The sequence below is a fragment of the Oncorhynchus kisutch genome, linkage group LG6, assembly GCF_002021735.2.
Source record: "Oncorhynchus kisutch isolate 150728-3 linkage group LG6, Okis_V2, whole genome shotgun sequence".
Taxonomy (NCBI): domain Eukaryota; kingdom Metazoa; phylum Chordata; class Actinopteri; order Salmoniformes; family Salmonidae; genus Oncorhynchus; species Oncorhynchus kisutch.
This window is the reverse complement of record NC_034179.2, coordinates 63,452,244-63,557,890: the sequence shown is the minus strand read 5'-3', so window position 1 is coordinate 63,557,890 and position 105,647 is coordinate 63,452,244. Positions and strand designations below refer to the sequence as shown.

The window sequence follows — 105,647 nt, the reverse complement described above, 5'->3', positions numbered from 1 at the left end:
AACTAGCCTTTGTAATGCAACACTCCCCACAGTTGGCCATTGTTGGTTGCCTACAGGTGTGTGTTTTCCTCTATGTCCAATGTTTACCAATCAGAGGAAAAAGATGGCTGATATGTATGTTACAGGTAGAGTATAGGGAGAGGTGGGTAAGGTAGGTCACGCATAGGTGGATTACAGACCACAAAGATGCTTTTACACCAATCATCTACAACACTATGGACTGGATCAAACCAGGTAAAAATAAATGGCATACAAAAGTAATCAACAGAATTGGAAACCGATCAATATGATTGAATCTCATTTATTTCCATGGGTTTGGAAATGTAGACAGTTGATACAGTACGGGACATTGTGTCTGGAGCCAGTGGTCTTAATGCCCAGGCAGTGACTGGGCTTGCTTTGGTAACACGGCCGCATCGTTATGGTAACATGATACAGTTATGATGGCAATAGGTTGAGACAGGGCCACTGTATAAATATGAACTGGCTGAAGTCAGTGAGAATAGTAGAGAGGCCTAAAATACAATACAATTGTGAACAACAAAAAAAGACAACAAAACCACAATACCTTTTCCACACAATCCTGCTGACCCAAACCATACTGTGCTGGCTTAGATATTTTCTTTTCTAGCACGGTTCCAGCAACAATGGGGATTGCGTAACCAGGCCCGCTTTGCTCGGCTCAGTAGTGTGAAACTGTTATAGTGGTGATTCCCAGCAGGGTTGAGGTCAATTATATTTCAATTCCAGTCATTTCAGGAATACACAAAAATTCTAATTCTCTTCAATGCTTTGCAATGAGGAAAATTTGAATTTGATTTACTCTCTGAATTGGCTGGAATTGGCCCCGACCCTGATTCCCAGCAGTTCAGGACCACCATCCATTTACTCTCTGGTCCACTTGATGGCCCAGCCTGCACCTCTCCGTGAGGAGCAGCGCTCCACGTCCTTCTCCCTATCCAGAAGGAACTCCCACAGCAGCTGGTTGACCGTCTCCGGCTGGTCCTGCTGTACCCAGTGGCTGCACCCAGGGATGGTGTGTAAGGTGACGGACCCCCGGGCGTAGGGCCTAGTGCCCCCAGACATCCCCTCTACCAGGATGCTGTCAGCCTCGCCCCAGATCAGCAGGCACGGCACCTCCACTTCCTGGTGCTTGTAAAGGGCGTTACTGGAATCATATTAAATGTACAATAAAAAGTTATAGAAAACATATTGGTCTTGTGTATTTTTTTCCTGGTCCAAACAAACAAAGTACTGGTATGCTGTTTTCTTTCTATATTTCCATGTCCAAGGTGGTGATTCAGTGTCAGATACTGTATGTTGGTAGGGAAAATGAAATTCTATTTGACAGTCCACATATTATCATAAAGGATATTGAGATGGTTAGCTATCTTTCTGACCTGAGTAGTGAGCGATAGTAGTTGAGGGGTGCGGTCAGCCCGCCAGGTTGGGACAGGCGGTAGAGATAACCCTCGAGCTGAGCTTCAGTCAGCCTGCGGGCACGGTTCCTGATGCCACCACGACCCCCACACAGCAGACTACGCACCAACTGACACAAAAACACAGGAGAGGAGGACAAACCATGGTACTATGACCTGTAATCATGAAAAAAAAAACAGGGTGGAGGACTTAGTTTTACATGCAATGAGAGGACAGGACCTGGGTTCAAATAGTATTCGTTTTCTTTCAAATACTTTGAAAGTACATGCCTGGGGGGGCAGATTTGCGGGTTTTGTACTTTTGGGACTATTCCATTGCACCATGAAAGCACGATAGTGTGTATGAATGTAACTATACGAGTCATAGAAGAGAAAGTGCCTCTATGCTGGTGTGAGTTTCTTAGACACTACCTTGAAGTCCTCCAGTGATAGAGTGAACTCTGGGAGTGCAGGGAGCTGGAAGAAGCAGGCATGACCACAGCGCAGAAGCTCAGAGGGCCTCCTCAACACTGCATCTAGGTGGAGAAAAGAGAGATCACACTACACATAGCCAGCTAGGACATTTCCAATATACTTCTATTCTCTGGAAAACCAAACTATTCTGATCGAGCATCGAACTGAACCTATTTTAAAGCAAGTCCATAGATATGGTATGGTTCGGTTCGGTACCCATAAGGGAAAGTAATAGAACACACACATGCAGGTACACACTCATCATTACCTAGCCAAGAGGCAGGGTGCGGTGCGTTCATGATGACCAGTCGCTGCACCATATCAGGCCTCTCCAGTGTGAAGTGCCAGGCCAGCATACCGCCCCAGTCATGGCCCACCAACACACAACTGGTGTGGCCTGAAATCCCAGAAGAAACAATAAACTGTTGAACCTTTGAGGCCCATTGAACTCCTTGTAATTCTATAGCACCCCTTCTAGTAATGTAGGATATTTATTACTAATTTCTCCCTCGGGTCGTAGACATTGAAGTCTGCATACATAGCCTGCTGTATATCAGGGAAATTCAATGAATGGCCTTCAGCCCTCAAATACTGCTGGTTTAGTTAGTTCATTCCTTGTGCGGAGAGACCACACACATCTGGTGTCCCTGTCCCAGTTCCCTAATTAGAAGGATAGACCAGCAGAACTTCAGCCCTCGAGGGCAAGCAGTTAAATAGCCTCGGTATACCATACGGGCTAACACGTGTAGTGTACCTAGTTCATCAATGGCGTCCCTGATATCATGACAGAGTTTCTCCAGAGAGTAGTCCTCCAGCTGGGAGGGTGCGTCAGAGTCGCCACAGCCACGCAGGTCCATTGCCACCGTGTGGTACTGTCCACTAAACCCACACAGCTGGTAGCGCCACGAGTACCTGAGATAGAGATGGCAGGAGAGAGGATTGTTACTTTGCTTAAAGCTGCCAGGTATAATTGTATTATGTTATAGTTATAATGCGTTGTAAAAACTTGTCACTGTACAATATGACAGTAGATGTGATAATGCTTTATAATGTCGGTAATAAAAAAGGAGTGTGTGTGTGTGTGTTACCAATTCTCTGGGAATCCATGAAGGAAGAGCATTAGAGGATTCCTGCTGTCTCCCTTAGTTACATAATGGAACCTCAAACCAGAGCTCTGTGATAAAAAGGGAGATGGGGGGGGGGGGGGGGGGGGGGGAGATGGAAAGAGAGGAAGACGGCAGAGAGATAGTTGAAGGGTTAACAGCTGCTGTGCTTTCCATCACTCTGGGAATTTGGAAGTGTTTGGCAGAATGACCCTGTTCTTTTTTTACATAGTTGTCGGTCCTCCAGCTTCTAATATTAGAGTAGAGTAGAGTGGAGATAGATAAGGTTGAAACGGGCGTGTATCCCATATGGCACTCTACTCCCTAGATAGTGTACTACTTTTCACCAGGGCTCATAGAGCTCTGGTCAAGAGTTGCGCAATGGGTCCTGGTCAAAAGTCGTGTTGTGTTGAGTTCCATTAGGGATGCAGACAGGGAGGTGGCGTGGGTGATCAAACTAAAATTAGATACAACCCCTCAACTCTTGCACACATTAGTCAACTGGGCAATTGTCAAGACAGATAAACAGATAGCCTAATGTTGTATTTCACTTGAAAGACCCATTGATATTTTATTTACCCCGCTATCCCACCCAAACATGTTTGATTTCCATATGTTTTAGGGAAGTCATTAAGTACTCACCAATTGCTGACTGCAATAAAATGTAAAAATAGCAAATGTTATGCCGATAATAGCGGTGTTTTTCTCTCTCACTCCTATCTATTCTTACCCTGCCCCACAAGTAGCCGTGTTTGCCCAGAGTGGGATCACGCAGACATGCGGGCTGCTTCTTGCGGACTGTCCAATGGAAGGTCCCGTAGGGGTCTTTCAGTGCACGCCATGCGATCCGTGTAAGAACCAGTCCGGCTGTGAGTCCAGCCGTGCCATATACAAGAAACCAGTACAGCACAGACTGAAACCACAGACACAATCTGGTCGGAACCAGGAGAAGGTCCACGATCACGGAATTGCTCATTGCTCGCCTCCTTATTCTAGTTTTGGACCGCAAGTTTTAACAGGCTGTGAGTGCACCTGCTGTGTGTCTGTTGGGAAATCCCCAGTGGCGCATCCGCTTCTTCAATTTGGCGGATTGGAAAGAGCGTACCTGTCCCGCCTCATTTCAATACCCTTAGGGGAAAAAAACATTATTTCACAGGTGCAATGTCCCCATGTTTTTGGAACACTTCACGTGATATTTATCCTTTATCTTGTTTCACATGTGGATGTTCACAAGTGATCGCAACCATTCACATGTGAAATCATGTGGTTTTGGGGACACTTCACATGTGATATTTCACATGAAGTTTCACATTGATTAAAATGTTCACGATGCCCTGCAGTCATTAGGTTGTCCCCAGAACGTCACGAAATAGCCAGTGTTTTCTACGTAAATAGGCTATTTGACATACATGATTACATTGTGTATGTTTATTTACACATGATTTATTACTCAACATGTCCTCGCCTGGGAGTAAAACTCACAACCTCTTGGTTCACAGCGTTACGATCTTCCTGTAAAGCCACCATGTATGTCTGTGTCACTGATTTCAGCTGTATTCCTACAATTTGGACTTAAGTCAAATCTCAATTTTGTGTAATATACTCAATAAAAACGATTTCAGTACCTCCAGAAATGATTCACACCCCTTGACTCTTTCCACATTTGTTGTTTTACAGACTGAATTTTAACCCCAAAAAATGATTATATTGGGATTTTGGGTCACTGGCCTACCCAATAATGTCAAAATGGAAATGTTTTGAAATGAATTAAAAATTAAAGTTGAAATCTCTTCAGTAAATAAGTATTCATCCCCTTTCGGATAGCAAGCCTAAATAAGTTCAGGAGTAAAACAAAATGCTTAACCAGTCACATAAATTGCATGGATTTATGAAACTTTCAACCGGTTTTCCCCATTAAGCAGCGAGTCGGAGTCTGAGGCCGAGCCTTCTCTTGTCTCTACTCCTCCCGTTACGGGGTCTGAGATGCCAAAGCTTCCCACCATTAGCTCTGACAAATTGAAAACCCTAGTCATTGGCGACTCCATTACCCGCAGTATTAGATTTAAAACGAATCATCCAGCGATCATACACTGTTTACCAGGGGGCAGGGCTACCGACCGTTAAGGCTAATCTGAAGATGGTGCTGGCTAAAGCTAAAACTGGCGAGTGTAGAGAGTATAGAGATATTGTTATCCACGTCAGCACCAACGATGTTAGGATGAAACAGTCAGAGGTCACCAAGTGCAACATAGCTTCAGCGTGTAAATCAGCTAGAAAGATGTGTCGGCATCGAGTAATTGTCTCTGGCCCCCTCCCAGTTAGGGGGAGTGATGAGCTCTACAGCAAAGTCTCACAACTCAATCGCTGAATGAAAACTGTTTTCTGCCCCTCCCAAAAGATAGAATTTGTAAATAATTGGCCCTCTTTCTGGGACTCACCCACAAACAGGACCAAGCCTGGCCTGCTGAGGAGTGACAGACTCCATCCTAGCTGGAGGGGTGCTCTCATCTTATCGACCAACATAGACATGGCTCTAACTCCTCTAGCTCCACAATGAAATAGGGTGCAGGCCAGGCAGCAGGCTGTTAGCCAGCCTGCCAGCTTAGTGGAGTCTGCCACTAGCACAGTCAGTGTAGTCAGCTCAGCTATCCCCATTGAGACCATGTCTGTGCCTCGACCTGGGTTGGCAAAACTAAACATGGCGGTGTTCGCCTTAGCAATCTCACTAGGATAAAGACCTCCATTCCTGTCATTATTGAAAGAGATTGTGATATCTCACATCTCAAAATAGGGCTACTTAATGTTAGATCCCTTACTTCAAAGGCAATTATAGTCAATGAACTAATCACTGATCATAATATTGATGTGATTGGCCTGACTGAAACATGGCTTAAGCCTGATGAATTTTCTGTGTTAAATGAGACCTCACCTCCTGGTTACACTGGTGACCATATCCCCCCGTGCATCCCGCAAAGGCGGAGATGTTGCTAACATTTACGATAGCAAATTTCAATTTACAATTTAAAACAATGACGTTTTCGTCTTTTGAGCTTCTAGTCATGAAATCTATGCAGCCTACTCAATCACTTTTTATAGCTACTGTTTACAGGCCTCCTGGGCCATATACAGAGTTCCTCATTGAGTTCCCTGAATTCCTATCGGACCTTGTAGTCATAGCAGATAATATTCTGGTGACTTTAATAGTCACATGGAAAAGTCCACAGACCCCCTCCAAAAGGCTTTCAGAGCCATCATCCACTCAGTGGGTTTTGTCCAACATGTCTCTGGACCTACTCACTGTCACAGTCATACTCTGGACCTAGTTTTGTCCCATGGAATAAATGTTGTGGATCTTAGAGTTTTTCCTCATAATCCTGGACTATCGGACCACCATTTTATTACGTTTGCAATTGCAACAAATAATCTGCTCAGACCCCAACCAAGGAGCATCAAAGTCGTGCTATAAATTCACAGACAACACAAAGATTCCCTGATGCCCTTCCAGATTCCATCTGCCTACCCAAGGACGTCAGAGGACAAAAATCAGTTAACCACCTAACTGAGGAACTCAATTTAACCTTGCACAATACCCTAGATGCAGTGGCACCCCTAAAAACTAAAAACATTTCTCATAAGAAACTAGCTCCCTGGTATACAGAAAAGACCCGAGCTCTGAAGCAAGCTTCCAGAAAATTGGAACGGAAAGGGCGCCACACCAAACTGGAAGTCTTCCGACTAGCTTGGAAAGACAGTACCGTGCAGTATCGAAGAGCCCTTACTGCTGCTCGATCATCCTATTTTTCCAACTTAATTGAGGAAAATAAGAACAATCCGAAATTTATTTTTGATACTGTCGCAAAGCTAACTAAAATGCAGCATTCCCCAAGTGAGGATGGCTTTCACTTCAGCAGTAATAAATTCATGAACTTCTTTGAGGAAAAGATCATGATCATTAGAAAGAAAATTACGGACTCCTCTTTAAATCTGCGTATTCCTTCAAAGCTCAGTTGTCCTGAGTCTGCACAACTCTGCCAGGACCTAGGATCAAGAAAGACACTCAAGTGTTTTAGTACTATATCTCTTGACACAATGATGGAAAATAATCATGCTAAACCTTCAAGCTGCATACTGGACCCTATTCCAACTAAACTACTGAAAGAGCTGCTTCCTGTGCTTGGCCCTCCTATGTTGAACATAATGAACAAAAGTGGCAGTAATAAAGCCTCTCTTGAAAAAGCCAAACCTTGACCCAGAAAATAGAAAAAACTATCAGTCTATATCAAATCTTCCATTCCTCTCAAAAATATAAAAAAAAGGCTGTTGCGCAGCAACTCACTGCCTTCCTGAAGACAAACAAAGGATATTAAATTCTTCAGTCTGGTTTTAGACCCCATCATAGCACTGAGACTGCACTTGTGAAGGTGGTAAATAACCTTTTAATGGCATCAGACCGAGGCTCTGCATCTGTCCTCGTGCTCCTAGACCTTAGTGCTGCTTTTGATACCATCGATCACCACATTCTTTTGGAGAGATTGGAAACGCAAATTGGTCTACACAGACAAGTTCTGGCCTGGTTTAGATCTTATCTGTCGGAAAGATATCAGTTTGTCTCTGTGAATGGTTTGTCCTCTGACAAATCAACTGTACATTTCGGTGTTCCTCAAGGTTCCGTTTTAGGACCACAATTGTTTTCACTATATATTTTACCTCTTGGAGATGTAATTCGAAAACATAATGTTAACTTTCACTGCTATGCGGATGACACACAGCTGTACATTTCAATGAAACATGGTGAAGCCCCAAAATTGCCCTTGCCAGAAGCCTGTGTTTCAGACATAAGGAAGTAGATGGCTGCAAACTTTCTACTTTTAAACTCGGACAAAACAGAGATGCTTTTTCTAGGTCCCGAGAAACAAAGAGAGCTTCTGTTGAATCTGACAATTACTCAATGATTGTACAGTCGTCTCAAATAAAACTGTGAAGGACCTCGGTGTTACTCTGGACCCTGATCTCTCTTTTGAAGAACATATCAAGACTGTTTCAAGGACAGCTTTTTCCCATCTACGTAACATTGCAAAAATCAGAAACTTTCTGTCCAAAAATGATGCAGAAAAATGTATTCATGCTTTTGTCACTTCTAGGTTAGACTACTGCAATGCTCTACTTTCCAGCTACCCGGATAAAACACTAAATAAACTTCAGTTAGTGATAAATACGGCTGCTAGAATCCTGACTAGAACCAAACAATTTGATCATATTATTCCAGTGCTAGCCTCCCTACACTGGCTTCCTGTAGAGGCAAGGGCTGATTTCAAGGTTTTACTGCTAACCTACAAAGCATTACATGGGCTTGCTCCTACCTATCTCTCTGATTTGGTCCTGCCGTACATACCTACACGTATGCTACGGTCACAAGACGCAGGCCTCCTAATTGTCCCTAGAATTTCTAAGCAAACAGCTGGAGGCAGGGCTTTCTCCTATAGAGCTCCATTTTTATGGAATGGTCTGCCTACCCATGTGAGAGACGCAAACTCGGTCTCAACCTTTAAGTCTTTACTGAAGACTCATCTCTTCAGTGGGTCATATGATTGAGTGTAGTCTGGCCCAGGAGTGTGACGGTGAATGGAAAGGCTCTGGCGCAACGAACCACCCGTGCTGTCTCTGCCTGGCCGGTTCCCCTCTTTCCACTGGGATTCTCTGCCTCTAACCCTATTACAGGGGCTGAGTCACTGGCTTACTGGTGCTCTTTCATGCCGTCCCTAGCAGGGGTGCGTCACTTGAGTGGGTTGAGTCACTGATGTGATCTTCCTGTCTGGGTTGGCAACCCCCCTTGGGTTGTGCCGTGGCGGATATCTTTGTGGGCTATACTCGGCCTTGTCTCAGGATGATAAGTTGGTGGTTGAAGATATCCCTCTAGTGGTGTGGGGGCTGTGCTTTGGCAAAGTGGGTGGGGTTATATCCTTCCTGATTGGCCCTGTCCAGGGGTATCATCGGACCCTAGCCAACGTCTCAGCCTCCAGTATTTATGATGCAGCAGTTTGTGTCGGGAGGCTAGGGTCAGTTTGTTATATCTGGAGTACTTCTCCTGTCTTATCTGGTGTCTTGTGTGAATTTAAGTATGCTCTCTCTCTTTCTCTCGGAGGACCGGAGCCGTAGGACCATGCCTCAGTACTACCTGGCATGATGACTCCTTGCTGTCCCCAGTCCACCTGGCCGTGCTGCTGCTCCAGTTTCAACTGTTCTTCCTGCGGCTATGGAATCCTGACCTGTTCACCGGAAGTGCTACCTGTCCCAGACTTATTATTTGACCATGCTGGTCATTTATGAACATTTGAACATCTTGGCCATGTTCGGTTTTAATCTCCACCCGGCACAGCCAGAAGAGGACTGGCCACCCCTCATAGCCTGGTCCCTCTCTAAGTTTCTTCCTAGGTGTTGGCCTCTCTAGGGAGTTTTTCCTAGCCAACGTGCTTCAACACCTGCATTGCTTGCTGTTTGGGGTTTTAGGCTGGGTTTCTGTACAGCACTTTGAGATATCAGCTGATGTAAGAGGGGCTATATAAATACATTTGATTTGAATGCAATGAAAAAATATACCAACATTTTGTTTATTTTTTATTTTCTATAAAAGAGATGAGTTTACTCCATGATCATAACAGATTTAATCATTGACCTCGACAGACCACTCACATACCAAACAATAATCGAGGAAAATGTTACACAAAACCCCCCAAAAAAAACAAAAGACCAAAAATGTAACACAAAATAAAATACCTGAATAAAGCAAACTCTGCTGAGCACATTCTGAAGAAGAATCCATATTTATGGCACATCATGTCCATCAGTTACCATGGGGATAAAATAAGGAATTAATAAAAGGCTTGAAGGAATGAAAAAGTATTTGACCTTTTCATAACTTGTCTAACAAAACAAAATTATATATAGGCTATTCATATATGGTGGACTCCATCAAAATGATGACTGGCTTTAGCAAAGAAACTCGTTCTCTTGTAGCATTTTGTATATTAATCTTCATCCCCATTTCAAATGCTTTTCTATAAATGGGGCACATGCGTCCCTGCGCCACATACTAAAATCATACACACACTCATCCACACAAACGTTCTGACACACAAATGCTAAAGTGGCGCGGCAGAAACAGGTCTACTTAAAAATGTACTGATTGAATGAAAATGAGAAAGTAGTCGAGTCAAGTGTACACTCATACCACAGAAGTCCAGCTAAAACTAGATTTAAACCTGAATATCGTTAAATGGGTAAAATATAAAATGCTGACTTTTCCTTTGACTTTTTACACAAGCTTATCCTAAATATCCCTCCCTTCCCACCCGTACATACTGTATCCACCCCAAATGTAATATATGCCAACTAGAATCATAGAACAATACAGGCACTGGAGAAAAACACCATAAGAGAAAATGCAGAGGACAGGGTCAGAGGTCAACCCGTCTTGACCCTCGACCTGTGACCCCCTCGCCAACAACAGAATTAGAACATGTATCCACTAGAATTGAACAAGAAAAATTATAGAAATCAGAGCTGTTTTTGTAGAGTTTTCTAGAACATTTTTTTGTCAAAATGTTGTCATTTATTTCTCGTATTTTTGTACGGCTAAAAGTTTCCCTCTGATTAATTGTAGTCATAATAATAATAATAATAATAACAAGACTCATGCACAGACTAGCCAGGAGGTGGAGCTCTTTTTTTGGTCTCTGCTCTCAGCATTAGTAAAGTCTGTAGGGTGGAGTTACATCCCAAATGGCACCCTATTTCCTATATAGTACACTACAGCACCCCATGTGCCCTGGTCAAAAGCAATGCACTATATAAGGAACATTTTGGATGCATCCTGGAACTAAACCTGTAAGAAGTGTCTCATCTGTTCTTACAAGAGCCCAATAAAGTTGCAGTTAGAACTAATTATGTTTTGAGGTTTGCCTCTCACCCCATTCCTTGTCCCCAAATGACATGTAAAGTAGAGTGACGGGCTCACTACCAGATTTGAACCCTTTGGATATGTTCCAACAACCATACCAGCACACCACTTATGTTGCATGTCCAATACATTGCTTCATTGTAAGTAGTATGCTAGTGTGTATAATGAAACATTCTTTTAAACTTTAACTAGGCAAATTCCAGGCCAATATACAAGCAAGGAACAGGGAGGAATCGACACAGTTTATAAATCAAACAGTTCAGTGATAGTTACTGATTCTCTGGTTCAATAGTTAATATGAATCAGCTGCAAAGAGGAAAATGCCATTAATGACCACTTTCCTAGCTGTCTCCAAGCGTAATAATACACAATAAGGTGGTTACAGTGATGGTGAACTCAGATTCAACCCAACCAAGACATAGCTCTAGAAACAGCTGGACTCTGGCTTCATCCAAAATAGCACCCTATCCCCTTTACAGAGCACTACTAAACTAGTGCACTATGTAGGAAATCAGGTGCCATTTGGGACTGAGCCTCTGCCTCTAGTAGTGATCAGACTGTTTTGCCCCAGCTTCAGATGAGCAAGAAGACATGAAATATGAAAACTTCAAATGGTTCTTTAATTAATTAACACTTGTTGGAATAATGCATATATTAGGTTTTATCCTCTTAAAAAAACTACCTAAACGCTTTGTTTGAAGAGGGGTGACGAGGACACGGGGGGGAAATCTATTTATATATTAAGGGAAAAAAACACGTTATATGAACAAAGAAGCTTTTTTGTTTTAAAGGAGAAGTGGGAGGAGTTCAGCATTAAAAAGGTAATGGTTGTTTGGCATAGACAGTGGGGCAAGTATGTTGGGGAGGGAGGGACAAAAATATATACAAAAACAAAACAAATAAACAGTAATCATAGAATAAGAAAATACCTCTTTACAGTAGATCCTACATAATGAAAAAAGAAATCTGCATTTAATCCTGCTTTCTCCCTCCCACTGCCGGCGGACTGTTCCATACTTTGTTGTTACTGATTTGTTCATATGCCCAGGCAAGGGAGAGAGAGGCCTATCTAATGTACGGTCTGTGTGTGAGTGTGGACAAAGGACAAGAGTGAGGCAGAAGGCAAAGCTGTACTGTACCTCCTCTCCTGGAAAAAGAACACGTCAGAAGTTGAAGTCCCTCCCCCCCCTTATACACACACACCTGTCCCCAACATTTCCTTACATGTGTTCTCTCTAACAAAACAAAAAAACAGATCACATAAAAATATTTATTCTGCCTCTCCTCTTGTCTGGCAGTCTATATGAACACCCCAGTCTCGGTCCGTAGATACGCATAGGTACTTTGCGTTTTTCCATTATCGTCTTTCACTTCCATTTACAAGATTGTTCTCCTTCGCTCTGTCCCGTGTGAAAGTATCAAACAGGTGTGAAATTACATAACCACCCAGAGTCCTTTCCCCCATGTCATGTTGCCAGGGGCAACAAGGGTCAAATCCCCAGAGAAACGACACCAAACGTGGTTGAAAATATCCTGTTTATGTCGCTCCTTCAATGTTGCATCTTACATCCAGAGGCTGCATAGCAGAGCAGATAACAGCCGAGTAACTCGCCAGTCTAGCTGAAGATCACCCTCTGCATTGGGGGGGGGGGGGGGGTTTAATTCACATCCTGTATCTTGGTTCATTAAACCCCCCCCCATTTCATAAGAAATGTTCAATTCCATATTCATTATTCTGTTATGTGTTCTTGTTTCAGTGTTAAGTTTCTGGGGGTTCTCTCGTCACTAGAACAAGTTCTCCTCAAAGATGGCCATCAGGTCGCTTTGGAAATTCATGTCGATGGTCGCCGCCATCTGGAGAGGGGAAGAGAGATTGAGGTGTCAGAAGAGCTGAGAGACTGAACATGGCAGAGGGACTTGATCATAAACTCACTGACACCACTTTTGTGCTTCTCCCTTTCTGTCAATTCCCAAAGAGAAAGACATGGATATGTCAAATTGTTTTACAAATGCAACACACGAGACAGGACAATTAAGGACATGCAATAGTCACAAAGAGAGACATGCCAACTATGAAACACACAGGACAATAACCCTACAGTAACAAACAAATTACCCAATCTCCCGACTATTAGCAATGGGGAAAAAATTTGATTCAGTTACATATCGGGATTTGACGATATACCGTATCGTTTTGACAATGTCGCAACATTATTTTTGCACTAGTTGTCTGTATCCATTATTTTTCCTTCAAAGCTTTTTCTCCTTTTTAAATAGGGAACAAATTTGTTTTCAGCACTTATTTCCATGAACGACCAAAACGTTTGTTTCCATGGCTCTCTCGTCTATCTACAGTAGATATATGGCGAGCAATATGTTAGGACCATGGAATCGAATCAATAAGTATCGTCATAACATCGTATCTTGAGGACCTGGCAATTCCCAGCCCTACCAACTATGTGGGAAACTAGTCTCACCGCTTCTCTCCTCCTCCTCTCCTGCTCGCGGCGTCGCGCTAGCTCCCTCTGCTGGTCCTGGGCTGAGGGCTGGGGCGGTGTGGGGGCCTGTGGTGGCTGGGGGAGGGCAGCGGGCTGGGCCTGGGGGGTTGGTGCTTGGGGTTGCTGCTGGGGCTGGGGGGCCGGGATGTGTTGCTGCTGCTCCAGACGTCTGCTTCGAGGCTCCTCATGAACCCTCCTCGACTGCTGCTGAGGTTCCAGGATATCCTCATCATCCCGGTCACGACCCCTGAGAGAGAGAGAGGAGTGAGTTTCACAAAGGCTTTGTAGCAAACGTTCTCTTGACGACCAAGACTTACTCATAGAACAGCAAAGTGCTTCAATTTGACAAATTTTGTTCATTCACAGAGAGACGGCAAAGCGAAACTTCATTGGACAAATTTTGTTCGATCACACACACAGAAAATTTATTGTGTACAAAAAGAAACATTGAATGCAGGGTTGAAACACCTCAGAGTTTTTGAAGATGACCCAACTGTAATCCTCACCGTAGTTTCTCCTGCTCCCGGCGCAGTTTGTCCCTCTCAGCCTGCTCTGCCTGGGCCTTAAGAGCCTTCTCTCTCTCCTCTTTCTCCCGGGCGGCCCGGCGGAACTGCTCGAAGCTGTCGCTAGACGACTTCACTGCAGACAAAGGCGCTGACGTGGACTTCTGGGCCAGGCTGGCCCACGAACCCATGTTCTTCAGTTTCACATCCTGACCGACGGATAGATGGAAAGATAGACGGATGGCGACAGACAGAGAGCGAGTGAGACAGATAGATGACAGGGAGGGAGGGGATTGAGGGAGAGCAGATAGAGATCCATTGTTGTATTACTTGTGAGGCACATCTGAGTGAGCATACATTTAAATCATTTGCTTTTTATTTTACTGGGCTGATGGTCCCTGCATCTGAGGGTCAGTCTCAGCGGAGAGAGAGAGCAGCAGACTGAGCGTCCGTCTCGCAACATCCCTCTGCTCTCCCTTTCCTCCACTGACACTGACCAAAAAGGGGCACCGTCTTCTAGCTGATGGCGAAACTCAAGTCGCCATGCATTATTTCTGCCTCATGCACAAATTCACGTTGTTACTCCTATGAACAGAGAAAGTGAAATATTCCTTGATATAAAAAAACCCAAGCCGCTAATAACACAAGCCTTATAGATACACTTTCCTACTCATTCATTACTGCTGCACTGCTTGTGGTAGCGCTGAGTGGAAATAGGAAGAACGCGCATTTTATGGGTTATAAAAGTGTTGAATGCAAAGTCTTGACAGTGCTGAGTAAGAACTTAAGCATGAACTCAGTCATAAAAACAGCAGCTCTTTGCTGTGTTGGTTGACAGTCTCTCTCTAGTCGTGGTTATAAACGTTTTGAAATCTCACAGTATCAATTTTGCTGTAGCTTTCTTTTATGCCTGCTACGTTACTGCAGACACTGTCATCTGAGCAATCTGATTGGCCAGCGGTGGCATAGTGCACTTGATTTCCTCTCCAGGCCCACCGGGAAGGCAGGGTTTTTGTACCTTCAGACACATGAAATGGCAACAGTTTTCAGCGCTGGGTAAGCATTGGCTGCACCTACCAACAGCCCGAGACTAATAAAATAAAAATAGGAACACAAGAGTTTATCGTTGGGTTTTTTACAGAAATGTTTGGCGATCTACGCTGATTGAAGTGGATTTAACAAGTGACGTCAATAAGGGATCATAGCCTTCACCTGGTCAGTCTGTGGTGGAAAGTGCTTCATGTTTTGTATACTCTGTATTACATTGACATTTTAGTCATTTAGGAGACGCTCTTATCCAGAGTGAGTTACAGGAGCAATTAGGGTTAAGTGCCTTGCTCAAGGGCACGTCGACAGATTTCTCACCTAGTCAGCTCTGGAATTCAACTGGCCCACCGCTCTTAACCGCTAGGCTACCTGCCACCCATAGGTTTATAATAAGGTGTATGTGTGTATGGCAATGGGCTGCTCTGTCTTCCACCCACCTGTACCTTTTTGGGGGCGATGGGCGTTTTGGGCTCCTGTTTGAACTTGTCCTTGTCTGGCAGGGAGGAGGAGGAGGAGGAGGAGGAGGGAGGACCGCTGGGCTCTGAGGAACGGATGACCGGCCTTGAGCTGTCCATCGACTTCACATCTGATGCACGTAAACACAATACACGGAATACAGAACATGTCAAAAAGAAAAGACATAGTGCGCATTCGCTCGTTTGTTTTACACACAATCACGTTCATTCTTATGGAATGTGTGTTTGTCTACACTTTTCCCCAATACTGTTCTTCCACACACATAGTACACCCCCATAAATAGTACACCCACAAATAAAACACACTAGGCTGGGCAATAATTTCTGCATTTCCTGCACTCATTGGAGATCATTTCCACACTGCCATCAAAACACTTTGAAGTGGTTGGAATCATGGAAATATGATTATTCTAATTCTATAGTAGGTACTTTGAATACAGTGTTTGACATGACAACGAATGAAAATGCCAAGGAGATATTGTGACCGAGTAGAAACCAAAGTGTTGGTCAGTATTTCCTAGGGGACCATATAATCTTTGGCTACATTGAACGTTTTCTCTTAGTTTATGTAGCTAACATTCATTGCTCGCCTATTCCTTTTTGATTTAGAAGACCCTGAGGCACAAACATGCAGATTGAGGCCTACACACTAGCACAGAAATCAGGTTGTATTAGCTAGCTACATTTGTTCTGACGCAGAACATTTATTAGCTAGGCAGCTGACTAGCGAATAGCATTAGCAGCTAAGACGAGCTAAGAACAAAAGACAAACTAGCTGTGTGCGGACTGTAAGAGAAACTAACAGTGGGGGTTTGCTTAGAGAGTGAGAGCAACGACTCAAGTAGCGGAGTAAACTATAAAAGAGGACGTTACACATGGCGGAGTGGCGTATTTAACAAACCAAACATTGAAAAAGTATACACACAACACAAAGTTTTGTTTTGCTATCCTTGTGGGGACCAAATAATTGATTCCCATCCAAAATCCTATTTTCCTTAACCTAACCTTAATTCCAAACCCTAACCCTTAAACCTAAAATGAATTTAAAAATCCTTGTGAGGACCAGCAAAATGTCCCCACATACCAGTATACTCACTCTGCTGTGCGTGGCCTGGTAGAGAGGGTTTGCTGTGGCTGTCTGGGTGTTTGTGAGGGTCTTGTCTCATGGCTGGGCTGAAGGGCTCTCCTCCTCTCATCACCGGAGAGGGAGGCAACTTCTCTTCTTTCAAGGCTACCAGGGCCGGGGGTGCACGCTGCTCCTTCAACACACAGCACACGGCCGGACAGGGTTAACGGCACATTCTGGAAGATGTTCTGCTCTTCAATGGTTGTTTCCATGAATGATATACACCCATTAAAAAACACACTCAGGGTTGTGGCTTAAATGCTTGCTGTCCCTTCAACAAGCACATAGAAATGCAGGTTAACACGTACATTCCTCACACACAGAGGCTCTACCGAACTTCACACGGCACAACCAGACAAGTCAGGGATTCAAATCGTGTGGTTTTCATTCAAATACTTTCAGCTTTTGTTTGAGCCTGCCTGCAGCGCACTTTTTTTTTTTTTAGGACTAGTCAATGAACCGGGCAAGCTCAAACAATCCAGCGAAGCTGTAGTACTTGAAAGAAAACATTATTTGAATGTACGTTCGCAAAACCAATCCAGATGCAGACTGACAGAAATAGAGACAGATACACGCGTTACTCACTTTCTTGGGCTGCAGGTTGTGTGGCGGAGACTGGTGCGTTATGGGGGGATACTGGGGGAGGTGGGGGGAATGCATCATGATGGGGGAGGGGTTCTCCCTTAGGTGCCCTGTAAGCAGAACAGAGGGAATGATTAGAATCACCATTTAGTCTGCTTCAAAAACCTAGAGCAGTGTCCTAACATACCGAAACACACAGCGGTCTAGGTTCTCTTTTGCAGTCACGCTGTATAGATTGCTATGTTATAATAATGTAGTTTCTGAGACACTACCCACTTCTCTAGGTTTTGTGAGATCTGAGGTCTTCCAATCAATCAACCAATCAACACTTGAGTCTCACCACTGTTATATGGATCAGCCTTGATCTGTCGAGGGGAGGGATGTTGCTGTTGCTGGATGATGTGCTGTGCTTTGGCGGAGGCCTGCATTGACCCCTTGTGTTGCCCTGCAGCGGCCTGCCTGTCTGAGTGACCCGTCTGCTGTGCCACCGGCCCCTGGGAGGGGTAACCCATCTGGGCATGCTGCTGCAGGTGGCGGGCTACTTGGTGCGGGGGTAGGATCTGGCGCGAGGGGGGGATGGGCTTGGACTGGGGCTGGGGAGGCTGGACTGAGAGCTGGGGGGGCTGAAGAGAGGCAGTCTGGACCTAGGATAGGAGGATAGGATCAATTTAAATGTCCCAGAGGGAAAATTTGACCAAGACACAGTGACTCTGTATAAGAAATAAACAATGTACATTACACACACAACAAACAATACAAATATTATATACACATGTGTACCCAAAGAAGAGTAGCTGCTGCTTCTGCAAAAGCTAAAAGGGATCCAAAAAAACTAGGGCTGACCCCATTTAGTTGACTGGCCGATTGGTTGGTCGATAGAATAAACTAAATCTGTCGACCAATAGCCTAACAGTATATTTTCATGTTGCACAAGGCACCTGTCTGATTTGCGCCCGTCTCGGTTGACTAATCCATTGCGGCAACCACCGGTATGGCACAGTCCATCACTCTAAGACATATGTATATGGTTATATTATGTACAAAATGGTGCAATCTAATATTATTTTATAACAAATGCACTTTCCCCCGTGTTGGATACGGTCGCTTGTCCACAGTTTTTGAAACAATCTTTAGTGCACCGTAGAATTGCTGCTTTTCCCTATGTTGCGATGTGTTTAATAGCAAAATTAACCAGCATATTGGGCTTGAGAACAACGCAGCAGGGGCAGTAGCAGAATAGACAAGGTAACAGCCCTTGCTTTACGCCCTATTCAGACGGGACTCGTTTTACAGGGGGTGGTCAGGTAATGTAATTATCCGCACAAGCACAAAACACCACATCGGTCATTTTAGTCTGGTCCAAATCTGCACATGGCAGGAGAGAGTAACCATTCACGCCAGGAGGGGGGGCTCAGTTGGTTGAGGGGCAGCTCTCGGTGAACTGTGGGAGGATAATGGATGATTGGTGGCCTGGCGGTTGGGAGCTTGGGCCGGTGGCCAATGGGTCGCTGGTTCGGGTCCCCGTTTTAACTTTGTTGGGAGATCTGTTGAGGTGCCCTTGGGGTCGGCGCTTGACCCTGGGTGCTCCTGTGGGTCGCTCTGGATGGAAGACGGTTAGATGACTGAATGTAATGTAAATGTTGAGGGGCTTCACTGCAGGTAGATTGCAGTGGCGGTAAAAGTATCCAATTATCAAACTTGAGTAAAAGTAAAGATACCTTAAAAGAAAATAAGTTAGACACCCAGTAAAATACTAATTGAGTAAAAGTCTAAAAGTAGTTGGTTTTAAATGTACTTATGTATCAAAAGTAAAAGTCTAAATAATTTTAAATGTCTTATATTAAGCAAACCAGAAAACACAATTTTCTTGTTTTTTAAATTTACGGATAGCCATGGACACAGTTGAATACTCAAAACAAAGACAAAACATGTGTGTTTAGGGAGTCTGCCAGATCAGAGGCTGTAGGGATGACCAGGGATGTTCTCTTGATAAGTGTGAATTAGACAATATTCCTGTTCTTCTAAGCATTCAAAATGTAATGAGTACTTTTGGGTGTCAGGGAATATATAATGTACTTTTTACTCCTTACTTTCTTTAGGAATGTAGTAGAGTAAAAGTTGTCAAAATATAAATAGTAAAGTAAAGTACAGATAGCCCAAAAAACTACTTAAGTAGTACTTTAAAGTATTTTTACAACACTGGTAAATTGTATGTTTTCATATTTAAAAAAACTATTCCAGCCAGATTAACCTACTGTTTTTGGCGAACTCTGATAATACTAGTTCCCTGTGAATCTACATCCCTGTGTTTTGAGAGAAATGTCTGAGTTTGACAGGTGTTTCTCACAGGTTGCGGAAGAAAACAATAACTGATTCGATAAATTGAATGAAGTACGGAGGACCGAAATGCATCAACTTCCACAGTGAATGCTTTTGTAGAAATGGATTGAATATTGCCAAATACATCAGTACTATTTAATGTAACCCTTGCTGTTAATCGATTGCAAAGCAGCATACAACTGACATAAACATTTGAAAATAAGTTGACATTCGCACCCATAGCCTTAAAAATGCATCTCTAGTGCACTGTTTAGCTCACATCTGAAGGCTGGGGGGGGGGCATTTAACACGTCTACTGCGGATTGCTAAAATATCCTAATGATTATGATCACACATCCTCAATTTAAATTTTATGACGACACTATACCAAAAGATGGTTTGGTATGGTTTAGAGACTTGGGAACCAAGCTCGAGTTAACGGTGTAGCCCTGTTATCGCCTGGGCTTCAGTCATAACTCTCAATTTATCATTTAAAAAACATATAATAATTACGGTTATTAGTTTGGAAAAAAGTAATCCCGTCTGAATCGTCCTGTGGAAATAATGGACATTCTGGAGAAATATTTACTACCCAAAAATATGCTAGTAATAGAAGTCCCCTGAGAATAGGGCTTAGCCTAATTGTCTAAGCAAATTGGGGAGATAGCTAACACCAACTTAATTAGGTCTATAAATCAATAGCCTAACTGGTAAATGTGCCTGGCTTTATAAATCATCCATATATACAATACCAGTCAAAAGTTTGGACACCTACTCATTCAAGGGTTTTTCTTTAATTTTTTACGAGACATCAAAACTATGAAATAACACATATGGAATCATATTTTTGAGATTCTTCAAAGTAACCTCCCTTTGCCCTGACAGCTTTGCACGCTCTTCCCATTCTCTCAACCAGCTTCATGAGGTAGTCACCTGGAATGCATTTCAATTAACAGATGTGCCTTGTTAAAAGTTATTAAGGAGGAACGAAATTCCACAAATTGCGTTTGAGCCAATCAGCTCTGTTGTGACAAGGTAGGGGTGGTATACAAAAGATAGCCCCATTTGGTAAAAGACCAAGTCCATATTATGGCAAGAACAGCTCAAATAAGCAAAGAGAAACGACAGTCCATCATTACTTGAAGAAACTGTACCTCAGATTGCAGCCCAAATAAATGCTTCACAAGAGTTAAGTAAAAGACATCAACATCAACTATTCAGAGGAGACTTCATGAATCAGGCCTTCATGGTCGAATTGCTGCAAAGAAACCACTACTAAAGGACACCAATTATAAGAAACTAGCTTGTGCCAAAAAATACAAGCAATTGACATTAGACCGGTGAAAATCTGTCCTTTGGTCTGATGAGTCCAGATTTGAAATGTTTGGTTCCAACCGCAGTGTCTTTATGAGACACAGAGTAGGTGAACGGATGATCTCCGCAAGTGTGGTTCCCACCATGAAGCATGGGGAGAGGGGGTAATGGTGTGGGGGTGCTTTGCTGGTGACACTGTCTGTGGATTTATTTTTAATTCAAGGCACACTTAACCAGCATGGCTACCACAGCATTCTGCAGCGATACCCCATTCCATCTGGTTTGTACTTAGTGGGACTATCATTTGGTTTTGAACAGGACAATGACCCAACACACCTCCACAGTGTGTAAGGGCTATTTGACCAAGAACGAGAGTGATGGAGTGCTATATCAGATGACCTGGCCTCCACAATCCCCGACCTCAACCCAACTGAGATGGTTTGGGATGAGTCGGACCGCAGAGTGAAGGAAAAGCAGCCAACAAGTGTTCAGCATATGGGGGAACTCCTTCAAGACTGTTGGAAAAGCTGGTTGAGAGAATGCCAAGCATGTGCAAAGCTGTCAAGGCAAAGGGTGGCTCATTTGAAGAAACAAAAATGTATTTTTATTTGTTTAACACTATTGGTTACTACATGATTCCATGTGTTATTTCATAGTTTTGATGTAGAAAAATAGTAAAATAAATAAAAACCATTGAATGAGTAGGTGTAGCCAAACTTTTGACTGGTACTCTATCTAAAGAAATAAGACATATCTTGCTTCTGTTGCCTGTGAGAGTTTAACAGCCTACTGATTACCTGAGCACCAAGCCTCATGAAATGGGAAAAATGTTGGATAAAGCAATTTCACAGATTTGGCCGTTTTTTAATCTGTATGCTGTAATAAAGGCTTTACAATTTCTGTGTGTGTGTGGGGGGGTGGGGGGGGTTTAGAACAGACTGGTATTACTTATTGTTTACCCTGTTCCAAACAGGTCAGAAATCATATGCAAGCTGCTCTCGCTCCTATACCCTCCTTTCTCTTGATCTCATTATTACAATAATTATTATGATCATCATCATAATAATTAATGTCACGATTCTTAGTAGGCTTTGTAGAGTAGCCTTGTACAACCACCATCGAGCTGTAGGCCTAACAGCGCTTCCTGTTCAGTCTTAATACCGTAACTTAGGCCTATATTTCAATATATAGTCTAATGTATCAATCAATCATTGATTGGTTCATGCCACCACACAGCATAAGAGACGTTCATGCTTTGGAATGCAATCAAGCATTTCAGTTTTAAAACAAAGGGAGCTTTGAATAATTAGCCTAAACAAGAAATAAACCGCAATTCACCAATGCATGCAACTGTTTTTAGTCTGCTTTATATCTATTTTTTTCTTCGTTAGAACAGACTCTCTGGTACACTTATTTAGTGGTTGTTTACACTGTTCCAAATGGTCAGAAAAAATATATGAAATCTGTTTGGCACACACACACCTCTTTCTTGATCTCCAGTAGCTTCCACAACCAAGTCAAATGTCTTCCACTGATCTGACTTCCCCTCCTGAGCAACCAGTAAACATTCACCCGGTTCAAGTTTATTTTTCACGTCCTCCGCATCCATTTCTCTGTCGACATTACCGTGTTGGGAGTTTATTATAACCAATTCATTGATGTGATTATGATAGGCTATAGGTCAGACTCTATTGGTCACATGCGGTGCTTACAAGTTTCACGTAAAGAGAGCAAGAGTTGAGGGAATAGGGAATGTTTTTCCTAAACAAATGAGGGATTTCGGTAACAGAACTTCAGTCAGAAACTAAATGGCTGTAATGATGTTGCAGCTTCAGCACGGACAGCGCAATAAACACTTGCTGTGCTGTCTTTCGCTTGCGGTAGGGAGGAGAGCGAGACAACGTGCGCCAGTCATACAGGCACTCAATGTCTTTTTTAACAGTGTGACCATCGGCCTCAGTCATTTGTGTCTTAATTATTTAATCAAACAGTGTGCTTAAAGCATCAGACAAGCTCAGTGCATATATAGTTGGTTTTATTCAAACACATAGGTTGTGTCTGCCTATATATGGAAAAATAGGTTTAAAAGATTCAACCAATGGATTGAACATGACGACTCTCGGTCGACCAATATTTTGTGTTGTTGTCGGGGGCAACCCTAAAATAAACACATTACACACTCAACATATACACAATACATACCTGTACAGACTGCAGGAGGGGAGCCTGGTTCTGTTGTTGGCGAACCTGGAGAGACTGCATAATCTGCTGGGGATTGTGTGGTTGCTGGCCAGGTCTTCCCTGGCTCTGTCCCTGCTGCAGGTAGAGATGCATCTGAGGTAAGGGTGGAACTACCTCCTCATCGTCCTCCAGGAGCATCTGGGGGGGCTGGGAGGACAGCAGGCCCTGAGGGGTGAGGGTGGGGGGGGACAAGGGCCGCTGCTGCAGGGACTGAGGGGGGGTGGGGTGGAGGATGTGGGGCGGGAGGTGGTGCTGGGGTGGAGGGGCTTGTGGCTGAAGCTGTTGTTGTTGTTGTTGTTGTTGTAGGGTTGGCTGGGGCGCTGGTTGCTGCTGCTGGGGGGGTTTGGGAGGTAGAGCTGCTGCCCTGTGGCTGGGTCGAGACGGCTGCTGGGGCAAGGCGTTGTGCAAAGCTACAGGTGAAGAGGAGGAAGGGAAACAATGACAACATGTGGTTAGGAGAGTCAGGATGGAAACATCACAATGAAAAAAAAGTCAAAGGACTGCCTAGTTAATCTAATCATAGGTCAATAAATGCTGGGTAACAAGGAACGGATTTATTGCAGAAATGGGTTCAGAAAGTATTTTCTTTCAAATACTTTGTTTGCGTTGGATCGATCCTGCCCAGTGCACCAGATGGGTGGCGTTAGCACATTCTGGACTATTCCATTGGCCCCATTACTCCAAGCAAGCTCAATCAACCACAGCTCAAATATGAGAAAAAAATACAAAAATAATATCTGGCAGGTGTGGCTGGAAGAGGCCGGGACTTACCTGGGTTAGGGTTGGGGAGGATGGGGTGCTGGTTGAGAAATGGGTGCGTCTCCGGGGACACGGGCCCTGCTGCGGAATGAGCGTTGAGGTGGGGGGGCACGGCAGGCGACGAGGAGTGGTGGTGCTGGGACAGGTGCATGAGGGGCTGCTGGCCGAAGTGGGGCAGCGAATCAAACGTGTTCTCCAGCAGCTGGGAGGACTCCAACGCCGTGACCGTTACCTAGACATGACACACAAGCACAATCATACACTGAACTTCACTGATGCCAAATGCTTTTTTAAATCAGCTGTGTAGTCCCGCTGTACAGTCACCATCCCTACCAAATCGTATTGGTGGCATACACATATTTAGCAGATGTTATTGCGGGTGGGGTGAAATGCCCTAATATATATGTTTATATGTTAGGTATATCGTCTTGCCGTTGTTTTTAAAATCCTGTAATGAGCTTTTACAAAAACTGACAACCAAATGCAATCATGTCATATTTTTAGGACCACAGATGAAATAAGCATTCGAGCTGTGTTTTTATCCTGGATCCTGAATTGATCATGTATGTAATGTTAAGTACTTTAAATAAATCCTGCACTTGTCTTTTCCTACTAGCACTGGCTGTGCTGAGGGAAAATGTACTTAGGACTGTGACGTGCTTATCTAAATGACCAATATGTTACATATGGTGTTGTCTCCGGCTGGAGCAGCCTACTACATTTAGTTATCTAATAAATCAAATCTTACCGGGGGAGGAGGGGCCATATAGGTGGCGGGGGAGGGGTTATGTTGCTGTTGCTTCAGGTGGATGCTGGGCTGCAGGACAGGAGCCTGGGCGTGAGGGTGGCCCTGGGGGACCGGACCAGCTCCAGACATGGCATGGTGGAGAAGGGGCTTCTTCCCTTCGTTGGTCCCGTGGCCTTTCTTCTGTTTCTGTTTAGGAGCCACTCCTGACAAGAGAAGGGCGAGAGGAGATCCTGACTACTGAACAAAGCTTTCGTCTATCAATTCTGAATACGTGATAAAAATCTGTTTTAACACAGCCACAATGTGAGCTAGTCAAATATTCAAGTATTGACCATGCATGTGAAATACGCATGAGGTAAATAACGAGGCATGTGTGAAACACCTCAATGTTATGCTTCAAACCAAAGAAGATAATAAAGGCTTAAAAACAACATTTGAGGAGTGAAATGAGAAGGCCTTGCAGCGTGTCCCTACCCTTCTCCTCATCACTGTCTGAGGAGCTGGAGTCGCTGCTGTCCGAGTCAGAGGAGGAGCTGGCCTTGGTCTTGGCGGCCGTCATGGCCTCCATGGTCTTCTCTGCCACTATAGGAGAGGGAAGCATGTGACTCAAGACAATCTATCTTCCACGAACATGTTAGGTCAACATAACACACTGCATTGCTCAAAGTTAAAGGAAACCGCTTGGTAAAACAATATATATATATATATTTTTTTTTTAAAAGTGTGACCTAGGAGCTAGAGGAAAGCTGTGGAAAAGTTCTTAACAATACCTTGTTATTCATGTTTTGTAACTGTAATTTGGGGTTTCATTTGAATTAATTATGCAACATTATCCAATTACAAGTGATTTGTAGGGGGGTCGGGAGTTTGTTTGGCCATAGGGGGAGGCAAAGATATGCATGTTGAGACTCACCAGGAACCTTCTTCTTGTTCTTGCGGAGGCACGACGACACGTATCTCTCCAGCTCTCTCAGCGTGGACGGCTTGAGCGTCTCAAAGTCGATCTCGATCTCGTCGGGGTTGGAGTTCTTCAGCGAGGGCTCTCTGGACTGGATGATGTGGACCACACGACCCAGCTTGTCGCCGGGCAGCTTGTTGATGTCCAGACTCAGCTGCCTCTTCTCCTCGTACGACATGGGCTTACCCTTCTCCCCGGGGGCTCCGGCTGCAACCGGGTCCTCCTCCAGGCCCTCCCCCAAGCCAGACACGGGCTGCAGAACTGGGGGCTGCTGCGCTGCCTGAGGGCCCAGGGCTGAGGAGCGGTTGTTCTTCACCGCACCTCCCTCCTTCTTACTGCAAAATCAGAGCATAATATATAAACCATCAGTACTATTTCAACTGGGAGAGAATAACCTTTCTATTCCAATGTCCAAACAAGCATACTACTTTGAAATCAGTAGTGAATTCTAAGTAGTGTGCCAGTATATGGACTTTGTAATGTAGCATCAGTAACATAACATCTCCGTGAAATGCAGAAAGAGCCCAAGGCAGAGGGGGAAAACAAATCATGTTACCACACTTGCCATGGAAATGAGACAGAAGCTTATAAAACAACAAAACAGGTTCATGAAGTAATTTTACAAAGGCAATCAAGCGCTTTGAGGTCAGCAACGTTTATAACGTGTCAATACAATCCCATGCGCTCAGCAAATTCTGTGTCCCCTTGTAAATGTTACAGGTCCTGACTTCTGTACTAATGCCACACCTAAGACAGAAATTCCCGTAGCTGTGTATTGTACCGTGTAAAGACGGATGGAGAACCAGGCCAGTGCAGTACAGAGGGGTATACGACAAACCAGGATCAATGAGTTAGCCAGCTAACTTTAATAAGCAACCGCAAATAATTATTGGTTTTCTGGTTAATTTGATTTAAATTTGTTTTATCAATTAAACCATGCCCATTTCAAGCTCCTCTTTAAAAAAATATATATAATATCAAAATAGTCAGGCAAGTTAGCTGGCTTACTCCTTGGTCCTGCTTTGTAGGATACCCCTCTTCTCAGCTTGACTCAGTAGTGTCAAAAAGCTAGTATCGTTCCTACCTGGGTTTCTTGGTCTTCTTGGGCAGGAGCTCCTTGTTGTTGTTGTTGCTGCTGCTGCTGCTGCTGCTGTTGTTGTTGTTCTTGGTCTTCTTGGGGAACTGAATGGCCGGCTCCGGGATCTCCTCCACCGCTCCTTTCCTTTTGTGCTTGTCTTTCTTCTTCTCCTTCTCTTTCCTCTTTGGTTTGCTGGCCTGTGGCTGCGAGAGGGCCGCCAGCTGCTCATGGACAGCTTTGAGCTGAAACAGACAGACAGGAAACCCAACGGTCAAAAAACAGTGGATAGGCATTGACTGGAAGTGACCGAATATCCCAGGGGGTCAGAAATGACACAGCACCCCTCATCCACCCTCAGGGATTCAATTAGATTTTAAACAACTTTATTTATCCATCAAATGTATCACAAATGGATGTTATTAGTGCCAACAAAGAAAAATCAGGAAGATGATAGTTATGAGGGGGTTATGGTTCATTACAATAATGTTTGATGAATAGAGATGTCAGAGAAGCTGGAATCCCTCAATCCTATCCTATTTGTATTCAATGATGTCATTTCGGTCTTTCCTCACCTGTTCCTGTAGCTCGGCCAGTCTCTGGGCTCTCTCCTCCTCCAAGTCGTTCGTGGACGATTCCGACTCCGATGACGAATCACTGGAGCTGTCCGAGGAGGAAGCGGGATGTTTGACCGAGGAGGCAGGACCTAGAATGGAGGAGGCGGGGTTTAGGATGGGCGGCGGCTGGGACTTGATGATGGGGGCAGAGGACTGGAGCAGCGCGGGGGCAGGAGCCGAAGCCAGCGTCTCCTCGGGCTCGTCTGGCATCTTGGCAAAGCGCATCTCAAACACGTCCTGTTGGAGAGAGAGAGGACATACTCAGTGTCAGAGTCTGGATAGAGAACAGAACTGGGTGGTGTTCAATAGGGCACACCGCAGCAAAACTAGTTGCAATGGATAAGCAAACATCGGTGTTCAGGAACTGGTAGTACTCTATGAATTTCACTCGATTTCAAAACGTATTCTCCCTACTGAACAACCCTGATTTCAAACACATCTGCTGCACCCGTAAAACATTTACACAGCAAATAGTTTAGCAAACAGGTACATGAAAAGGCATAAGCTCATGTGGGCATTTGTTATGAAACCGATTTTTGTGACATTTACCTTGTATATATATATACACCTTGCATGTGTATCTGTCACGCGTGAATGTTACCATTTAAATATTTACAATATATCTTTATGTTACCAGACTTAAGTTCCTTCTGGAAGATGTAAGCAGTGAACTGGAATTCTGAGGGTGTTATTATTAACCATGTCAGACGTTTTATTACCTGTAGTTTGCGTGCCATCGCCACCACCTCGTGGTCGGGTGGGTTGTACTTGTAGCAGTTGGAGAACATTAACCGCACGTCGGCAGCAAACTCCTGGGCGTCTCTGTACTGCCGGTTGTCCAGCTTCACCTACAAACACATCACCACATTGTCAACCACAAAACCACGTCGCAATGTTGGAAGCCTTTTAGAGAGGACTAGGGAATCCCTTAGAGAGCTACACTCCTTCAGGCTTTCTTTCCAACCCTAACCCAACATAAGGCTCTCGTCGAAAGTAGTAGGCCATAATAGTGTTCCATTCAAACCCACCTTGACGGTGGCGAGGTCCATGGGGTGTTTGATGATGTCGTGGTAGTCGTGCAGCCCCAGCATGTCCACGTCGACTGGCTTGTAGAAGGGCCAGGCGTAGGCAGCGTGCTTCTTATGTAACATGTCTCGGACCAAGCTGGAGCAGTACCGTAGCTGCTCCTGCTGCTTGGGGCTATGAGCCCCTACCCCTGGTCCTACAGGTCCCCCGAGACCGAGACCTAACCCGAGGCCCAGGTGGTGCTGGGAGTCCGGAGCCTCCTTCTTGAGAAGCTTGGTGGGCCTGGCGCTTTCTCGCCGCGGCAGCGTCTTGCCCGACTTGGACTCAGCCGGAGAAGACTCGCTCAGCTGGTCATTGGCTGTGGGGGTGGTCGTGTCGGCTTTCCTTTTCTGGCTCTTTCTCTGCTGGAATGGGGGAAGGGAAGAGGGGGATAGAGAAATGAGGGGCACAGGGAGAGGGACAGAAAGGGGACGGAGAAGAGGCAGAGCATGAGAGGAGAATGTGATCGTTTTAGATCCGATGCTTAAGGTAATACACAGTGTACTTACAGTGCCTTGCGAAAGTATTCGGCCCCCTTGAACTTTGCGACCTTTTGCCACATTTCAGGCTTCAAACATAAAGATATAAAACTGTATTTTTTTGTGAAGAATCAACAACAAGTGGGACACAATCATGAAGTGGAACGACATTTATTGGATATTTCAAACTTGCATGCAAAATTATTCAGCCCCTTTACTTTCAGTGCAGCAAACTCTCTCCAGAAGTTCAGTGAGGATCTCTGAATGATCCAATGTTGACCTAAATGACTAATGATGATAAATACAATCCACCTGTGTGTAATCAAGTCTCCGTATTAATGCACCTGCACTGTGATAGTCTCAGAGGTCCGTTAAAAGCGCAGAGAGCATCATGAAGAACAAGGAACACACCAGGCAGGTCCGAGATACTGTTGTGAAGAAGTTTAAAGCCGGATTTGGATACAAAAAGATTTCCCAAGCTTTAAACAACTATCGGCCTTCGTCGATTCCGGAGCAAACATCAATTATTCCGGAGCTAGCCAGCTCCGTCAATCACTCCTGAGTTCCATCAATCACTCCTGGGCTGCAGTCACCTATCCGGACCCGTTTTACTGCCTACGCGGAGCCCCACCGGGCCTTCACAACTGGACTGCCGACGTTATCTACCCGAAGGAGTTATCCGGCTGGCTCCTCCGTCGCGACGTTACCTGAACGACAATCTGCGGCCTGCTAACCGTTAGCTGTCTTACCGGCTGCTATCTGAATAGACAATCGGACAATTTATTTATTTTTATTATTATTATGTTTTCTTCTTGGGCCTCTATAACTATATCTATTGTTTTCATTTTTGTTGTTGTTGTGTGATTTGGATTATTCCCCTCTACCACACGGAACCCCACTAATCTACTGACGGAACGCAAGAGGTGGCTAACAACAGACCTCCATCCTATGCTAGCTTGCTACCGATGCCCTGGCTAGCGGTCTAAATCACCAACCCACCTCTCCACTCACTGGACACTTTTGATCACTCGACTAAGCATGCCTCTCCTTAATGTCAATATGTCTTGTCCATTGCTGTTCTGGTTAGTGTTTATTGGCTTATTTCACTGTAGAGCCTCTAGTCCTGCTCACTATACCTTATCCAACCTATTAGTTCCACCACCCACACATGCAATGACATCTCCTGGTTTCAATGATGTTTCTAGAGACAATATCTCTCTCTTCATCACTCAATACCTAGGTTTACCTCCACTGTATTCACATCCTACCATACATTTGTCTGTACATTATACCTTGATGCTATTTTATCGCCCCCAGAAACCTCTTTTTACTCTATGTTCCAGACGTTCTAGACGACCAATTCTCATCGCTTTTAGCCGTACCCTTATTCTACTCCTCCTATGTTCCTCTGGCGATGTAGAGGTGAATCCAGGCCCTGCAGTGCCTAGCTCCACTCCTATTCCCCAGGCGCTCTCTTTTGACGACTTCTGTAACCGTAATAGCCTTGGTTTCATGCATGTTAACATTAGAAGCCTCCTCCCTAAGTTTGTTCTATTCACTGCTTTAGCACACTCTGCCAACCCGGATGTTCTAGCTGTGTCTGAATCCTGGCTTAGGAAGACCACCAAAAATTCAGAAATGTTAATTCCAAACTACAACATTTTCAGACAAGATAGAACTGCCAAAGGGGGCGGTGTTGCAATCTACTGCAAAGATAGCCTGCAGAGTTCTGTCCTACTATCCAGGTCTGTACCCAAACAATTTGAACTTCTACTTTTAAAAATCCACCTCACTAAAAACAAGTCTCTCACCGTTGCCGCCTGCTATAGACCACCCTCTGCCCCCAGCTGTGCTTTGGACACCATATGTGAACTGATTGCCCCCCATCTATCTTCAGAGTTCGTGCTGCTAGACGACCTAAACTGGAACATGCTTAACACCCCAGCCATCCTACAATCTAAACTTGATGCCCTCAATCTCACACAAATTATCAATGAACCTACCAGGTACCTCCCCAAAGCCTTAAACACGGGCACCCTCATAGATATCATCCTAACCAACTTCCCCTCTAAATACACCTCTGCTGTCTTCAACCAAGATCTCAGCGATCACTGCCTCATTGCCTGCATCCGTAATGGGTCAGCGGTCAAACGACCTCCACTCATCACTGTAAAACGCTCCCTGAATCACTTCTGCGAGCAGGCCTTTCTAATCGACCTGGCCGGGGTATCCTGGAAGGATATTGATCTCATCCCGTCAGTAGAGGGTGCCTGTTTTTTTTTTTTTAAATGCCTAACCATCTTAAATAAACATGCCCCATTCAAGAAATTTAGAACCAGGAACAGATATAGCCCTTGGTTCTCCCCAGACCTGACTGCCCTTAACCAACACAAAAACATCCTATGGCGTTCTGCATTAGCATCGAACAGCCCCCGTGATATGCAGCTGTTCAGGGAAGCTAGAAACCATTATACACAGGCAGTTAGAAAAGCCAAGGCTAGCTTTTTCAAGCAGAAATTTGCTTCCTGCAACACTAACTCAAAACAGTTCTGGGACACTGTAAAGTCCATGGAGAATAAGAACACCTCCTCCCAGCTGCCCACTGCACTGAAGATAGGAAACACTGTCACCACTGATAAATCCACCATAATTGAGAATTTCAATAAGCATTTTTCTACGGCTGGCCATGCTTTTCACCTGGCTACTCCTACCCCGGACAACTGCACTGCACCCCCAACAGCAACTCGCCCAAGCCTTCCCAATTTCTCCTTCTCCCAAATCCATTCAGCTGATATTCTGAAAGAGCTGCAAAATCTGGACCCCTACAAATCAGCCGGGCTAGACAATCTGGTTTCAGAGCTGGTCATGGGTGCACCTCAGCCACGCTCAAGGTCCTAAACGATCTCTTAACCGCCATCGATAAGAAACATTACTGTGCAGCCGTATTCATTGATCTGGCCAAGGCTTTCGACTCTGTCAATCACCACATCCTCATCGGCAGACTCGACAGCCTTGGTTTCTCAAATGATTGCCTCGCCTGGTTCACCAACTACTTCTCTGATAGAGTTCAGTGTGTCAAATCGGAGGGTCTGCTCTCCGGACCTCTGGCAGTCTCTATGGGGGTGCCACAGGGTTCAATTCTTGGACCGACTCTCTTCTCTGTATACATCAATGAGGTCGCTCTTGCTGCTGGTGAGTCCCTGATCCACCTCTACGCAGACGATACCATTCTGTATACTTCCGGCCCTTCTTTGGACACTGTGTTAACAACCCTCCAGGCAAGCGTCAATGCCATACAACTCTCCTTCCGTGGCCTCCAATTGCTCTTAAATACATGTAAAACTAAATGCATGCTCTTCAACCGATTGCTACCTGCACCTACCCGCCTGTCCAACATCACTACTCTGGACGGCTCTGACTTAGAATACGTGGACAACAACAAATACTTAGGTGTCTGGTTAGACTGTAAACTCTCCTTCCAGACCCATATCAAACATCTCCAATCCAAAGTTAAATCTAGAATTGGCTTCCTATTTCGCAACAAAGCATCCTTCACTCATGCTGCCAAACATACCCTTGTAAAACTGACCATCCTACCAATCCTCGACTTTGGCGATGTCATTTACAAAATAGCCTCCAATACCCTACTCAACAAATTGGATGCAGTCTATCACAGTGCAATCCGTTTTATCACCAAAGCCCCATATACTACCCACCATTGCGACCTGTACGCTCTCGTTGGCTGGCCCTCGCTTCATACTCGTCGCCAAACCCACTGGCTCCATGTCATCTACAAGACCCTGCTAGGTAAAGTCCCCCCTTATCTCAGCTCGCTGATCACCATAGCATCTCCCACCTGTAGCACACGCTCCAGCAGGTATATCTCTCTAGTCACCCCCAAAACCAATTCTTTCTTTGGCCGCCTCTCCTTCCAGTTCTCTGCTGCCAATGACTGGAACGAACTACAAAAATCTCTGAAACTGGAAATACTTATCTCCCTCACTAGCTTTAAGCACCAACTGTCAGAGCAGCTCACAGATTACTGCACCTGTACATAGCCCACCTATAATTTAGCCCAAACAACTACCTCTTTCCCAGCTGTATTTAATTTTAATTTATTTATTTATTTTGCTCCTTTGCACCCCATTATTTTTATTTCTACTTTGCACATTCTTCCATTGCAAAACTACCATTCCAGTGTTTTACTTGCTATATTGTATTTACTTTGCCATCATGGCATTTTTTGCCTTTACCTCCCTTCCCACCTCATTTGCTCACATTGTATATAGACTTGTTTCTACTGTATTATTGACTGTATGTTTGTTTTACTCCATGTGTAACTCTGTGTCGTTGTATCTGTCGAACTGCTTTGCTTTATCTTGGCCAGGTCGCAATTGTAAATGAGAACTTGTTCTCAACTTGCCTACCGGGTTAAATAAAGGTAAAATAAAAAATAAAATAAAAAATAAATAAAAACATCCCAAGCAATAATATTGAAATGGAAGGAGTATCAGACCACTGCAAATCTACCAAGACCTGGCCGTCCCTCTAAACTTTCAGCTCATACAAGGAGAAGACTGATCAGAGATGCAGCCAAGAGGCCCATGATCACTCTGGATGAACTGCAGAGATCTACAGCTGAGGTGGGAGACTCTGTCCATAGGACAACAATCAGTCGTATATTGCACAAATCTGGCCTTTATGGAAGAGTGGCAAGAAGAAAGCCATTTCTTAAAGATATCCATAAAAAGTGTCGTTTAAAGTTTGCCACAAGCCACCTGGGAGACACACCAAACATGTGGAAGAAGGTGCTCTGGTCAGATGAAACCAAAATTGAACTTTTTGGCAACAATGCAAAACGTTATGTTTGGCGTAAAAGCAACACAGCACATCACCCTGAACACACCATCCCCACTGTCAAACATGGTGGTGGCAGCATCATGGTTTGGGCCTGCTTTTCTTCAGCAGGGACAGGGAAGATGGTTAAAATTGATGGGAAGATGGATGGAGCCAAATACAGGACCATTCTGGAAGAAAACCTGATGGAGTCTGCAAAAGACCTGAGACTGGGACGGAGATTTGTCTTCCAACAAGACAATTATCCAAAACATAAAGCAAAATCTACAATGGAATGGTTCAAAAATAAACATATCCATGTGTTAGAATGGCCAAGTCAAAGTCCAGACTTGAATCCAATCGAGAATCTGTGGAAAGAACTGAAAACTGCTGTTCACAAATGCTCTCCATCCAACCTCACTGAGCTCGAGCTGTTTTGCAAGGAGGAATGGGAAAAGATTTCAGTCTCTCGATGTGCAAAACTGATAGAGACATACCCCAAGCGACTTACAGCTGTAATCGCAGCAAAAGGTGGCGCTACAAAGTATTAACTTAAGGGGGCTGAATAATTTTGCACGCCCAATTTTTCAGTTTTTGATTTGTTAAAAAAGTTTGAAATATCCAATAAATGTCGTTCCACTTCATGATTGTGTCCCACTTGTTGTTGATTCTTCACAAAAAAATACAGTTTTATATCTTTATGTTTGAAGCCTGAAATGTGGCAAAAGGTCGCAAAGTTCAAGGGGGCCGAATACTTTCACATGGCACTGTATATCAAAAGCATTCTGAACTGCGATTGACTGAGCCTTCCTGGTACAATGGAACCAATGGAGTAGCCCTAAAAGTGCAAACCCTGTCCATTTGGCACTCCAGAGAGGTTCAATTAAATGCTCATACTATTTGGAGGAACACAAATACTATTTGAATCAAGGGTCATTCATTATACATCAAATGGAAGAAAACTGATTGAAACAGGGAGGGACCACCTCGAAACTCCCATTCTCATTTTCAATTTTGCACTATAAATTAACATGACCAAGAAATATACCCAGCACCCTCCCCATGCATGCCAAACCCTCCATCCTACTCACTTTGGCCATGGGCACGGGGTTCTGCAGTATGGGGGCGGTGCTCTGAATGGACATGGGGGGCAGGGTGGTCTGGGTGGGGGGAGGAGGCACGGTGGTCATGATAGGGAGCTTAGGAGGGGCCTGGAGTGGCAGGTCCGACGGGCCCAGTGAGTAGGGGGCTCCGAGCTGTGGCGCGTGGGCATGGGTGTGGACAGGTAGCGTTGGGGGCACGCGGGAGGGCAGGGCCTGCATGAGGGGCTGAGGAGGTAGAGATGGAGGCCCCTGTTCCTGGGTCTGTTGCTGCACTGGTGGTCCTCTGGTCTGGGGGCCCGGGGAGTGGCTGGAGAAGCCCCGTGTCTGGGGGGTGGTGGACGGAGAATCCATAGTCGGGCCTGGCTTCAAGTTCAGACCTAGGAGGGTGAGACACAGTGACAGAACAATGCATGAATGAATGAATGAAATTGAATAAGTACAATAATTCTAAGATGTCAATTAAATGATATCCAGCACAGGGCTCCAGCTATGCATTATTATTATTTTTTTACTTGCTAGCTAAGTGGCTAAATGTCAAGATCAAGCTTCTTGATTACAGCAGAGACATTCAACCCCCTCCTGGATAAAAATCTAGGGCCCTATAAAATCTACATTGAACTTAGTAGGGAATCAACTAAATGTATTGAAAATGTAGCAATTAGCCCAAGTCTACCATAAGACATGAAAAGAATGCCTAATTGATTCGCATTTCCTGCAACTTTCTGAAGAGGCAAGGAGAATTCCCCGTCTGTATGTACGAAGCGTCTACCACTTTGTGCAGCCGTTAGCATGATGCTAATGAAAAGTCTTCTGGTAGAAGACTTAAAATCAATACACAGAAGAATATTTTTTTTTAAACCTGCATATTTAGTTAAAAGAAATTCATGTTAGCAGGCAATATTAACTAGGCAAATTGTGTCACTTCTCTTGCGTTCATTGCACGCAGAGTCAGGGTATATGCAACAGTTTGGGCCGCCTGGCTCGTTGCGAACAGAATTTGACATAATAATGACATAACATTGAAGGTTGTGCAATGCAACAGCAATATTTAGACTTAGGGTTGCCGCCCGTTCGATAAAATACAGAACGGTTCCGTATTTCACTGAAATAATAAATATTTTGTTTTTGAAATGATAGTTTACGTATTTGACCATATTAATGACCTAAGACTCATTTCTGTGTGTTTATTATATTATAATTAAGTCTATGATTTTATAGATCAGTCTGACTGAGTGGTGGTAGGCGGCAGCAGGCTCGTAAGCATTCATTCAAACTTAACTGCGTTTGCCAGCAGCGCTTAGCAATGCTTGAATCACAGCGATGTTTATGACTTCAAGCCCATCTACTCCTGAGATTAGGCTGGCAATACTAAAGTGCCTATTAGAACACCCAATAGTCAAAAGGTATATGAAATACAAATGGTATAGAGAGAAATAGTCGACGCGTCATAATTCCTATAATAACCACAACCTAAAACTTCTTAACTGGGAATATTGAACCACCAGCTTTCATATGTTCTCATGTTCTGAGCAAGGAACTTAAACGTTAGCTTTTTTATATGGCACATATTGCACTTTTACTTTCTTCTCCAACACTGTTTTTGCATTATTTAAACCAAATTGAGCATGTTACATTATTTGTTTGAGACTAAATAGATTTTATTTATGTATTATATGAAGTTAAAATAAAAGTGTTCATTGTTCATTCAGTACTGTTGTAATTGTCATTATGACAAATATATATATATTTTTAATCGGCATCGGCTATTTTTTGGTCCTCCAATAATCGGTGTTGAAAAGGTCGACCTCTAATTTCTATGTTTTGTAGTAAAAAAGAGGAACATAAGTGTTTACAATCACATCATTGTGCATCATGTGATTTCAACCAATTATGAGTAGGCATTGCATACTAATTGTCTTAAAATGTCATTGGAAACACTTACCTCCCTGTATCTTTTTTTTTTTACTACAAAACAGAAACGTGTTGTTGATATTGGGGTGGTGCTGGGGATAATGAATGATGTGGGGAAAAAATAAGACATTTCTCTTTAAGCATTGGTGTGGGGGGGGGGGGGGGGGAACAGAACTATGGGGGAGACAGAACTGAAATGGGGAAACGTAATTTGGGAACAGATAAAACGGAATGAGGCAAAAAACTGTTTAACGGATTTTATAGGGCCCTAAATATCCTGGTTGCCTTAATAGTTTTGTGGGTATAAATAATGAAATATAATTTATTTTTAAATTGATCCTCGTGTGCACTTACGGTAATATCATATAACCCGTTATGGTACAAAAACGGTATGACGGTACACAAATGTGGATACCGCCCAACCCTAAATTTAATTCATTTAAATGTATTTTGGTGCCAGTTGGCAACCCATCCCTTACGGGATTAATTGACACAAACATTATGATGATTCACAGTGATAATTCCTCCTTTTATTTAGTTTGAAAAGTGGAGGTTGCTCACTTGAAACACAACATGAAAAAAAAGAGATGACAAAAGACAACTTCCAGCAACTATGGTGGACATGTAACCTGGCCAGCACAGCACAGTTCAGTAGTGTGAAAAGGGTACTGGAAACCCCAGGCCAGGGGAGTGTACTTGTTTCAGTGTGTGCCTGTGCCTGTGCCTGTGTGTGTGTGTGCCTGTGCGTGTGTGTGCGCGCTCTACCCTACCTCCTTCCCGTCGGCCCCGGCCTCGACCCTTGCCGGTCATGACAGCAATCTCCGTCTCGTCCTGGGGCATCTCAGTAATCTTCTGGAGAAACATCTTCTCCAGCTGCTCAGCCATTAACACTATGTCATCTCCAGGCTGCAGGCATGGGGAGACAGACACTCCATGTTAAATACAGTACCAGAAACCAAAACCTAGACATACCTAGGACCTAGACCTAGCACTACCTTGGACCCAGATATACATTTATCTAGCACTACCTAGGAAAAAGCATCCATTCTAAAACAGCGTCCATTCTAAAAGTAAGCTAAACTCTAAATATATGTCTCTGATACTAACTATATTGGGTGTGGTGGTCATCAAATGAACCACCTCGTTCAAATTGTCAGGGTTAGCGGTTCCAAGCCCTTTCTATAGATTATATTTCTATGGTGGTGGTTGACAACAGCTACGGTGCATTACTGCATCGTTACCTTGTTGTAAATGTAGCAGTTGGTGAACATGGTGTTGAAGTCTTGAATACATTCTTGGGCGTTCCAGTAGTAGCTGTTCTCAAGTCGCTTCTTGATTGTTCCCATATCCATAGGAACTTTAATAATCTTGTAGTAGTCCTGAAATGTTGAAGTATAATTCAATTATAAACAGGACAGTCACAGGCAGAGGATTCTGCCAAGTGTGCATGTTGGGTGCTTGGGTGGCAAGACCACATAGAAACACTACTAGAATCAATTATAAACTCAATACTCCTTGCAACAAAAAAAAAAGCTCTTTGGGGTGCAGAGTTGTAAGGGCGTGACCTAGAAAAGGGAAAACCAGCACTCACTGGAAATAGTAGACTGTTCTCTCTGCTACCGCACGGCAAGAGGAACCAGTGCACAAAAGTCAGGAAACAACAGGACCCTGAACAGCTTCTACCCCCCAAGCCGTAAGACAACTTAACAAGACTGCTAAATAGCTAATCAAATGGCTACCCGGAATATCTGCATTTGCCCATTTTTGCACCAACTGTCATGCACCGACTATGGACACACAGGGGACTCTACTCACAGACATACCAACACACACACACACACACACACACACTCCATCTATCCTGTTGCATAGTCACGCCTACCTACACTCTGGTCAGTTTATTAGGTATACCACCCCATTCATGGAAATGGTTTGCTCCTGCAGACGGTAGGTGATGTGGCCGTGGATCGCTATATAAAGCAGGCAGACAGGCATCCAGTTACTGCTTGATTGAACGTTAGAATGGGAAAAACGAATGACCTAAGCAACTTATAGCGTGGTTTGATAGGCGGTGCCAGGAGAGCCGGTTCTAGTACCTCAGAAACGTCCTCTCTCCTGGGCTTTTCAAGCACGACTGTGTCTAGGTTTTTACAGAGAATGGTGCGACAAACAAAAAACATCCAGTCAGCGGCAGTCCTGTGGGTGAAAACAGCTTGTTGATAAGAGGTCAAAGGAGAATGGCAAGAATGGTGCAAGCTAACAGGCAGGCCACAAACAGGCAAATAATAGCTCAATACAACGGTGGTGTGCAGAACGGCATCTCAGAACGCACAACTCATCGATCCTCGTCACGGATAGGCTATTGCAGTAGACGACCACACCGTGTTCCACTCCAATCAGTTAAAAACAGGAAGAAGCGGCTCCAGTGGGTACGCAATCACCAACACTGGACTACCTAAGTGGAAAAACATTGCCTGGTCCGACAAATCCCGGTTCCTGTTGCGTCATGCTGAAAGCAGAGTCAGAATTTGGTGTAAGCAGCATGAGTCCACGGCCCCACCCTGCCTGGTGTCAACGGTACAGGCTGGTGCCGGTTGTGTAACGGTGTAGGGCATGTTTTCCTGGCAGATGTTCAGTCACTTGATACCAATTAAGCAACGAATCCATGCCCCGAATAATTCAGGCTGTTCCGGAGGTAAAAGAGAATCCGAACCGGCACTAGATGGTATCCCTAATAAACTGGTCACTGAGTGCATATGCACATAGCTATGTTAATTACCTTGTACACAGACTCAGTACTGGTACTCCCTGTATATAGCCATGTTACGTTGACTCAACGTTTCGCGTTATTCATTGTGCATTTATTCCTAGTTTCACTATGACGGCTCTGGCCCAACCCTTCTGTATCAAGGACCAAAACGGTCAGAACGTGTTCCCATTTTGTAACATGCCAGGGAGAAAAGCAAACCCGGACTCATGGCAGAGAAGAAACACTGAGTGTGGCGTTTGGTCCGAGCGATATGGATGGGTAGTCAGGATAGAAATCTAAAGCAGGGTTCTCCAACCCTGTTGCAGGAGAATTACCATCCTGTAGGTACACTACAACCCAAACCTGCTCTAAAAGACTATTTAGTGAATTCAACTTTTAAATTAATGAAACTTCCAAAGACTATTTTCAGGTCGTTCGTTTCTCCTTTCCTAGTCCACATAGCGTGACACCAGCCAGCCAACCAGACAAACACACTACTCACCGGCAGGTTGAGTTTGACGGCGTCGACAGGTGCCTGGAAGGGCCAGGAGAAGTGGTGCTTCCACAGGGTCTTCAGCACCGCCTTGAGCAGGTACTGCAGCTGGTTGGTCTGCCGCTTGGGCTGCGACGGGTTGATGTACTCCGGGGGCGGTGGGTTAAACTCTGGCACGGTGGGTACGTAGGTGGAGGGCTGGGGCTGCCCCCCCTGGCTACTGCTACTGCTGCTTGACGAAGACATCTGCACTGTGGTTGCATCCAGGCCGTCCCCCATTCTTGCGGAGGTGACTGGGGGCGCGGGCACAGGGGCCGGAGCAGGGGTAAGGGTTGGGGTAGGGGCGGCGGTGGCCGCGGGACACCAGTTGTTCAGTCTCGACGGCGGCGCGGACGACTCCACTGAGAGAGCACCGCTGATTCCATTGCACTCCTCACTAGCCTCTCTAGGAAAAGAGGGGGGGGGGGACAGACAGACCGTCATTAGCATCTTTGTCAGACATATAGGGTTGCAAAGCTCCCGCTAATTTACCAGTTACCGGAATCTTCATATAACATAACATATAATCTATGGTAACTTTGGTAATTTATACTTGAATAACTTTTTCATATATTGTATACATTTTTCTATCTGTGTCCATATTGTCCATTAGCTTCTAGTGGATAGACCGCATGGATCAAGAGAAAATAGCCTAATAATGACAAAAGTATATAAATCAACAACAGCATTTTCAATTAACTCTGCAACTCTTCCAACTGCTATCGGTTTGGCCCTAAAACATGTACAAAGACAGACATAGTAAAATAAATGTAAAAAATAATGCTGAAACCCTCAATGGCATTCAATAAGTTGATGGTGTATATTTAGGCTAATATTTTACAGCTGTTTAAAAATATACAATAAAAATGATCATATTTGATTTATTTTCAACTTTTTAAAGACATGCAATAAAGCCATAAAGAGGGCCAGAGATAATTAGACACCTGTGATAATCTGAAGTTCCCAACAAGGCCACTAGATGTCATATGATAAAATATATTCCTTGAAAGTTAACAAAATTCTGGTAGATTACTGGTAAATTAATATACCCTCCCCTTTGCAACCCTAGACATATCACAACACTTTTTAAATCATCAGCATCGTATCATAATTATCACCACCATAGGCACTTCCCGAGTCTATGTTCTTCATGTTATCGTCATTTTACTTAGTCACCCATAAACCCGAAGCTGTAAAACACGTGGAGGTTTATGAACGTTTCATTTCAACATCCTCTGACCTGTGCCCTGGCTCCAGAAATAGAAAATCAACAAAAAAGGAAGCGTGGTGACATTTTACATCAGCTGATAACTGACTTTCTTTGTATCCCACATCTTAATACATACACTCTGTGGGGTGACTCTTGTTTCAGAGGTTGGATAGAGTCGGACCGCATGACACTGCTAAACTATTAAAGCCCCCCCCCCACACCGATATTGTAGTGGTAGATACCTCGTCTCCTTTATGGCTCAGCTGCTTACATAGTTCATTTTCTCTCTCTCGCACAGCTCAGGCCCAGCTCAGGCCCAGCTCAGGCCCAGCTCAGGCCCAGCTCAGGCCCAGCTCAGGCCCAGCTCAGGCCCAGCTCAGGCCCAGCTCAGGCCCAGCTCATGAGCTCCAGCAGCAGCAGATTTGACTTTAGAATGGAAAATGTATGTGTTTATGTAACAAATGTCAGTCCATCGAAACATCGCATCAAACCGAATCGCACAAAATCAATTAAAACTAAAGACGTATAGTTCCTGTATCTTATCACATGTATTTAGAAACATATCGAATCATCTTGAAAGGGAAAGATGCACATCCCTCCTAAAGGCCCATTAAAGGCAGACGGGGCTCGACGGCAGCGCCACATGAAGGCTGTGGTAAATGGTAATAGTTACAGGGTTGATGGAGAGGCAAAGGAGAGAGAAGGCTCTGTATACTGTAGCATGGGCAACGAGAGGTCACACTAACACATCAGACCAGGGGGCGTACGTATCAAGCATCTCAGAGAACTAGGAGTGCTGATTTAGGATCAGTTTTTCCTTTAAGATTACAATAAATAAGATTAGGCCTACATGGACAGGGGGACCATGTCCTAGATCAGCACTCCCACACAACATTACCCGGCAGGTTATAATGAGGGACGGACACAGACTGGGGAGGACGGGGAGAGCAGCGTTCTCCAGCTGGGGCAACCAAAGGTCACAGAACCACACACACACACACACACACACAACCCCCCTACCAAGAACCACACACACACACAACCACCCACAGACCCACTGACGAGTCAGTATGTGCAGTTTGCGGGTGGAGTACTGTGGTTTCTTATATGTTTTTGGATTTCCCCATTCTACTCAGCGTGTGACTTTTACCCACAACAAGACTTATACCGATAAAACAAAAACCTGGTTTTCCATGGGAAGGCAACAGTTAGAGCAAAGTTGGACAACTGAGATCGTAGCCTATAATTCAAAAAGTAAGCTATTTCATCTAACATATCTAGGAAATGCATAATTTATATTTGGTGTGCAACCTGTCTAGTTGCCCAAACTAGGATCCAGAATGATCAGATACAGTGTTGCCTCTTCAGAGAACTTCTTTGTGCATATTGACCTAGGCTATATTATTCACAACCTGAGGTCTCAGGTCCCAGACGTGCTCAATGGGATTGAGATCAGGCTCTTCGCTGGCCATGGCAGAACTCTGACATTCCTGTCTTGCAGGAAATCACGCACATAACGAGCAGTATGGCTGGTGGCATTGTCATGCTGGAGAGGTCATGTCAGGATGAGCCTGCAGGAAGGGTACCACATGAGGGAGGAGGATGTCTTCCCTGTAACGCACAGCATTGAGATTGCCTGCAATGACAAGCTTAGTCCGATGATACTGTGACATACCACCCCAGACCATGACGGACCCTCCACCTCCAAATCGATCCCGCTCCAGAGTACGGCCTCGGTGTAACACTCATTCATTCGACAACAAACGCGAATCCGACCATCACCCCTGGTGAGACAAAACCGCAACTCGTCAGTGAAGAGCACCTTTTGCCAGTTCTGTCTGGTCCAGCGACGGTGGGTTTGAGCCCATAGGCGACGTTGTTTCCGGTGATGTCTGGTAGGACCTGCCTTACAACAGGCCTAAAAGCCCTCAGACCAGCCTCTCTCAGCCTATTGTGGACAGTCTGAGCACTGATGGAGGGATTATGCGTTCCTGGTGAAACTCGGGCAGTTGTTGTTGCCATACTGTACCTGTCCTGCAGGTGTGATGTTTGGATGTACCGATCCCGTGTAGGTGTTTTTACACATGGTCTGCCACTGCGAGGATGATCAGCTGTGCGCCCTGTCTCCCTGTAGTGATGTCTTAGGCGTCTCACAGTATGAACATCGCAATTTATGGCCCTGGCCACATCTGCAGTCCTCATGCCTCCTTGCAGCATGCCTAAGGCATGTTCACGCAGATGAGCAGGGACCCTGGTCATCTTTCTTTTGGTGTTTTTCAGAGTCAGTAGAAAGGCCTCTCTAGTGTCCTGAGTTTTCATAACTGTGACCTTAATTGCCTACCGTCTGTAAGCTGCTCCAGTTCTCCCCTCTGGCCTATCATAAAAAAAGGCTTTGTGTCTGTCTGTCAGGATTCATTCCATTTCAATACCTGTCAATTCAAGGACTATACTGAAACGCCAGTTCCAAATCTGGTTTACTTTCTGAATGGAACTGAAATTGACCCAACCCTGTGTGTGTGTGTGTTTCCTCTCTAGGTTTCTTCCTAGGTTTTGGCCTTTCTAGGGAGTTTTTCCTAGCCACCGTGCTTCTACACCTGCATTGCTTGCTGTTTGGGGTTTTAGGCTGAGTTTCTGTACAGCACTTTGAGATATCAGCTGATGTACGAAGGGCTATATAAATACATTTGATTTGATTTTGTGCGTGGGTGTGTGTGTGTGTGTGGGTGTGTGTGTGTGTGTGTGTGTGTGTGATCAGAGGTGAGTTAGAAGTTAGCCATCGCTGGGGTTTTGGCAGGGCCTGTGTGTGTCTAATGGTTTAGGTGGGTCCCTGGTAAGACACAGACTATCCCATTCCTTGGAAGTCTCTGGAGTGTTTCAGGATGTGGGAGGTTGTGTGTGGGTGTGTGTGGTACGTTTGGCATCATCTGGCTGCTGGTGGAACACAGTGTTCCCATGCCGGCCTCTCGCCTCCTCTCCCCCAGGCTACTATGTCACAAGGACAGTGTGTTGGAGACAGAGTACAAAGACGTAGCAATGTGACCGACCACAAAGTATTGATCATGAGGGATTCTCGTTTAAAAAAAAACTCTGGCCAGTCACACACACACACCAGTGTACGGATCTCGCTCAACTAACCACATTCCTGATGAGTCAACCTTTCTGAGTTAGCAGTTAACCAAGCACATGATCGCTGCCTAGGACTCCCTGGATGAAACACACCCATACACTGACTGACCTCTGTCTGGGATGATAACAGGAGAGAGGAATTTGAACTTGTCTGCTACCTGCCCACTCGGGTCAAAGCACCAGCCAAAACAGTCATTGAATGTTTCTTATAACAGAGTACAGACTTCCTGAATATAATGCTAGACATGATACAGCACAGAGCTGCTGCTGATGACCAAGTAGCGGGCTGCATTCAGAACCAGGGCTGCATAAGTCTAGTGGAAATTAGTCAAGCACTGTACTGGTTGGGCTCAAGAAAATTGGTTTAATATTTTGCCTGATTCCGTAGTTTCCCCCCCCCCGTTTTTCAATTTTTAAAGGTGGAGAACAATGCTTGAATCACATCAGACGACCACTAGCCAGAGACTGTTTGGTTAGCAATGTTTCTGTAGCGCTCATGTGATCTGAGTTTGCAAATCAAATGACCACTGGATTGATGCAAATAATCCTGATATCATTCTGCCAGGTAGACAGAGACTACTTTGTAGTAAACATTTCAATTGACAAGTTTTTTGCAAAACATTTCCAAAGTAGACGATGGTTGTCGTTACATTAGTATTGTCGCAAACGGCTACACAAAGTGGTAGACAAAACGCGCACAGCCATGGTGTGCCGTTGCCTCTTCAGAAACCTGAAGGACAATACGAATCACTGATTCATTTTGTTCAAGTCTTACAATTATCTTGGGCAAAAATCATGCATTTTCATTGCGTGTTAAACAGTGTGTGTGGTCGACTGAGGCTGCAGTACAGAAGAGGTCGACAGGGACAGACAATGGGACCAAGCAGCAGACAGGAGGATGACGTCCACTAAGGAAGGAACTGACAGGCCCTCCACAAACAGGGTAGTGTTCATTGGGGCACACAACGGAAAACATTAAAAAAATGTGTTGCATGTGTTTGAAATGAAAGTGAGCGTTTCCTCATTGGACATAATGGACAAATCCAGGACAATTCCCTCCCTGTTTTAAACATAACACCACCACCCAGCTCTTACAGACACAGGAGGATGGGGGAGGCGTCTGTGGCAGGTACAGACTGACAGCTCAGGGACAGACGGGAGGGCTCCCTCTATGGGGACAGAGGCTGTTTGTTAGGTAGCTTCTAGCTAGTCACAACACCAGGCTGATGCTCCAGCTAGTTCGGGAAGCAGTGTTCTCTGGGATCAGGAACCTGCCGATGTATACACAGCACCACCAGATGGTTCACAACAGCCAGGCAACAACAATCAGGGAATCCAAGGACACACACATACACAGTACAAAGTACACCATTTCTCCCCACTGTGTGCTATTGCTCCACTATTGGGTCTAGTTTATTGCGATTATTTAAAACCTCAACTGCTGACTGAACCTATTTGACCAGATAAGATGACAATGAGTAAACATGATTAGCTCAGGCAAAGAGGCCAACACTAGTCCTGTTGGCTTTCACCAGGTTTTCCTGCAGTTTCCCATGTTTGAAGAGATTTTTTAGCTACACCCCCCCCCCCCCCCCCTATTTATTAATTTTTTACACCTAGGCGGCATCCCAAATGGCACTTTATTCCTTATGCAGTGCACTACTTCTGACCAGTTCAAAGTAGCGCACTATAGGGAATAGGGTGCCATTTGAGACGTGTTCCCTAATCAGGTCAACTTGGGCCCATTCTCACCTTCACACCTTTGGCCTGATAAGTGACAGTAACACAGGTTTGGTTTCAATTGGAAAGGGGAACCTGTACACAATGGTAGTCCAGCAGACAATGGACATGTAAATGTCAAAAACACTAATCTCATCAGGAGTGGAAGTGGCTAGTTGAGTAGCTGACAAAGTCGCTGACCAAAACACATCCATTGTGACTGCTGATGATTAAACTAAGTCGGCTCCAGGTTAGACCTTATTATTTTTCTTGACTAACAGCATCCATAGAAAAGTTAGCCCAGTCTGGATGCACCCCAAATGGCACCCTATTCCCTACATGGTGCACTACGTTTGAACAGAGCCCGTATATGGGTTGATAATTCGGCTCTGCCTTGGTGCATTAAACAACCACAACCACACTTCAAAAGACAAAAGAAACCAGCATTAAAAACATAAATCGCTATGACAAATTATTTCCTGCTATGGTCCTAAAGGTCAACAACACATTTTTACAACCTACTTAATACAGCAGGACCCATATTCAAAGTCTCAAGAGTCAGTGCTGCTGTGCTGATCTAGGATCAGTTTTCGATTATATGGATTGGGGGACCTGATCCAACTCTAATGCACTTTGTAAATACGACTCAGCAGAGGCAGATTGCTACAAGAGGTGAAGATAAACGCTGCCACTGGCTGACTTCCTGCCTACCCGTGTGTGTCTCACCACACCCCCACTGCTTTGGGCTCTGGAATAACAGTTGACCTTTGACCTGGACATAGATCACCACAGACTGCCAAGGAATGTTGTGAGAGAAGGGAGGAAGTGGCTCTGGTTACCGAGGGGCCTAGTCGAGGCCAGGAAATCAGGTTCTATCAGTGAGTGACACTTGAAAACCGGGGTGGGTGGTGGGCTTGTCCTAAATGGCACCCTATTCCCTACATAGTGCACTACTTTTTAATGAGCGCCACAGGGAATAGGATGCTATTTGGGACTTGGGACACACACACCTCATGTTAGGTTACAAAATAGAGGTATTGTATCGACTAGGCCAATCTATTCCATCTAGAAAGTAAATAATAACTAACCTCCAGGGGAGGGGAGGTAGCTGCAGCCAGTAGGAACGTAGGCCAGAGGATCCCACTCCACACACCAGCGCAGTAAGAGACATCCGGCTATGAGTAGATCCCAAATGACTACTTGTGACCAGGGATGTGACCAAATGGAAAAATTGTTCTTGATGTTTAGACAGCAAAACACATTTAAACAGAGTTTTCACAAAGAAAAATATGTGAATTCACAATGCTGCTGCGCTGCTGCCAGCGTTGGTTTGGGTCTCATGGTGCGTCCCTTTCGGATGGTTAAGCATTGCACCTGTACTACCATTACTTGACCTCAACTCCACCTCGCAAAGTTGGCATTTCCTTCTCATTTAACTTCACAGTATTGCCAAACAGGACTTCGCTGCTGTCACTTGCCTTTCTCTGCCAGTTTTCCAACTTAACGACAATGACAGTGGTGGAGAGCAGACTCAAAAAAGAATAGATTCCACGACTCCTCGAACTCCCACTGACCACCATTTCTGCGTGTTAAAATTCAATGCTGCTAGGAATTGACTCCTAAGATTCTTTACTTTTGGAAAGGAGGAGACTGATTAGTTGCCGTACTTCCGAGAACACTCGCATCTTTATAGTGAGCTCGCGAGGGATGGAGAGAGAGAGAGAGGAGGGGCACAGTATAGGCAGGTCAGCCACCAGGCAGACAGATGGGTCTATTGCACTGTTCTATCAGCATTTAAAAGCACTCTTCATTCTGGAATTTCATACTTGGACACAAACTGTAGTGAATGTTAGTCATGCCACAAAAATCTGAATTTAATAATTCCAAAAACATTAGAGAAACAAACTATTGGTTTGATGAGGGAAATACACAACCTATAGACTAACGGGCCAAGCCTATTTAATTTGAACTCTTTCCGTCAGTCCAAGAGAGGTAGCATCTGTGGCATCTACAGTATGTTGTGCGTCAGACGGTAGAGTGGACCCCCACATCTTCTGCAATGGACACCGCATGCTTTTGGTCAGCCTGGCCAGGAATTAGGCTGTCTGTTTCCCAAATAACGCCCCATTCCCTACATCGGGGATCATGAACTAGATTCAGCCACGGGCCAATTTAGTCTTGGGCGGGTGGTTGAGGGGCCAGAACATAATTACAAATAATTGGTAGACTGCAAATTGACCACAAGAAGCCCAAACCGATATAATATTTGAGTAAAACATTTAAAACCTTGCTTAATTGCTAAATTAAAATCAATTGGAGGTGATTTCCTGTTGTTTTTACTGTGTTACTTCCAACAATGAAAATGCAACAAAAAAAAACTAAAATATTTAGAAACTTGGGGGGCCAAATAAAACCACCCGCAGGCCACCAATTGGGGGAACACTGCCTTACATAGCGAACTACTTTTAACCAGGGACGCTAACTACCTCTCACTTCAGCGGAGAACTGCTCTCACCCACGTGCATGCAGGCTCACGCACACATCTGGCATGCCACAAAATGCCTTTTGTGGGGGGGGGGGGGGGCTGAGTCAGAGGCATGCGTCATGTCTGACTGTTCAGAGCCTGACTCTCTCCCTCTGGCTGTGTGGCTCTGTAGAGGCAAGCAGGCTTCCTCACACTAGGGTTGAGCGATATTTGGGCAGACCTATTCCACGATATGCTACTCCAAATAGTGCCGATATCTGATATTATCATGTTGCATTGTTAATGACAAAATAATTCAACTGTGCTTATTTATGATCTTATAGTCAAGTCGCCTTTTCATTTTAAAAAAATACACTTGTGACGGGGACAAAAGGGTTTATTCGTTTAGACTTCATGTTGAACATATTGATATGACTGCACAGCTTTGAATTGGAAAGTTCAAATATCACCAATAGTCTATATTATCATATAGTCTATCAGCCCAACCCTAACACACACTGCTGCTGGTGACAAGCCTACATTAAATCAGGTTGGGTTTGTGTTCAGTCCAAGTCAAAGAACACTGTGGTGAAACACTCCCAGTGACACTCTCTCTCTCTCTCTCTGACTGACCATAGGTGGACCAAACACACAGGGTGGTGTGCAACAGGAGCGAAAAGATTCAATACAGACGACAACAATCTGTGTTTACAGTGGGCAAAAAGCCAGGACGCAAGGGTGAGGAGAACACACACCAAGAATGTAGGGGAGAGAGTGACAACCCTCACGTACGAGTCACTGAGTCACTTAGTAAACAAACACAGAACTGGAGCTAAAGGCCCCCCGCCCCTTGCTCTCCTTCTCCCCCCCCCCCCCCCCCCCCCGCTCTCCTTCCCCCCCGGGCTTAACTCACCGGACCAGTTCATTCACCAAGGCATTTCCTGGAATCAGGACACGTTTCTGCCACAACAAATACAACACACTCTTTCTCCCCTCCCCCCAGGAGGGTTATAGGCAGAATGGTGGCTAATAATGCAAACCTCCAAACCAACCATTTCCACAGGCTTTACTCTAATTAGCTACATCAGAGAAAATGACACATTAATAGGTCATATTTGAGAAAGTTGTCCACAAACAAAGACTTCTCTGTAAACTGGAGCATTCTGTTTCGGTTTCATGTTTTAGATTAGGTGTCCTCCATACAGTACAAATGCAAGCTGTAGGCTTAGTATATGTACACTGAATAAAAATTGAAAAAAACATATCACTCTTAAATGTTGTGCACACATTTGTATATATTCCTTGTTAGTGAGCATTTTTACATTTTTATAATCTATCCACCTGACAGGTGTGGCATATCAAGAAGCCGATTAAACAGCACGATCATTACACAGGTGCACCTTGTGCTGGGGACAATACAATGCAACTCTAAAATGTGCAGTTCTCTCACAACACAATGTCACAAATGTCTAAAGTTGAGGGAGCGTGCAATTGGCATGCTGACTGCAGGAATGTCCACCAGAGCTGTTGCCAGAGAATCTAATGTTAATTTCTCAATCATAAGCCGCCTCCAACGTCGTTTTAAAGAATTTGTTAGGCGTCATGTGGGCAAGTGGTTTGCCAATGTCAACATTGTTGCCCCATGGTAGTGGTGGAGTTATAGTATAGGCGGGTATAAGCTAAGGACAACAAACAATGGGATTTTATCTATGGCAATTTGAATGCATAGAAATACTGCGATGAGATCCTGAGGCCCATTTTCTTCTTTAAAAAAAAAAAAGGTATCTGTGACCAACAGATGCGTATATGCATTTCCAGTCATGTGAAATCCAAAGTTCAGGGCCTAATAAACTTATTTCGATTGACTGATTTCCTCATATGAACTGTAACCTAGTAAAATCTTTGAAATGGTTCCACGTTGCGTTTATATTATGGTTCCGTGTATTTAACACAACGGATGTAGCCTAGTATTATGAGAAAGTCTCCCTTGAATGGGAAACATGAGGGAAGCCTATTTGTGTTATTTATCTGTATCGGCCAAACGTTACCTTTTCACAGAGACAGAAGAATAATGTGCCATTTTTTCCAAAAGAGCATCCAGAGTCTGAAAATCCAGCAGATCGTTAGACTTGGCATGCATCTTGTAATCCATCTAGAAGCTTCCCTCAACACAAAGCAAAAAAAATAAAAAATAACAGGAGAAGTTTGGCTCCCTTTCTCTCCTTTTCCCACACACACAGGAAGAGAGATCGGTTCTGTTTAAGGTTCCAATCTAGTTCCGTTTCACAAAATCCATCCACAATAATCCACACATGATTAATCCATTGATCCAGGCTTAAGTGATGGGTATTCCTTGAAAATTAAAAAAAAAATAAAAACAGAAAAGGGACAAGGGATCGGGGTAAGATTATGCCTGTGGAGGCCTGACTGGAGCCGGCTGGCTGAGTTAGCTGTGTGTGCCGGTCTCCTTCGCTCTACCCCCTCCCCCTCTCAGCAGCAGCACAACGGCCCAGCAGCCACAGGCTCCTCGCCCCATTGTGTGTGTCCACCCCGGGCCTCCCCCACTCACAAACAGCAAGAGTGAGAAAGGAAGGACAGCGCTCCGGTAAAAAAAAAAAAAAAAAATCCAGGAGCGCCTGCTTCTTCCCTTTCTCTCGTAGCTCTCTCTCTCTCTCAAAACACAACACACAGCAAACGGCGTGCGGTGGTTATTCAACGGTGAAAATGGCTCTGCTGTTCCGCTTCCTCATTGAGAGCTAATCTCAGCCCACAGCTCGTTACCCCTCCCCTCTCCCTACGCTCTCACTCCACCCCTCCCTTTTCTCCCTCAATAGCTTGAGGTCCCTCCCTCTCTCTCTCTCCATCCACACCTTTGGCACCCCAACACCTCCCTACTTCCAATTCACCCTACCCCTCCCCCACGTGCCGTTCTCCTTTTGGGCCGATCTTGTGAACCAACGCCTGCCTACCCCCACCAAACCAAAGGCTACTTTATCTACTGCTCTCGCTCCCCCTCCATTCCTCCCCCCCTCTCTCCCCCTACATCCCTCCCTCTCTCCCCACCACGCTGCTGCACACACACATTCACACAGCACGTCTAGACTAATACAAAAGCATCCACGCCGGCCGGGCTTTTGTCAATGCAAAGAGAAATATAAACAACGAGAAATAAATAATATGTAAGACAATGCTATAAGAGGGGGAGGACCGAACAATCCATTCCTTCTTCACAAGGCCAACAGGCCGCCGCTGCTAAATTGTAAAGTATGTAAAATACATTTAAAAAGTGGGATGGTAAGCATTTTCAGTGTCAAACAAAACCAGATATAAAGTAGAAAAGATAATGGAGCTATTTATTTAAATTTCACCTTTATTTAACCAGGTATGCTAGTTGGGAACAAGTTCTCATTTACAACTGCGACCTGGCCAAGATAAAGCAAAGCAGGTCGACACATACAACAACAGAGTTACACATGGAATAAACAAACATACAGTCAATAATACAGGAGAACAAGTATACATACAGTGTGTGCAAATGAGGTAGGATAAGGGGGGGGTAAGGCAATAAATAGGCCATAGTGGCAAAGTAATTACGATATACCAATTAAACACTGGCGTGATAGATGTGCAGAAGATGAATGTGCAAGTAGAGATACTGGGGTGCAGAGGAGCAAGATAAATAAACAGTATGGGGATGAGGTAGTTGGATGGGCTATTTACAGATGGGCTATGTACAGGTGCAGTGATCTGTGAGCTGCTCTGACAGCTGGTGCTTAAAACTAGTGAGGGAGATATGAGTCTCCAGCGTCAGTGATTTTTGCAGTTCATGCCAGTCATTGGCAGCAGAGAACTGTAAGGAAAGCCGGCCAAAGGAGGAATTGGCTTTGGGGGTGACCAGTGAGATATACCTGATGGAGCTCGTGCTACAGGTGGGTGCTGCTATGGTGACTAGTGAGCTGAGTTAAGGCGGGGCTTTACCTAGCAAAGACTTGTAGATGACCTGGAGCCAATGGGTTTGACGACAAATATGAAGCGAGGGCAAGCCAACGAGAGCGTACAGGTCACAGCGGTGGGTAATATATGGGGCTTTGGTGACAAAACAGAAGGCACTATATATTTTCAAATAAGATATCCTTTGAGAAATATCTATTACCAAAATAAAAACTAGACAGACAGGGAGAATCTAAAATTCTCAAAATGCCATGGGGACCCCAATTGATGTGGTTATGTTTGAGTCACTATCACTCAGATAGCATAAGAACAAGGTGTAAACCATAGCTAAATGTGTAGAATTGCTTTAAATAGCTTTAAAATAAGCAACATTTTGTCTCTGCAGCCAATAGTAAGGCCTCAAAAAAAATTGGTCGGAGACTGCGCCGTTGGCTGGGGGGGGGGGGGGGGTATTCATCTCCCACAACAAACTGATCAACTCACACAGGAGAAATTTTGCACGAGACAACATTCAAACATAGCGGTTCTTCCTCTAAAAGTTAAGAGTTTATGCTGCGACCGTTAGTGGTAGATGGTAGCATTCTGTCATTGCACCACACTATCACAAGGGGGAGTTAGATCAGCGTTCTATCGGTAATCTAAACTGTGGCACAAATTGACAATCTACTCGTAAATTAATGGAGGCGTTTCAGTCTGATAGTCTCTTCTCTGGCACTAGAGTCCTGCATTAGGCAAAAAAAAAAAAAAATGTCCCTGTTTATTTTAGAACTTGGGAAATACAATGGTGAATTTCACTTCACATGTGGACTGACGATTTTCTAAAAATAGGCACAGTGGGCTTTTGGTTTCTCTCCCTCTAAAAACAGAAATTAAAATCATTCTCAATTACAAATTAGCATGAATGTCTTAACCCATGTTCAAGAATGACTTTTTCCCCTTTATTCAGATTACAACCGATCACTTTCGGTTATTTGAAAACAAAATCTCCAAAACGTCGTTATTTTTTAAAAACAAGCCATAGAAAGTTGGTTTCAATTTAAGTATGGAACTTGTCTGTCGGCCGGCCGTGCATTAAAAGACCAAAATTGGTTAAAGACAATTGTGAAAAAGTAAAATATAGACCAGTTTTATTTAAGGACCAAAAAATAGACAGCTGTACCATATAGATTGCAAAATAGTTGAGAAGAGATTTTCGATGTACTGATTCCACGGCACATGGTTTATGAATTGACAGGCTATTTGTTTGTTTATTATAACCTACCGCAGGCCTAAAACCTATGGGTTTAACCTTCTGAATTAATGATTATATTGAAAATAGAAGGTCGCCTCTTAATAAGTTCTGAGACTGTTATCCAATGATGATGATGACGATTATTATGAATACTATTACTGCCGAATGAAAGCGCATGGGGACTGGTCTTGATAAATCAATCACATTTTTTATTTGGAAATGTTAGGATTCTTTTGCACTTCACTATCACAAACAAATTACTATGGGAATAAATATTACTGAATGATAGAAATATTGGAATAAAGATGGCAACAAATTGTTGCTTACTGGAACACCAAAAGTCATCCAATTGTTATAATAGGATTTGAAGCAATATCCTACCCGCGTGTGGTCAACTATTTCAGCACCGTTTCACACCGCTCTGAGACAAGCAAGTCAACTTAATAAACATATACATTTAAAAAAAAATGTTTTTATCGAATTCAAGAATAAATTGTACTGTAGATGCTGCAGTCAGTCAGATTTGAGTACTTTTGTAAAGTGCCTAAAGGCCAAAATGGCTTTTATTAAGATCAGACAGTTTTAATTTGATATGTGCGTTAATTCTCTTGAGGAATTATGGCGTATTCTCATTGTCCTGTTGGTTTTGTCAGACTGCACAGAAGCTTAATAAACATATGCATTTTTTAAAATCGAATTCAATAACATTTCTACCATGGTAGATTATGTATTTTTGGTTGATGGCCAATACTAAAAGCAGTCAAATGCATTTGTAAATTCAATCGCTTTATTTAATTATTTAAGGCTCCTTTCTCTTCTCTGTGCTGTAGTTCTTTTCAGAATAAAGTATGCGAATGAAGGCAACAAATTGTTGCTTACTGGAACACCCAAAGTCATCTAATTGTTATAATAGGGTTTGCAGCAATAGCCTACCCACGTGTGGTCAACTATTTCAGCACCGTTTCACGCTGCTCCGAGACAAGCATGGGGATTGGTCTTGAGAACTAAATTTTATTTTTTATTTTCACTGAATCTCCGTTTGGGTATTGGTTAGCCTACAATTAGGGTATGGAAATATTAGGATTATTTTGCTCTTCACTCGCAGTCACTTAGGAGCCTACTCCCGACCGGTCACGTTGTACAGCGCCATATTTTCCTGAGGGTTTCGTTTTTGTTTTTTCTTGGAATAGAAACACCAAAATATGAATTAAATTAATTAAGCTAAATTTCTTAAAGTCAATCCAATATACTATGTTCTTACAAAAAAAGGTTTTAAACTCAAGTACAGCCCATATTAAAAACAGTCAAATGCTTCTCAAAGACGCACTCTGGTGGTCAAACTAGCACTAACTAGCATTAACGGCAACAATGGCTGACACAAATTGCGTGCAATAGAATTCTGCGGCAGCCCACAAGCTGTGCTGCAAATACGGCGCAACTTTTAAAGGAAGAACCATCGTACTGCCCAACAATATACTGTGGAATCATGGAATTCCCACACAAGTTAACAGAATGGCATCCCTTGCTTTACAAGCATAATAAAACACTTGTAAGCAAGTGGTAATTTCATTCAAGGCGGTGTGTGTTTGAGGGACAGTGTTCCCCAGAAGACAGTTAATTCCCCCCCCCCCCCCCCCCCCCCTGTAAATCATCCAGCCATCTGTCTCCAGAAACAACAGTGATTCACATCATCATGACACATTACAATGACACTAATCAGCATGTGGAGCGTACCTCATACCTACTGTCTACCAACATGATGATAAGAGAGGGAGACCACGTCACATACAACTGGAGAAAGAGAGAGATTGCGAGCGAGAGAGAGAGAGCAATAAGCCCACTGTGCTGTAATTAAGACGGGGGTGTCTGTGAGGGTACAGTAGTACCAGGGTTTCAGTTATGAAATTGTGGCGCCAGACATTTGACCTGCAGAATTTTCATTTACTGGACATTTGAGAAGTTTACCGGACCCATATAGGTGCGTAACCTGATTAGGGCGACCACCCACGGTGCTCAGAAGGACAGAAATCACATTTAGATTCTGGTAATTCATCTTAACAGAACATTCAAGTCGAGGATGCAAGGATGTGCGATCCTTTCCTTGCACTTTGAAGACATTAGAATAACTGTCCACGTTTTCTTTTCCTCAGCCAACAAGACGAGTAAGGAACAGCAAAATCACTAGCCTATGCAAAGCCTGAGTTTCAAGTTAAAAACGCACCTTTATAATAACGCCTTCCATGAATCATCGCATTTGCAGACTTATGTAAGATCGCCTACTATTCGTAATGTGATGAGTAGTTTTAGACAGTCATAACTTAGGCTAATAATATAACTCATTCACTGTTGGCAAAAAAATGACCGCTCAATGCATGGCTGAAAGCAGATAGTGTAGAGGCCTGGGCTATAATCAGATACTTCTCATCTTTCCTTGAATGGGAAAAACACATTTCATGCTTATTTTACTCAACTTTGACTGGAGACATTAGCAGAATCTTTTTTTAATGCGACAAATGACAGGGTAGCCTACTGTGCTGACACTTACAAACAGAACAATAAAAACAATGCTGTCCATATAATAGGCCTACGAGAAGGGGAGACACAAATAGAATGACGTCCGTCTAAACTGGAGGAAACTGTCCAAAAACAAACTTAAGTGGCACTGACCCAACAATGAGTGTGAATATGTGCCGTGAGCACCGGGGATATGGCCGCCGCTCTCCGCTGGTGCCAATAAGATAGGCCTACTGTTGTTCGCTCAATTAAGCTTAGAATTTGAATAACTAAAGGACATGAGTATATATTCATTGTCTTCTCTTTACAGCAATAGCCATTTGCATTCCAAAGTATGTTTTTCTGCGATTTAATTTGGAAATATTGCGCTATTACTGGCTGGGCCTATACTTTTCAATGATAGGTGCATCTCGACAATTATCTATTTGGTATTTGCAGCACCAATTGCGCGAGCTGCCTTTCCGATTACAGGCAAAGTGACTGTAGGCAAAACATTTTTTTTTCATTTCTGTAAGGCTAGGGGAAGCTAATGATCCTCTGTGGCCAAGTCAGCCTATTTGAATGATTGTGGTTATGTATTAGACAGGAGTAGGCTAATAAGGCTATTTCTTTTTGTCAATTTAATTCACTTAGGGAAAGTTTCCCCGAGCCTTATGGACACGCCGCCTATGAGCCTGTCAATCTACTATCCACCATAGTAGAAAAGTTAACATTCTATTGATCAGTTTGTCGAGAAAGAAATAGCCTTAACAGACTCTGGGAAGGTAGATCCCAAACTCATACAACCAGTAGGCTTCATAAAAAAAATATCTTTTTTTTTTACTTCACCCTGACAATTGGCCGGTGCCGATTTTATTTATCGTCCACTTCTTTTTTTTTTTTTAAATGGACAAAAGCCGGCTACTACCGGCTAACGAAAACCCTGAGTAGCACACTGAGCTCAACCAATTGAATGACACCCCTGGGGCACATTTACCTCATGGCTCCTAGGCACAGATCAGGGCTCTGTTCAGGGGGAGTGCAACATCACAGCACAAAAAACAGAGATGCTTGTTCTAGGTCCCAAGAAACAAAGAGATCTTCTGTTGAATCTGACAATTAATCTTGATGGTTGTACAGTTGTCTCAAATAAAACTGTGAAGGACCTCGGCGTTACTCTGGACCCTGATCTCTCTTTTGACGAACATATCAAGACTGTTTCAAGGACAGCTTTATTCCATCTACGTAACATTACAAAAATCAGAAACTTTCTGTTCAAAAATGATGCAGAAAAATGAATCCATGCTTTTGTCACTTCTAGGTTAGACTACTGCAATGCTCTACTTTCCGGCTACCCGGATAAAGCACTAAATAAACTTCAGTTAGTGCTAAATACGGCTGCTAGAATCCTGACTAGAACCCCCCAAAAATTGATCATATTACTCCAGTGCTAGCCTCCCCTACACTGGCTTCCTGTTAAGGCAAGGGCTGATTCCGGCACTTTGATATATCAGCTGATGTAAGAAGGGCTATATAAATACATTTAATTTGATTCAGGTTGAAATGTATTGTGTGGAACATATATCGTTGTCTGTCAGACCATTTGTTCACTGTTCAATTGACCTAAATCACCTGATTGTGTTGTGCAAGAGAGAGCGAGACGGAGAGAAAGGGAGATGGAGGGAAAGAGGCAAATTAAGAGACACAGCAATGGAGAACGAGATAGAGGGAGGGAGATTAAGAGAGTACAGTTACATGCACACAATAATAGTATAATAGTAATAATAATATAATAGTTCAATTAAAACATTCACATGCTTTGCAAGATGAATGACTTCTCTAATAATCCTGTGTGTATGACATCTGAAATCAGGCTACCTGATGGGACTTGTGATAAAAGCAGAAATATCGGCAATCAAAATCAACGCTCTACCACAGTGACCATGTTATTTTTGCAAAGACTAATTGATTCTGAGATTGGACAAAGTTAGGATGTGAAAACTATTTCTAAGATGCATACTGATGTTTTTTGGAACTCACTTCACTTGCGCTACCGGTGAAGGCAACACACGCAGATCAAACAAAGCTGGAACGCCGATTAAGCAGTGTACTAATAATATTAACTTTTGTCAGAAAACCAGGTTTTAAATCGGCGTATAACTACTTTGATTTTGGCCTCATACCGATTAAGATAAGCTGAGTAAAGTGTTTGCATGACTAATGCCATACTCGGCCTTCTGCCATAATCAGTTTAAAACTCAATTAGTGTGCATGTACAGTGCATTCGGGAAAGTATTCAGACGCCTTGACCTTTTCCACATGTTGTTACGTTAAAGCATTAATCTACAATCGATTAAATCACCCCCCCCCCCCCCCCAATCTATAAACAATACACAATTAAAAAGCAACATATTAGGATCTAATTATCAGAGTAAGAACTCAGAGACTATGAAAGCTTAAACCAAGTTCATTCTTCCCAAAGGGTTGAACTGCTGAATCGACAAAAACATGGTTACAATAGAGGTGGTATATGTACCCCACTTTGGGTGGAGTCTACTCCTTCTCGCTAAACATTGCATCTTTATTGATAGTTTCCTGCCTAAGTGATACACTTTTCCTTCTCCCTTAACGTGACCTGACCTCGACCCCCTTCATCACTAATCCATTACTTTCTCCCCTTATCAATACCTACCACATATGATTGTTTTCCCTACACTCAGTACATCCCAAGCTTAAATTGCACCCACCACATACCTTTCTCCAACAGATAACCATTAACTTCTGGTGAAGACCCTCTAAACCACAGCACTCAATATTTCAATAGAATACCTGATAAGTAACCCAATTTCAAGTTTAGGAATCCATCACACACTTGGCAGTGATTACAGCCTCGAGTCTTCTTGGGTATGATGATGGGTATGATGCTACAAGCTTGGCACATCTGTATTTGGGGAGTGTCTCCCATTCTTCTCTACAGATACCCTTCCCCAGATCTGTGCCTCGACACAATCCTAGAGCTCTATGGACAATTCCTTCGGCTTCATGGCTTAGTTTTTGCTCTGACATGCACTGTCAACCGTGGGACCTTATATAGACAGGTGTGCACGCCTTTCCAAATCATGTCCAATCAATTGAATTTACCATAGGTGGACTCCAATCAAGTTGCAGAAACATCAAAGGAAACAGGATGCACCTAAGCTCAATTGAGTGATTTATGAATACTTGAATAAAAAAATAAATGCCTTATTTACACATTTTCAAAATATCTAAAAACCTGTTTTAACTTTGTCATTACAGCGTATTTGTGTGTAAATTGATGAGGGAAAACATGTAATTAGTTTTAGAATAAGGCTGTAACTTAACAAAATGTGGAAAAAGTCAAGGGGTCTGAATACTTTACGAATGCACTGAAAACGTACTCAGAGAGAGATACAATGCGAGAAAGAAAGAAAGAGGCAGAGAAAGAGACACTCAGAAGCAGAACGAGAGAGGGGCAGCAGGGGACTGCTAGCCTCCAAGGGAGCGCGTGAGTGTGGAGGAGTAGTGGAGTGAACCACACTGCCAGGCTGGGGTCAGACACACACACACAGGGAACAGATGTGTGGAAGACAGAGGTCTTGGCTCCCCTCCTTCCTCCCTGTAATACAATCTTCACCCCCGCCGCACTAAAACACATACACTTTAAAATGGCAGTGCAGTTAAAAAACATGAATTTCCTGGGTAAAAAAATATATATATTTCCACAATACGCAGTCTGAAATTGTGAAAATTACGATTTGCCCTTTTTGTGTACGAGATGTTTGGGGGAAACAAATTTCAGCCTGTTCGGGAGGGATGGAACTTTTGTCCCACATCATGACGTCACAATTTGATTTGATTAAAACAGACCAATGACTGTTCATCTGGGTAAGGGGGTGAGCTCTAGACGATCCTATCAGACAATCAGCGCTGTGTATATAAATATCTTCACATTTGTTTCTCAACACCCACACAAGACTGGGCAAAAGAGAATTGGGCAGGACTAGGCGACATATTAAATGTATGTTTGGCGTGATATTACAAATAACTGTATCGCAAGAATCAAGCTTTTTGGTCTCGTCTCCTTCCCATTTACACACATACAAACACAAGCCCCTGCCACTCACAACAACAAAGATGAAAGATCACTTCTTCCTCTCTGACAAGAGCTTCAACTCGCTATTTGCATTCGGAGGTTTGGTCCAACAGATTTGGGCATATGGACACCGCAACACACAGACATTTTACTGTGATACAGGAGTAGTTAACCTTTCTAATCATACCTTTTTTTTTATGTCTCAACTCCTCAAATTGGGCGCAGATAAGACTACTAGAAATGGGAGTATCAATGAACATTGATTCTGGAAAATGAATGCAGCGACGTGCGCTGCAGCATAACTAGCAGCATTTTAGCCAAAGACATATACTAGCTGTCTGGTCTGTTTCAGAAATCTGCAATTAACATAAATCACAATTATGTAAGTTATTGGCAACTGGGTCTCATTCTGAGAAATAAGGTAGGCCACTTGATTTCAATATCTGAACAAAGTGGACAGGCTCGCATGCTGTTCAAACAGTTGCGGGTGTGTTCATAACAATTCGACTACCTTGTTAGTTAGCAAATAGATCTAAGTTGGCTAAAATTGAAATAGAAAGAGCAGCTGGCTACTCACTAGCACGTGGGCTTGTGCTTGAGAGATAGAAAATTAGCACAGGTCTCAATCTATAATGCCTGCAGTGCCACAACAAGTTAGTCATTATTAATGAATGTGTATTTTATGCATAGTTCTGCTTAACTTTGAAACAAAAATGACATTTTCACATACTTGAAAGCCAGATCAGTGATTATTGGAAAAATGCAGGTTAAATCTTTTATAAAATAATGAAGTTATTGTGGTTGCGGAAGGCTTATATTTAGTCCAGGCTAGTGGTAGACAAACGAGTGGACACACAGACAGGGCATTCCTGTGTTTTTGCCACTTCAGAAAGTTAAAGGAAAATATGAATCACTGATGCATTTTGTCTTATGATAATTGATTTTCCTACTAAGTTCATATAATATTTTGGAATTCCGTTTTAATGTCTGGATTCTGTAATTCCATTCGCATTCTTTTTTTTTGATTAAAACACACTTCCAAAAATCTCTTTCACATTAAAATCCACAATCCCACCATAGCCTATGTACAGTTGAAGTCGGAAGTTTACACTTAGGTTGGAGTCATTAAAACTCGTTTTTCAACCACTCCACAAATTTCTTGTTAACAAACTGTAGTTTTGACAAGTCGTATAGGAAATCTACTTTGTGCATGACAAGTAATTTTTTCCAACAATTTTTTGACAGATTATTTCACTTACTGTCACTATCACAATTCCAGTGGGTCAGAAGTTTACATACACTAACTTGACTGTGCCTTTAAACAGCTTGAAAGCTCCAGAAAATTATGTCAAGGCTTTAGAAGCTTCTGATAGGCTAATTGACATCATTTGAGTCAATTGGAGGTGTACATGTATTTCACTCAATGCCTCTTTGCTTGACATCATGGGAAAATCAAAAGAAATCAGCCAAGACCTCAGAAAACAAATTGTAGACCTCCACAAGTCTGGTTAATCCTTGGGAGCAATTTCCAAATGCTTGAAGGTACCACGTTCATCTGTACAAACAATACTACGCAAGTATAAACACCATGGGACCGTCATACCGCTCAGGAAGGAGACGCGTTCTGACTCCTAGAGATGAACGTACTTTGGTTCGAAAAATGCAAATCAATCACAGAACAGCAAAGGACCATGTGAAGATGCTGGAGGAAACAGGTACAAAAGTGTCTATATCCACAGTAAAATGAATCTCATATCAACATAACCTGAAAGGCCGCTCAGCAAGGAATAAACCATTGCTCCAAAACCGCCATAAAAAAAGCCAGACTACGTTTTGCAACTGCACATGGGGACAAAGATCGTACTTTTTGGAGAAATATACTCTGGTCTGATGAAAAACAAATAGAAATGTTTGGCCATAATGACCATCGTTATGTTTGGAGGAAAAAGGGGGAGGCTTGCAAGCCGAAGAATACCATCCCAACCCTGAAGCACGAGGGTGGAAGCATCATGTTGTGGGGGTGCATTGCTGTAGGAGGGACTGGTGCACGTCACAAAATAGATGGCATCATGAGGACGGAAAATTATGTGGATATACTGAAGAAACATCTCAAGACATCAGTCTTGGTCGCAAATGGATCTTCCAAATGGACAATGGCCCCAAGCATTCTTCCAAAGTTGTGGCAAAATGGCTTTAGGACAACAAAGTCAAGGTATTGGACTGGCCATCACAAAGCCCTGACCTCAATCCTATAAAAAAAATGTGTGGGCAGAACTGAAAATGTGTGTGCGGGCAAGGAGGCCTATAAACCTGATTCAGTTACACCAGCTCTGTCAGGAGGAATGAGACAAAATTCACCCAACTTATTGTGGGAAACTTGTGGAAGGCTACCCGAAACATTTGACCAAGGTTAAATAATTTAAAGGTGCTACCAAATACTAATTGAGTGTATATAAACTTCTGACCAACTGGGAATGTGGGGAAAAAAGCTGAAATAAATCACTCTACTGTTATTCTGACATTTCACTTTCTTAAATTAAAGTGGTGATCTTAACTGACATAAAACAGGGAATTTTTACTTAGGATTTAATAGGATTAAATGTCAGGAAATGTGAGAAAAAAAAAATGAGTTTAAATGTATTTGGCTAAGGTATATGTAAACTTCCAACTTCAAATGCCCGAGGCAAGCTGACCCCACGTAACCCTCCCATTCAATGAAGTCACAAACACACACTACGGAATGAGTTCACAAGCCTAGGACTAGCCTACTCAATAACCATTTTCCCATATCTGTGAGATACCATAAACCCCCCCCCCCCCCCCCCCCCGAGAACTGATTTCTATACTGTTGTCTAGCAGCGACCAGTAACAGATGTGTCAGATCTGATTTCACACATACAGCCAGTCTAGGGATGTGTCTCAAATGGCACCCTTTATTTCCTATATAGTGTAATACTTTGACCAGGACCCATAGGGTTCAAGTCAAAAGTAGTGCACTGTACAGGGATTATGGTACCATAGGGCTCTGGACAAAAATAATGCACTTTAGGGATTAGGGTGCCATTTTAGACACCCCCAAGGTCCCCTTCTGTACTGCAGACACTGTCGTCGTCGTCGTCCATCCCAGACTGTCCACGTGCACCCTGACCCAGGGACAATACAGCAGCTGCCAGAGTGACAAAGCTCCAACTTCACCCACTAAGGGAGGCTGGAGTTGCGTCCTAAACGGCACCCTATTCTTTTGGGCCCTGGGCAAAAGGAGCGCCTTCGAAAAATAATCTGGGCCCTTGACGTTTTCCACATTTTGTGAAGTTACAGCCCAATTCTAAAAATTGATTTAATAAATACAAAATCCTCATCAATCTACACACAGTATCCCATATTGACAAAGCCAAAAACAGGGTTAGACATTTTTGCAAATCTATTAAATAAAAAACAGAGATACCTTATTTACATAAGTATTCAGGCCCTTTGCTATGAGACTCGAAATTGAGCTCAGGTGCATCCGGTTTCCTTTGATCATCTTTGAGATTGTTCTACAACTGGATTGGAGTCCACTTGTGGTAAATTCAATTGATTGGATATGATTTGGAAAAGCATACACCTGTCTATATAAGGTCCCACAGTTGACAGTGCATATCAGAGCAAAAACCAAGCCATGAGGTCGAAGGAATTGTCCGTAGCAGTCCGAGACAGGGTTGTGTCGAGGCACAGATCTGGGGAAGGGTATCTGTAGAGAAGAATGGGAGAAACTCCCCAAATACAGGTGTGCCAAGCATGTAGCGTCATACCCAAGAAGACTTGAGGCTATAATCGCTGCCAAAGGTACTTCAACAAAGTACTGAGTAAAGGGTCTGAATACCTATGTAGAGTGTAATATTTTTGTTTTTTATATATACAAAATTAGCAAACATTTCTAAAAACCTGTTATTGCTTTGTCATTGTGGGGTGGTGTATAGATTGATGGGGGGGGGGGGGGGGGACGACGACTACTGAATCAATTTTAGAATACGGCTGTAACGTAACAAAACGTATAGGGAAAGGGGTGACATTTTGCCATTTGGGACGAATCCGGGCAGAGCTAAGACGATGGGCCCTGCCTTGCCTGCCATTCTGAAGCTGAGGGAAGAGACGGACTGGGGACTAGGGTTGGGCGATATTACGATAGCATTGTCTATCGATAGTGATTGACAGCCATCGTCGATGGTGACATCGTGATGTGACAGACGATGGTTTAGCCTATATCAACTTCACTGGCGCTGCGCAGTAAGTCTCACGTCGCACAGCAGGACAGCACACAAGAGACATTCAAAGTAATTTGCCTATTGTTATTCGCTATATAGCTATTTCCATAAATATGTTATATAACCTTACAGTTTTTTCCCCAAATTCCGCAAGAGAATAAAGTAGGCCAGACAGAGCATCGAATACCACCAAATCAGAACAAAAAAGTCCAGTCAGAAAACATTGTTTTGTTGGATGCATAGGTATTTAGGCTCCTATATAAATATTTTTTTTCTTGCTTGATTCCATTTTCTCAGTTGTTGTTGTTACAGGTTTCTGTTTCCCTGTTTATTTTATTTTTTTCACTCTCAAAAAAACTACTTTTCAAAATAGAAAAAACAACTACATTGGTCCACAACCATGCATAAACCACATAAGGAGACTGAGGGCTATTAAATGAGAGAGAACAAAACAATATCCTATAGATTTTTTTTCCAAGTTTAAGCTTATTAAGAAATAAATTATGCGAGCCGGGAAAATCCTTGCATGAGAAACCAAAAGGCCAACAACCTATCCTCCTACTAGGCCTACCATAAAAACTTTAAGACAAGTTCAAATTGGGAACAGTAGCTTATTTCTGAAAATATTAAGGTGTTCTCCTAAAGTCCTTTCAAAAATAACAAGAATGAAATTCCATAGCCTATGCATAGGCTACTTATTTTCAATCACAGCTTTATGAGACAGACCAGACAATATACATGTTTCTATTGTTTTATGAGGCAAATACAGCAATTATTATCCAGTTCTAAAGACAGTAGACCGCTTCTATTCAGCCCATGATGTAGGCCTATAACCTAGCTTACTACGGGTAAGACAGCCCGTTCCTCAGACGGTCACTGCTCCATCATGTGGGCGCCAGACACACAGACACACAAACCTGTTCTGCTCCTCCACCAGAAAAGAATATTAGAAAAGATTTTCCATTGCATTCACTTGCCAGACTTTCTAATAAACATTATCTTTCATCATGATTTCTCCAGTTGCATAAATGTATAACATTTTTGGGGGGGGGGTATGGCCAATACGGGCGATAGTATCGTATATCACAATGTTTTATGGGTACATAATCGCGATAGGACAAAGGTTGACATCGCCCAACCCTACTGAGCACTCACTGCAACATTGTCATGGGTGGGAGAGGGGAAGAGGAGGCTGCCTGGGACTGGCTGCCTGCATTATTGGAGGGGGGGGGGGGGAGACCGCAGCAGAGAAACACACAATTCAAATGCTATTTGTCAGATGTGTCGAATACAAAGGGAGTAGACTTTACAGTGAAATGCTTGCTATGAGCACTTTCCTACAATGCATAGTAAAAAATGTAATAAGTAATGCAAGAGTAATAAAATACACAATAATTAAACAAGGTCTCTCTCTCTCTCACACACACACAGGAGATGAGAGTGGGCCAGGAGGAGGAAGCGCCTTCAGACTTCAGAGGCCATTAATCATGTGGGCAACAGAGCAGCCAAAACCAACAGGGACTCCAGTCGAGGAGACAGCCAGCCAATCTGCTGGCTCTGGGTGTGTGTTTGTGTGTGTGTTTACGTGCCCAGACTGTAGTATGAGTGCGTGTGAGCTGTGCGTGTGTGCAAGGGCGAGAGGTATAAAGCAAGTGATGGAGAGGGGATGCAGAAATAGAATAGTACACTGAAGGACAAAACCAGGAAAACAAAGCCCTTTCATATCCTTGCGCCAGGCACCCATCTCATAACAAGAACATTGTGAAACTCAAAACAGAACAAAACATGAAGGCACACATGCCCCCCCGTCTCGGGGTCACTTTAGCAGACATACACAGGCTGCCATGTTATTAGATGGATATATGTCATGGAAACTCTCCACTGCAGAGCTAGGTCTTGTTCAGTGGAGCACTAACTACAATCAGTATTTGTATTGGACAAATTCAGGTATTAGCCCAGTGCCTCCCTGTTTCACTTCAATTCAAAACACTTTCTCCCTACTGAACACGATCCAGTACACATTAGACATGGCCAGGGAAGCTATACTCTCCCTCTGTCACGGTTCCAGAGGAAAAGATACTAGTACGTTAGATGATAAACTTACATGTGTATCTCTGGGTGGAGATCCTTATACGAGAGTGCATCTCCTCTCCGGCCTCATTCAGCAAAGGGAGCTGCCGCGTGGGCCGGCCCGTTACCCGATCCAGAGAAGAGTCCCCTTAGAGACGCTGGCCAAGGCCCAGCTAATAGTTCACAGAGCACACTGCTGACGAGGAAAAGCGGGGTACACCTGGGAAGAGAACAGAGAGGACAGTCCATGAGAACACCAGCAAGAGAGAGAGAAGCAAACAGGACGCACGCACAAACACCCTACGGTCTAGACAAATCTGGGTCGCATTCAGGAAGGTGAAACGTACATGGCAGATAGAGATGTCACCAGTAGAGCCGACATGATCCACACTCCACATATATAAGAGGCATGTGTGTTATTCTAATACGTACGCCTACATCCGATTCACAACAGCCCTAAACGTTGTTTCATGCTGAATGCAGCCCAGACCTACATACTCTGGTCCTGGCTTGGCACACATGATGCAATCAGACTGCTGTTTTTAGGCAATGCCACCGAAGAAACCAAGGCAAGGTGTGCAAGGGGGAGTCATGCAATCTCCAAACATTGGCAATAAAATGTCCTTACTTTAGAGCTCAGTGAGTTCGTCAAATTTCTGCCCTGCTTGAGCTGCCCCGGTCAACTGTAAGTGTTGTTATTAAGTGGCAACGCCTAGGAGGAACAACGATTCAGCCGCAAAATGGTAGGCCACACAAGCTCACAGAACGGGACTGCAGAGAGGTCCAAACTGCCTCCGGAAGCATTGTCAGCGCAATAACTGTTTGTCGGGAGCTTTATGAAATGGGTTCCCATGGCCGAGCAGCCACAAACATGCCTAATAACAGCCAATGCTTGGCGTTGCAAAACTCGCCACCATTGGACTCTGGAGCAGTGGAAATGCGTTCTCTGAAGTGATGAGAATGCTACCTGTCCAAATGCATAGCGCCAACTGACTCCCGAACAGCTAATCAAATGGCTACCCAGACTATTTGCATTGCCCTCCCAAGCTGCTGCTACTCTCTATGCATAGCCACTTTAATAACGCTACCTACATGTACACAGTTACCTTGACACCGGTACCCCCTGAATAGCCCCTCTATTGTTATTTACTGCTGCTCTTTAATTATTTGTTATTCTTATCGCCAACTTTTTTAAAATGCTAAGTAAGCATTTCACAGTAAGGTCTACTACACCTGTTTTATTAGGTGCATGTGACAAATACAAATTTATTAGAAAATTTGGTCTGAGGCTGTTTTCATGGTTCGGGCTAGGCCTCTTAGTTCCAGTGAAGGGCAATCTTAACACTACAGAATACAGTGACATTCTAGACGATTCTTTGCTTACAACTTCCCTGTTTCAGCGTGACAATGCCCCCATGCACAAAGCAAGGTCCATATAGAAATGGTTTATTGAGATCGGTGTGGAAGAACTTGACTGACCTGCACAGAACTCTGACCTCAAACCCATCGAACACCTTTGAGATTAATTGGAATGCTGACTGAGAGCCAGGCCTAATCCCCCAACATCACTGCCCGACCTCACTAATGCTTGTGGCTGAATGGAAGCAAGTCCCTGCAGCAATGTTCCAACATCTAGTGGAAAGACTTCCAAGAAGAGCGGAAGCTGTTATAGCAGCAAAGTCGGGGACCAACTCCATATTAATGCCCATGATTTTGGAATGAGAGGTTCGACGAGCAGGTGTCCACATACACTACATGACCAAAGTATGCCGGGCACGGCGCTACTGAAATACTTTCATGGAATGGCATGAGGGAGGTGTGACAAGTCAACAGTCTAGCTGGTAGTGCTTCTACACCTGCATTGCTTGCTGTTTGGGATTTTAGGCTGGGTTTTTGTACAGCACTTTGAGATATCAGCTGATGTACGAAGGGCTATATAAATAAATTTGATCATTATCTAGATGCAGTCAATGTTCCAGGAGCTGCTTTCAGACAATTTCATGAGGGAGACAGACAGAAAATCCATACGAGGGGTTCAATATTAGACTAGTTTATCTAATAGACTATTTGTATAGTAGCACCATAACATGATGGAACTAATCAAGACTGTGAATCATTATTGATTAATGAATCATGATTAACGGGAAGATGTTGAACTTAAGCGCTTTCGTTTATCCAATCAAATGTATGGATTTTATTGTTCGCTCCCTGTCCATACCCCTCCATTCAGAGGTAAAACCTACAACTAGGCCAAGGATGGAGTTACCATGGTTACTCAACCACAGAGTGTACCCAGAAAATTTTGAGGAGGGCAAGTAAGAAAGATAGAAGGCAATTCCATAGTAACAGAATAGAACTCGTGTTTTTTTTTTTACAGAAAATTTGTACTAAAACTAATTGACTTGAGTGCAGATGCAATGTCTGGTAACAGAATGATGGCTTTTGCTATTTGTGCCATCATTCTATTACCAAAATTTGCATCTGCACTGTTCAAGTAAATGTGTTAAATTTTCTGTGTAAATTGTTAAAAATAATTATTGTGCATAGAGTTGTATGGTTTGTTTAACTTCGTAATCATAGTTTTTTTTGGCAGTGTATTTTATAAGAGACCAATCTGAGTCTTATTTCCGCAACTAAGAGTGTTGAAGTGTGGGGTTCAACTTCTCTGCTGTTTTGTTGCCCTGGTTACCAAACCTGTGCACATACTGTGTGTGACTGTGTGAGAGCGAAATGTTGCATCTCTTTCATCTCAATAACCTAGTCAATTAATTGATGCTAGGCCCTGCTTTGATGAAAGTTGGAGACAGTGCAAGCCAAGAAATTGTGAGATACAGCATTCCATTGCGAGTTTTTGATTGCTGATAGACAGGCCTAAGTGCACGGTTCTGGCTGTCTGCCTGGTAGTCAAACCTGTCTATACTGTGTCCCTCGCAAGCTATGAAAGATGCAAGTCTATTTTGGAGTCGACTATCCACCACTAACCAAGTCATCATCGTTAACGGTTGGAAAATGGCAGCGAAAGGCAAGCGACAGCAGCAAAGTTCTGTACGGCAATAATTTGAGAAGTTAAATGAGAAAGAATTGCAAAAGTTACGAGGTACAGTAAATGGTAGTACAGGTGCACCGCTTAACCATTTGAAAGGGACGCACCGTGAAACCCAAACCTATGCTGGCAGTAGCAAAGCTACATCGTGAATTCACGTGGAACTTTATGCATTTTTCCCCTTCATTTTAATGGAAACCCGTTAAAAATAGCCGTTTAAACGTTAAGAAAATGTGTCTATTTGTCACATTCCAAATTAATCTATACCAAACTTTCTCGCTCAACTAATACTGTGAATATTTAGCATGCATTTTTCTAGAAATAATTTGTTACATCCTACTTTTGTTGCTAGGCTGAACCGTCGAGTGGTCACACATTTGACTTGATAAATTCTCCTGTTCTCCCTCTAAACTCAACACCCCTCCTGTCTTTCAAACCCCCTTGAGTACAGTACATTTTATTGAATTCTCCCTCACCATTTCCACTGCCTTTTGACACAAATCCGGATGCATTTGGTACCAGCGTAGATAGATATGAATGGACATAAACACTAAACTAAAGACTCCATAAAAACAATTAAACTTAACCAATAACGTTACTGGTAAATGCAATTTACTCTCGGAAAAGGTATGCAACAGAGGAAAAAAAGGTGACACCTCCGAGGGGTCCTGGTACATAGACTAGACAAAATACTATTAAGTGGGGCTGTGTGTGTACTTATGGATACAAATATGTGGCCTGGACAACGTCAATACGTGAAATGCTTGTTCTGACCCTAATCAGGGGATACTAACGTTATGCCAAAGTCAAGAGTGATCAGTCAAAACGAAAGTAGTCCACATACACTGCAGCGTAAACTCATTTTCACGAAAAACAATGCTAAGTTACTGTACTTTGAAATACACCAACAAGGTTCACTATATGGTTGAGATTTCAGACAAACAAAATATGACAATTCGGCTTGTTTCCTTACAGGTAGCCTAGTGGTTAGAGTTTTGGACTAGTAACCGAAATGTTGCAAGACCGAACCCCCGAGCTAACAAGGTAAAAATCTGTCGTTCTGCCCCTGAACAGGGCAGTTAACCCACTGTTCCTAGGCCGTCATTGAAAATAAGAATTTGTTCTTAATTGACTTGCCTAGTTAAATAATGGTAAAATAAATACAAAATGTTCTATAAAACGCCAACGTTTATCCACTTCTCTTCAGACCACACAAAATGGCGACTGCAAGCAAGCAGCTCCAAGTCCTTATTCTAAATATCAAACGCATTTTCAAATGTTTTGTTACCATCTTACTTTAGTGGCAACTGCATAAGTGCAGATATCACAGTTTGGCCAAATCGAGCAAGAGAACACGCTTAAACCGAAGTCTCGTCAGGTATACAAAGAGTCCAGTCCGAAGCAGCTAACGTTAGCTAGCTAGCTAAGTTTACATTACAGTTGTGGATCCTTGGCGTAGTTCCGAAATATTACCTACTTCAAATGCTGTTGAAGTAACTCAAATGTCACGTCACTTATCATTGTCAAATTGACAGGCCATATATGTGAGAAGTAAACACGTTCATCCTCGTTAACATCGAAGTGACAATTTGTTAAAAATCCAGCTAGTTAGCGAGTTAACATTAGAACTGAAAAGCATGCGTTTCTTGCGTATCTTCTCTTCTAGAATCTAAGCGAAACGGTTCGGTAGTCTCCCACATATCATCCAAAACAACAAGCTGAGCTCAAATGAAAACGTAACGTTAGTTGACTTACTTGCTAGCTAATCAACTAGTTGTCAAAATACTGTTGGTGTTGTTAGCTGGCTAACTACTACTCAGTCAACGACCAGTGGCAAGTGATAGCAAGGTAGCTAGCTTGCTGGGCATTCTAGCAGGCTAGCTAATACTAGTGAGGAGGGGTAGCTAGTTGATACAGTTAGCTTAGATAACGTTAGTGTAATCTTGTGTTGAGGCCGGTGGAAATCCAAATTGATTAGGTTGTGATGTAATCAGGACAATAGCATAACGTTAACACTTAATGGTAAAAAAAAAATGTTCGCTTAGTCAGAGATATCAGAAAATGATAACGCAGTTAACGTTAGCTTGTTTAATTCCCGTGTCTCAGTACCAGGCCTCCAGACGAGTCGCTCCCAATAGGCGCACGCTACGACGACCTCAAAAACGACGGAGTCCTTAGATTTGTGCTCACGCAGGAGCTTCGTGTGAAATACATTGCCAACTAAAGGCTTTGCATTCACACTGTCATTTAAAAAAATAAAAACTCATTCGTTTTACCTCGTTTATTCGGTTGTCAAGGTGCGCGGGATCTTTCTTTCCCAGGATCCAGAACAAACACCTATCGTCGTCGGTGACGTCATGCGCAGACAGAACGTGAAGTACGTAACGCCGTTTGCATCAGTTTATTGCTATACCGTACATTTTAGTTTTCACAATCCTATGCACTGTATCACAACAAAAATAATCACGCTACACATTTTCATCTACTTCAGTTCCTTATACCACATGGCAAAGCAACGTACAAGTGTATACCCAAAAGGCTCAGACTTGTTTGTTTCCGTCTACACGGGCACATGCTCTCACCTGCGGGTCAAAGCCAGGCAACTGCTTCTTTTGAGGTTTCGTTTACTTAGCAATAGCTAACTGAACTTTAACATCAGCTGTTTTGATTATGCAGAGGTGTTGATTCTTTCATTTGTCTTAATACATGTAAAGGAATTCTGGGATTACTAGTAGATGTAAAACCTGAGCTGTCAAGAGGTCGAGGAATGGACTAATTGGGCAAACTTGCCTCACTCCTCTGTTGATTTCAAATATAGGTGATGTATCACGTTTTACAGAGCAATTACTTCCATTGTAAAGAGTTCTTATCGATTTAATAAATAAATCAACAAATGTAAAAAAGTGGGGGGTATCAAGCATCATAGGGTCACCATCAAGTCATTCATTATATTCACCCATATCCAGCACTAATGTAATATTGTTGGAAATGTGCCGCCCTTACATAAAACTATACACTATTATTCACGAATAATAATGAAATGTAAAATGGTTTGGGTTGTGACGTCCCAAGGAATCCCGAATAGCACTGACCGTAAAGAAATGGGACTCTACTGATTGGATATTTTGTGAAAAGCCGTAACCCGAAAACCAGGAAGTGCAGTGTGAAGGTTGGCGCAGTAGCAGCGCAAACATGGGGGTGAAAATCGAGGTGTTTCGTGTGAGTACATAGGTTTGTTTCATCATAATGTCATGATTAATAGCATACACGAGGGTACAGTTTGTCGTTTGTAAGGGATCCTAGCCGCAACAAGAAAAAAGACTGCACGCGAAACGCTCTATATTGTTGTAGAAATAGCTACACGCTGATCGTTACAGTAGCTAACTTGCTAGCTATCCAGCCAGGTGGTCACGTAACATCATCCTCGTCAACACTGATGTTATTTTAGGGGACACACTCTTTTCACGCAACTTCGATAGTGATTTTCGTAGCAGTTTAGGAGAGCATTTTCGCTAACCCTTTTCCTAACCTTAACCTCCGTCTCCCAACCTGCTGTGTAAGTTCTCCTAAGTTAACCTGCTACGAAAAAGTAGGGAAGTCAAACATTCAGGCTACTACGCATGATTTGATTTGATCACCGAGGTCATGATTTGATCACTGACGTTTTTTTTTTACGGAGTTCCCAATTGTTTTGAAAGCACCAACTGCCTGATTGTTGTCTGATGACTGTAGTGGTCAATTATACACAAATCAATGTAGCGATCTATTATACTGACTAGCATGTCTAACAAAAAGATGATAGTGACTTGATATAGATGTTTATTTTGTCTGTGTTCCTTTGTGATCAGATGATGCTGTATTTGTCCTTCCCTGTAACCATGTTCTGGATCTCCAACCAAGCAGAGTACTTTGAAGAATATATTGTGAAGAGAAAGGTTAGTGTTAATTTCACGATTAAAAGTACATATAACTAAGGTTGCTTCAGCCGGAGACACCAGTCGTTACACACATAACAATTGTTGAGGTTAACACACAATAAAGACCAATTGCTCATTCTTTCAGTGCTTTTAAACTTTTTATTAGATTGTGTAGACAGTCTGAGAAGGTTGACAGTACTGTCTGACAAACTAAAGCAAATTCTGACATTTTGTGTATGACCATGTCATAAGTCGTTTTTATCTGTTGTTCATTAATGTTAAACTTTACTTTCCTCTTTCATGGCGATCTCTTCTACTACCTTCAGAGGGAGATTTTTCCCCCCGATGAGAAGATGCATGTGAGTGTGTGAATAATGTCATGTTATTATGCCAACAGTTACACATTTTCTCTTGATTTAGGAACAATGAAGTATGACATATCAATGCCTACCAATAGTGACACTTTTGGAGGGTAAACATTTGAGATTAAAGGAATATCCCACTCCCAATACAATTTAACATAATATTTTGAGTGGAATAACCCTTTAAGAACTGTTTTGATTTGGTGTTGGATTGAAGGACTGGGGATGTTTTATTTGTTAATGTCTCTGTCCTCCATAATTGAAAATAAAATAACTGTTGATTGACAATGGTAGATTATGACTGAACGATCTGTGTTACAGAGGAAAGAGCTGGAAGACTTCAAAGAGCGGATGCGAGACCGCAAGGAGCGGCGGCTACTGAAACGGATGGCCTTGGAGGAGGCTGAGAAGGAGTGAGGAGGACAGTGCAGAGAGACAATCGGAGGAGGACGATGTCCCCAATGCCCAATCAGCTGCCTGTTTTTCTACTTGTTGTTCCACAGGAGGGGGGAGCAGTGTCACTGTCAGGCCCATGGGCTGGAACATGTGTTGCGTCACAAAAGGCACCCTATTACCTATTTAGTATACTACTTTGACCATGGCCCATAGGGCTCTGGTAAAACGTAGTGCACTGTATAGGATAACGGGTGCCATTTGGGGTTGGAGGATTTTGGATTTCGTGGAGGATGTAGGCTATGCTATACACCGTTTGGGAGGGTGTGCTTGAGGGGGACCTTCAAGTTACCCCTTTGAACCGAATAGTCTTGCTGAAAAGATTTTAATGAAATGCTTTATTTCACTGCAATCAAACTATGACTTTATTGCTGATGATCTGCTCTGTGATGGTGTTGTTGTAAAACATTGAGTGTGTATGATTGTCTCAAAAACAGGAGGACAGAAGCATATGGCTTGGAATATAATTTATTTTAATTTTTTAGAATACATGTCTTTTGTCCATGGGTGTTTCAACATTGTTCTTCATTAAAGTTTAAATGTGTCTTTACCTGTTTTTTTTCTTTGCCTGTTTTTTTTTTTTTTTTTTTTTGTGATGACCATTCTGGTCTAGAAACAGTATGATGTCACAAAGCCCCTGTGTTGTGATTTGGACATGTCATTTTATGGCTGAGTTGTATTCTGTTGGGAGAAATCATTTAGAATCTGGCAGGTACTAGCTGAAATCATCCAATGAGGACCCATTTTTCGGTTCTGTGTCTTAAAACGTTTTGCTACGGTGTGCTCTAAAGAACACAACCCAGCCTACTGTATTTTCCCTCTAAGACGTAAAGTTTTATAGGGGCCTCTGGAAACGGGACTATGGAGGCTAGTAGGCGGTTAGCAGCTCGCCTGCATACCATCACGGTGCTCGGGAAACACTTCTGGACGCACAACTTCTCCGTCTCCCTACTCTTGGATGAGCTGGGCAATGTTCCACAAGTCACAGGGTTGATTTTCTGCAAAGTTCGCTTGCTTGATGGCTCCTTTACTGAGGAATCTCCAAGGTGAGGGGGGGGGGGGTACAGCTGAAATATGGTGTTGTGTCACCAACTCTAGTGAGCAAGTGAGCTTTTAGTTGAATCTGTAGTCTTTCCTCGATTCCTCACGTCCTCTCACCTGAAAAAATCAGAGGGAAGCAAGGACAGGCTGCATTAGAGGTGAACATCCAAGATTTGACGAAAGACTTAAGATTCACCCACAGTTACAGAAATACTATTATCAAGTTGTGTGTGTAACCCACAGACTGGAAGTCCTGCACAACTCAGTGCAATGGGGAAAGATGTTTGAATTTGAGTGCCAAACTGCAGTCAACAGCTTGTCTGGAGTCCTGGATGACTGCATGTGTAGACTGTCAGTTCGCAAGGTCAGCTAACTTATCATAAATCAGTCTCTCCCTGCAAAACAGTGTGTGAGGTGTGTCCCAAATGGCTCCCTATATAGTGCACTACATGGGGAATAGGGTGTCATTTAGGATGCAAGATGGCAATTGTTACTAAATGGTGTAACATTTTATAAAATATCCCATCTAGGTAAAACAGCATACATAAAATGAGGTGTGTTGTGTTTTGAATCTCATTTGAATCTTATTCAAATGTACTGAAGGAAAGCAAAATTATGAAAAAGATGAAATAACCTGTTTTTCTCTTCATGCAGGACACAAAGGGAGGAAGGTCATACCAAAAGGTACGTTTGAGAGGAGAGTAACCACTGTTCCACATGTTCATGGGCAAGCTCCCAACATATAGCATAGTAAGGGCTTGCTTACACTTATCCAGACCCTTTAGATTGGTAGACATGGAAGGTATAGATGCATGAAAGTAGTTTTTTTCAGTAGGGTATCCCTTTTTCTCACAACTTCAGTAATAATATCTCCTCAATTTCCATGTTACTAGGTGGGTTATGTCGATCTCAACCTGTCTGAGTATGCAGGCTCTGGGTATGTGACCCGGCACTGCCTCCTAGAGGGATATATGAACAAGGACAACAAGCTGGACAACTCCCTTCTCAAGGTCAGCCACAATTATTTAGGTCCAAATGGGACCCTACTCCCTTTATAGTGCACTCCTTTAGTGCAATACATGGGGAGAATAGGAGAAGTAGATAAGTCCTCAGACAACACTGCTTAAGTCATCGTGAAAGAACAAAAGGTGGGTGCTCTTAGAGAAATGGAAGTTTGCAGTTGGTGAGTACATTTTGTGAAAACAAAGTCTTGTAACAAAACCAATCCTATATAACTTGCTGGATTCATTGGTTACCTGTCCAGGTGGGCCTACATATGCAGCTGCTCCAGGGAGACCCATGTTTCAGAGTGTGAGGACCTTATTAATAGCCTTGATCAACTATTATTCACTGATATGGTATTATGGATAACATTTCATATAAACTACTACTATCCAACCATCTCTTCATTTATATTAATTTCCCAAATTTGATTACATTATGCCGATAAGTCTTTGTCACTCTCCTGTTTTGTGCTTTCCTCAGTCCTACCCAGCATTCACTGCCAATTGGAACTTTATCATCTGAGAATGTTGAGCAGCCCAGAGAAAGCACCTCCAGTCACTCTGAGCCTGGTATGCGTGACCAGCCAGGGTTTGGACCTGTGCTACAAGACTGTCAACCTGCTGAGCTAAAGCCTAGGCATTCGCTCAGGAAAGCTAACACAACTCTTTAGGGCTTAGACTTGTGTGGTTAACCTAACCACCTCCGTTTAATATGGTTGTAGGCAAACACACCAACTCACAGAGATGCACCAATTCACTATCCTCATCAAACTGCAACCACCAAAGATCATTTGGCATTTGAAGTGAACCCCACAATGTTTTCAGGTTCATCAGAGGACATCCTGAGAACCCTGAGAAGGCAGCTGGTGATGAAGGGGGGGCTGCTGCTTGATGCCATGCCCAGTCAGAATCCAGAGGCACAGGAGAGGGCCAGAGTTGTCAGTCAGTTGACTCGGGTCGGGAACACACGGGTGGATGCCCAGGATGTGGTTGAACATCTCTGTCTAGAGAGCTTGGGCTCAGTATTTGAGCTCCCTCCTCCCATGGAAGGTGCTTTGAACTTGATGCTGGTTTCAAGAACACAGATGAATCCTAGCCTATGTAGGATTAAAAGCATGACATACTACTCAATAGAGAGTGCTAATGCTTAGTATCTATATCTATTACAGAAGCTGGACTTGCACTCTTTGTTGGTCAGGATGGCACCACAACCCTTGGTGTCACTCATATACAGAACAGGTAGCCTATTGGAGATGGATCTCAACCGATCCTTGAATTGTTATATGTTGATTCTAATGTAATGAGATTCTGATTCTTAATTGGATTTCCAGTGATGCCCAACTCTGTCTCAACAGGGACTCCCATGCTGGAAGTGTAGAGAATGTCATCATAATGAAATAAATACGATGAAATAAACATGTTTCTCAACCAAACCACAAGAAAACTTATTTTCTTTGCTCCTACCCTGTACCAGAGACTTACTGTAAATGGCAATGTTTTAATGCAAATTAACTCATGAAGAATATGAATAACACTTTAGTCAAATTGGATACTCTTATTTACTTATTAATTTTGAGTGCATTTGAACACTTTCCTATCTTTAAAAAACGAAGCGGACATGACGTAGTTATGTTTACGTCAGCCAGTTAAAAATGTTAATTGAAAAAAATCGACAACACGGAAGTGTCAAGATGGCTCCAAGCGGACTGAAGGCTGTAGTCGGAGAGAGTAAGTTAAGAAATGTGTTAATTTTATAACTCAAGTGTCTAATGTTCGACGTTCTGCGGTCGAAATAGTGCCTTTTTGATACCATCACATTTTTTGTTTGTCACGAAAATTAATAACAGAAAACATCCAAACTGCCTGGCTAGCGATGCATAGCATTCGCCACTCAAGCAAGTTGCTTCCGAGTAATGCCTGGCAATGGGATATAGCTGGCTGTCATTAGGCTATTTAAAATGTAAATATTAAATGTGACTGGGAAGGGTATGCATCATCACTAGTTGTAGTATTTCAAGTAAGCTCTAAAACTTGTTTTGCTGACTTTAGAAAAGTTTGGTCATACGCACGTCCTTGAAAACAGGTGCTGGGCTAATGAACAATACTAGTAAAGAACTAGAAGGCCCGCACACTATTAAATATCCCAATTCACCGCTTTTTTTTGACAACGTTTCGATCCGAAACGGTTCTTCGTCAAACAAACTGAGTGCACACATACCAAAATATACACATCTCACCTCACCATTGCGGACATGACGCATGGGGGGTGCAAAAACTATTTGTTTATCGCTAATTTTATAACAATGAGATGGATACATGTCGTAGTTCCAGAAATGAATATCTATTTACAAAACGACCAAGTAGGTGACTTGGAAGGCAAGAAGAAATGGTCTGATATCAAACTCCTGGTTCAGACCTCTAAGAGACATGGTACACAAACTGTGGATCCAATACAATTATCTTCTCATAGATTATCAGTATCCCCCCCCCCCCCCTAGGAGTCTTAACATGTTCGATGGCAATGTATCTCAAAGAGCTAATGTTGTGAAGAGCCACCACATTGTTTAGAAAGGTACTACGTGGCACCGGTGGAATGTCAGACCTCACCACCATTTGACTGATGTTGGGAGTGTGTCTGAAGACTACCCGTGGGGGTTCTTTAAACGTCTTTTCCAGTTGTGGATCAGTGCTCAAGATGTACCAGTTTTTTATTAATGATGTGATCGAACTGTTTACCAAGTGGGGAGTATTGACGGAAGCATTGAATGCGTTGGTCAGGAGGCCGGGGAGGTTTGGGCGTGAGGCTTTCATCCTGGGTCATATTTTTACAGTGTTCCCTTGTGTTTTGCTGGGAACAATAGGTCAAGTTGGGTGTAGCTAGTTGATTGTGGGCTGCCTTGTGATCAACCATACATGTAAAGGAAGACTATGTGTACCTACTACCTGTGTAAGTTTGTTCCTTTGCCTTTTATGACCCAGTTAGTTACTGTTTGACACTGGCCAACAAACACCATCTGAAAAAACATAGATCAATTGGGTCAACTTTAAGAGATCTCTGTCAAATATGGAACCAGGAAGGAAAAAAACAGATTCCAGAACCTAGACTAGTGTTGTCTATTTCCAAATGTTTTGCCTCTTGCCAGGCCATCATTGTAAATAATCATTTGTTCTTAATTGACCCCCCATGTAAACTAACTATAAAATAAACACCTCTACTCATTCTGAGTTATTGGACACATTTCAGTTTTGTTACTGTAATATTTCATACTTCCTCTGTCTGTCTTTCCTCATCTCTTAAGAAATCCTGAATGGAGTTATCAAAAGTGTGAAGAAGGATGGAGAATGGAAGGTATTGTAAAAAATGTTGAGCGTGGCTCTGAAAAGATCCATGTCAAAAGACATGTCTAATGATCAATTGGATATTAATTGATAACGCCCATCTGTTTGTCCAGGTGCTCATTGTGGACCACATCAGCATGCGAATCCTGTCCTCCTGCTGCAAGATGTCAGATATCATGGCAGAGGGGGTGACTAGTAAGTGTTGGGATGGGATGGCCAGTGGGCTAGGCTAATTGTATTTGTCAATAACAAATTATTAGTTCAAGGGATACGTCATTCTAAACGATATTCAGAGTAGACCTGGGTTCAAACAGTATTTGTTTTCTTTCAAATACTTAAGCTGCGCTCAACTGAGCTTGTCTGGTGCAATAGTCCCAAAAGTACAAACCCAACCCCTCCCACCTGGCACTTGAGACAGGCTTAATTAAACGCTATTTGAAAGAAGTAAATACTATTTGAACCCAGGTATGGGTTATAGTATGAGGAAGTGAGTGTCTGTGGAGGCGTTCTTCAGTTAGGATTGTACAGTCACTAACTGATCTTCCTTTTCCTCCCCCAGTTGTGGAGGACATCAACAAGCGCAGGGAACCCATCTCCAGCCTGGAGGCCATTTATCTGATCTCTCCTTCAGAGAAGGTGAGAAGTGTGTTTCCCCTGCCATTCCCCATTTCACTATGTCATCAACTGCCATATCCTGTACTGCTGTAAAGTAATCTTCCTCTTTTTCTCTCTCACCTGTGTGTGTGTGTGGATGTTCTCAGTCGGTTCGTGCTCTCATCAATGACTTCAAAGAGATTGCTTTCACCTACAAAGCGGCGCACATCTTCTTCACAGACAGTAAGACCATTTGTTTTAAATTGTTATAAAACTTCAAAACTGTACTCTTCCCTTGTCTGATACAAAAAAATGTGGTGTCCTTCTGGTCATGTCTCTCTTGAAAGGAGATTCTAAATCTAATTGAGATTAACCTCGCAAAATGACAAAAAGCAGGAATATTTTGTTTAATAATACAATATAACTGTTGGTTTTGTGACAATAACCTATCCTGCAGACTGCCCAGATGCTCTTTTTGCTGAGATTGGGAGGTCCAGAGTTGCCAAAGTCATCAAGACTCTGAAGGAGATCAATGTGGCTTTCCTGCCATACGAGTCCCAGGTGGGTACCTACCTACCTACCTACCCACCCTACAGCACCTTCTTTGAACTTTGCTCAACTCTGGTCGCATGGCCAAATTGCCAAAAGTCTCATCTTGCCACCTCCCATTGAAAACAACAAATTTCCTGGTAGTTTGATCACTCTAAGGAGTATCCAGTGAAATTGCCCAGTAATTGTCATCTCTCGCGCTCTCTCCCTCACGCCCTTCCTCTCCCTTCTCTATTCTAGGTATTTTCCCTGGATGATCCCAGCTCCCTGCACTCATTCTACAGTCCAGTTGGAGAAGGGAATAAAGACAGAATGATGGAGACTCTGGCAGAGCAGATCGCCACCCTCTGTGACACCCTGAAGGAGTACCCTGCCATCCGCTACCGCAGGTACCGATACACACCATACCCTAACTTACAGACAGGTCTCATAAATACAGGCATGCAAGTGCTACTAGAGGTTTCAGTGGGAATTGGATGTTCATCTGAGTAAATGGATACTTTTAGTCCTCCAGTAGTGGACGAAGGTAGCAACACCCCAAATGGATCGCGAATTGACACTTTTCAACGTCTTTTCAACGCTCATCACACAGGTCTTGCATACAGAGCCTGTCTTCAATCGTCTTTTTGCACATCTGTGTCTGTGCTCGTTCAGTCGCAAGTCACCCCTCTCTCTCTCGTTCTCTCCCTCCCTCTACCATAGCGGTCCTGAGGAGAATGCCAGGCTGGCTGAGGAGGTGTATCAGCGTCTGAATGCCCATAAAGCAGACAACCCCAGCATGGGAGAGGTGAGGAGACACCAACGCCTCGCCACCTCTCGCAATACACAACACTTCTTTACAGTACTAATAATACCATGTCTGCTTGGTTCAATGACCGTTCACTCCCTGAAAATACACTGCATTGAATGACTTCTATCGGCAACCATCAAATGCTTTGTCTTTATGATACTAGGCTAATGATATGATTATTGAAGCATTTTGAAAGTGTTACATCTATCGGAGTCTCTCATAGCTACTTCTACTTTCCCACTTGATTTCCTGTAAATTATATTTCACACTCTCTGCTGCTCGGCTACTTTTTCTCTCCTTTTCTGTCTTTCCTAGCTGGCATTTCCTTAAAGCCTGTGTTGGACCTCTGAAGGCATGTATTAATTTGATATAATTTACCTTTCTGCTCTTATTTTTTCCATGGACTCTCTGCCTCAGTACCCAGCACAGTAATACCATTTTCACACTATCGTGCAGAACTGTACTGGCTCGGATATGTGTTTTTCACAACAAAATATCCACTGCGGTGGCTAAGCAGGCTTGCGCAGTACAGTGTGAAAAAGGTATTAGAATACACATGGCATAGATATTTTCTTGTTTTTGTGGTTGTACTTTTAGAAAAAATTGAATGTGTGAAAGGCTGGCGTGAAAAAAAAACTATTCTGAATGGTTCAAGTCTGATGGTGGCACTGACTAGGCGACTTGTTGGTAAAACCTGTTACCCAAAAGCATTCCTGACATTCTATTGTAGAGCTAGAGGCAATATATTTGATATATAACAATATCCCCTGTCTGCCAAAGCACTGTTAATTAAAAAGTGACATTTTTAGGTATAATTTCTTGCCCTGACTGACGTGAGATGTCTGATGCGTTTTCAGGGTCCTGACAAGGCCAGGTCACAGCTGTTGATTGTGGACCGTGGCTTTGACCCCATCTCTCCCATTCTGCATGAGCTGACTTTCCAGGCAATGGTCTATGACCTTCTGGACATCAAACAGGACATCTACAAGTAGGCTTAGTTTGGCAGCCTATTCCCAATATACTGCACTACTTTTGACCAAGGCCCATGATGACCATATGGAAAATGCTATACAGACACTCCTGACCTGCAAAACGATACTTCATTTCAGAATTGGTTAAGATTAGCTTAAGGGTCAGTTTTACATTTTGGTTAGTCGTGTTTACAGGTTAGGAGTATAACCTTTCTCCTACCACATTATTATAATTATTTGTGAATGTAGCTATATATAGTACTCGTGTATAGTTACCTTCTTCTACTCATGGTATGATGTGTATCTGTTATCTCTGTATAACGGTTGTTGTTTTGTGTGCTCTAGTTATCAAACGATCCCTGTGTTATTGTGTGTTGTAGATATCAGACGACTGGGATCGGGGACTCGAAGGAGAAGGAGGTTCTCCTGGACGAAGATGATGATCTGTGGGTCCAGCTGAGACACATGCACATAGCTGACGTCACCAAGTAAGACACACGCTCATCAAGATTACATACGACTAGTGTTTTTAACGATTCTAACCTCAACTAATAAGAGATGACATGATCCAGAGTTGGAGGTAAGTTTAGTGTTGTATTCAGGAAGTGAATTCTAAAAATTCATATCATGAATTCTCTTTCTTGATTTGAACACTGAATTGAACCCAACCCTGGGTTCAGATGTTGATGCTCTTTGTTCGTGTTCCAGGAAAGTGACGGAGCTGCTGCGTGTGTTCTGTGAGAGCAAGAGGATGTCCACTGATAAGGCCAATATCAAAGACCTGTCTCAGATGCTAAAGAAGATGCCACAGTACCAGAAGGAACTCAGCTTGGTGGGTATTCCTCGTCTTTCCATCTAAAATCAGTTGATTGGTTGAGACTGGCATTCATGTCTCTCCAGTGATCACCTACTGTCAGACTAAATGTCAACACATGTTCTATTCACATTCGGCAAAGATATGGGCCGTGTTCCAATGTCCATACTAGCAAACAGTACGATTTTTACCTGCTACGCTGAAAGCTTAGTGCAAGTTACTTTATCCTATTGTTCTCAGGAGTGAGCTGCACGTAAAAAAAAAGGTGGATTTTACACTCAAGGGGCGTGAGCCTGATTTAATTGATATTAATAGGAGCGTATTACCCTCTGCAAATGTTGCGCATCCGGTATCGCAAGCCACTTATAATGCATGCCCAATACATTTTTTTCATTCTACTGTGCCTTCAGAAAGTATTCACGCTCCTTGACTTTTTCCACATTTTGTTGTGTTAGAGCCTGAATTTAAAATGGATTAAATTTCAAATTATAATATGTCACTAGCCTACACACAATACCACAATGTCAAAGTGGAATTATGTTTTTTTTTTTTTACTTTTACAAATGACTTAATAATGGAAAGCTGAAATGTCTTAAGTCAATAAGAATTCAACCCCTTGGTTATGGCAAGCCTAAATACATTCAGGAGTAAACATTTGCTTTGGTCACATAATAAGTTGCATGGATTCACTCTGTGTAATGGTGTTTATCATGATTTTTGAATGACTACCTCATCTCTGTACCTCACACATACAATTATCTGTCGAGCAGTGAATTTCAAACACCGATTCAACCACAAAGATCAGGGAAGTTATCCAATGCCTTGCATAAGAAAGGCAACCTGTTGGTAGATGGATTAATAAAAATACAGACATTGAATATCCCTTTGAGCATGGTGGTTATTAATTACCCTTTGAATGGTGTGTCAATACACCCAGTCACTGCAAAAATACAGGCGTCATTCCTAACTCAGTTGCCGGAGAGGAAGGAAACTGCTCAGGGATTTCACCATGTTACAGTGTTTAGTGGCTGTTATAGGACAACTAGTGATGGATCAACCCTTGTAGTTATACTCTACTATACTAACCTAATTGACAGAGTGAAATGAAGGAAGCCTGTACAGAATAAAAAAATTCCAAAACATGCATCCTGTTTGGAACAAGTCAGTAAATTATTACTGCAAAAAAAATTGGCTAACCAAATACCTTTTTGTCCTGAATACAAAGTGTTATGTTTGGGGAAAATCCAATGCAACATATTAGTGAATAATACTCTCCATATTCTCATGCATAGTGGTGGCTGCATCATGTTATGGATATACTTGTAATCTTTGTGTGATTAACCTTTTTTTTTAACTAGGCAAGTCGGTTACAAACAAATTCTTATTTACAATGACTGCCTACTGGGGAACAGTGGGCTTAACTGCCTTGTTTAGGAGCAGAACGTCAGATTTTTTGCCTTGTCAGCTCGGGGATTCGATCCAGCAATCTTTCGGTTACTGGCCCAGCTGTAACCACTAGACTACCTGCCACCTCGTCTTTTAAGGACACTGCAATTTTTCAGGATAAAAATAAATAAATGGAATGGTGCTAAGCACAGGCAAAATCCTAGAGGAAAAGCGGGTTCAGTCTGCTTTCCACCAGACACTGGTAGATGAATTCACCTTTCAGCAGGACAATAACCTAAAACACAAGTCCAAATCTGCACAGGAGTTGCTTACCAATAAGACCGTGAGCGTTCCAGAGTGGCCTGAGTTACAGTTTTGACTTAAATCTACATGGAAATCTATGTTAAGACCTGAAAAATGGTTGTCTAGCAATGATCAACAACCAATTTGACAGGACTTAAAGAATTTAGAAAATAATGGGCAAATGTTGCACAATCCATGTGTGAAAAGCTCTTCGAGACTTACCCAGAAAGACTCACAGCTCTATAATCACTGCTAAAGGTGCTTCTAGAAATTGACTCACTCAGGGGTGTGAATGAGATACTGCTTAATTTTCCCTCAAATTTAAACAGTTCTTAAAAACATTTGATTGTGTCATTATGGGTGAGAACTGCAATTTAATCCGTTTTGAATTCAGGCTGTAGCAACAAAGTGGAGGATCATGATAGTGTGATGACATCAACTTTTAGAAGATAATAAGTAATGTGTTTATTTTGATTTGCAGTACTCCACTCACCTGCACCTGGCTGAGGCCTGCATGAAGAAATTCAAAGCCTCTGTGGACAAGCTGTGTGAGGTGGAACAGGTCAGTGTTGCTACAAAACACAAGTCTCAAATGGCACCCTATTCTCTATATAGTGCAATACTTTTGACCAATACCCATAGGGATCTGATCACAAGTAGTGCACTATAATAGGGAATAGGGTGGCGTCAAGCTCCCTCTCCCTCTCTTATGAAACCATATGCAAATGACCTGGCAGGTACACTCATGATACACCCATGAGCATGCTTTTGATTCTCGGAAGTGTAAACACACCCTGGTTTTATTCAACCATTATTTAACCAGCAAGACCTTTGAGATGAATCATCTCTTTTTCAAGAGTGACCTAAAGCATTTTAATTACATGTTTGTCGGTTCTTTGATTTTATGTTTCTGTTCTGTGATTTAAATTTTTTTTTATTTCCCCCCATCTTTTCTGACATCCTCTATCATTCTTTCTACACTGAAATATTTATTTTCCCAAAGATATCCTCATCTTCCTTGTTTTTCTATGCGCTGACATGGTCGGCAGGTGGCTCCTGGCTTACGGGTTAAGCGGGCATTGTGTCAAGAAGCAGTGCGGCTTGGTTGGGTTGTGTTTCGGAGAACGCACGGCTCTCAGCCTTCGCCTCTCCCGAGTCCGTACACTGTGCCGTACAGGGATGAGACAAGACTACCACGAATTTGGGGTGAAAAGGGGGTAAAAAAAAGAATGTAGTGCACTATATAGGGAATAGGGTGCCATTTGACACGCTACCATAGTGTGACGCTGTCTGGCGTCCTAGTGGGCATCCACTTCACTAATGTTGTGTAAAGGGCTTGAGACGAGACTTGTCGCATATCTCTATCAAGTGTCCCTCTCTGAACCTACAGTAATGTCATTTACTAGTCTTAAAGACCATTAGTCTTAAAGACCTAATCTTTTAAAGACCATTAATGTTGCCAGGCTGTTATTACTACTGGGAAGCCCGTCCATCCAGAAATCTTACACCAAGACATCGCAGACTAGAACCCCTTTCCCTTCCTGGTTCCCAGAGCAGCTCCTACTTTCTCCCTCCACACATTTACCCCGTCCCAAATGGCACCCAAGTCCCTATTTAGTGCATTACTAATAGCGTGCCATTTTGGACGCATGCATTGTTTTGATCTTAATGATTCTAATAGCGCCACTCAGGTTTATTTCCTAGTCTTTAACATGGTAGGTTTAGTGGTGGTAGGTTTAGTGGTCACTTGAGACGGGGGGGCCTAAATGCATCATTCTCTGAGTGGTGTTGTCGATTTGTTGTTTTCCCCCGTATGTTTCCCAGGACCTGGCCATGGGGACTGATGTAGATGGGGAACCCCTGAAGGATGCCATGAAGAGCATCGTCCCGGTACTCCTCAACACCGACATTGACCCCTACGACAAGATCCGCATCATACTGCTCTATGTGTTCCACAAGAAGAAGGGTAGGTCAACAGATTTGCCTTGGCTGCATGATCCCAATGTGTTTGCTTTCTGTCAATGCATGGTCAAGATACACACACAGCAGGTGCAGCAATATGAGCGTTTCTAATATGATAGGACACAGCTACTCTCCACCTGACTGCTATTGAAATGAAATGATAGCTTTCCTGAACAGCTCTATAAGATCAAATGACTTGATCACATTTTTTTGGTGTGTGTGTATATGTTTGTGGATGTTGGCCTGAGGAGCAGATGGTGGTCTTTAAGTTGAGCGCTTGGCTCTACTCTGTAAATAATGATTGTCTCCAAGAATATGATGTGGTTACTGTTGATACTTGGGGGATGACAACAGGCTAGCTTAGGAAGCCGTTTTGATTAGGCTAACTTGATGAGTCGTCACTCATTACGTTCTCCAGCTCTACTCTGTATAACGGTGGTCTCCTCACACACAGGCATTGGAGAGGAGAACCTGACCAAGTTAATCCAGCATGCCAACGTGCAGGCAAACAGCAACATCATCACCAACCTACAGCACCTGGGCTGCCCCGTCATCGCTGGGGTCAGTAGGGCTCTGTCTGTCCGTCTCTCCGCCGCTCTCTCTCGCTCTCACGTTTTTGGTCTGAACAAATGCCTCTTTTTTTTCCCCCCCTTGTTATATTTTGAATTGTGTGAAATGTTGTGTTTCAGGCTCTCAATGCAGGGAAAACACTGCCTGAGAAGAAAGAGCGCAAGGAGAGTACGTACCAGCTCTCCCGATGGACACCCACCATCAAAGACGTGATGGAGGTATGGAGGAGGACAAGGATAGACAGTGTGGTTTGAGGAAGTTGGACCTGCTTTGAAATGGGCCTGGGGCTTTCCCACCCAGACCCGACCCTTTCACGAACTGACCCGGGACAACTTAGACCCGTTCCATATAGACTTGGTCAGATCCAGGTCCGATCCGAGTGCAGGAAGCAGCAGAAAAGTACATTTTTAAGATACTTTATTAACCGGAGCTGATAAAGCATGAGAGAGAGGTGCCGCTCTAGCAGGGACCGTGCTGTTTGTGTACTGTGAGAGTGAGGGAGGAACACCAAGCAGACTCGTGCAATTTATTTCATTTTTATTTTATTTAACTAGGCCAGTCAGTTAAGAAAACGTTCTTATTTACAATGATGGCCTAGGAACAGTGGGTTAACTGCCTTGTTCAGGGGCAGAACAACAGATTTTTACCTTGTCAGCTCGGGGATTCGATCTAGAAAACTTTCGGTTACTGGCCCAACGTGCGAACCACTAGGCTTCCTGCCACCCCATATACCCGTGACAATAATATCAGATAAGACCCGTGACACTTTTTTTGAATTCTGGATCGGGTCTCAGGTATTTTGGTACAGGTGGATCCGTCAACATCTGACTGACGACAGGACGGTTGGGCATTAGTGCAGTTGAGTCCGTTTCGGCGATAACATGGACTCTAAACAAAGTGATTAAACTTTGTTGCTCCTTGTTGAAACAAGCAACTGAAACACCCCCCCCCCATAATGCAGCAGCACACATAGAAATAGATTGACTAGAAGTGGCTTGGAACCTATAACCCTGGCAATTTGACTGGTAAACTCATGGGTACACTCGCAATGGCTCCCTAATATAGACCCAATCGGTATACGATAGAGAGGCGCGACCCTGCCCGTCTGTGGGGAAGACAACCTGTGGTTACCCCAGTGGCTCACAGCAAAAACTTGACCTTTTTCAACCACAATTTCCTTGTTTTAGTCAATTACAAAACTAAATTTTAAGAAAAGTACATGTGTAAAGATGACTTTTCAACATTGCCTGCTCTCTGGCCTTCTCACGACTTAGAAAAACGTAAGGCTTCCCAGATCCCCCTTTTCTGTCATGACGATGCTAGCTAGCAGCCACTTGAGTGAGTGCTACCTACCGACCGGAACATTAAGCTAGCCAAGGCCAACAACACAAACAAACAGACTATACAAGTAGTGAGTAGAGTTCCAAACGGACTGTACTTAACAAGTTAAATGCGTTACCTGTGGTGACGTTTTCCACACACATAGCTACGTGTATCCTACTTGGACATCTTCCCACTTGGACATCGCCTGAAGCCACAAGGCTCTTCTCACAGGCTCTTTTTCACTACGTGGGAGCACTGCAAACCATAGATCAGGATTTTTGACCTGGCTACATGTACATTGAACAACACAGCAGATTTTCTGCATGTTTTGTTTCTGTATAACAAAACAAATCTATGATGAAGTTGCCTCTTACAATGCGGATCAACAGGAAATAATGTTGTTTTTCCCCAACTTGTGGGTGTGGTCGAGAGGAATTCCTTATTACATGAAAACCGACTGTGACTATTGTGAGGCATTTGGCTAGCAAATTACTGTCATCCAAAAATTCCAAGTCTGACCAACCATGTCTGTCTATTTTTCCAGAATGCCATAGAGGACAAGCTGGACAAGAAGCAGTGGCCATTCATCTCTGAGCCTGCCCCCATAAACACCATGCAGACGACTGTCAGGTGTGTATACTCTATACATCACTTGGAGGGGAGGGGTCTGTGGACAGAAGGGGCATGGCCTTATCGGATGCAGATTGGTCACATATGTTAACACTTTAATCTCAGATGTAATCTTTAAAATAGAGCATTGGCGTAGTTAAGTGGGCTGGAGAGGTGAAAAGTTAGTTGATCCAAGCTGCCATTAGACAGCCTGTGAATAATCTACCAGGAGTTATTTTTAGTTTGTTGATATAGTTTGTTTGTGTTGTACAGTGCATTCGGCAAGTATTCAGACCCCTTGACTTTTTCCACATTTTGTTACGTTACGGCCTTAATATGTTGTTTTTTTCCTTTATTTAACTAGGCAAGTCAGTTGAGAACAAATTCGTATTTTCAATGACTTGCCTAGGAACAGTGGGTTAACTGCCTTGTTCAGGGGCACAGATTGTTACCTTGTTAGCTCTGGGATTTGGTCTTGCAACATTTCGGTTACTAGTCCAACACTCTAACCACTAGGCTACCTGCCCCCCAATATCATTTAAAAAAAAATCCTCATCAATCTACACACAATACCCCATAAGGTCAAAGCAAAACCAGGTTTTTAGAAATGTTTGCAAATTTATATATGTTTTTGTAAAATAATGATTTCTATAAGTATTCAGACCTTTTACTAATAGACTTGAAATTGAGCTCAGGTGCATCCTGTTTCCATTGATCATCCTTGATGTTTCTACAACTTGATTTGAGTCCACCTTTGGTAAATTTGATTGATTGGACATGACATGTAAAGGCACACTGTCTATATATACACCAGTGCATGTCAGAGGAAAAACCAAGCCATGAAGTTGAAGGAATTGTCCATAGAGCTCTGAGACAGGATCTGGGAAAGGGTACCAAAAATGATCCGTAGCATTGAAGGTCCCCAAGAGCACAGTGGCCTCCATTCTTAAATGGAAGAAGTTTGGAACCACCAAGACTCTTCCTAGAGCTGGTCGTCTGGACTAACTGAGCAAATGGGGGAGAAGGGTGACCAAGAACCCGCTGGTCATTTTGACAGAGCTCCAGAGTTCCTCTGTGGAGATGGGAGAACCTTCCAAAAGGACAACCATCTCTGCAGCACTGGCCAGATGGAAGTCACTCTTCAGTAAAAGGCACATGACAGCCCGCTTGTAGTTTGCCAAAGGCACCTAAAGGACACAGACCAAGTGAAACAAGATTCTCTGGTCTGATGAAACCAAGATTGAACACTTTGTCCTGAATGCCAAGTGTCACGTCTGGAGGAAACCTGGCACCCAAAGGTGAAGCATGGTGGTGGCAGCATCATGCTGTGGGGAGGTTTTTCAGGGACTGGGAAACTAGTCAGGATTGGGGGAAAGATGAACAGAGCAAAGTACAGAGAGAGCATTGATGTAAACCTGCTCAGGGCCTCAGACTGGGGCAACGGTTCACCTTCCAACAGGACAACGACACTAAGCACACTGCCAAGACAACGTAGGAGTGGCTTCGGGACCAGTCTCTGAATGTGCTTGAGTGGCCCAGCCAGAGTCCGGACTTGAAAATATGATATTTCAGTTTTTATATATATATATATATATATATATCACACTTTTGCTAACATTTCTAAATAGTTTTTGCTTTGTCCTTATATGGTATTGTGTGTGTAAATGACAATTTCATCCATTTTAGAATAAGGCTGTAACGTAACAAAATGTGGAAAAAGTCGAGGGATCTGAATACTTTCCGAATGCACTGTATAAAAGCTCATCTGAAGGCACTTCCGGGCTTGGTAATCTGTGTGTTTACTAATTAATGGACAATGCAGTGGTGTCCCAAATGCCACTTTATTCCCTCTATATAGTGCACTACTTTTGACCAGAGCCCTGGTTGAAAGTTGTGCGCCATATATAGAATAGGGTGCCATTTGGGACGTACACAGACTTCCTTGTTCAGAGCAAAACTCTTTTTGAGGCCAGGGTTTAAATTCTTGATCAAATCTTTCTATACACAGGCGTATCATCATGGCTGCATCCTAAATGGCACACTATTCCCTTTTATGGTGTCCTACTTTGGACCAGGACCCATGGGGCATTGGTCAAAAGTAGAACACTATGTAAAATGGGGTCCCATTTGGGACGCACACATGAAGAAATATGTTATATAGCAAGGACATCAACAGCTTAATGGAATACAAATGTGTTCACATCTGGAGATGTAACTTTAAACATGTCAACATCTGGTAGCTGTTCTTTTAGCTTTATAACTATATCCCCTGTGCTTTTGTTCTCATCCCACTGATGTTGTGCATTAGCCTACAGTACCAGACCCATACTCATTCTACATTGTAGAATAATAGTGAAGACATCAAAACTATGAAATGACACACATGGAATCAAGTACTAACCAAAGAAATGTTAAACAAATCAAAATATATTTCATACTTGAGATTCTTCAAAGTAGTCACCCTTTGCCTTGATGACAGCTTTGCACACTCTTGGCATTCTTTCAACCAACTTCACCTGGAATGCTTTTCCAACAGTCTTGAAGGAGTTCCCACATATGCTAAGCACTTGTTTGCTGCTTTTCCTTCACTCTGCGGTCCGACTCATCCCAAACCATCTCAATTTGCTTGAGGTCGGGTGATTGTGAAGGCCAGGTTCATCACTCTTCTCAATGGTCAAATTCCCCTTACAGAGCCTGGAGGTGTGTTGGGTCATTGTCCTGTTGAAAAACAAACGATAGTCCCACTAAGCGCAAACCAGATTGGATGGTGTATCGCTGCAGAATGCTGTGGTAGCCATGCTGGTTAAGTGTGTCTTGAATTTTAAATAAATCGCAGGCAGTGTCACCAGCAAAGCACCATCATACCTCCTCCTCCATGCTTCACCGTGGGAACCACACATGCGGAGATCATCCGTTCACCTACTCTGCGTCTCACAAAGAAACGGAGGTTGGAACTAAAAATTTCAATTTGGACTCATCAGATCAAAGGACAGATTTCCACTGGTCTAATGTCCATTGCTCGTGTTTCTTGGCCCAAGCAAGTCTCTTCTTATTATTGGTGTCCTTTTAGTAGTGGTTTCTTGGCAGAAATTCGACCATGAAGGCCTGATTCACGCAGTCTCTGAACAGTTGATGTTGAGATGTCTGCTACTTGAACTCTGAAGCATTTATTTGAGTTGCCATTTCTGAGGCAGGTAACTCTAATGACCTTATCCTCTGCAGCAGAGGTAACTCTGGGTCTTCCTTTCCTGTGGCTGTCCCCAAGAGAGCCAGTTCCATCATAGTGCTTGATGGTTTCTGTGACTGCACTTGAAGAAATTATAAAAATATTTTAATTTTCCAGATTGACTGACCCATGTCTTCAAGTATTGCTGGACTGTCGTTTCTCTTTCTTATTTGAGCTGTTCTTGCCATAATATGGACTGTATCTTTTACCAAATAGGGCTATCTTCTGTATACCACCCCTATCTTATCACAACACGACTAATTGGCTTAAACACATTAAGAAGAAGAAATTCTACAAATTAACTTTTAACAAGGCACACCTGTTAATTGAAATGCGTTCCAGGTGACTACCTCATGAAGCTGGTTGAGAGAATGCCAAGAGTGTGCAAAGTTGTCAAGGCAAAGGGTGGCTACTTTGAAGAATCTCAAATATAAATAATAGTTGTTTTTTTATTTAAAAAAACCTTGAATGAGTAGGTGTCTGGTACTGTATGTTGATCATATTTAATATATCTCCATCACACCCCTTCATCTTGGATTATTCACATAGTACATCTACATAGCCCTTCGTTGATTATCCCATACATATGATAGACTGTAATATACTATGTTCTATTTAATTCTGTGCATTATCCATGGCCAGCCATCTTGTCAAATCATATTATCTTGAGGCTTTATACCTCCCACGGTATATATTATATAATCAGAAAATATAGTGTGATAATTTACACCATAACCATGTATTGATTTAAGATCCATAATTGTTGGTAATGGATATATAATTATGGTCGTTGGAGAACTACATAATTACTAATGTACAGTACATCACAGGAGGCTGGTGAATGGAATTTTATCAAACACATTAAAAACAATTTTATCGTTCCATGTATCCCGTTCGAGCCATTTACTATGAACCCACCCTTTCCATTTAAAGTGCCACCAGCCACTATTTTACCGCAGCAAATCATTTCTACATAATTAGAAATGTACATGTTTTATTATGTTTGTATCATACTGCAGCAGTGCTCGGTTCGGACAGTGGCACAAGAACAAGTCTCCAACGGAGTATCGTTCCGGCCCTCGGCTCATCATCTTCATGATCGGAGGCGTGTCCCACTCTGAGATGCGCTCCGCCTACGAGGTCACCCGAGCTACCGACGGAAAATGGGAGGTCCTGATTGGTAGGAACACAATAGTTGGACTCAAACTTAATACTGTACACGTTTGTATTTTATTTAACCTTATCTTTAACCAGGCAAGCCAGTTGAGTTTTTATTTTATTTACAATGACGACACACCATGTACCCTCGTTTGGAATGCCCCTGCTGGTGGCGCGAAAAGATCCTACAGTACCTTCAGAAAGTATTCACACCCCTTGACTTGTTACAGCCTGAATAGATTACATTGATTTATTTTTCTCTCTGGACACAATACCCTATAATGACAAGGTGAAAAACACGTTTTCAGACATTTTTGCAAATGTATTGGAAAGTGAAATGTATAGAAATATAGAATTTACGTAGGTATTCACACCCCTGAGTCAATACTTTGAAGAAGCACCTTACACCTCTGGGTATGTCTCTAAGAGCTTTCTATACCTGGATTGTGCAACATTTGTCCACTTATTCTTTTCTAAATGATTTCAGCTCTGTCAAATTGGTTGTTGATCATTGCTCAACAACCAAACCATTTTCAGGCCTTGCCATAGATTTTCAATTAGATTTAAGTCAAAACTGTAACTCGGCCACTCAGGAACATTCACTGTCTTGGTAAGCAACTCCAGTGTAGATTATCCCTTGTGTTTTAGGTTATTGTCCTGCTGTCAAGTTGAAACAGACTGAACCAGGTTTTACACAGGGATTTTGCCTCCTGTTAGCTCATTCCATTTATTTTTTTATTCTGAGAAACACCCCAGTCCTGAACTATTGCAAGCAATACCCATAACATGATGCAGCCACAACTATGCTTGAAAATATGGAGAGTGGTACTCCGTAATATGTTGTATTGGACTTTCCCCCAAACAACACTATATTCAAGACCAAAAGTGAATTGCTTTGCCACAGTTTTTGCAACATTACTTTAGTGCCTCGTTGTAAACAGGATGCATGATTTGGAATATTTGTATTCTCTACAGGCTTCCTTCTTTTCACTCTGTCACTCTGTCTAGGTTAGTATTTTGGAGCAACTATACTGAACAAAAATATAAACACAACATGTTGTCATGTTGTCCCATATTTCATGAGTTGAAATAGAAGATCCCATACATTTTCCATATGCACAAAAAGCTTATTTTGCTTACATTTTGTGCACAAATTTGTTTACATCCCTGTTAGTGAGCATTTCTCGTTTGCCAAGATGATCCATCCACCTGACAGGTGTGGCATATCAAGAGGCTGATTAAACAGCATGATCATTACACAGGAGTGCCTTGTGCTTGGGACAATAAAATGCCACTATAATGTGAAGTTTTGTCACACAACACAATGCCACAGATGTCTCAAGTTTTGAAGGAGAGTGCAGTTGGCATGCTGACTGCAGTAATGTCCACCAGAGCTGTTGCTAGATCATTTAATTATCATTTCTCTACCATAAGTCGCCTACAACATCGTTTTAGAGAATTTGTCAGTATGTCCAACCTGCCTCACAACCGCAGACCATGTGTAACCACGCCAGGACCTCCACATCTGGCTTCTTTACCTGCGTTATTGTCTCAGACCAGCCACCGAGACAGCTGATGAAACTGACAAGTATTTATGTCTAATGAAACCCTTTTGTGGGGAATAACTCATTCTGATTAGCTGGGCCTGGCTCCTCAGTGTGCCCAAGCACAGTCATGATTTCTGTATCTCAGTAAAATCTTTGAAATTGTTGCCAGTTGCGTTTATTTTTCATCAGCGTATGCAATATTGTTGATCCATCCCCAATTGTATCCTATCACAGCCATTTAAACTCTAACTGTTTTAGTTACCATTGGCCTCATGGTGAAATTCCTGAGCGGTTTCCTTCCTCTGCGGCAACTGAGTTAGGAAGGACGCCTTTATCTTTGTAGTGATACACTATCCAAACTGTTATTAATAACTTCAACATGCTCAAAAGGATATTATTCAATGTCTGCTTTTTTTAAATTTTTTAAATTTTTTACCAATCGGTGCCTTTGCAAGGCATTGGAAAACTTCCCTGGTCATTTTGGTTGAATCTGTGTTTGAAATTCACTGCTTGAATGAGGGACTTTAAAGATAATTGTATGTGTGAGGTACAGAGATGAGGTAGTCATTAAAAAAATCATGTTAAACACTATTGCACACAGTCCATGCAACTTATTATGTGACTTGTATAGCACATTTTTACTCCTGAACTTATTTAGGCTTTCCATAACAAAGGGGTTGAGTACTTGACTCAAGACATTTCAGCTTAAATGTTTTTATTAATTTGTAAGCATTTCAAAAAACAATTCCACTTTGACATTATGGAGTATCGTGTGTGTGTGTGTGTGTGTGTGTGTGTGTGTGTAGGCCAGTGACGACAAATCTCTGAATTCAGGCTGTAACAACAAAATGATCATTCATCAGTGTGGGAAAAGTCAATACTTTCTGAAGGCACTGTATATCCCCCAGTCTCTCTCTCTCTCCATACATTTTCATAATGAATCTTCACAATGAATGTAACCATCTTCGGGTTTCAGAAAAGCGCCATATAATTAGTATTAATACTCCTGTGTTGTCGTTTTCCCTCCTCTCTATAGGTTCGTCTCACATTGTCACTCCCACCAGCTTCCTAAATGACCTGAAGAAGCTGGATCTGGTTTAAACTCCTGAAAACTAGATACAACCCTCCCTTCTCTCCTCAGGCCTGGTAGGGAGATGGTCTGAGTCTGCTGGGAGAATGTCTCTGAACACAAACCTGGATTCAAATTGCTCTTGTTTTGAGGGTTTTGATTTAAGCCTGACGGGAGTGCCAGATCAGTGGTGTTTGCACTTTTTAGGATTATTCCAGTGGTTCAATTAAGCACAGTTAAAAAATAAAACAAATACTTTTTGAACCCAGGTCTGCTGTTAACGGAGGGGTTCATCATGAGATGCTTGAGTACTCGTCTGTTGCAGGGTTTGAGATGACTAAAACACAGTGCCTTTTTTTAAAGATGTAGTCATCATTAAAGGACAGTATCTTATGATTCTCAATATTTTATTGAATTTTCTTATTTGAATTATGCTTGAATTAAAACAAATTATGTACATACGTATTAATGTAATGCTGTGATGGACATCTTTTTGCTCTGAATATTTAATTAAAACAGTCCTTTATATTATGAAGATTATTTGAATCTGTGTCTTCTACTGTAATTGACTTACAAATATGGGCTGCATGTCAACATTCTAAAGTGGCTTCCTCTCCTTTTGTCCTCACTGCTGATTGTCTAAAGAGCAGTGGCCTCTTTAGAAAATTGAGATGTAACCTGTGTTGGGACCATTAAATACTTGTGTGCCTTTCCTGAGTTACATTTGTTTTCATCTGTCTAAATGTCTTTACTACTGTAGTGTCTTTCTCTGAAATCATGCACTTTCATAATAATATAGGTTTTATAAAGGAAGGGATGATGTGTGGTTGTTAGGGCCTTTGTCTTTGTATTTTAGTCCAAATTATGAATAAACAAAATGCATTTTTCTCTTTGTCATATGTTCTTGCTGCCATGAGAATGCCAAGAGAATCCCTGGTGTTGAAGCCAGGAGAAATCAACATGGTACTAGTCTGGGTACCGGGTGCAGATTAAGCCTGGGAAATTTTTAGTCCTGGACTAGGCATAATCTGTGTCTGGGAAACTGTCCCTATTTTGATTGTATGCATGAATTCTAATGTCCATTTCTATGGCAATAAAGCATGCGTTATGTATTGTAGCATGCATTCTAATTTCTATGGCTTTCACAATCAATGCTGAAGGTCTTTGTTTAATGTAATTGATATTGACCACCAGCCTGTTTAGGATTGGAGGCCTTATGGCACTGAGCTTAATTACTTATGCATCCTTATCCTCACTTCTTAAATACTGCATTATGTCTCAGTCTAAATAGCAAATATTTGTCCCACTTAAAAACAATTTAAAAAATGTTTTAATGTGTATAGACGTTGATCATAAACACCACATGGATGCTTCACAAGTCATTTATAGCGTTTCATATTAGATAATGGTGATATAACAGGCCGTTTCATCTGGTGTGACATCTGGCATTTTCTATGGTCCACTGTAGTTCAGCTGGTAGAGCATGGTGCTTTCAATGCCAGGAGAGTGAGTTTGATTCCCAGGACCAGCTGTCCGTAAGATGCACGACTGTAAGTCAACGGATAAATGCGTCCGCATAAACGGCATATATATATATGTTATCGCCTGTAAATGATTCATGCAGCCTCTATGTATGCCTCTATGTATGCCTTGTAAAAGTCTTATGATTGTTTCAGTAAGCCTTACAAATTAGGTGTAGTTTGAAGTGAATGGTCCCCCTATATACTGTATGTTCTTTGTCAATGGCTGAAATGACACCAGTATCTGGTTCTGAGTGAAGCATCTATGCAGGCTTATAAAGGCTTCATTAAACAGTAAAAGTAATGTTTCGTTCAAGGTGGGACTCAAATACGGTGTATGTTATTTAATAATGACTGGAATTATTGGTTAAGATAATTTAGTATGACACTGAAGACCAGACAAGTCTGTGACCTGCAGTCAGCTTCTGTACAGACGATCTAACCCTGACCTCTGACCTGTCGCCCTGCATGCCAACCCTTCACTTGATGAGGATGTGGGCTCGACAAAACACAAACAACATGCATACGTGGATATGGTTTTAATGATGTCAACGTCAGCTGAATGTTACCAACAGCAAAAAGATCATCCTGTCTAGAGAATGATATATTTTATCTGTGATCACAGATGGTGATATTGAAGAGAGATGGAGGGTGGCTGGAGCACTTAATGGGGAGGGGTTAATACTTAAGGGCTTATGTGATCCTTTAAAAGCATCCCCTCTAGTCACAACCTGCTTCTTATGCACTGGTACTGGCAACATCAAACCTCGCAAACTATTATTTGAAAATCCTACTTTTTCTAATCCATTTGGAATTTCCTATTACTACTGTAAGAGATATTGAGTCCTACGTGGTGTGTTCTCTCACCTGAAGTAGTTGACTTGACTTGTGATTTGGCTCTGGTCTTTCTGGATGATGACAGCTGCTGAAGTGGAGACACAGATTGGAGGAAACAGTATCCTGCTGGTATGTCATAGTGTCTGTCATTCTCTGTTGTGTCACTAGCTACCTGCCTGGGTTCAAATACTATTTAAGATAGAAGCTGACTTCTTCACATTGGTGGACTAGATAGAAAGTGCTTTAATTTATAAACTGTAAAACAGATATGAATGAAAATAGCCTCAAATTAAAGGAGACATTATGTACTGTTTCCTCATTTGAAACACTTGATCACAAATATAAAATGCTGGAGTATAGAGCCAAATAAAATGTTTTAGCTTCACTGTCCAAATACATACGGTGTGGACTGTATGGCTCAGGTCCTGTATTTATAAAGTGAACGAATGCTGATCTAGAATCAGGTCCCCCCAGTACACATAATCTTATTCATAAAGATCTAAAAGACAAAACGGATCCTAGATCAGCACTCCTATTATAAGAGACTATATGAAATGTATATAGTATGTACAGTATACGTTGGAAGTTGAGAGTTGTTGTCCATTAGATAACTCCAATTAGGGGAGGAATAATAAAGGAAAATATATATTTTTTAATATAGTTATTTTACATACAGTTCCAGTAACTCTGGGTCTTCCTTTCATTTTTTAATTTTATTTCACCTTTATTTAACCAGGTAAGCAAGTTGAGAACAAGTTCTCATTTACAATTGCGACCTGGTCAAGATAAAGCAAAGCAGTTCGACACATACAACAACACAGAGTTACACATGGAGTAAAACAAACAGTCAATAATACAGTAGAAAAATTAGTCTATATACAATGTGAGCAAATGAAGTGAGATTAAGGCAAAAAAGGCCATGGTGGCGAAGTAAATACAATTTAGCAAGTAAAACACTGGAATGGTAGATTTGCAGTGGAAGAATGTGCAAAGTAGAAATAGAAATAATGGGGTGCAAAGGAGCAAAATAAATAAATACAGTAGGGGAAGAGGTAGTTGTTTGGGGTAAATTATAGATGAGCTATGTACAGGTGCAGTAATCTGTCAGCTGCTCTGACAGCTGGTGCTTAAAGCTAGTGAGGGACAGGTTTCCAGTTTCAGAGATTTTTGTAGTTTGTTCCAGTCATTGGCAGCAAAGAACTGGAAGGAGAGGTGGCCAAAGGAAGATTTGGTTTTGGGGGTGACCAGAGAGATATACCTGCTGGAGTGCGTGCTACAGGTGGGTGCTGCTATGGTGACCAGCGGGCTGAGAAAAGGGGGGACTTTACCTAGCAGGGTCTTGTAGATGACCTGGAGCCAGTGGGTGGTGACGAGTATGAAGCGAGGGCCAGCCAACTAGAGCGTACAGGTCGCAGTGGTGGGTAGTATATGGGGCTTTGGTGACAAAACTGATGGCACTGTGATAGACTGCATCCAATTTATTGAGTAGGGTATTGGAGGCTATTTTGTAAATTACATTGCCGAAGTTGAGGATTGGTAGGATGTTCAGTTTTACGAGGGTATATTTGGCAGCATGAGTGAAGGATGCTTTGTTGCAAAATAGGAAGCCAATTCTATCTTTAACTTTGAATTGAAGATGTTTGATGTGAGTCTGGAAGGAGAGTTTACAGTCTAACCAGACACCTAGGTATTTGTAGTTGTCCACATACTCTAAGTCAGAACCGTCCAGAGTAGTGATGCTGGACGGGCAAGCAGGTGTAGGCAGCGATCGGTTGAAGAGCATGCATTTAGTTTTACTTCTATTTAAGAGCAGTTGGAGGCCACGGAAGGAGAGTTGTTGCATTGAAGCTCGTCTGGAGGGTTGTTAACACAGTGTCCAAAGAAGGGCCAGAAGTATACAGAATGGTGTCGTCTGCGTAGTGGTGGATCAGAGACTCACCAGCAGCAAGAGCGACATCATTGAATGTATATGGAGAAGAGTCGGCCCAAGAATTGAACCCTGTGGCACCCCCATAGAGACTGCCAGAAGCCCGGACAACAGGCCCTCCGATTTGACACACTGAACTCTATCAGAGAAGTAGTTGGTGAACCAGGCGAAGCAATCATTTGAGAAACCAAGGCTAACGAGTCTGCCGATGAGGATGTGGTGATTGACAGAGTCGAAAGCCTTGGCCAGGTCAATGAATACAGCTGCACAGTATTGTTTCTTATCGATGGCGGTTAAGATATCGTTTAGGACCTTGAGCGTGGCTGAGGTGCACCCATGACCAGCTCTGAAACTAGATTGCATAGCGGAGGTGCTGTGGGATTCGAAATGGTCGGTAATCTGTTTGTTGACTTGGCTTTCGAAGACTTTCGAAGAAAGGCAGTGTAGGATAGATATGCAGTGGGGATAACAAGTATTTGATAACCTGCAAAATCGGCAGTGTTTCCTACTTACAAAGCATGTAGAGGTCTGTAATGTTTATCATAGGTACACTTCAACTGTGAGAGACGGAATCTAAAACAAAAATCCAGAAAATCATATTGTATGATTTTTAAGTAACTAATTTGCATTGTATTGCATGACATAAGTATTTGATACATCAGAAAAGCAGAACTTAATATTTGGTACAGAAACCTTTGTTTGCAATTACAGAGATCATACGTTTCCTGTAGTTCTTGACCAGGTTTACACACACTGCAGCAGGGATTTTGGCCCACTCCTCCATACAGACCTTCTCCAGATCATTCAGGTTTCATGGCTGTCGCTGGGCAATACGGACTTTCAGCTCCCTACAAAGATTTTCAACTGGGTTCAGGTCTGGAGACTGGCTAGGCCACTCCAGGACCTTGAGATGCTTCTTACGGAGCCACTCCTTAGCTGCTCTGGCTGTGTGTTTCGGGTCGTTGTCATGCTGTAAGACCCAGCCACGACCCATCTTCAATGCTCTTACTGAGGGAAGGAGGTTGTTGGCCAAGATCTCGCGATACATGGCCCCATCCATCCTCCCCTCAATACGGTGCAGTCGTCCTGTCCCCTTTGCAGAAAAGCATCCCCAAAGAATGATGTTTCCACCTCCATGCTTCACGGTTGGGATGCTGTTCTTGGTGTTATACTCATCCTTCTTCTTCCTCCAAACACAGCGAGTGGAGTTTAGACCAAAAAGCTCTATTTTTGTCTCATCAGACCACATGACCTTATACCATTCCTCCTCTGAATCATCCAGATGGTCATTGGCAAACTTCAGACGGGCCTGGACATGTGCTGGCTTGAGCAGGGGGACCTTGAGTGCGCTGCAGGATTTTAATCCATGATGGCATAGTGTGTTACTAATGGTTTTCTTTGAGTCTGTGGTCCCAGCTCTCTTCAGGTCATTGACCAGGTCCTGTCGTGTGGTTCTGGGCTGATCCCTCACCTTCCTCATGATCATTGATGCCCCACGAGGTGAGATCTTGCATGGAGCCCTAGACCGAGGGTGATTGACCGTCATCTTGAACTTCTTCCATTTTCTAATAATTACACCAACAGTTGTTGCCTTCTCACCAAGCTGCTTGCCTATTGTCCTGTAGCCCATCCCAGCCTTGTGCAGGTCTACAATTTTATCCCTGATGTCCTTAAACAGCTCCCTGGTCTTGGCCATTGTGGAGAGGTTGGAGTCTGTTTGATTGAGTGTTTGGACAGGTGTCTTTTATACAGGTAACGAGTTCAAACAGGTGCAGTTAATACAGGTAATGAGTGGAGAACAGGAGGGATTCTTAATTAAAGAAAAACGAACAGGTCTGTGAGAGACGGAATTCTTGCTGGTTGGTAGGTAAATCAAATACTTATTGCATGCAATAAAATGCTAATTAATTACTTAAAAATCATACAATGTGATTTAGTGGATTTTTGTTTTAGATTCCGTCTCTCACAGTTGAAGTGTACCTATGATAAAAATTACAGGCCTCTTCATGCTTTGTAAGTAGGAAAACCTGCAAAATCAGCAGTGTATCAAATATTTGTTCTCCCCACTGTAGGTCTGTAGCAGTTTGGGTCAAGAGTGTCCCCCCCTTTGAAGAGGGGATGACCGCAGCTGCTTTCCAATCTTTGGGAATCTCAGACGACACGAAAGAGAGGTTGAACAGGCTAGTAATAGGGGTTGCAACAATTTCGGCAGATCATTTTTAGAAAGAAAGGGTCCAGATTGTCTAGCCCGGGCTGATTTGTAGGGGTCCAGATTTTGCAGCTCTTTCAGAACATCAGCTGACTGGATTTGGGAGAAGGAGAAATGGGGAAGGCTTGGGCGAGTTGCTGTGGGGGGTGCAGTGCTGTTGACCGGGGTAGGGATAGCCAGGTGGAAAGCATGGCCAGCCGTAGAAAAATGCTTATTGAAATTCTCAATTATAGTGGATTTATCGGTGGTGACAGAGTTTCCTATTCTCAGTGCAGTGGGCAGCTGGGAGGAGGTGTTCTTGGTGTCCCAGAACTGTTTTGAGTTTGTGTTGCAGGAAGCAAATTTCTGCTTGAAAAAGCTAGCCTGGGCTTTTCTAACTGCCTGAGTATATTTGTTTCTAACTTCCCTGAAAAGTTTTATATCACGGGAGCTGTTCGATGCTAATGCAGAACGCCATAGGATGTGGCGGTCCTCATGACAGCCAGTTTCATCATAGTGCTTGATGTTTTATGCGACTGCACTTACAGAAACATTCACAATTCTTTACATTTTCCGGATTGACTGATGTACTGTAATGATGGATTATCATTTCTCTTTGCTTATTTGAGCTGTTCTTGCCATAATATTGACTTGGTCTTTTACCAAATAGGGCTATCTTCTGTACACCAATCCTACCTTGTCACAACAACTGATTGGTTCAAACGTATTAAGAAGGAAAGAAATTCCACAAATTAACTTTTAACAAGGCACACCTGTTAATTGAAATGCATTCCAGGTTACTACCTCATGAAACTGGTTGAGAGAATGCCAAGAGTGTGCAAAGCTGTCATCAAGGCAAAGGGTGGCTACTTTGAAGAATCTCAAATCTCAAATATTTTTTTTAACACTTTTTTGGTTACTACATGATTCCATATGTGTTATTTCATAGTTTTTATTCTACAATGTAGAAAATAGTAAAAAATAAATAAAGACCCTAGGTTTGTCCAAACTTTTGACTGGTACTGTATATATTTACATACAAAAAATATATGGAGGTTTGGAAATGATGCAGACAATTGACGGAAGCCACAATCTATCTGCAATATTAAAGCTGATCTACCACCGTAAAATAAATGTTTAAAAAAAGAGACTGTATGAATACGGGCCCTGATCTACTGTAATGTGTTCATATTGAAATTAAGCTTTCTACATCAACTCTTTGTTATTCCTCACCATGATGAGTCACGCCCGAGGTAGTCGTATGGAAGAGCAGCACTGTGTCTTGAACCCTACCGGGACCACTCCCTCTCCCCCCAAACACTCCACTACTATACCCTCAGGTTAGTAAATCAAATCAAATCAAATCAAATTTATTTATATAGCCCTTCGTACATCAGCTGATATCTCAAAGTGCTGTACAGAAACCCAGCCTAAAACCCCAAACAGCAAGCAATGCAGGTGTAGAAGCACGGTGGCTAGGAAAAACTCCCTAGAAAGGCCAATACCTAGGAAGAAACCTAGAGAGGAACCAGGCTATGTGGGGTGGCCAGTCCTCTTCTGGCTGTGCCGGGTGGAGATTATAACAGAACATGGTCAAGATGTTCAATGTTCATAAATGACCAGCATGGTCGAATAATAATAAGGCAGAACAGTTGAAACTAGAGCAGCAGCACAGTCAGGTGGAAGTTGAAACTGGAGCAGCAGCATGGCCAGGTAGACTGGGGACAGCAAGGAGTCATCATGTCAGGTAGTCCTGGGGCATGGTCCTAGGGCTCAGGTCAGTTGAAACTGGAACAGCAGCATGGCCAGGTGGACTGGGGACAGCAAGGAGTCATCATGTCAGGTAGTCCTGGGGCATGGTCCTAGGGCTCAGGTCCTCCGAGAGAGAGAAAGAAAGAGAGAAGGAGAGAATTAGAGAACGCACACTTAGATTCACACAGGGCACCGAATAGGACAGGAGAAGTACTCCAGATATAACAAACTGACCCCAGCCCCCCGACACATAAACTACTGCAGCATAAATACTGGAGGCTGAGACAGGAGGGGTCAGGAGACACTGTGGCCCCATCCGAGGACACCCCCGGACAGGGCCAAACAGGAAGGATATAACCCCACCCACTTTGCCAAAGCACAGCCCCCACACCACTAGAGGGATATCTTCAACCACCAACTTACCATCCTGAGACAAGGCTGAGTATAGCCCACAAAGATCTCCGCCACGGCACAACCCAAGGGGGGGGGGGGGCGCCAACCCAGACCCAGTAGTACTGTACTAACCTAACGTAGCAGGCGTTAAAGAAAGGCCCTTGCGGGGTCCTTTTCAGGAGAAAAGGAAGCTAGGTTGAAGATGCTTTATCACTGAAAGCTAGATGTTTCTGGGTTTTTATGACACAGCTAAGGGTGGTGCTGTACTGAAATTGCAGATATACAGACAAACAGCTGCCAGTAGTGCTTTCTATTCATCTTGGAAAAGTTGGTATTGATTTTTCTACCTTCACTCCCTCCCCTCTTTCTCTCTCTCCTTCCCATTTTTCTTTCCCTCCCACTCTCAATTTATCTCTCGCTCCATCTTTCTGATAGCACAAGATGCTGACCGGTTCTTTAACCTGTTGACCAACACACTTGGTCATCGG

General features: G+C 43.0%; 4 protein-coding genes across 11 annotated transcripts; 2 read left to right on the top strand and 2 right to left on the bottom strand.

Annotated features, from left to right (window-relative positions):
- Window positions 1-285: 285 nt before the first annotated feature.
- Window positions 286-4,084, bottom strand: LOC109893172 (epoxide hydrolase 3). The gene is made up of 7 exons (XM_020486256.2): window positions 3,726-4,084; window positions 2,981-3,066; window positions 2,647-2,804; window positions 2,161-2,289; window positions 1,851-1,954; window positions 1,401-1,549; window positions 286-1,168 (listed from the first exon to the last, which is right to left on the bottom strand). Exons 1-7 carry the CDS (start codon window positions 3,969-3,971, stop codon window positions 886-888), a joined length of 1,155 nt encoding a protein of 384 aa, XP_020341845.1. The 5' UTR covers window positions 3,972-4,084; the 3' UTR covers window positions 286-885.
- A 5,554-nt stretch (window positions 4,085-9,638) lies between these two features.
- Window positions 9,639-72,250, bottom strand: brd4 (bromodomain containing 4). Of its 7 annotated transcripts, none has more exons than XM_031827153.1 (22): window positions 72,138-72,250; window positions 66,547-66,732; window positions 39,861-40,296; window positions 37,851-37,988; window positions 37,380-37,515; window positions 34,687-35,075; window positions 28,244-28,645; window positions 27,935-28,063; window positions 27,174-27,452; window positions 26,608-26,843; window positions 25,479-25,858; window positions 25,040-25,147; window positions 24,566-24,768; window positions 23,830-24,049; window positions 23,020-23,468; window positions 17,525-17,828; window positions 17,188-17,294; window positions 16,573-16,735; window positions 15,438-15,586; window positions 13,957-14,162; window positions 13,430-13,697; window positions 9,639-12,806 (listed from the first exon to the last, which is right to left on the bottom strand). In XM_031827153.1, the coding sequence occupies exons 3-22, from the start codon at window positions 40,128-40,130 to the stop codon at window positions 12,738-12,740; spliced, it is 4,605 nt and encodes a 1,534-aa protein (XP_031683013.1). In that variant the 5' UTR covers window positions 40,131-40,296; window positions 66,547-66,732; window positions 72,138-72,250; the 3' UTR covers window positions 9,639-12,737. The 7 variants fall into 7 exon arrangements, with proteins under 7 accessions (XP_031683013.1, XP_031683012.1, XP_031683014.1 ...); XM_031827152.1 differs by lacking the exon at window positions 72,138-72,250 and adding an exon at window positions 71,832-71,955; XM_031827154.1 differs by lacking the exon at window positions 72,138-72,250 and adding an exon at window positions 71,311-71,413.
- A 24-nt stretch (window positions 72,251-72,274) lies between these two features.
- Window positions 72,275-74,837, top strand: LOC109893178 (protein PET100 homolog, mitochondrial). The gene is made up of 5 exons (XM_020486268.2): window positions 72,275-72,373; window positions 72,628-72,774; window positions 73,404-73,490; window positions 73,799-73,831; window positions 74,156-74,837. Exons 2-5 carry the CDS (start codon window positions 72,748-72,750, stop codon window positions 74,249-74,251), a joined length of 243 nt encoding a protein of 80 aa, XP_020341857.1. The 5' UTR covers window positions 72,275-72,373; window positions 72,628-72,747; the 3' UTR covers window positions 74,252-74,837.
- A 3,130-nt stretch (window positions 74,838-77,967) lies between these two features.
- Window positions 77,968-97,429, top strand: LOC109893166 (syntaxin-binding protein 2). Of its 2 annotated transcripts, none has more exons than XM_020486246.2 (18): window positions 77,968-78,060; window positions 79,632-79,681; window positions 79,785-79,866; window positions 80,231-80,307; window positions 80,433-80,508; window positions 80,723-80,826; window positions 81,055-81,203; window positions 81,517-81,601; window positions 82,462-82,592; window positions 82,956-83,063; window positions 83,284-83,407; window positions 85,560-85,640; window positions 86,903-87,044; window positions 87,495-87,601; window positions 87,730-87,828; window positions 89,478-89,563; window positions 93,788-93,948; window positions 96,510-97,429. In XM_020486246.2, exons 1-18 carry the CDS (start codon window positions 77,985-77,987, stop codon window positions 96,572-96,574), a joined length of 1,803 nt encoding a protein of 600 aa, XP_020341835.2. In that variant the 5' UTR covers window positions 77,968-77,984; the 3' UTR covers window positions 96,575-97,429. The 2 variants fall into 2 exon arrangements, with proteins under 2 accessions (XP_020341835.2, XP_020341836.2); XM_020486247.2 differs by having other exon boundaries at window positions 77,975-78,060; window positions 93,791-93,948.
- Window positions 97,430-105,647: the final 8,218 nt, after the last annotated feature.

Bases quoted from the DNA above. Each gene is read 5' to 3' on its own strand.
- LOC109893172 (XM_020486256.2), bottom strand. From the start codon at position 3,971: ATGAGCAATTCCGTGATCGTGGACCTTCTCCTGGTTCCGACCAGATTG. The intron at 2,290-2,646 runs GTACACTACACG...CTGGGATTTCAG, and splicing joins GGACGCCATTGATGAACTAG to GCCACACCAGTTGTGTGTTG. The intron at 1,955-2,160 runs GTAATGATGAGT...TTCTCCACCTAG, and splicing joins GCACCCTGCCTCTTGGCTAG to ATGCAGTGTTGAGGAGGCCC.
- brd4 (XM_020486236.2), bottom strand. From the start codon at position 50,561: ATGGATTACAAGATGCATGCCAAGTCTAACGATCTGCTGGATTTTCAG. The intron at 26,844-27,173 runs GTGAGGAAAGAC...TGTCTGTTTCAG, and splicing joins TGGCCGAGCTACAGGAACAG to CTCAAAGCTGTCCATGAGCA. The intron at 16,736-17,187 runs GTGAGTAACGCG...TGTGTGTTGAAG, and splicing joins ACAACCTGCAGCCCAAGAAA to GAGCAGCGTGCACCCCCGGC.
- LOC109893178 (XM_020486268.2), top strand. From the start codon at position 72,748: ATGGGGGTGAAAATCGAGGTGTTTCGT. The intron at 73,491-73,798 runs GTTAGTGTTAAT...TACTACCTTCAG, and splicing joins AATATATTGTGAAGAGAAAG to AGGGAGATTTTTCCCCCCGA. The intron at 73,832-74,155 runs GTGAGTGTGTGA...TCTGTGTTACAG, and splicing joins CCCCCGATGAGAAGATGCAT to AGGAAAGAGCTGGAAGACTT.
- LOC109893166 (XM_020486246.2), top strand. From the start codon at position 77,985: ATGTTAATTGAAAAAAATCGACAACACGGAAGTGTCAAGATGGCTCCA. The intron at 79,867-80,230 runs GTAAGTGTTGGG...TTCCTCCCCCAG, and splicing joins CATGGCAGAGGGGGTGACTA to TTGTGGAGGACATCAACAAG. The intron at 82,593-82,955 runs GTAGGCTTAGTT...TGTGTGTTGTAG, and splicing joins ATCAAACAGGACATCTACAA to ATATCAGACGACTGGGATCG.